This window comes from Mesoplodon densirostris, chromosome 8 (genome assembly GCF_025265405.1).
Source record: "Mesoplodon densirostris isolate mMesDen1 chromosome 8, mMesDen1 primary haplotype, whole genome shotgun sequence".
NCBI classification, from domain to species: domain Eukaryota; kingdom Metazoa; phylum Chordata; class Mammalia; order Artiodactyla; family Ziphiidae; genus Mesoplodon; species Mesoplodon densirostris.
This window is the reverse complement of record NC_082668.1, coordinates 85,034,214-85,178,392: the sequence shown is the minus strand read 5'-3', so window position 1 is coordinate 85,178,392 and position 144,179 is coordinate 85,034,214. Positions and strand designations below refer to the sequence as shown.

The following is a 144,179-nucleotide window of genomic DNA, read 5'->3' as shown; positions in this document are numbered from 1 at the left end:
GACTTATGTCCCAAGACCAACTCCTAAGATTCTGCTCAGCAGTTTTTAAAGGGAAAAAAGGGAGAAGAATCTCAGTGAATCATTAAATGGGCAAACAGGAAAAGGGCAAAAGAGCTGCCTTCACCTCCTTGCCTGTTAAGACCCAGAGGTGTCTGACTCCACTGCTGGTTCCTGCATGCTTCATCAACCATCTGAACCTACTTAGCATTTTTTCCATTAAATTTTATTCATTCAGCCCCTTTTGAGTGTAGACTCTATTTTCTGCCAAGATCCTGACTAAATCAAAGGTGCAATCTTAAAGCAATAGATGTTTCACGGAAGTGTAACTCTGTTGTGACACCCTGGAGAGGAGAATCTGGGCAGATGAAATTATGGATAAAGGTACTGCTGTCTTGTGGGGCAGCAACTACCTCGTGAAGTAGGGCAAATGGTTTTCTGAGTTTTATCATTGCTGAAGTCATGGAAAGATCCACATTCTGTATTTGCTTAGTTGCAGCAAAACTAAGGGGAGCAGAAATGTAAATGTAAATGGTCACATCCCATATATGTTAATTAAAAAGGTGCAGACCCAGAAGGAGCCCTTTCCTGCTTATTCAGCTTGTTCTTCCCTACAGAGAGGAGGAATCCAGGTTACTGTGAGGTAATGATAACCAGAATATAAGACTTTCAAAGAGACTGAATGGAACATGGAAACAAGTGTATCAGTCTTTGAGCTTCCTTATGTATCAAGTGCAATGGAAAACACTGAGACAAAGTGATTCTGTCATTTTAGCATCCCATAATGAGTAGATGAATCCGGTTGTCTTCAATCCAACTGTAGACAACCAGGTGTAGGAGTCTGCACATAGCCATGGGAATACAGCTCCCCAGCACCTCTCTCCCACACCTGAGACCCAAAGGATCCCAGGTGTCCAGTGCTGTGCTATCTGATATGAATAGGGACCATCCCAAGACCATCCCTCAGTTCATGAGCCACAAAATTTCTAGGCCTTCTAGGAGGACTAGGCTAAATGTAATTACCATCTGGCCTTTCATGTGCCTTCTCCCCCAGTCACTCGCCAATCTATTCTAAAGAGTGTGAAGCCCTGAAGTGGGCCCTGAAGAACCTCTGTCCATTATGTGGCCTAAGGTGGAATTCTTGGATTTCCCAAGGGAAGAGAGGAGGAGAGATGTAATTGTATGTGATTTGTGTGCATTTGTGAATGGATTTCTAAAGATCAGAACTGCTTAGGACTGTATGAAAGGTGTAAATTTCCCAGAGAAACAGGGCAGCACCTAATCCTAATGACATGCGTACATTATGAATAGCTTTGCTATGCTCTTTGGTAAAGTCAGTGGCTTTCTGCCTTTGAACATGAAAGGAAAAAGATGTTAGTAAGAATCCTTTAGGGGAACAGGAACTACATGTTTGCTTATGCTAAGTTATGGCAAAGTTCAGTTTTATTCTGTAAATAAAGAGTTGTCTTCATAAATATCAGCTATTTCCTTTAGTTTAAATAAAGTTTAAATAAATAAAGCACACTTCATCACATCCATCTGTCAAAACATGAGTGAAAATCAATTGTGGTGTATCTAGAAATACTCCACTCTTCATAAAAAAAATCTAATTAAACCTCTTCAATAAATAAAGTGATGTAGTTGATTTAAAGATATATTAAAATGGCAAACATGTTTTGGTTCCAATAAGTAATCAAGCATATTTTTCTTAACACTAGCTTTAACTGACTCACCTTTACAAAGGGGGAAATTGCTGCATGAAATAGATCAGGAGAAAACCAAACATAATGTTTAATTGACTTAAGAGGATGGGAAAGAGACAGAAGAGAACCCAGCACAGTAACTTAATTTTTTATAACTGTTCATGCATTTTCTTAATTTACACTGATATTTCTTTTCTCTCTTTAATCTCCTGTGGCAGTAGATCTGGACATAATGCTTTAAATATTGTGATCTTTGATCTTATTTTAAGAGCCAAAGCTTCATGAAGCCTTTATATATTTAGAGAAAGAGGCATAAAGCTTAGACATGTGAAACATTAAATTTTATTTTCATATATAAAAGATAACTGCCATATATATATGGTTTATCAGCCTAAAGAAACAGACAATATATTTTTAGATTACATTTTGGCTTTTCAAAGAAATTATACAGCTTCAAGACCATTTGCTTCCTGGATATTTCCTGGCACTCCTTTTGGGTCTGCATTTCTGAAAGCTGTCAGTGTTACACTCTGAGTACCTGATACTCACACCCTTGAACTTGAACATCTTGTGGTTAATATTTAAGATCAGTACGTGGAGCTAGACTGAAGGACGGTCACTTTCTTTATCCTTTGCTTAGGCCAAGGTTGGTTAGGCTGTCACCTTCTTAAACAGTAACTGCAATCATACACTTCATCACATCCATCTGTCAAAACATGAGTGAAAATCAATTGTGGTGTATCTAGAAATACTCCACTCACTTCCATTTTGCTTCTTATATGCTGATACACCTACTCAATTTTAATTTCCTTCATAGTTAGACTGTGGAAAACAACTGAATGGACTCTTGTGGGATAAAACTAGCTGGGTGACCTTGGTCAAGTCACATCACTTCTCTTGACATCATTCCTCATACCTAAAGTAAAATCCCTTGTCTGAGTAATCTCTAAGAACTTTCCAGCTCCACGCTTCTTCAAAAATTACCATCTCTGTAGAGAAGTGGTGAAGATAATATTTATGCCAGTTGACATTCTGTTTTATGAGGTTTGAAAACGTTATTTTCTCCTACCTGTAAATTGTAGTGGCGTTTCATTCTGGAATTTTGATTCATCGGTAGTCAGCAGATACCATCAGTTCATCTTCAGAAAATACCTTCGTTCAACCACAGTCACTGGGATATGTTTAGGAAATAAAATAATAAAACATAGCTCCTGCTCTCAAAGAGATTATGGGGTAGGGGCAGACAATGAGGACGTGCACAGATAAAAGACAGAGGGGTTTTGGGCAGAGAAGAGGAGGTCTCCAAGCAGAGGAAAGGAAGGAAGCAAGGTATTGAAGATATGATGGCTCCTGGCTTATTTAGGGAAAGGCAAAGAGTTTGTTGTTATGAAAAATGACATTGAGGTTGTCCTCTGTAAATACTGACAGCATACTCTTACACTTTAGCTGGAAAAAAAGACCCAAAATAAACCAGGCCCCCAAATAATAAAAGATTGTAAATTGACATTTACATGGAACACTAGAGTGCTTTTTTCCATTGGGATGTAACTGACATATAACATTGTATTAGTTTTAGGTATACAACAAAATGGTTTGATACATGTATATAATGTAAAATGATGGAGTTATTTTAAGAGTGTTGCTTGGATGGTTGTATAACAGAGGAAGAATAATATATATGAAATGATAAAAAGTAGTTTTGTAATTTAATACCCATCTTGAAACAATATCGCAATGCTGATCTCATCAGATGCTTTATATTTATATATTTGATTTCCCTTTGAGAAATCAGGTTTGTTCATTATTATGTCTTGTCCATAAAACCTGTTTATTTGGTGTGGGAGTACCATTATTTCCTTCTCCACCACCAATGGCTACCTATGTAACTGAAAGGAAATTGCAATGAATCTTCCAACAAGAAGTAACTGCCACCCTGGGAATAATCCTCTGTGGATTTATGATTACATTCTGGCTTTCATTGCTTTGGATGGAATAGCAGGGAAGGAGTGGAGAATCTGGTGGTCTGGGAGAATCTGATGATCTTCATCATGATCCCCTCCCTCTCTTTCTCACTTTAAAACACAGCATTGTGGTGAGGTAAGAAAAACCCTTACCATTCATTTTCCTCCACTACCAGAGGGAGAGTTGGGAGTAATTTTAACAATTTTTAGAAACTTTTAATAAAATTTCGTGTGCCCACAAACACATCGATTCTATAGACATTTGAGAAACATCTTAGAATAAAATTGGTAATAAAAACAATTCCAATTATATAAGGTCAATATATTATAGGTGATTTTAAAAAATGACAATCTATGAGTGGGAAATCACAAGCCCATACAGCTTTGATTCAGTAAATTCAAATGGGGGGCCCTCAAATATTTTGGTATCATGTTTGAAAAAATAGTTGATTTTCTTTCCTAGTGGGATGTATGGACTTTACTACAGTGTTAAATGTTTACCTTCTAGTACCTACAAAATATTCTGAAACCAAAGGCCAATTTTGTGTTGTTAAGAAATTATAACTTTAAACTTGCTGAAAAACTCATTGGCTCTAGTCCTCCTAAAAGAGTGTTCTTAATTGAAGTTTCTTTATTTATTTATCTAATAGTAAATTCCACATTTATTTCTGGCTCATTTTCAAAAGGATAAATTAACCTGAAAAGTTGGATAAGAGTTCATATTTTCTGCTAGGAAGTGATTTCTATTTCTAAAATAGTGGCTGCTAAAGGCATTGTGTTAGTGAATGCTTGGGAGAGAGCAAGGAATTGGTAGTAAATCTTTGCAGAAATGCCTCATGTTCAAAATAAGGACTGGGAAACTCATACCTATAAAAGCAAAGCCCTGGAATGGAAAATGGTGTTTACCATGGTATCACATTAGTACTGTGCTTTAGCTGAGTTCCATTTTTCAGTCACAGGGGGCAAAGCCAGGATTTGAAGCCAGGATTTGAAGCCAGGTAATAACACAGTGGTCCTGTGGATTTAGAATCATAAAGTCTGGGTTCATATTCTGACTCTGGTATTTTCTATCCATGTTGGAATTGTTAACTCACTCCATCAGAAGACCTGTCACCACCCACAGCCCATGTGGCAACATCACTATATCTAGGAGACACCATCCCAAGGTCAGACCACTGTCTAGGTTCAACTCCAGACACCAGCATCCTGATCCCTTTCCTTCAAGAAGGAAACCAGCTCAGTGAGCCTAGATTCCCAAACAAATTACAGGAGAATCTAGAAACACTTTCTGCCTTAAAACTCTAATGTCATTTATAACTCTGAACAAGGGAATCCAAAATTCAAAACATAATGATTTGACCATACCTTAGGGAAATTTTTGGCCAAAGATCAAGGATGATCCTCTTCTGCCCGCCAGGCCTCAAGTTAATTTAAGAGTTAATTAACTCTTTTTGTAAGGCAGCTAAGTAAAATGTTCAGAACTCCAAGAGCTGGACATCAGGCAGCATGTTTTAATAACAAATTCCCTTTATTTTCTACATAAGAAAATATTAAATAATATTCAATAAATAATATTTAATAAATATCAATAATAATTGCACTGATTCTTCAGCCTGCTGATGTTGAGCTCTCTCCTTGAACTCTTTCAGAGTTCTCACTGCAGCAGGAGATTCTCCAGGCTGTCTCAGTACTGACAGGCAAAAAGACAAGGCATGGCTTTTTCCACCTGAGTGACTTCTCTTCCTCTTTAACACCTAAGATTTATTGACAGTGATGATGTCCCATTACAGTATTCCTTTTCTGTATTGGGCACTGAGCAGTGAATTGCTACCCCCAGCCCTCATCAAAGCTGTGTCAAAGGAACAATCCAATCCTCATGGCAGAGAGAATGCTTCAAAAACTAAAGGGCATCTTATGCTTTCATTCTCTTTGCCTTGTTAGGAATTCTCTCATAGGAAAGACATAGCCCAAGCCTCTTAGCCAGTTTAGTAAGTCCATGTATTCACAGGTTTAAGAAGTATTGTCACATAGGAAATGGCCAGTACTTTCTTTCCACCTTCTAAGATGAAATTACAGAGGATCTCCTAGAACGGCTAACATTCAGTGTGGGAAGAAAAGGGAGGGAAATTACCTGTTCATTCTTTGAAACTGGAAATGTAATAGTGGGAAAGAGAAAATTATATCTCAGTAAATTAACTTCCACTCAAAGGTAAATAAAATACAGGACTGGTTCCACAGGGAGTTTAGAATCTGGGAGGCAAATATGTACATAAAACTCTCCCACGAAGCCAAAAGGGACAAGAGCAGTAGTGTTATAAGGGAACACAAATAAAGACTCATTTTAATTTATCTTTTGCCAACTTTTAGGAATATGTGAGTTTAAGTGTATACTACACTAATTTAATAAAAATCTCATACTTTGCCTTTATGCCAGGCTTAATATAAGGAAAATTTAAAGTTACCATTGTTGTTAAATTGGCTCAGCTCTGATGAATGAAATGTCTTGTGTACAGAATGACAGGCTACTCATTAAATATACTCATTGTACAATGGGTGTGATGCCAGCCTTTTTTTTCCCCAGTTTGTCAAAATAGGCATTTATTCTCTTACTCCCAATGCTTTCAACTTAACAGATAACCACATTCTGCAAAATAAAACACGAAGTTCTGTAATTAACAAAAGAAAAGAGATTCTGGGCTTCCCTGGTGGCGCAGTGGTTGAGAGTCCGCCTGCCGATGCAGGGGACACGGGTTCGTGCCCCGATCCCGGAAGATCCCACATGCCGCGGAGCGGCTGGGCCCGCGAGCCATGGCTGCGGAGCCTGTGTGTCCGGAGCCTGTGCTCCGCAACGGGAGAGGCCACAGCAGTGAGAGGCCCGCGTACAGCAAAAAACAAAAAAAAAAAAAAAAAAAAAAAAAAAAAAAAAAGAAAAGAGATTCTACCTACTGAGAAAACAAGAAAGACGTTAGAGAAAAAAGAATATGTGACCTAAAACATTGGTAGAATTTTCCATGAACAGATGGAAGGAAGCTCTGTCAAGTGAAGATTATGAACAAAGATACAGAGGTGGAAGGGTGATGTGTGCACTGAAAACAGCATGGCTTTCCATTTCTCTGATGTGTCAGAGTAAAGAAACTCAACTAGTAGAGGAATTTGATCTGGTTTGTTCACTGATGTAACTTCTGTATCTGGAAATGTGCCTGGCTTCTAGCCGGTGCTTGAAGAAGTGAATAGGTGAGGTGTTAGATGCCCAAACTATGAGCAGTATTTGAGAGCTCTCAAGGGCTAGGGCATTTGGATTCCTGCAGTCTGAGTGAACTGACTAGGATTCCGTAGAGGAACAGAAACCAAGCTCAACTAAGCAGCAATGGAGTTTATTTGTGACTACCATGAGACCCCAAATCAGGAAAGTATCTTGATTTGGGGAAAGACTAGAGCCAGAAACAGGAAGTCATCAGGAGTTTGCTGGCTCTTTTTAAAAAATCATTTATTTATTAAAAAAATTTTTTATACAATTTTTAAAGGTTACTTTCCATTTACAGTTATTACAAAATATTGGCTATATTCCCCATGTTGTACAGTAGTACATCCTTGAGTCTATCTTACAACCAACAGTTTGTACCTCCCACTCCCCCTCTCCCCACTGGTAGCCACTATTTTGTTTTCCATATCTGTGGGTCTGCTTCTTTTTTTTATGTTATATTCACTAGTTTGTTGTATTTTTTAGTTTCCACGTAGAAGCAATATCATACAGTATTTATCTTTCTCTGAGTTATTTCACTTAGCATAATGCCCTCCAAGTCCATCCATGTTGCTGAAAATTTCATTCTTTTTTATGGCCGAGTATACATATATCTCTCATCTTTATCCATCTGTTGATGGACACGTAGGTTGATTCCATGTCTTGGTGATCGTAAATAATGCTGCTATGAACATTGGTGGGCGTGTATCTTTTCAGATTAGTGTTTTTGTTTTTTTCGGATATGTACCCAGGAGTGGTATTGTTGGGTCATACGGTAGTTCTAGTTTTGCTTTTTTGAGAAACCTCCACACTGCTTTCCACAGTGCCTGCACCAATTTACATTCCCACCAACAGAGTACAAGGGTTCCCTTTTCTCCACATCCTCACCAACATTTGTTATTTGTAGACTTTTTGATGATTCTGGCTCTGTCTTTTGTCACTATTTCCTCTTCCACACCTGCATGATTCCCTTCTCTCAGCGCCCTGGTCCACTTGATCCTGAGTCTGCATTGGGAGGGCGAAGTGGCGCCCACAGCTGCCAGAATCACATGTTGCACCCTTCCCTGTCCTGGTCCTCTGTAGCCAGGAGCACAGGTTCACCTCTGGGGATCCGGTAGGGAGAGCTGTTGGGAGGAGGACTGTTATAAGCAGACACTCAAAAAATTGACCTCTGTAATAAGCAATTAGAAGGCATGAAAGCATGTGGTCAGGGGTGTTCTTATTTTCTCTAAACTATAAGGACCATTCATATGTAACATGTTAGTCTAAAATTTAAAAAAGTACTGACTGTTAGTTCACATATTTCCCACTTCCTCTTCATCTCTAACATCCTGGTAATTATTTACCAAACATTGGTCCATTGGTCACTGGTCTCTCCAGCTCCTTTCAACATTGCCCAGACTCTACCAGAGACTGAAGAACACTATTTACCTGCACCTCACGTCTTGCAGGATCTTAGATCCCCGACCAGGGATTGACCCCGGGCCCCAGCAGTGAAAGCACTGAGTCCTAACCACTGGACCACCAGAAAATTCCCTGAATAGCTTTAAGTGTTCATGCTACCTTGGCTAGCCTTTGTGGAAGTATAGGACTTTTGAGCTGGCACAGGAAATGATCTTACTTACTTTTTTTCTTTTATAGATAAGGAGATGGGCCCATGAGTAATTTATAAATAAGGGTTAGTAGATATTTTTCGAACAGAGACATGCAAATTACATTCCTGTGATTCTAGAACAGGGAAAGAAAGGAGGACTTTTGAGTATGTTGTAAAGAACAAATGGACCAAGAGCCTTAGTTTTATTGCTTTGCAAGCTAGGTGTGGCCTTGAATAAATCTCAATAACGCTCTGAAAACCCTCAGTATACCCAACTGTATAATGGGAATAATTATAATAATATTAATAATATCTATCACACTGTCCTATAGTAAAGAATAGAACAATTAAATATTGAAGGTGATGTCATTTAATAAATGGTAAAGCACAGGCAAGATAGTTATCAACAATAAGTGGGTTAGATGGAAGACAACCAGGATGATATATTTACTGCAAATTATACCACATGATTAATCTACACATAGTTAATTGTGAGCATATGCAGGACCAAATGCTAAAGACTGCTTCAGTTTTAAAGTACAGTTTGTAACACAGAAAGCTGCACTCTCATCTCCTGGAGTTATAAATAGTTTAGCATGAATTCTCCAGTGTTTTAGGAAAACCTGATACACATGGCTTTCATAATTCTATCAATAGGTAATACTTAATTTGAGTCAGAATATATATTTGCTTACTAAAACATGTTATTATAACTAAGCTGTAGGTTGTGTCCACAAAATGGGGAAATATATTGCAGTAAAAGATAACAGAACCATAGACAGAGTGGGAGTGTAATCTTGTTTAACCTCTAATCACAGATGAAGGTGGGGAAATGTAAGTTCTCACAGAAGAGTTCAGTGACTTGCTCAAAGGCACATGCTCATGAGTGCTGAAGTAAAACTCACATCTTCTCACTCTGGACTCTTCACTATAACAAACAACCTGCTATTAAAAAACAATATTAAAAATGAGAAAAATTTCAAGTAGATCCCCAATGGAAAGCCATTCATCTGTCATAAAGGGCCTCCCAATTTTCTTCTGGTGGAATAAAAAAGACAAAGTTTTATTCACAAGTTCTAAAATTTGTAAAGATAATAATGATTCATAGTAGGAATAAAGTAATACTTTTTAACAAAAATAAAATTCAAAAACAACACTAAAGTTATTTTCTATACTTGAAAATAGCTATATTTAGTTTTAAACGTTTTCATCTTTCTGTCATTAAGTATTTGATATGATAGAGCAGTTAGGAATGAAGGGGAAACAGAGGAAGCAATAGTGAGAGAGTCGAAATGATGAGGCTGAGAGAGAAAAGAGGTTGAGAAATAACACAGAAATCCGGCTGGTGAGCAAATATTTAACGTTTGGCCACTAGATGGCGATGTAATGTAAGGTGCTACCTCGACCTTTTTTTTTTTTTTTTTTTTTTTTTTTTAAAAAAAAAAACAAGCTATTTGCTGATTTGTATTAGGTACCACAGAGTGAGGCGAGGATGAAGCCGAGAGGATACTGCAGAGGTCTCTGGTGCATGTGTGTATGTGTGCGTGTGTGTGTTTGTGTATGTGTGTCCTGCCCCAGTGAGACTGCAGCCCTTGTAAATACTTGGTCACCTTTTGCAAGAAGGATCTGAATTGCAACTGAAGGCACGTTGTTATCATCTGGTCTTTGGGAGATGCTCTTCCTCATTGCAGATGGGTAATTTTCCTTTTTATCAGGTAAGCCGTCTGGTTGTTCCGTCGCGATCTTAGGCACGTTCGTTCCGGTTATTTTGGGGAAAAAAAAGAGCCCGTGGAGATACAGTTTGGGCAGAGCAGGAAGTCCATTTTTGCATGTGAATTCGGACCAACGGGTCCCCCTCCTCCCTCTCTTCTCCTCCCCTTCCCCTCCCCCCTCCTCTCTCCACCTTCCACGAACTGAAATCAGGTTTGTTTTGCAGTTCAGCATTTTGATACGAGATGGGATTCTTTGGCCTGAAATAGCTTGGCACCTGGCCAGTTCTTGCCATCCTATTCAAGGTCTCCTTTTGACGCCCCCTCCTCCTTCACTGGTGCTTTAGAACTGGACTAGCCGAGCTGTGAATAGAGGTCGTGGTATTCCTAAGGATGGAGCAAAAATTAGATCTCAGTGTTAACCCCACAGGAAGAAGGAAGGCAGCGGGACAGCTGCTGGGGTCGGAGCACTGCAGGGCTTTGAGGCTCCTACGGCAGAGGCTGGGCTTTTGAGAAGGAAAGCCTCATGCCTTGGGTCAGAAGGGGACAATGATTTAATCTCTGTAACTCCGATTGAGCAGGCTAACAAAGGAGCTGGAGGGTAGTGGGAAAGAATCCGTTGTTCCTGGAATGCCAAATGGGAAAGGTTGAGTTACTGTTAATTGCACAGAGGTCACTGTCCGCGGTGATGCTGCAGATGCTGTTCAGTTCCCAGTGTGAACCGTCTTGCTTTTCCAAACAGCACAAAAAAATGTCTCTGGGTGGACGTGAGGCTTTTTCAGAGGTCTTTGTTACCATGGATCCCCTCTCTCCTACCTGTTTGAGGTATTTGTTTAAAGGCACTCCCCCTTCCCCCGCCGCCTTTACTTCCCTCATTTCTTTTTGTTCCCTTCAGTGACTTCATGACAATTGTCACTCCTCTTTAGCAAATCAGTCCAAAAAGAGTGGTGGTAGGTGCGTTTTCACATGTCCCACGAAATGATTAAAGCCAAAGTAGGGTAATATTCTCTCCATATGTGCACGTGACTAAATATTTCTGAGGTGCAGTAGCAAACTTGTGAATGCTGTTGCGATCACACCTATAAAATGTGGCTCCTTTTATCTATGGATTTCCAGGTTCACGTGGTATTTCTGATGTGCTAGTGTAGTAACGGAACATATTTCTCCATTAAGCACTTTCAGTCATCCCAAGAGGCTGATGCCAAACAGAAATAGGAAAATTCCATGCTGAGGTTGGTGATCCCTGCTTTCGTTTCTCCAGTCCAGTTGGCAGGTCGCTTACCTTTCCTATTTGCTGCAATACCTGGCATGCCAGGGTGATGCAACTTGGAGCTCCTGCACGTTCACCAGTGTCTGACACTTTTCTTTCCCCTCATTTGTGCATTTGGGAAGCTGAACAACTCCAGTGAAAAACTTTTAAGCCTCTCCTTTGCGGCCGCTGCTTTTGTAATTGCTGTCAAGCCACCGCATCCCTCTTGAGCAGTGTTGTAATTTAGGCCTTCCTCCACAAAGCTCCTTGAAGAGATTTTTAGATGGTGTCTATTTTAGGAACATAATGTGTAGACAGGAATGGATGGCCACTGAGATTTACAGGAAAACAATTTCGTGGAGAGGGTGAGGTAACGTTATAAACCACCAGCACAGAGCACCAGTGGCTGGTTATATATCACATGAACTGAGCAAGGGAATTAGTTTCCAAGAAACTCACTGTAGCTCATTTGTATGGCTTTTTTTTCTTTCTTCCCTCTTCACATTGTTGGTCTGTTTTTTTCAAACATCTCTCTAGGCGGCCAGTATGTCCGTAACGCTCATACTGGTAAAAATAATATGTTGGATTTTGCTGCCAATACTAATAGTCTCCGTTTACGTGGCCCCCTTCTGCTGGGAAATTTGGTATCTGGAGACTTATTTATTAGGGCAGTTTCCCCTTAAGTCATGGTTGAGAGGTTTTCTCCATGTATGGGAGGGGAGGGGAAGGCACAATTGGAGGCCTAATTAATTATACAGTATCCAAGAAGGCACTGGGGATCTCAGCCAGGATTCGGCCTTACCAACCAGCGATACCAGGGGCAAAGGGACAGACCAGAGACCCAGAAGTAAACTATTGCCACCAACACAGGGAATGAAAACTCTGGAATCTCACAAGAGGAGTCCAGTAAGAAGCATTCTAGTTCCTTGTGTAGAGGGCACTGATTCAGAGAGGAAAAACGGAAGAGCATCTTCCCTGGGTGTTGCAGACAAGGAAGGGAAAAATTGGGGGTTCTTTTGGAGTTACCTCTAGGATGTTACAGACAAAGCACTCCTCACGGGTTTATATTTGTATGAGCTCACACAGGGACGCATCCCTGCAAATTTTAGCCTGGGGTCCCATACAAGGTATTCTTTTCCTCCTGGGTAGTTGGAGAGGCCTAACCCATCATTCCCTCCCTGTAAATACCAAGAGCATAGGCCAGATCTCCCAGCAACCTGTGAAGCGGAGGTCCGGGGGTGCAGGAAGAGATTATAGGGAGGGTGGAGACAGAGTGACAATCCCAGCTATGTGGGGCTGGGATCTGTGAAGTAATCACTTCTCTTTGAAATTCTGATTAGTCAATTAAGCATGTTTCACAGATCAATTTAGATGATACTGCTCTAGGGTAGGGGAGGGGAAGAGATTGATTCTCAGCAACTATGGTCAGAAAAAATAAATGAAGCCAAATTTTCCCAAACTGTCCCAAACTGTGCTTTTCCAAACTGTTCTTTTATCCAGGTTCCCATTTATTAATTATTTTATTTAACAAAGATATATAACATTTACTCTGTGCCAGCCACTATTCTAAGCAGCACCTTACAAATATTTTCTCATTTAATTCTGTGAGGTAGGTACTATTATTAGTCACACTTTATGGATGAGAACACCAAGGAAGCACAGCAAGGTTAACTTGCCCTTAGTTACAGTTTGTAGGTGGCAGAGCCCAAACTTGAACCCAGGCTGTCTGGCTGCAGAGTCTGTGCTCTTGGCTATTCTTTATCACCTGTGTGGTGGTAGAGCAATGGCTTAGCCTAGATAGTAAAGACTCAGATTGGTGCCATCTGTACATGGCAGCTATAATTCATCTGCTTCCTTACATGCCAAAATTTCAAAATACTTTGGTTTAGAATGATTCTCTATATCTGCTTGATTTATTCATTTTTTAAAAATGTGCCTTTCTATACTATTGGAGAGTCCCTATTCTAGGCGCCAGAATATGGTAAATTAAACAAAATTCCTGCCCACATGGTGCTTTCAGTCTAAAGATGGAGTTTGTAGACAAATCAATGTGTAATGAAACAATAGTGAATACATGTTTTTTGAAGAAAAATACGGCAACATAAGGCAATAGTGAGGATGAAAGGGGCCTGCAGAGAGAAAAAAACAGTGTTCAAGAGGTGGAGAAAGTAATTTTTATCTGAATGAGGTGAGAGAAGAGCATTCTGGGAAGAGGGAAGGGAGAAGACACAAGTCCCAAAGGGCACAGTGTCTGACAGGTATAAGGAATGGCACCTGCCTCATGAGTGATCACGAGAGCAGAAGAAATGGAAGGAAATGGGGCCAGATCTGTGGAGTCTCAGTGAGTGTGCTTAGGGCTCTAATTGTCCCTGGCGTTTATAAAAAACGTATCCAGGAGCAATGTCAAGTCAATTTAAGTCCCATATTTAATGATAAGTTACTAGGTTTAAAAAAAAAAAAACTAAGCCAAGTCATTTTCACACATACACAACGTTTTAACAATTTGTAAATTTCTGTGAAAAATGCTGTAGTTCCTGGTATGCAGTGAAAGTGGCTTAAAAGTAGTTAAAAGACACTCTTTGGTGGAAAAAATAAAAAAACCTGTTTGAATGAGATCATTGGTTAGATTGCTATAAACTATCAGTTAAAATAAAGAGCAGCCCCTGTCACCCAGTCAGTCTTGCTTGCACTTGAGGACTTTCCCCCTGAAATGACCAAACTGAGGAGGTGTGGGCTGGGAGTGGACATTAAGGATGGAAGCCTGTCTGTACCTCCCCTAGAGGGGTCACGACACAGTAGGTGTTGAGAGGGTTTGAACAAATCATTTTTTTGTAAATAAATTCATATTAATGGGATTTAAAAACAATATGGTAAAACACAAGCATCAGCTCTCGTGTTTATCTATATTAAACCTTTTGTTGTTATATTTCTGTTTCAAAACTCACATTCTAATGGTTTATCTTTTTATTGCCTGGCTATTTGCTCCCACTCTCTCAGTCACCTGCTAACACTGTACTCCTTTCTAGCAAATGTGAGTTTCTCTTCTAACTTAGAATAAACCTTGCTTCTTAGTTTATCCCAGTAAATGGTGAAAAGTCCTTGCCTCTCATATGGCCTCTTCCTCCTCTGATGCCCCACCTACCACCTCGGCTTTAATTTTGATGAAGTGTCTATAATCTTTGGCTTTAATTTTTTTCTTCTGTCACTTGTGTTTTTGATGTCATATATAAGAAACCATTGCCTAATCCAACGTCATGAAAATTTACTTCTCTTTCTTCTCTATGAGTTTTACAGTTTTATCTCTTACATTTAGGGCTGTGATCTATTTCAAGTCAGATTTCATATGTAATATGAGGTAGGGGTCCAACTTCATTCTTTTGCATGTTGACATCCAATTGTCCCAGCACCATTTGTTGAAAAGACTATTCTTCCCCCATTGAATTGTCTTGTTTATCTTGTTGGCCATGCCATATTTAAGTGCGTCTGTGTTTTTAGCATGTTACTATTAGCAATAATTTCATATGCTGGGTAGTAGGGGTGACTTTTTCTTTAAAAATGAGCAGTAAGATTCTCCCTTCTGGAGAATCCATATAACTTTAAAGTATGAAAAAATTGTCCCATATGCCTTTAACTGTTAAATGCCTTTTTGACCTAACTTCCTGTCAAAATTTTTTATTATAATTGAAAGCATACTCATTAATGACTCGACTGGAAATTTAAGGAGATGGTATAGAGCTCAGTAATGAGCTGACATTTTGGGAGAAAGATTACTTACTAATTATTTTTAAGAAAATCTCTACTGTATTGCACGTGCTCTCCCAAACTTATACAGACGTTATCTGTATAATATATGTTGCTAGTCTGCTCTTGCTTTCTAAGCACCGTTGAGGGGAAAATGTTGAACTTGAGGTGGTGTGCCTTTCAAATAGGGTTACTTGTATGAGTTTGTCAAGGCTTCCATAACGAAGTACCACAGACCTGATATCTTAAACAACAGAAATTTATTTCTCACAGTTCTGGAGGTTAGAAGTTCAAGATAAGGTGTCTGCAGGCTTTCTTTTTTTTTTTTTTCTGAAGTCTTTCTCCTTGACTTGTGAATGGCAGCCTTCTCGCTGGGTCCTCATATTGTTTCGTGTGTGTATGCACATGCGTGTGCGTGCATGTGCAGGCATTCCTAGTGTCTCATTTTGTGTCCAGATTTCTTCTTATCAGGGCACCAGTAAGATTGTAATAGAGGCCATCCTAATACATTTTAATTTAATCCCCTCTTTAAAGACCCTATCTCCCAGTACAGTCACATTCTGAGATTCTAGGGGTTAGGGCTTCAACACATGAATTTTGAAGGGGTCACAGTGCAGCCAATAGCAGTCGTCTTTGGCTATACTTATGACTGCTAAAATAATGAGCAAAGATGATTGAAACTGATAAGTCATTTTTTATTGTCAATGAAATTGTTGTTGTTGTTAATGGTAGTCTTTCATTATTCATGCCTTCTTCCCACTGGATAATATGGAGTTGTCTGTGTATTTGTTAATAGTCAAATAAAGGCAATTAATGAGGTTTGCATTTAACGAGACAAGATGAATAATAAAGTCCACAGAAGCAAAATGGCAGTGACATTGATTCCACTTGTATGCCTACAATGTCATGTTCATTTTCACAATCTATGATAAGTTTACTAAGCTAAGGCTCTTATTTGTTTCAATGAGAAAAGTGACAAAAAGTGATATAAAATATTAAGTATTCAGGAGAAACATAAATAAAATAATTAATTTCAAAATGTTTCAATTAACCTCAGTTTCATTTGGGACACACCTAAGACTCTGAGACTGAGGTTAATTTAAGTATATGAGTAACGTCTTGTAAAGTTACTACAGCTCACATACTTGAGGAATAGCTAAAATCTAGACACTGGAAATGACAGGAGTAAGGAAAACTATGACAGTCAGGTAGCCCAGATTTTGGACTTTTTGGTGGTTTCTGAAACAAGCTGTTATCTTCTGGAATGAATCAGTTCAACTGTTTTCAGGCTTCTTTTTTTTTTTTAAACATTCAGGTTTAAGATTAAAATTCCAGGAAGTGACCATCTGATTGGTCACGGTTAGTTGTGACTCTGTCCCTTTAGTTAAGGGTGAACTGGGTCCCTTGACTGACAGTCCCACCAAACTATTCCCCATTTGGAAAGAGTAATTCCACCAAACAAAACTGAGAACAATCTACATACACAATGTTAGAAGAAAGGTTAAATAAATCATCGTCCATGCAAATAATGAGATCTTATAGAGCTTCCATATTTCAAGGAGTATTTACTTCCATGCGAAATTATTCAGGATATAATGGTACATAAAAAAGTACCATAAAAGCATAGATATCTAGTATGATTTCAATGGAAAACAAAAAAAGGATATTTGCCTAGAAAAAAAAATACTGGAAATAATGTGATAGTTATCTCCAGTTTATGGGATTGCAATTTCAATTTTCTTTTTTAAAAATTTTATTTAAAAAAATATTTCATCTTATTTTTCTAATAAAAAAATTAATACATGCTAATTACATAAAGCAAAAAAGAAAGTATTAAAGAATAAATGATAAAATGACCCCTACAATGCAAAATTATCAGTGGTAATAATTTATTTTACATAACAAAGTATTTTTTGTACAAATTCTCTAAAATAAGCATGTATTGCTTTCAAAATCAGCATAAAAGTTAGCATACATTATTTTTCAAGTGGAAATGGGTTAGTCTATTTTGTACAAAGATGTTTATTGTATCTCTCATCAAAATAGTAAACTTAAAGTTATTTAGGGAACAGTTGAATATTTGAATATTTCATCAGCCCCAAACTCCTCTATATACTATATATAATATAGTATTTTTGAAAAATTTATAACAAATAGATTACCTTTGGGAAAGGATCTAACATAAAGTGAGTTTTGAAGTGTCAAAAGGGTGTTGTCCAGAATATTGTGTAATTTGGTAATATAACTTCTCCCTTTAGAATTCAGCAAAATTTGGGGAAAGTCATCTTATATTCTTGGAGCATGTATTATTTGCAATGGATTGTTTTAGTAAGAACTGACCTCAGATTGAGAACTAAGAACAAACAAACAAAAACCCCTGTAAATACTGACAAGTATGAACATAAATTTTTTACCTATTTTAGAATGAAACTTCTCAAACTGGGACAATCAAGTTATAAGGTTATCATCATTACCAAATAGAATGATGACAAGAGTAAATTAACAGTTTACACTATTGAGCCAGAGATGGTAGGATGCAGCAGTGAAGGTAATTAATAGTATTTGTTGCATTTGGAGATGTGAAGTTATTTGTGTTGAAGGTGTAGTGAGAGGGATCTGTGTGAAGAGGAAGAGATGGTTAATGACAAGCCTTAGGTGACAATATCAGATTATTTTTTTAACATCTTTATTGGAGGATAATTGCTTTACATTGTTGTGTTAGTTGCTGCTGTATAACAAAGTGAATCAGCTATACGTATACATATATCCCCATATCCCCTCCCTCTTGCATCTCCCTCCTACCCTATCCCACCCCTCTAGGTGGTCACAGAGCACTGAGCTAATCACCCAGTGCTATGCAGCTGCTTCCCACTAGCTATCTATTTTACATTTGGTAATGCATATATGTCAGTGCCACTCTCTCACTTCGTCCCAGTTTACCCTTCCCCCTCCCCATGTCCTTAAGTCCACTCTCTAGGTCTGCGTCTTTATTCCTGTCCTGCCCCTAGGTTCTTCAGAACCACTTTTTTTTTAAGGTTCCATATATATGTGTTAGCATATGGTATTAGTTTTTCTCTTTCTGACTTACTTCACTCTGTATGACAGATTCTAGGTCCATCCATCTCACGACAAACAACTCAGCTTCGTTTCTTTTTATAGCAGAGTAATATTCCATTGTATAAATGTGCCACATCTTCTTTATCCATCCATCTGTCGATGGACACTTAGGTTGCTTCTATGTCCTGGCTATTATAAATAGTGCTGCAATGAAAATTGTGACACATGACTCTTTTTGAGTTATGGTTTTCTCAGGGTATATGCCCAGTAGTGGGGTTGCTGAGTCATATGGTAGTTCTATTTTTAGTATTTTTCAGGAACCTCCATACTGTTCTCCATAGTGGCTGTATCAATTTACATTCCTACCAACAGTGTAGGGTTCCCTTTTCTCCACACCCTCTCCAGCATTTATTGTTTATAGATTTTTTGATGATGGCCATTCTGACTGCTGTGAAGTGATACCTCATTGTAGTTTTGATTTGCATTTCTCTAATGATTAGTGATGTTGAGCATCCTTTCATGTGTTTGTTGACAATCTGCATATCTTCTTTGGAGAAATGTCTATTTAGGTCTTCTGCCCATTTTTGGATTGGGTTGTTTGTTTTTTTGATATTAGGCTGCATGAACTGCTTGTATATTTTGGAGATAAATCCCTTGTCAGTTGCTTCATTTGCAAATATTTTCTCCCATTCTGAGGGCTGTATTTTCGTCTTATTTATGGTTTCCTTTGCTGTGCAAAAGCTTTTAAGTTTCATTAGGTCCCATTTGCTCATTTTTGTTTTTATTTCCATTTCTCTAGGAGGTGGGTCATAAAGGATCTTGCTGTGATTTATGTCATAGAGTGTTCTGCCTATGTTTTCCTCTAAGAGTTTGATAGTGTCTGGCCTTACATTTAGGTCTTTAATCCATTTTGAGCTTATTTTTGTGTATGGTGTTAGGAAGTGGAGTGTTCTAATTTCATTCTTTTACATGTCCCTGTCCAGTTTTCCCAGCACCACTTATTGAAGAGGCTGTCTTTTCTCCATTGTATATTCTTGCCTCCTTTATCAAAGACAAGGTGACCATATGTGCGTGAGTTTATCTCTGGGCTTTCTGGCCCATTCCATTGATCTATATTAGGTGTTAGCTCTTCTCTAAATGCTTGATAAAATTCACCTGTGAAGCCTTCTGTCCTGAGCTTTTGTTTGTTGGAAGATTTTTAATCACAGTTTTCAATTTCAGTGCTTGTGATTGGTCTGTTTATATTTTCTATTTTTTCCTGGTTCAGTCTCGGAAGGTTGTGCTTTTCTAAGAATTTGTCCATTTCTTCCAGGTTGTCCATTTTATTGGCATACAGTTGCTTGTAGTAATCTCTCATGATCCTTTGTGTTTCTGCAGTGTCAGTTGTTACTTCTCCTTCATTTCTAATTCTGGTGATTTGAGTCTTCATGCTTTTTTTCTTGATGAGTCTGGCTAATGGTTTATCAATTTTGTTTATCTTCTCAAAGAACCAGCTTTTAGTTTTATCATTTCCTTCATTCCTTTTTCATTTATTTCTGATCTGATCTTTTTGATTTCTTTCCTTCTGCTACCTTTGGGGTTTTATTGTTCTTCTTTCTCTAATTGCTTTAGGTGTAAGTTTAGGTTGTTCATTTGAGATTTTTCTTGTTTCTTGAGGTAGGATTGTACTGCTATAAACTTTCCTCTTAGAACGTCTTTTGCTGCATCCCGTAGGTTTTGGGTCATCGTGTTTTCATTGTCATCTGTTTCTAGGTATTTTTTGATTTCCTCTTTGAGTTCTTCAGTGATCTCTTGGTTATTTAGTAGCATATTGTTTAGCCTGTATGTGTTTGTGTTTTTTACAGTATTTTTTCCTGTAATGGATATCTAGCCTCATAGTGTTGTGGTTGGAAAGGATGCTTGATACGATTTTAATTTTCTTAAATTTACCTAGGTTTGATTTGTGACCCAAGATATGATCTATCCTGGAGAATGTTCCATGAGCACTTGAGAAGAAAGTGTATTCTGTTGTTTTTGGATGGAATGTCCTATAATATCAATTAAATCCATCTTGTTTAATGTCTCATTTAAAGCTTGTGTTTCCTTATTTATTTTCATTTTGATTGATCTGTCCATTGGTGAAAGTGGGGTGTTAAAATCCTCTACTATTATTGTGTTACTGTTGCTTTCCACTTTTATGGCTGTTAGCATTTTCCTAATGTAATGAGGTGCTCCTATGTTGGGTGCATAAATATTTACAATTGTTATATCTTCTTCTTGGAATGATCCCTTGATCATTATGTAGTGCCCTTCTTTGTCTCTTGTAATAGTCTTTATTTTAAAGTCTATTTTGTCTGATATGAGAATTGCTACTCCAGCTTTCTTTTTTTTTTTTTTTTTTTTTTTTTTCTTTCCAGCTTTCTTTTGATTTTCATTTTTATGGAATATCTTTTTCCATCCCCGGACTTTCAGTCTGTATGTGTCCCTAGGTCTGAAGTGGGTCTCCTGTAGACAGCATATATACAGGTCTTGTTTTTATATCCATTCAGCCAGTCTATGTCTTTTGGTTGGAGGATTTAATCCATTTATATTTAAGGTAATTATCGATATGTATGTTCCTATTACCATTTTCTTAATTGTTTTGGGTTTATTTCTGTGGGTCTTTTTCTTCTTTTGTGTTTCCTGCCTAGAGAAGTTCCTTTAGCATTTGTTGTAAAGCTGATTTGGTGGTGCTGAATTCTGTTAGCTTTTGCTTGTCTGTAAAGGTTTTAATTTCTCCATCGAATCTGAATGAGATCCTTGCTGGGTAGAGTAATCTTGGTTGTAGGTTTTTCCCTTTCATCACTTTAAATATGCCCTGCCACTCCATTCTGGCTTGCAGAGTTTCTGCTGAAAGGTCAGCTGTCAACCTTATGGAGATTCCATTGTATGTTATTTGTTGCTTTTCCCTTACTGCTTTCAATATTTTTTCTTTGTATTTAATTTTTGATAGTTTGATTAATATGTGTCTTGGTGTGTTTCTCCTTGGATTTATCCTGTATGGGACTCTCTGCACTTCCTGGACTTGATTGACTATTTCCTTTTCCATATTAGGGAAGTTTTCAACTATAATCTCTTCAAATATTTTCTCAGTCCCTTTCTTTTTTCTCTTCTTCTTCTGAGACCCCTATAATTCGAATGTTGGTGCATGTAATGTTGTTCCCGATGTCTGTGAGACTGTCCTCAATTCTTTTTATTCTTTTTTCTTTATTCTGCTCTGTGGTAGTTATTTCCACTATTTTATCTTCCAGGTCACTTATCCATTCTTCTGCCTCAGTTATTCTGCTATTGCTCCCTTCTAGAGAATTTTTAATTTCATCTATGATGTTGTTCATCATAGTTTGTTTGCTGTTTAGTTCTTCTAGGTCCTCATTAAACGTTTCTTGTATTTTCTCCATTCTATTTCTAAGATTTTGGATCATCTTTACTATTGTTACTCCGAATTCTTTTTCAGGTAGACTGACTATTTCCTCTTCATTTGTTTGGTCTGGTGGGTTTTTACCTTGCTTCTTCATCTGCTGCATATTTCTCTATCTTCTCATTTTGTGTAACTTACTGTGTTTGGGGTTTCCTTTTTACAGATTGCAGGTTCATAGTTCCCATTGTTTTTGATGTCCACCCCCAGTGGGTAAGGTTGGTTCAGTGGGTTGTGTAGGCTTCCTGGTGGAGGGGACTAGTGCCTGTGTTCTGGTGAATGAGGCTGGATCTTGTCTTTCTGGTGGGCAGGACTGCATCTGTTGGTGTGTTTTGGGGTGTCTATGAACTTATTATGATTTTAGGCAGCCTCTCTGCTAATGGGTGGGTTTGTGTTCCTGTCTTGCTAGTTGTTTGGCATGGGGTGTCCAGCACTGGAACTTGTTGGTCATTGAGTGGAGCTGGGTCTTAGCATTGAGACAGAGATCTCTGGGAGAGTTCTCGCTGATTGATATTTTGTGGGACTGGGAGGTCTCTGGTGGACCAATGTCCTGAACTTGGCTCTCCCACCTCAGAGGCCCAGGCCTGACAGCCAGCAGAATACAAAGCCCTGTCAGCCACACGGCTTTTGGGAAGTCTGAGGTCTTCTGCCAGAATTCAGTAGGTGTTCTGTAGGAGTTGTTCCACGTGTAGATGTATTTTTCATGTATTTGTGGGGAGGAGGGTGATCTCCACATCTTACTCCTCTGCCATCTTGAAGGTTCTCTCTCTTCACACCTCCTGTTGCTAGTGGATCCACATTTCATCTGGAAAGAACATAAATCTGGCAATCTCACTTCAGGCCTAGCCCATCCACCTTTTTTCCCTTTGTGCTTAGTCTGTTTCACTAGCTTATAGCTGGCCCCATGCAGAGGCCTTGCTATTGGCCCTTCAGACTAGAGTTCCTCATTAAATGGCAGAGCCAACACCTCAGCTCAGGACTATCTAGATTATTTTAAAGCACATATTAATAATTTAAAAATTAAAGACAAATATTGAATAAAAAGGAACTAGAGTTCAGTGTTTCTAAGTATATATTCAAAGAGGAGGGAAAACTAAGAGAATTCTGTCACATGAAATATTTCAATCTAAGAAATTCAGTGGATTTGAAAATCCTGGAAAGAGTTACTTTGAGACTTGACAGATGTTCCCAGGTAGCAGTTTTGGTATTACCCTGGAATGTGATATGCCATTTACAAAGGCCAGATATTTTGGGCTATGTATGTCAGTGTGTTGGTACAAAACCAAAGTGTCAACAGACTGGTTTCAGGTCTAGAATACCATAATTTCTGTACTGCCTGGCCCTTGGTGTTTCAGGTTTTGGGTGATTTGAGGAGTCTGGAAGATTGCACACCAATATTTAAGGCATTCAGAGGATTACAGATCAACCTCTATGAATGAAGACAAGAGTGTCCTTTGAAGAAATTCTGAAAAGGAAGTTTGGACATAATAAAAAAGTTAAATAGAAATCAGTAAGCAAAGAAAAGAAGAGGGTGATCTCCATAAAACCCTCTATAAGATGACAAAGAATGGAATCTCAGATTTCTCTTCTCTGGAGCCAAAATTTATCTTGCTCTCCCTTACTCTCATTTTTTCTCATTACTAGTCATTTTGTTTTATCCTCAGATTTTGCATTTCATTTCTAACCCTCCCTCCATTCAGTGGGTTATGTGAAAATATTTCCACAGTAGTGTTCTCAGTATGTTCAGAACCTTTGATGCATATAGAATGTAGTCCAAAAAATAGAAAAATTATTAACACAATTTCAGCAGTTATTTTCAAACTATGGTCCATAGATCTCCTTGAGTTCTCTTGAAACCTTTTAGGGTGTCCCTCAGGGCAAGAGTATTTTCATAAGAAAAAAACATTTTTTGCCTTTTTCACCATATTGATGTTTGCACTTAAGGTGCAAGAGCAATTAAAACTCTTAGCCTTAACACTTATCAAGACAGAGGCACCAAACTGTACTAGTAGTCGTTGTATTCTTCACTACCATTCACCCCCAGTAAAAATAAGTAAGTAAATATATAAGTAAAATTAAAAGCCAGTTTTACTAAACATGAAGCAGGAAAAAGTATTAATTCTCTTTCATCTAGACACATAAGTACACTTGTTTTAAATGTTCTGTGTGCTGAAATGGGAAGTGTGCATAAAAAATAGCTTCCACGGGCTTCCCTGGTGGTGCAGTCGTTGAGAGTCTGCCTGCTGATGCAGGGGACACGGGTTCATGCCCCGGTCTGGGAAGATCTCACATGCCGCGGAGCAGCTAGGCCCGTGAGCCATGGCCGCTGAGCCTGTGCGTCCGGAGCCTGTGCTCTGCAACGGGAGAGGCCACAACAGTGAGAGGCCCATGTACTGCAAAAAAAAAAAAAAAAAAAATAGCTTCCACAAACCAAGGTATGATGATGATTGACTCAAAAAAAAAAAAAAAAAGCACTTGTGCAATTATTTGAGTTGCAAGCTGAATTGGCCAGTTTTCTATGGAACACCATTTTTACTTGAAAAAATGACTGACAAATTGTGGTTATTTAGACTTGGATATCTGGCAGATGAATTTTTGAAATTGAGTGAAGTGAGCCTTTCATTTCAAGAAAAATAACTGAGGATATTTGTTACCAAGGACAACATTTGAACGTTCAAGAGAAAAATTAGAACTTTGGAAAACTTGTATCTGCCACCATAAGTTCAACAGCTTCTCAAAATTTAAAGGATATTCTGATGTGATGAGTGGTGATATTAACAAACATTTCAAAGATCTTCATAACTCAGTCAACCAATATTTTACAAATGAGCAGTGCATAATGATACAAAATCACACATGGGTAATAGAGCCATTCAAAGTGCAAGATAAAGCAACAGATTTTAATGTAGCAGAGTACAAGTTCATTGATATGGTTTTGGATTCCATTTGCCTAGTTTTGCTAGACTATCAAAGAAGACTATTCACAAGGCTATTATTGAATATGTATTGAAATATATATTGAGTATATTCAATATATTGAACATATATTGGAAAGGCTGTTAAAATTTTTCAACTACATATCCATGTGAGGCCAGATTTTCTTCATTCAAATGTAAATTATAACATTGAATTCAGAAGCAAATTTAAGAATCTAGACATTAAGCCAGATATTAAGAGATTTAAAAATTTATAAAATAAAGAATAGTAAAGTAATAAAAATAAAATAAATAAAAAATATTTTTTAAATCTCAGTGGATTTTTTCTTTTAGGGATATGATTATTTTCATCTAAAATATTATTTTAACATGCTATTGCTTTCTTATTGTTATTTATAAATTAATTAATAAATATTTTCATGATTTCTCTATTTTAATTTCTAATATAGTAAATGTTAATAAGCTTAACCCATATAAACAAAAGCTTTTGGGGGTCCTCAGTAATATTAACAATATAAAGAGGTCCTGAGACCAAAAATTTGTATGACAAGGACGAATTTGATAATTCATCTTATTCTATGGTACATTTATGTCTGTTACACTATGGACATGCCTTAGTTGAAATTATTATAATGCAGGTAACTGAGTCCCTTGAAGTTATGCTGAATAAGGAAAATATTTATCATATTATACCCGTGTTTTTTCCATTACTGTAATATGAGCTGCACATATCAGTTTAACTCAGTAAATTCTAGTAAAAGTAAGTAAAAAGTGTTGCAGAGCAAATCAGATATTATGAAAGATAAATGTTCCATTACTCTTGTTTGGATTTTCATTATCCCTCAACTAAAACAATGTAAAATTTTACTATTGGTCTTTTTCCAAGTACGCACCTTTCCTTCTTAGAATCTGCCCTCCACACAGTCACGAGTGACCTAACAGGCACATCAAACCTCCACTGTTTATAAGAGATGTCCAGGGGTAAAAGCCCAGTTTCTTCAGGATGGCTGGCTTCTGTGAGCTGTTGAGGTTTATGTCTTCCCCATGGTCTATCTACTCTACTATTAGTCCTGCAGAAATAACTGTGTTTCTGTGCGTATCTGAAGCTGCTTCTTTCTCCAAGCCTCTGCTACTGCTTCTTTCTCTGCCTGAAAAGCCACGATCTCTTCTTCCCTCAAGAATGATTCATTTCCTTTCTGTGCTATGGCTGTGCCCAGTACAGACTTCGATCATAACACCAACTGCACTTTACTGTGCTTATTTCTCAGCCTCCCTAAGCTGTACTGTACCTTCTCTGCAATACAGTGCCATTTATTTTCTGATGTGACTGAGGATCATCATCACTGCCTAGTTCAGTTTGGGAGGCACCTAAGTACTCAACAGATGTTTGCTAAATGAAAATGAAACAAAACAAAAACATTTCAGGGTAACCTTTAATATCTGACAATTCTATACTTTAAATGATGTTTTTGTAAATACAATTTTTGTAAAAATATGCTTAAGAAGCACATAATAATTTTAATATTTTTATACAAATTCCAAACTCCTATCACAGAGCCCATTTATGCTATGATTAAACACTCCTTTTCAGAGTAATTCTGAATATGGTTTTTTTTTCTTATTTTTAACTATAGATTTTATGATGATTCAATTCTGAGAAATTATATTACTTCTCTTTTAATCATTGGGAGTCATACTTTGGTTTTTGCTTGAGTCAAATTTTTAAAAAAATTATCCAAGTATTATCTTTTTATAGTTATAAAAATTAATAGTAGTTATTACAGAGAACTTAGAATATTTTAAAAGTATAAAGAAAATAATATTTGCAATCTTATAATCTTTTGTGTGATGTTTTACCCATAAGAATAATATGGTATTGCTTTTGATATTTAATATTTTCCTCTAAATAATTTTTATTTTTGTTGTTTTTTGGGATTTTGTTTTGTTGTTTCTTGGGCTTCCTATGGTGGTTTGCAATTTTTAACCTATCAGGTGTTATATCTTAAACATATTTTCATGCTGTCAGAAATAATTCAAAAAGATAATTTTAATGGCTGCATAATATTCCATCATAGCGTTTTACATTTGTTTCATTATTCCAACGGTCATAGAAATTTATTTTCTTTCTAATTGGATAATTACTTTTGAGGTAAACTTAAATAAAACATTAAAAATACCAAGCATTTTACATTTCTATTAATAGTCATTAGATTTTTTGTTGTATAAAACAGAGCCAAAAACGTATGCTTTTCTTGATTAGGAAACAGAACTCCCACAATGTCCACATGGTGCACACAAGAAGAAGGTACAGTCAACTAACACTTACATGTGGGACAAACAATTTCAGGTGCGTGGTTTTGTGCAGTGGGCTCCTTAGCTTTCACCTTTGGTTCTTCCTGGTCCCCACTGAGAGTAGAGGTTGAAAATAGGGCTTGGCTCACTACTTTTATTCACTCCTCCTCTCACTGTTTGTTCAAAATATGTCCTTTTGTGTTAGTTTATTAATTTTTCCAAACTTTTCCCTACTTTTAGAAATAGAGACAAAATAATTCAAATATTAACATTGAACAACTATACAAAAACCATTGCATTGTCTAACTGGTTTCCGATTTTTCTACCACTTTCCAGTAGCAAATAACACTCTTCTTAGACATCCAGATACAGTTTTAAAGAGATTTAAAATGTCCCTTAGGGCTTCCCTGGTGGCGCAGTGGTTGAGAGTCCGCCTGCCAATGCAGGGGACACGGGTTTGTGCCCCAGTCCGGGAAGATCCCACATGCTGCGGAGCAGCTGGGCCCGTGAGCCATGGACGCTGAGCCTGCGTGTCCGGAGCCCGTGCTCCGCAACAGGAGAGGCCACAACAGTGAGAGGCCCGCATACCGCAAAAATAAATAAATAAATAAATAAATAAAAATAAAATGTCCCTTAAAATATGTCTTTAACGAGCATATTGAATAATATGAGATTTAGAAGGGAGGTAAGGAAATGGTAATGGTTTTACAGTTCTCATTTTTTCTTCAAATGTATGTAGTTAGAGGTTTGATATTATCTAAGAAAGAATCATTAATATCTTCCATGATATGGAAGAATCACATTATATCCCCAAACCAGGGTAACATTACAGTGTTAAAAACAACTCATTTTGTCTTAAAAGTCTAGTAATTTATATCCTCTAGCAATAAACCTCAGTGTATGCATCTAGTTTTCAGAGTACAATCTACACATCAGAGATTTGAAAGTTGTTGTTATTTTCAAGGTCACTCAAAATGACCTGAGAAAAATTAATTTTTTCTCCTGAATTTGGTAGTGGTAATAGACACTTCTTTCTTCTTCGCACAACTCTAATTCTGTGCAGGTGCCGCTCTCCCCAGGACATTCAAGGGTCAGGGGAAACTGATCTCCCCCAATTCTTCACCCAATTCTAGGGGTGGGCTGATTGGCCTAAGGGTGATCCCATTGCCATTGCCAATGGTTGGTTTAGCAATGGGCTCATTATCTAATACTAATGAGACATAAGGGACATCCACCAATGGGCTTCTAAGAAAACTCACTTCTCACCTAAGAAAAAGCCCACAACAAAAGATGGTCTTTCTTCTTCCTCTGGGTGTTGCCTTTCTAGATGTGACACCCTTAGCTGCTGCAGACCTCCTTACTCAACCATTACTGAGGGTGGTGGAATAGAGGCTTGAACAGAGCTTGTGTCCTTGAATGAACAAACCCTGAAGCCTTCTCTTCCTATGGGCTTCCTTAGTTTAAGCCATCTTGAAGCCAAGAACTCCCTAACCAAAAAAACCCCCAAAAACCCCCACAAAACAGTGGACTGGTTGGCATATAAAATGCAATGTTTTATAGTACTGTCTGAAGTTATTTAAAATTATAGTAAATCAATTCCATATTATATTTATGATTAACATCTATACTGATTGCTCAATCTGATAGACCAATGAGGGCAACTGACCAATAACACTGTCTTAGCATTGTAAATGCTAAATGTTTTAGAATTCATAGTTATTGGGCCTTGGAGTAGAATAGTCAGGAATTTGGTCAGAGCAAGAAATAATTTTCTCAATCATTCATTCGCTCATTTATTATTCAGTCACTTAACAAATATGTGTTGAGGACCTACTATGTATAACCCTAGGTTTCAAGATACGGTCTTTTAAGTTTTTGGATTCTAAGTAAGAAATATAAACTGGGTATATAAAAATTATTTTAAAAACATAGAATTCATTGCTTCTTTGAGACTCTGAACATATTGCATACCATCTCTAAACCTCAATACTACTGATATTAAGAAAATCAATATTCTTATTTATAGGTATTACTCTTTTAATGCAAATTTAGTACCACCGTTTACTTTCTGTCTCGTACATTTGCCTTGATTGGTCATAATGGGATTCAAAATTTCAGCTTAAATTTTGAACAAAGATTTTTCTCTATTGTAATAGCAACATAATACCAAATAGACATTCTATGAGGAACAATCATTTTTGACTTTAGGCGAAAAGAAAATTATGTAAAGAAATATGTTTATCATTCAAATATTGTAGTTACTGTTTCTATAATATTCTTCTTGAACTCCTTTAAAGGAGTAAAAGATAAAGAAATGATCGAGGCCTTCTGATTCGTAAACAGAAAAGAAAGGGAATCAATAATTATCACTGCTTACATGATTATCAGTGTAGTATGAGCTTCTTTCATAATTCAGTGTTTTCAGTATATTTACTGAGTTGTGCAATCATTAGTACAACTTAATTTTATAACATTTCCATTGAGCTGAAAAGAAACCTAATGTCCATTTGTAGTCACTTCCCACTTCCATTCTCAATCCTAGGTAACCACCATTTACTTTCTGTCTTGGTACAATTGCCTTTTTTAGACATTTGATCTGAATGGAATAATGCAATCCATTATCTTTTTTGTCTTGCTTCTTTCACTTAACATGCTATCTTTGAGGTTCATCCATGTTGCAGCATGTATCAGTATCATCGTATGCATATACCATACTTTGTTTATTCATTCACCAGTTAATGGACATTTGGGAGGTTTATACTTTTTGGCTATTATGATAAAGCTGCTATGAATGATCCCATACAAGTTTTTGTGTGCATGTTTGTTTCCATTTCCCTTGCTTAGATACCTTGGGGTGAAATTACTGGGTTATATAATTTATCTATGTTTAGCATTGTGAGAAACTGCCAAAGTGTTTTCCAAAATGTACCATTTTACTTTCCCACCAGCAATATATGAGGATTCAGTTTTTCTACATCCTCAGAAACACTCGTTATTATCTGTCTTTTTGATTATACCTATCCTAGTGGGTGTGACATGGTATCTCACTGTGGTTTTGGTTTGCATTTCCCTAATGGCTAAGGATGCTGAACATCTTTTGATGTGCTTATTGGTTCATGTACCTTCTTTGAATAAACGTCTATCCAAATCCTCTGCTTATTTTTATATTGGGTTTTTTGTCTTTTTATTATTGACTTGTAGGAGGTTTTTAAAAATATATTCTGCATATAATTCCTTATTTGCTATATAATTTGTGAATGATTTCTCCCATTCTTTAGCTTATTTTTACTTTCTTGATGTTGTCTTTTGAACTACAAATAATTTTTTATGTAGTACAATTTATCAATTTTTTTCTTTGATCGCTTGTGCTTTTGGTGTTATATCTAAGAAATCATTACCTCCTCTAAGGTCATGAAGAATTACTCGTATTTCTCAAACGATTTTGCAGTTTTAGCTCTAACATTTATATCTATGATTCATTTTCAATTAATTTTTGTATGGTGCTATACATGGTTCCAAATTCTTCCTTTTGCACGTGGTTATCTAGTTTTTCCAGCACCAACTGTTGAAAAAATTATTCTTTTCCAATCAAATTGTCCTGGCGTCTTTTTCAAAAGTCAATTGGCCAATGTCCTATTAGTTGCTAATCAAAAGCTGAATTGATAACAATTTTTATTAAAGTTGTGTTCTCTTCTTATTTATTCAAGAGTGAATCAGAATAAAAACCATTGTTACTTACTTTATATATATATCAGTTGTCTATATATTAAGAAAACTATTTGGTCATTTTATGAGACCTTCCAATAAATCATAAATTTCACTGTAAAGTGTTCTTTACTATAAAATGTTCTGTATTTTAGGTTTTGATTTTTGTTATAGGTTTTGAATTTTTAACTATTGTGCTTGTACCTCTCACTCTTGGGAAATGGCATTATTATTCCAATTACTTTACTGATTAATTCAGAAACTATTTATTGTGTGCCTCTCACAAGTAAAGCACTTTGCATAGTATAGTGAAGAATGCAGAGATGGATGCTGTTCTCAAGATGTATATGAATTAAGACAGAAAATGAGACATTTGCAAGTAAATATAATAGGAAGTCGAAGTTGGCAAGTAATGTGAGAATTGCAGATAAATGTTTTTGGGAATTTAAAGATGACTTGCTATTTATTTTGGAGAAGTGCCGGTGTATAAAGGGATTAACAGTCTATGTGACAGCAAATTTGGCTCTACAGTGGCCTATAAAAATAGTTAAGGGGATCACAAAGAATAAGCAGTAAGTATCTGACTGATGAATATAAATGAAACATAGGTAGCTATTAAGAAATATGGCCTGTGATAAAAATAATTACAAATAATAATAATCATTGTACATGACATGCCAGTTACCTGTTTGTTGTCTCTCAGCTCCAAGTTCACCCTTTGGAACCTAGCCAGTGATTGTGCATTGGGCTCCTTAAGCATTTGTCCTGTACAGTGAGCATGATGCTCAGCTTTGTCAGTAGAGGGCACTAAAAGGAACGCTGCAGGAGGGAGGGGCTGTTCTCCCTGCTACATTTTGTTTTTACTTGCTCCTGGTGCATGACCTATTAGAGATGTGCATGTATGGTGACATGTAGTGATACTCTTCCCCAGCCACAGCCCAGCTGGGGCAGTCCATGATGACTTCAGAACCCATATGAGGGCTCAGTGACCACCTAGACCCCGCCCTCCCAACACAGAGGCCACTTGCTCCAGGACTCACGCTTACAGCTGTGAGGGCCCATCTACCAAACTTGGCTGAGCTCTGGAGCATTGTTCTTGCTTGCCTGACAACTATGGCCCAGCCCTGGCCTGAACAACTCAGCAAACTATGCTGCCGTACAGAAGACGGCTTCAGCTACCCCTTTTCCAGTGAGGTCTGAACCACAACCTTAAGAAGGGGAACGCTTCTCTGTTTATCTTCCTTTGAGTGCTCTCTCTCATCCCTAGAATATTCTTTAGACTTTTCTTACATCGTTATAGTTACTCTGCTATAATAACTTAATAATCCTTCATATGAAAGCTTTCCTGTTTAAATTTGTATGTGGTTTCTGTCCCTTGATTGGCTCCCCAACTGGTACCTATTGCTATAAGATCTTTTGCTCAGTTAATATTATTGATTTTACAGTTCCTCAGTTCCTTAGAAGTGATAAAAGCTTAATTTCACATTTCACACCACTATCCCTGAAAAAGAATTAGGTGTGACATATCACCTCACATGGCATCATGGAAGATGACTTTTTCACTAGTGAATATTGGATATGTTCTAGCGTCCCGTTCATAAATAAATACTAGGCATTCATTGACCAAATCAAGTGCTGTTGATCCTATTTCCAGTTCAAGTAAGTGCTTGGTTTCAAATTGAGTTATCCATATAACAGATTTTGTAGGGATTGATTGTTTTGACCAAAGTAAACAAAAAAAGATAGATTTGAACTATTTTCCTATGGTCATGTATGTGATGATTATTTTAATGTAAAGGCTTTCAATAATGTATAACTATGTATGTAGAAGTTTTAAAATACATGATATCTGTAGTTCACAAAATCATTTGTTAGTTGCCAGAGCCTTGATTTACATTCAGGCCTGGTGTTAGCCATGTTAATAACTAAATGGAGTCCCTCGTTCTTAACTTTATGATCCTTTGGCAAAAGGGGAAAACCCTGGATAAAGCAGTTTTTAAATTTTTATGATTGATTTCTTTTAATTCACAAATGGCCATACCTCAAAGATTTTAAAAACAACCAAAGGGCTTCCCTGGTGGCGCAGTGGTTGAGAGTCCACCTGCCGATGCAGGGGACACGGGTTCGTGCCCCGGTCCGGGAAGATCCCACATGCCGCGGAGCGGCTGGGCCCCTGAGCCATGGCCGCTGAGCCTGCGCGTCCGGAGCCTGTGCTCCGCAACGGGAGAGGCCACAGCAGTAAGAGGCCCGTGTACCGCAAGAAAAAAAAAAAAAACATCAAAAACAATAATAGCCAGACTACAATTTCATTAACTCTGGGATCTTTTAAAAGTGAAAATATTTACCATTTTCTAAAGAATGCCCACTATCTTAGGGGTGAGGTACACCAAGCAAACATGTACAAAACATTAAATTAAGAAAACTTCATATTCTTTCCTCTATAGCAAAACTCCTAAAAAATAAAATAGAAGATAAAAGATATTCTACTCAGGACTTAACTGAAGTTCTTTGAAACATGTCAGAAATAAACCAAGAAATCGTTTCATTTCCTTTTAGAAGTGTTCACCAAAGATAAAGTATTTTCTGTTATTTTTAATCCCAGAGGAATTACTTTCTCGGGACCATGATATTAATTGTTTCCTTACTCATAAGCAGCCCTGAGCTTTCTTATAAAGGGCAGGCTGGCAAGACAAAGTGACCAATTCACTTTAAAGATGAAGAAACTTTTCTGTTAAGGGCTGTTGACCAAGAAACATCAGTTAAAGATCCCAAACATAAAATGCACCTTAATTTACTTTTAAAAGGGATTATCCTAAGGGGGAGAAATATAAAATGTTAAAAGGACATGGGTGTTAAATGGAGTCTTAGAGATGATCTGATCCAACCCTTCATTTTATGAAACCCTCTTGTCCTATATATAGTCCAACCCCACATTTTATAGATGAAGAAGAAATTAGGAGAGGTGAAATGATGTATCTCTGCTCTCCAAAATAAAGATCTGAATTTTGAACCATCTCTTCTTCTTCTATATAAACCTCCCAATTCCCCTGTCTTCTCCACACCAATATTCTCAGAGGTCTTGATCCTCTACTTAGCTCTTTTTCTCCAGCATATAAGATGTATTTTCCTTCTTATCAAAATGCTCCTTCGCCCTCTTGCTATAGTAACATCTTGTCCTATTCATAGTTGAGCTTCTTTTTTTTTTTTTTTTTTTTTTTTTTTTTTTTGCGGTATGCGGGCCTCTCACTGTTGTGGCCTCTCCCGTTGCAGAGCACAGGCTCCTGCCCCGCAGGCTCAGCGGCCATGGCTCACGGGCCCAGCCGCTCTGCGGCATGTGGGATCTTCCCGGACTGGGGCACGAACCCGTGTCCCCTGCATCGGCAGGCGGACTCTCAACCCCTGTGCCACCAGGGAAGCCCTCAATCCTTTTTTTTTTAATGTCAAATTGATTTGTGCAAGATACAGGCTAAGTGAATAAAGATACCCTATTACTGAAACACTTGACCCAGTAATTTGTAAAGAAAATGTATGCAAAAGTCAGGAATCATTTTTATGCTATTCTTATTACTATTATTCCTTTAGAGTCTCTAAGCAGATCAGTGAAGTTGGGCAGAAATTGGAAAGGAGCAAGTGAACAATGCCAATGATTACATAGTATCCATGATAGGGGCTTAAAAGATTGAACATGTTTCAGTTTGGAAAAGAGAAAACTAAAGGGAGACATGATAACTCTCTTCAAATATATGTAGCTTTGTCACAAGGAGATGTGATTGGATTTTTTTATCTCTGTGGAAAGATAAATCACTGGAAATGGGCATAAACTGTAGCAAGGGAGAACTTCATTTGTTTATTTCTTTTCTACTTTCAAAAGTAATTTGATCTGACTTACAAAATCAAATACAATATAAATCAAAATAGTAAAGACCAAACAAGCTAAAAGGAGTGGTGAATTAGATGTTCCCAAGCCCTGAAGTGTTACAATGAGTTTTACTTGGTTGTCAACTTAGCTTTGTGCTTCTAATAGTTAAAGGGGAGGGGTGGAGGGTTAGAATGGGTTCATAGATAAACCCCCGTGTCTACACCGGAAAGTTAATAAAAGAGAGCCCACTGCAAATCTCTGCTAGCTGTACATTGTCTAGTATGTAACTGAGCATGGTTGTAGTTTAATAGTTTCTTTGATGTTTGATTAATTAGTCGATTGGTATTTAGTGATCTTTCTTGTTGTTGTTGAATTCCATTCTACTATATGCCTAGCAACTGTATGTCTATGCCAACTGAATAGAAATTTCTGGTATTTTTATCATCTCCAACTTATTTTCTGCATTTGGCCCTAGTCTGAAACATCTAAAACACTAGATATTTTTGTACTAGGATTCTTTGAATTTTGAAGTGCAACGTTCTGGATGTTGTTCCTTATTTCTGCCAAAAGATTATATAATAACATATAAAACTGTGACTTTATTTGGAAAATAAATTTGGCTCAATTTAATATGCTGGGCACAACTTAGTGTCACCTGCACTAAAACTTATTCTGAAAGATATTCATTCTACAAGGTCTAAATTGATCATTTAAAAGGACACTTTCAACCACTCAAGTTATTAAGTGACCCAGAGATGCCATTTTCAGGTAACCCCTTCTAACAGACCTATCAGGATACACGTCTCTTCAAAATCAGTCATTCTCTAAGTGGCATTCTTTTCTTTCTTTTATAATGTTTAAAGTATAGTAATAACGGCAGCCTTTTTTCTTCTGGTCAAGATTTTTATCCATTCTTTATAACATAGAGATCTGATATCCCAAATCGGCATTTGTCCAAGTGCTTGAAATTATGTTAGACCATGTTTTGAGGAAGATTTGGCCTGGAAGGATTCTTTTAGTCTACTTTTAAGAAAAGTTAGGATGGCTCAATTTCTCACTGAGAAAACATGTTGAGACAATAAATGTTTCTAACCAAATATCAACCCTGTTGCCTAAATTTCTGGTTTTATAACAAGAACATTGAACTATGAAACAGTAGACCCAGATTCCAATCTCAAATGTCCTACAAACTCTCTGACTGGGGCGAGTTACCCCATTATATGTGATACTTAACTTCATTGGGCCTTCATTTTCTCCTCTATAAGGCAGATAGTTAAAATGTTAAGAATCTGTTATGTGCAAAGCGTTTTTACATTTTTTCTTGGTTGGGGGGGGTGGGTCAGGGAACACTTGTTTTCAAGGAATAAAAACACATTCAAGGTAGTGTAAGTCAAATGGGTTATTTACTGAAAATCCCATAGACCAAAATATAGCCAAGCCATAAAGAGACTAACCTGAACTGAGAAGTCAGGAGCCAGATCACAACAGCTCCCTCTTTCTCAGTGTTTGCATGCTTACTTTTGTCTCTGCTTCTCTGTCTTTTGCTGCTTTGGCTGCTGTCCTCTGCTTGCTCGTGGCCAGATTGTACTTCCCAGACTCAACTCTGTATCACTCCGTTCAGGTTCCCATAATGTTCCGACTCACTCAGTCCACTCCAATCTAATCATTCTCCAGAAAGAGAATCCTATCTGCTCAGTTAAGCTTATGGATTGATCCTCCTGTGATCAGTGGGGGATCATTTCACCTACCAGGCTATGGCCATGGGGAAGGGATGGGAAAGTCAGGTGGTGCAAACATGTTCGTCTAGGTTCATCTTTCAGCCCAGGTTACACATGGGGCTGAGTAAGCACCCCAACTGTGTTATTATAAGAATTATTCACATTTTATAAGTGATGGGATTGAACTGAAGGAGGTCATGAAACTATTTTTAATGTCACAATTTTATTAAGGATTAGAACCAAAATTTTAACTGAGATATCCTCATTCTAGGTCGTGTGATCTCACCACAAAACTTTCATGGTTGACAAAATAAACCTCCAGGTTATAAATGACCCTTCCTCCATTTAAATTATTGAATCATGGATTCCTCTCTAATCAATAAACAGATACTCACATGAATTAACTTAATTCCTTAGGTTCCAAATGCTTGCTTTTGATATTTTTAATGTATGCCTGACCTAGTCCATTCATCCATACCAATGTTTCTCAACACTTGCCCATTGATTAAGTATAAGCCTTCCATCTTAATCACCTGGACGGGTGGTTTAAAAACAGATTCCAGGCCCAACTTCAGACCTCTGAAACAAAATCGTGGGGTGGGCCTTGGACTTGTGTTTTCAAGAAGCTTCCCTGGGTGATTTTTATGAATAAAATCATATATATCTTCAAGGTTCAGTGTCTATTTGATACATAAGCAATATGCCATATTATTTTAGGTCTCTGCAAATTAAAAAATCTTTACTTAATTAAACTTTAACGTTACATTCTTAAATTTTGTAGAAAGGAGAATGAATGAAGCTCTGAATGAAGCTCTGAAAATTTTTATTATCGCTCTATGTTTGAGTTCCCTTAGTTTGTTGATGACATATATGTTAGAATGAGATGTGGGAGAAGGACAGTAACGTTACCCTTCTAATGACCTATGACTGAGCAGGTGGCCTGAGGTCAGCCTCTGATTCTGAATTCATTCATTTATTCATTCATTCAAGAAAACATTTACTGAACACAGTAAATGGCACACATTTTGGTTCTCCCATAAATCAGATAGAATGATTTTGCTTATACCTCTAGGAGAGTTGGGAGAAAACATAGGATCCAAGAGATTTAGTTCTTATTGGATGTTTGAGCAATTTGCCTTTTTCCTTAATGCTGAAGTTGTCTTTTCTGCCTTTCTCTTTGGTAGAAAAAAGAAAAAACAACAATTGAGCAGTAGCAAAAAGTGTCTTGACTTATCTATGCAGCCAACAAGATTTGTCAGGTTATAAAGATGCCCAGAGTGCTGAGGAAAGCCTGCACTTGTATCAGACCTGTCAACTCCATCCCTACAGCTCAGTTAATGTCCTCTACCAGTGCTGTTGAATCCTTGATGTTTTTATAAACCTGTTTCTAGGCTAGAAATGAAGCTCAAACTAAATAAAGCATACAATAAATTTATCCATTTTTTCCTTTATTCAAATCAGTAGCATCTAAGTCCTTCTTGTAAGGACCCTCTGCTTTGGTTACCAGATAGATAAAAGTATTTAAAACTGCTGTGTCTCTAGTTTCTAAAAATTGTCAAACAATTTTCTTTCCTTGTAGCCAGTGTTTAAGGGAATTACTGTTAGATTATTTATGTGAATTCTAAAAAAGAAAGAAAGGAAAAGCAAATCTCTTTTTCATCTCAGCTGAGAGCCAGCAGTGCTGCTCCAGAAAGAAATGATTTTATTTCCAGCCTCTTTGCAGCATCTCTGTACTGCATTAGTGCAGTGTTGCAAAGCTGTGCATTTTATAACTTTCCCCATCAGCCAGACAGCTGGTTCACTGTGTTTCTCATAAAAGTCATTGTTCAAGAGGGGGCAAAAAACAAAAACCCCAATGCACGATAGACCATTATGTTCTGACATCTGTTTCATGCAGATTGTGGTACAATAACATGCTAGTAATTGAAATAGAATGTAATTGTAGTCTGAATTAGTTTGGGTAAATTGCATTCTTTTATTTATTTATTTATTTATTTATTTATTTATTTTATTTTTTTTTTTGTGGTACGCGGGCCTCTCACTGTTGTGGCCTCTCCCCGTTGCGGAGCACAGGCTCCAGACGCGCAGGCTCAGCGGCCATGGCTCACGGGCCCAGCCGCTCCGCGGCATGTGGGATCTTCCCGGACCGGGGCACGAACCCGTGTCCCCTGCATCGGCAGGCGGACTCTCAACCACTGCGCCACCAGGGAAGCCCTAAATTGCATTATTTTAAAACACAAATCTTAGGGAAATGAAAATTTAAACTTGGATTATTTCGTTACATGTAACAAATAGCAATATGAATAAACCAATAGATAATATAAAATATTAGATTTTGGAATTTAGAATATGGAGGATTTCACTTTAAAATATGAAATTTAATGAACAATTTTTCAATTAATCAAAAAACTTGGAAGGCTGTTAAGTACATATTACTCTTCTGGGTGTTATGGGAAGTGAAAGGGATTTGTAACAATTAAAAGTATAATATATTAGCTACATTTTATAAGAAAATATCTGTCTTGTGCCCAGTGAGTGGTAAAGACTCTACAGGCTGTGGACTCTGGTGACTGGGGAAGGCTTTATGGCCTAGACTCTTTTTAAGAAGAGCTAAATGTTGCCAAATTCATATTGTCCTTTGATTTTTGCTAGGAATGTTTTGTCCCACATCTAAGGTAGAAGGGAGTATATAATTGCTTTATCTCTCAAAAGTTTATGGGTTTATGCCTCACGCAAATGTGTAAGAGCATTTTTCTCCTTGTTATTATGGCTGTTCAGATTTATTGGTTTCATCCTTAGTGATCTGACTATACAGGATGTGAGGAAGCAGACATCATCCACACCGAAAGCTGGGTTTTCAGAACCTTCTATTTGAGAAGTCCACTTAAAATGGAAGCCAATGTTTTTAATATAACCATCATTATTTACACATATTGAAGCCACAATGAAATTAGTTAACTTGATCTGTCTTGCGATTTAATTTTTATTGCCATCTCTTCACCATTTGTGAAAATCTACTTGCCACTGGTTTTAACATTATTATTAATTAAATAACATTATTGTTAATCATTATCCACTTTTGAAAAATAAATCCCACTACTGATTCCTCTCAGGAGTTAAGCACTGTTTTCAGGAAAAATTCTAGAATAAGTGGGCTTTCTCTGGTACTACTACTTTATACTCTTAGCCCCATTTCATCCTTTTATATAGTCTCTCCCTGGCATTTGATAATTCCGTCAGAAAATCCCCAGTAAAATTGGTATCCATAAGTATCCATAAGTATACTCCCACTGAAAGTAACAGTATCTACCCAACCACACACTTGACCTCTTCCCACTAAAAAAAGAATTCCTGGCCCCTCAGTCTGACTGATTGACCCATTTTGATTCAGAGAAATGAGCTAGACATTGAGAAGTAAGCAGTCTCTTTAAATTAATCCACAGTGACATATGAATGACTCATATACTTCACAGAGATATTGGCCTTTTAAAAGAGAATGCTTGTTAACTGGCCCAAAAATTTTAATTAATTGAATGTTAGGCAATGTGAAAAGAAGTTTTAGCAGAGAAGACTTTCTTTGGATTTAGGGTTGCCAGATTTAACAAATAAAAATGTGGGATACCCAGTTACATTTGAATATCAGATAAGCAATGGATAATTTTTTAGTAGAAGTATGCCCCAAATATTGTATGGGGTATGCTTATACTAAAAAAGAGAATCTGTTGTTTATCTGAGGTTCAGATTTAACTGGGTGTCACATATTCTTTCTGTCAGCCCTATTCAGATTCCTTAAATCATCATGGTGGCTACTAGTATTCACCATGGCTTAAGCTGGCCCTGGCTCTCCCTACCCCAATCTGCCAGCCCAGCCCCAGTGATGAGTTGATCTTTGAACACCATTATGTTTCCTCCACCCAGCACTCTACCCAGAAAAGTGAGCAATTTCCTCAACAAGTCAAGCACTCATCTAGACCAACCCTATAACCTTTAAAAAACAATCATACCCTGCCTAGCCCAGGGGCTTTGGGACTTTACTGGGGCTGGGGGTGAAGTAGCAGGTGAAAAGTATTTGGGAATTGAAGCAGAAAGAAAAATAATTTGAGTGTAAGCTTTAGTTGAATATAATAATAATCTTTACATTATTTATAAGGTTTTATTTAACAAAGCATATAATTGAACAACTTCAGCTGCCACCTGCTATGGAGGATAACAAAAAGGGAAATTTTTCTCAGCACTTAAATGTTAAAAAATTTATTGAGACGCAAGAACAGAAATGGATCCAAAAAGCATGCTTTTTTCTTTTCTTTAGGAATTTTTGTTTTAACTATCTCTTCACTGACACCTGGATAAAAGGCATTGGCACCACGAAAATGGTTAGGTAGAAAGAATGCAGGACATGCATTGAACTTTGTTTTCTTGTCTCACAGGTTTATTAACATTCAGTTTGATGTACCAAAAATATCTTTAAATGAAATGAGTGTTAAAATGGACATCTAGATTAGAGAAAAATCACTCTGGCCTGATAATTTTGTGTGAGACTGTGAATACAGATGGCACAATGGTTGTTCAATTATTAAAACATAGTTTATCGGTAATAATTCAGAACAGCTTTGCAGCTCACTGCCCACACACACACACATACACACACACACACACACACACACACACACACACACAGAGTCTCTTGACTTGTGGGGTTGGGAGAGACGTCCAGTTTTTAGTGCTTCAATGTTCAACATCTGTTTCCCTCCACTCTGGGACTAAAAAAGTGAATTCATTAAGGTCCAAAAATGATTAATTCTCAAGTCAAGGGCCAAGTGGCCTAAAGTCTATTTAATAAAGTAGCTTATAAAGGGAATTTACTACCTTCCAGTATTCCCAATATTGTTCTTTTCCACTTGCGAACTTATATGCTTCACAGCCCTGCTCAGTGACTTGTACCTGGTATACATTCAATAAACATTTGAAGAATGAACAAAATTCATCACACATATCATGTGTTTCACAGAGAGACAGGAATAGTCCCGGCTAAGGCTCTGCTGTGACAGGTGTTCTGGACATCTGGTCATATCCACTCTATACAAATCTGTGCTAATCATCAGCTGGTGGGCACTCAATCTAGATAAAACTATAGCAATAGCTAGAGGGTCACTTTAACCCAGACCAGTACACTACGGAAGGAATTGTAGTGAGAATGACTGAACTCACACCACAGACTGAAAGGTAAAGCAGCTAACATAAGTATAATTGTATATAAAATAGGTGAATCATAATTGTATGTCACATATGAGAAATAACATATAAAGAAAATTTAATATAGTGAACCCTTGAATCAGGAAATCATCCCCATCTTTCATCTTTCAAGATCTATTTTCTGTAAGTTCTTTCAGCTTACCCTATACTGGTAGGGTTTTTCTTCAAACAAAGAGTCCATAGTAATAACTGCACATAATGTTATTACTTTGTCTATAAGTGTTCAATGTTCAGATTTTATATGTACAGAATCTCTTTCAACTGAATTTCGGCAACTCTGATACTCCTGGTCTCAGTTCCTCAAAACACAGGGAGGTTCCCTTTGTCTTCAAGCCGTTTGGAGAAGTGAAAATGTCCATTAGCAGATCCTCCTCCCCCAGGGCCATTCATTTGTGTGCAACACTCTTCTCTCCCTCCTCCACCATCTTTTTCTCTTTTTCTCCCCCCTGTAGTTCCATCCCGCCTCTACCCAGCTGCCCCTCAGTTCTGTGTTATATTTCTCAATATATCTACTCTGCCCTTGGCAGTTTTGCTTTCTGAAGAGATGGTGCCATACAAATTCTCTGAGCAGGAAGAGTAACTTCAAATTGAGTTCATGCTAAAGAGGAGCCCCCTGGGCAGAATTCCACCCTCCAGGCTACTTCCTGTGTGACACCATTTCCACACCCTTCTGGCTGCAGCAGCTCTGGGACTTCTCTTGAACTATTTCATACCCTGAGCTGTCAGGCAACACTCCTAAGAGTAAAGGGTGGAAGTCCTCCCAAAATAAAAATAAACATAACTATGAATTCTTAAGAACACGTAGACATTCAGTAAAGATGCGACCGAAGAGGTGGACTCTACTTCTCTGAGGAACAGAGTCTAATCATGTGTGCTATGAGTCTTGAAAGTGTTTACATACTGATTGAAAACATTGCATTCTTTCACTGAAATGATGATCAAGGTAGATATTTGCAAAGAGGGAATGTAACCATTCCCCCACCCTCCCCGCCATCTTGTGTTAAAATCCTAGAGCCAACTTCTACTTTCCTTCAAAAGGAATCATACCAAGTAAGCCTGATGTTTTTTTCCTCCCATTATGGTCCCATAGCCATAAAAGGACAAATGTCGACTCTAGCACCATGTCCCCTGGCTGCTACTTACAGCTACAGAACTCCCACTTTGATGAGGGCTGTCAGCACAAATGGCTTGCATTGCCTGAGAGAGAGCAACAAGAATAATGACATCCATTCTGTCTGTATCTTTGTGGGGTTTATATTAAATTACTTTTTGATGGTGGTTTTCCAAAAAAAATTGAGTGGACTCCTGACATTTCTGCAAAGGAGGGGGAGGGTGGGGAAGATGAGCAACAGAAGTGAGATGGGGGCTGAGGAAAAGGAAGGGGGTGGGGAATCAAGGAGAGTTGGAACAGAAAAATGAGCAACGAGAACGGGAAGAGTGAACAGAGGAACGGGACTGGCGTCTGCACTTCTGTGCTCCAACGAACCCCCTGTGTTCAAAACCTGCTGTGTGTAGCCTGGATTGAGGTGTGCCTCCGCCATTCCCAGTTAAGCGGGGCTGGGAGGCCCACATTAGGCTCTTAGGGCCCTTCACCTCCCAGTCTGTCCAAATCTGTAACCACAGACACAGCTGTGAGCTATGAGTCTTCTACTCTGTATCCGCCCAAATCTCTGTGACCAGATCACTCACCCACCAACATAAGATTACTGCTAACATGGAAGACACGGAAATTTTAACTTAAATAATTTGTTCATAATTAGGGCTGTTACTGTATTCTTAATACAAATGAATCAAAGCTGTGCCAAAGAATTCCCTTCAGTTATTCTGAGTAGGATTATCAAAAAGAGAACCTGAATTTCACAAGGTTTGTAATCTGCGCTATCTGCCATCTGACTTTTTATAACTGGCATCTCTCAGAGGAAGGAAAAAGGAAAAAGCATCCTAATGATACTTATGTTCTTCATGACAGAACTACAGGTAGAGCCTGATAGGCTGAATCTCAGTCAAAAGTTGTTTAAGAGATACCATGTTTCTTTATTATTTATTTAATCAGTTTAGCAATCTGGTCATTGATTAGCGGCTTTCACAGACAGGTTAGTTAACTTTGCTGTGTTAAACAACCCCGAAGTCTCAGTGATTTACAAACTTGTTAGTGGCTGCAGGTTGGCTCTGGCGGTTCTGGGATGTGTCCTCCAATCCTAGGACCCAGGCTGAAGGGGCAGCCCCTGTTTGAGACATGTCAGTCTCAGGGTAGAGGGAAAAGAATAAGAATCTGGGTTGACCACAACATTGCCGTGAAAACTTCTGTTTGATTGAAGGCTGTGTTTTTGTCTCACATTCCTTTGGCCAAAGCAAGTCACATGATCAAATGGACAATGGGGCAAAGAAGTACATTCCAGGAGCCCCACCTACTGGAAGGGCCTGCAGGCAACATGGCAGCTGGTGGAGATGTATAATCCCCTTACCATAATTAAATACCATTGTGGTGCCCAAATCACCCCTTCAAGTTCATAAAATCTGCTACTCTGTGCCATGCTTAGTACAGGAGTTTTTCTAAGACTAAGAGCCTCCCTGCCAAGGATCTAGCCTCCCAGCTGTCCCCTCTGAGATTGTATCACCTGCCTGGGGCACTGCCATCCCCTTCCCTGTCTAGAGACTCTCACAACTCACCTGTACAACTCTCTCCCCTGTCTCCTCTGCTCTGGAACTTCTAACCTCTTGTCTACAAGGCATTTAAGATTTTACCACGAGACTTTAAGATTTTACCAAGGGCATGGACTTTAAGCAACTCCTAGTTACTGCTCTACTAAAATTCCTGAGGTAATAAAGACCTCACAGTTCAATTTGCTTGAAATGATAGAGAAATAAAAATGTATAAACAGAACACACAAACTTATATTTCACTAAACTATGCCATCACATAATGAGTTTTCTAATGGCTAAGGCTCTCAGCCCAAGTCTAGGACACATACATTTCAGCACTTCATACTGTTAAAGCATCCTGTTACTCAGGAATCCACTAAGTGCAAGATATGTCTTATACTAGATAGTGGTTTCTGGAGTTAGGAAACAAATTAATGGTATAAAGGCACAGTCCAGAAATAGCAATTGCTTATAAGACTAGACTCAATTAATTATTTTGCCAAATAAAATTTTCCACTGGGCAAAGAAAGATAGGATTAAAGACAGGATGGTGTCTATTAGAGCTAAATTTGAGTAGGTGAGTTCTCTGTGGGGCAAGAGTATAAGCCTGTGGGCTACAGGAGTATATGCATGGTCAAGCACATTATGGGAACTGACACGAATGAGTCTATGTATTTTTTTAAATTTATCAAATACTGCTTCAAACATATTGCCAAACTGGTATTACATTCAAAGTTAACTCCAACTGATGTGATATGAGGTCTCGTTTTTTGTTTTTCTAAACATTTAATTAAATGTTTAGAATTAAACATTAATTAATTAAACAATGTTTAATTCAATGTTAATTCAAGGCAAAAGATGCCCAATAATTGCACAATTTTATTAATAAAAAGTGATGGTTATATATTTCTTGATTCCAAACATGCCTAGAATGCAGTGTTTTATTTTAGTTCAACATACAGCACGTGTTAATTGCGCTCTTTATGTTAACTTTGCATGAGCATCTGAAGTAAATATAGAAATATAGAAAATATTCAACACAACAAGAAATGATGTTGTCAGTTTGAACAAAGTAGTTTATTGATATTGGATCAACAAAGGCACTAGGGAATTTACTGAATTTTGTAGCTTGTAGTTCATTATTAGGATGCTCTGAAAAATACTCTTGAAATGAATGAATGTACATGTAGACGTATGTTAGGTATGTGACCTTGTTTTAAATGTAATCTGCACATAGCATGAAAATTTAGGGGTGGTTAATAAAGTTTTGAAAGAATGTAAATGTTCTAAGCACATAGATGAAATATGTTGTGTAGTTAATCCCAGTTGTAATACTAAAAATGGGTCTTATTAAAAACCACATGAAATAAAGACTTTAATTATAAACATATCAAGCCCAATTATTTCTAGAAAATAAATTCATAAAACAACATTTCCTAGGCTTGTGAAATTCTATGTAAAAGCAGTTTCTTTCCTGGGTGTTAAGAAATAATGATGTGAGATCACAGCCATAAGAATAACATTTCGCCTAGTTATTTTTATCATTATTGGCAGTAACATTCTCTTGTAAAGTGAGTGGCAGAAACACCACAAAATCAACTGAAACACTTCCTCATGAACTGCCACGCCCAGATGGATTATGTCCCCAGAATAGTAATGGGACACTGTATGGAGCTGGCAGTCATTTTGACAAGCGTCTGTTTGGTTTCTCCTCAGTTTGAGAATCAAACCATTTAAAGACAGAATTGCAAACATATGAATTTTCCCCACTTCATATTATATAGTATAAGGTGGTCAAGACACATCAACTATCCACATAATGTTGGATAGTTATGTTATATTTTGGTTAGAAAACCTTTGATTGGGGCTGATGAATTATACAAAGTGATCTGCTCAGTGGTGAATAGAAATAGGTTTAGCAAAACATAAAAAAGTTACAGAAGTAAAATATAAATTGACTGTGGAAAGATAAGTCATCAGGTTTCAAACCTGCATAATACAATTTCTAAATTTAAATATTATGATCGCCTTTTTTTGGTGTCTCGTGTTTTTCAGATTTTTACAGACAGTTTCCATTTCTGCCAAAATACTTCATTTACTAGATTTGTTTTGGGTTTTTCCAAGAAATGTAATTCATTGAATGAATACTAATTTAACATGGCTACTTGTATTATATTTGCATACATTTTACTTAAGTTTAAAATCATGTATATACTTGAAAATTATCTCATAACTATTAGAAATGGGCAGGCACTGGTTTGGGAATCAGGAAATAAACTTCTGAATCCAGTTCATTAATAACCTTGTGACCTGGACAAATCATAAATTTATTTTGGAAGTAAGAAGCTCGCAAAATCTAAACAAAGAAATGTCAATTTTGCTTTGATGCAGTTTGTTTTCTATTAAATGAGAGGGATAGATTAGATGATTTCTAACTTTCAACGTTTGCTATTTCTTGATTTTATGATTTACTTATCTTTGATTGTCTTAAAGTACCTTACTTAACCTTTCAGAAGTTCAGGGGTTGAGGCAAACTAATTCTCCTCTGCCTGAAAACCTGTCCTGTAAACTCTAAGGACCTCTTCCACATCAACATTAAAATATGATTATATGAAGGATTTCATATAGTATGTACACTTGTCTGTCAGGAAAAACTTAAAAGCAACAACCTGAGAAAACATCAGACTGTATGTTTAGTTTACTCATCAATTAGTCAATTGATTTTTTTCCCCTGTAAATCTCTTCCATGGTCAGATAAGGCATAAAATAATAGTAATTATTCTAATCGATCATAATGGCAGCAGTAGAAATTTGGAGGGAAAGGTGAGAAAATTGTCTTACCACGTTAGGGCGAGGGGGCACAGCGAGTGGAGAGACGAATTATTTTTAGTCTTTAAAAACAACATGGAATTTAAGGCTGTTGTTGAACCAAAAAATTCCATGAGAAGTTACCTCATTTATATTATTCCTCACCTAAATCCACAATAGCATCAGAATGAAAAGTTGTGGAAGTTGGGAATCTTTTAAGGGCAACATTAAGTAACATCTCTTTTTCTCACCCAGATTCTGAACCAAAGAGAAAAATTAGCAGATGACTAAGAAAGATAAGTAATAAAGTATCACCTATAGCTTCATAGAAGTTTGTTTGGAGGGCATAGCTGTGTAGTCACAGACAGAGGTGCTCCCCAAAAGAAGTTGCATAGTAATTAACTTATAAAAGGCCAAATTTCCTCAAGTACAAAACATTGATAAAATTGCCTTCATGTTTAAGACTTTTATGTGAAATGCCACACTGAAAATGAAATGCTTGATTTGAGTTATTGTAGATATCTCTCTTTGGGTAGAAAAATTCAGATGCCCAAAGATGTCTGAACTGTGAGATGTCATGAGTTAAGTTTATTTGAATTGAAGCTCCTCTATCTGTACTATGCAGCTAACCAAAACCATATTGGTCACCAGTCCAAGCTACCTCAGGAAAATATGTTGGCTGTGATAAATGCTTACTCAAGTCCAATATGCAATGCATGTGTAATATTCTAAGGGGAAGAGAGATATGAAGCATCAAGAAGCAAAACTTTATCTGGTAATAAAACTTATTATAATAATATATGTAATGAATTAGGAAAATCTTAGAAACAGTACAGAATATTATCATCATTAACCCTCTAATCTTACAAAGGCCTACAAGAATGTGTAATATTTCACTAAAATGTCATTCTAATGCTTTTGATTTAGCTCCCCCTTTTTATATCAGTTTGGAGTCATCAGGATGTGTCATTTCTTTTATTTATACTTGTACATTCTAATAACACTTCCCCTTATTCTTCTTTCACCCACATTAGTTAATATCATTTATGCTATTGCGATTACTTGACTATTTCTTTACACTCACAAATTCTACTTTGCTTTTTTACAGCCTTTTTTGTTTCCCAGCCTCTGGCTTCCATTTATTTTCTTTTGGATTTTTTTTTTCTTATCTTCTTTAGGATTTCTTATCTAATTGGCTTCTACTTTTCTTTTGCTTGTCTTCCTAAAGAATTCTTCTTCCATTTTTCTATTGCCCACTACACTACTTATTCCCAACTTTTTAAAAAATTCTTTCATGGGGCTTCCCTGGTGGCGCAGTGGTTGAGAGTCCGCCTGCCGATGCAGGGGACACGGGTTCGTGCCCCTATCCCGGAAGATCCCACATGCCGCGGAGCGGCTGGGCCCGCGAGCCATGGCCGCGGAGCCTGTGTGTCCGGAGCCTGTGCTCCGCAACGGGAGAGGCCACAGCAGTGAGAGGCCCGCGTACAGCAAAAAAAAAAAAAAAAAAAAAAAAAAAAAAAATTCTTTCAGATTTGCTATCTGTTATAATACACTTCCTGTTTTTTTTTGTTCCCAGCTGTGTTTACTTAGTTATTTCTCTCTCTCTCTCTTTTAGTTCTCTTTTTCATTTTGTCTAAATGCATATTCATATTCATTTTGAAAATATTTATGTCTCTTCAAAGTCTTTTCTCACCAAGAAAGTTATATTGTTTTGTCTCTTTTGAAAGGAGAAAGGGCTCCTCTGTCAACCCAAAGATGTATTTGAATGCTGGTTCTCATGTAAAGAGAAAGGTGTAAGCTAAAACTACAACCACAGATTTTGTGAGTTCCCACCCCCATATCTCATGAGGTATAATTTCATAAATTAGGGCCATTTGAAGTATTCAGTTATAAATGTTTACACTGAAGAATGAAGTTCCCTTTCAAGGGTAAATGAAAAACTTATGATTTATTTCTCTGTTTTTTAGTAAAGTATGTACAGATTCCAAATATGACTTAGAACTTTTTCTATAATGTTACTGCTAAAATATTAATATTTAATTATATTTGGCAGTTTTTAGATATTCCACAAGTAAACTTATGGGATAGATTATAATTTTTTAAATGTCTTTTATTCTTGTAATTAATGTAATATAAAATTTTTTAAGATAATATTTGAATATAAGGTCTACTTAGAGTTGAAGAAACAATTTCATTAACCTCAGCATGATGTCATTATAATATGGGTTAAATTGCTCATATATACATGTAATTCCAGTGTCTAAACTAATTTGTAATTTTATGTAATGCATTTGAAGTGATCATATTTGTCAGTGTAAAATGCTTTTCTTCTATCTTCCTGGTTGTTTACTTCTCCAGTTAGCACTAACAGCCAGTAATCAGGGAGATTTTCCTGGAGGGCTTTTCTCAAATGCGCTATTTCTAGAAAAGAGGAAGGCTTTTAGTCACTGTTTTGTTCTATCCACACACTTCATGGACAATGATCTCTAATGTGGCATTCCCTCTGAAAGGCAGTGGTTGTCCAAAATAGTCATATATATTTAAAATACATCTATAGACAAAACCTAAACATATACACATTAAGGAAAGTGTTAAAGCAGTGAAATGGATGAAACCAAATGTATGGGCAAAGACATACCACATGATATCAGACAAAGATGTCTTCAGAGGGAAAGAAATTAAAGTGAGATGAGGACTATTTAAGGTAATAAAGGCTTCAACCCACTGCAAAGATTGGATTATAAGCAATGTCTACACATCAAATAATATAGCATTAAAATTCATAGAACAAAAATTACAGGAACTACAAGCAGAATAGAAATACATTAAAAATAGACTTTAATTCACCTTTCACAATTCATAATAGATGAACTAGAGCAAAAACATGTGCGTATAGAAAGTCTAAATAAGTAAGAATAAAGGTAAACTTAACTGAGATATGTTGAACTCTATAGCTTTAAAACAAAGAATAAGCTTGCTTTCTGTGTTCTTGGTGAAGTCACTTAAAAAATAACCTTTATTACAACAAAAAGGAAATCTCATATATTCCAACAGACAGAAATGATACAGGCTACATTATTGGATTATAATGCAATTAAACTAAACACAAATAAACAAATTACTGAAAAAAATCTATCATTTGGAAATTTTAAGCACCTTTATCTTACACAGCTCTCACAGTAAAGAGGAATTTGAAACTGAAGTTCATTTTAAGAATTTTCTGGTTATTTTTGTGTGTTTATTTTTCCATATAAATTTTCAAAGAAATTTGTATAATTCTAAAATTTTCTTGTTATTTTGTGGGGGTTGAATTTACCTTACTAATTTAGGGAATTTTTGTATCTTTATTATATAGTATTCCTATCCAAGAATATGATATGCTTTCCTATCCATTTATATTTCTTTCTAGGTTTATTCAAAGTTTTTAAGAAATTCTTACACCATACTTAGGAAATTTTCATCTATTGTATTTTCCTCCTTTTAAATAGACCATTTTTTAGGTCCACAGCAAAACTGAGCAGGAAGTAGAGTTCCTATATATGCCCAGCACCCACACAAGCACTGTTCACTAGCAACATCCCACACCAGAGTGGTACATTTGTTACAATTAATGAGCCTACATTGACACATCATTATCTCCCAAAGTCTAGTTTACATTAGGCTTCACTCTTGGTGTTGAAAATTCTATGAGTTTGGACAAATGTATAATGACATTTACCTATCATTATAATATCATACTGAACAGTTTCACTACCCTAAAAATCCTCTGCACTTTACCTAGTCAACTTTCCTTTCCCTCTAACCTCTGGCAACCACTGAGCTTTTTACTGTCTTCATAGTTTTGCCTTTTCCAAATTGCTATATAGTTGGAATCATACGGTATGTAACCTTTTCAGACTGGCTTCTTCCACTTAGTAATATATGCATTTAAGTTTCTTCCATGTTATTTCATGGCTTGATGCTCATTTCTTTTCAGTGCTAAAGATATTCCATTGTCTAGATGTACCACAGTTTATTTATTCATTCACCTACTGGTTGTGGACATCTTGGTGTGTCCACATTTTGGCAATTATAAATAGAGCTGCTATAAGCAGCCATGTGTAGGCATTTGTATGGACATAAGATTTCAGCTCATTTGGGTAAACACAAAGGAAGACAAGTGCTGGATCATATGCAAAGAGTAAGTTTTGTTTTGTAATAAATTGACAAAATTTCTTCCAAACTGTACAGTTTGGCATTCCAAATAGCAATGACTGAGAGTTCCTGTTGTTCCACATCCTTGCCAGCATTTTGTGTTGTCAGTGTTCCGGATTTTGGCCATTCTAATAGGTAGGTAGTTGTATCTCATCATTGTTTTAATTTGCACTTCCCTGATGATACATAATATGGAGCATCTTTTCTTATGCTTATTTGCCATCCGTATTTCTTCTTTGGTGAGGTGTTAGTTAAGGTCTTTGACCTATTTTTTAATTAAGTTGCTTGTTTTCTTATTGTTGAGTTTTAAGAGTTCTTTGTATATTGTGGATAACAGTTCTTTATCAGCTTTTGTCTTTTGCATATATTTTCCCCCACTCTGTGACTTGTCTTCTCATTTTCTTGATATTGTCTTTCATAGGGAAGAAGTTTTTAATTCTAATGAAGTGCAGCTTATCAATTATTTCTTTCATAGATCATGCTTTTTGTGTTTATTTAAAAAGTCATTACCTTGCTCAAGATTATCTACTTTTTCTTCTATGTTATCTTCTAGGCATTGTATAGTTTTGCATTTTACATTTAGGTCTGTGATCCATTTTAGGCTAATTTTTGTGAAAGATATATGGTCTGTGTCTAGATTAATTTTTTTTTTTGCATGTGGATGTCCAGTTGTTCCAGCACCATTTGTTGGAAATAATTATCGTTGCTCCATTGTATTGCCTTTCCTCCTTTATCAAAGATCAGTTGACTGTATTCATGTTGGTCTATTTCTGGGCTTTCTGTTCTGTTCTGTTGATCTATTTGTCTATCCTTTAACCAATACCACACTTTCTTGATTGCTGTATCTTCTTGAAGTCAGATACTGTCAATTATCCAACATTTTTGTTCTCCTTCACTATTTTATTGTCTATTTTGGGTCTTTTGCTTCTCCATATAAATTTGCGAAACAATTTGTCAGTATCCACAAAATAATTTGATGGAGATTTCATTGATCAGTAGATCAATGGACAAATAGAGATCAATTTGGGAAGAATTGACATCTTTATAATATTGAATCTTTCTACTTATGAACAGGAATATCTCCTAGTTAGTACTTTGATTTCTTTGACCAGTTTTATAATTTTCCTCACCTAGACCTTGAACGTAATCTGTTAAATTTATACCTAAGTATTTCTTTGAAGGGAGTGCTAATCTGAATGGTTTTGTGTTTTTAATTTCTAATTCCACTTGTTCATTGCTGGTATATAGGAAAGCGATTTACTTTTGTATATTAACCTTCTATCCTGCAACCTTGCTATAATTGCTTATTAGTTCTAGGAGTTCTTTTGTTAATTCTTTTGGATTTTTCTATATAGACAATTGTGTGATCAGCAAACAAAGACATTTTTATTTCTCTCTTCTCAATCTGTATACCTTTTACTTCCTTTTCTTGGCTTATTGCATTAACTAGGACTTCCAGTATGATGTTGAAAAGTGGTGAGAGGGGACATCCTTGCCTTGTTTCTAATCTGAGTGGGAAAGCTTCTAGTTTCTTCCATTGTATTTTTAAACTTGTGTTTTTCCTATAAAGAAAATCTATTGAGTTTTTTATGTTACCTTTGAACTCAGACACCTCAATTCTTTCACCACTTTTAGGAATTTTTCATATGTTTCTATTGAGTTTTCTAGGCATACAATCATATAATATGCGAATAACTGTATTTTACTTCCTTCATCCTTATTAAATAGTATAATTGTTTCTCACATCTAATTGGATTGGTTTATAGAGTGTTGATTTTTTTCTTAACTTTAATGAAAATATACCTAGGGTTTGTAAAGTTTGTCGTTGACTTTGGGGGTTTTATATATATATATATATATATATATATATATATAGTGCATTAGTGGAGAAGTTAGCTTATTCAGTAATTAATGTTGGGACAACTAGAAAAAATGGATCTCTACCTCACTCCAGATAGAAAACAAATTCCAAATAGATCAAAGATTTAAATTTATAAAACTAAGCCATAAAAATGAAAAAATTTCAAGAAGAAAACATGATATATGATATGTCCTTCCACACTTCCAGAGGGATGTGGATGCTTTCCTGAGCATGACACAAAATCTAGAAACCAAAGAAGAATTAGAGTTTGAACATCACATAACATTAAACATTTTTAAATTAAAATGTTTTTAATCTGTAGCATAAAACACCATAAAGTCAAAACACATACACTGTATGTTTTTTAGAGCCCCCATATCCTGAAATTAAATGGTTCATGTTGTACTTAAAAAGTGCTATAGATTAAAAAGGAAAAGAAAATGAAAATGAAAACATGGACCGTTATTTAACTAGGCAGTCACAGAAAAGAAAATATAGCTCTTAAACATATGCTCATATAAGTTCATATAAGTTCAATTTTTCTCATTTTAAGACAAATGCAAGTTAAAACAATTATATGACCCCATTTTTGCCTCAGTCAGGTTGAACGTATTGAAAGTATGATAACACATTATGTGGTGAGGATGGAGATGAGCAGGCACCATGTTACATTGTTGTCAGGAGAATCAATTGGTTCAACCTTCAGAGAGAGTTATTTTGTGATAATATCAAAATTAAAGATTCACTTTTTGCACAAATTCCAACTTTAGAAATTGATACCATAAATATATTCACATATATGTAAAAGTATGTGTTTAAAATATATTAATTGCAGCTTTATTTATAATAACAAAAGACTGAAAACAACCTGAATACCCATAACTAGGTAATTGATTCAATAAATTATAGTATGTACAAAAAATGGAAAACCATGCAGCTGATAAAAAGAGTTGAATCTATAAAAACTGATAAGGAATGAATGCTAATATATATTTTAAGTGAAAAATGCAGGGTGCAGAAAAGTTTGTATAGCAAAATATTCCATGTATGTGTTTTTAAGCAGAAAATGTGTGAGTATACATACACCCATGTGATTGGTGCATACCTATCACATATCTGGAAAAATATATGTAGACAGATAACAGTGGTTACTGCTGGGACCAGGAATTGATTGTTGGAGAACAACATGGAAGGGAAAATTTACACTGTTTCTTTTTTAATATTTTGAATTTATATCATTTACACATGTTTTTAATCAAAAAACTAATTAGTTAAAAATAAAACCATACATACATTGATGTTATAAAACTTCCCTTAGAAAATGCACCATGCTTGTTATCCCTAAACTTTTACTTCCAAATAAATAAATGCCAGTATTTTTCTGATGCCTTATGGGAGCAGTAAAATTTTAAGGCAAAATATTCTTTTTCCATTGATTTAAATTTACTGATTTAATTTTTCTATTCTTCCAGGCCCTAAGCTGAATTGCAGGTAGATTGTAATAACCTCTGAAAGTTTCGTTAGTTCACTTAATGGATGGAGAGTACAAATTTAGACTTCCATCCCTCCTTGTTTCTGGTCACCCCCTAAAAAACATGGTTATAAACCTCACAGCAGCGGGAATCTCCTTCAGTGAAATTTGAGATCCCTGTAAGACCTCTCAAAAGATAGTTACGGCAGCAATTTTATTATTGCAGTTCATATACACCAAAGCTGCGATTAACTGTATCATAGCTTGCTGACTTTATTATTATTATTATTATTATTATTTTGCTGCTTTGGGTCTTCTTTGCTACGCAGCTTTCTCTAGTTGTGAGTGGGGACTACTCTTTTTTAAAAAATTGTTTATTTATTTTTGGCTGTGTTGGGTCTTCGTCTCTGTGCGAGGGCTTTCTCCAGTTGCAGCGAGCGGGGGCCACTCTTCATCGCGGTGCGCGGGCCTCTCATTGTCGCGGCCTCTCTTGTTGCGGAGCACAGGCTCCAGATGTGCAGGCTCAGTAGTTGTGGCTCACGGGCTTAGTTGCTCCGCAGCATGTGGGATCTTCCCAGACCAGGGCTCAAACCCGTGTCCCCTGCATTGGCAGGCAGATTCCCAACCACTGCGCCACCAGGGAAGCCCCGGGACTACTCTTTATTGTGGTGCACGGGCTTCTCATTGCAGTGGCTTCTCTTGTTGCAGAGCATGGCCTCTAGGTGCACAGGCTCAGTAATTGTGGCATGCAGGCTTAGTTGCTCCACAGCACGTGGGATCTTCCCAGACCTGGCATCGAACCCATGTCCCCTGCATTGGCAGGCGGGTTCTTAACCACTGTGCCACCAGGGAAGTCCCAGCTTGCTGACTTTAATGAGTTAATGCAGTGTCCAAATAAAAACGTGTGGCCAAATGATAGCTTAGGTTTTGAGAAGTTTTGGCTCAGTAATATCTGTGAAATTTGAGCTGATATTAAATATGCCTTAAAACAATACATTTGGGATTTGGCCTCGGGCATCAGATCAAGTCTGACTGCTACACAGAGTCGAGTTTTTTGCCTCGGGTCCTCATATGTTTCTCACTATAGGACTATAGAATCAGCAAGAATATCATTATTGCTTTAGTGAAGGAAAACACCTCAGTTCCTATTTAACTTACGGAACTGTCTTCTTTCTGATTATTTTATTTTCCCGAAATTAGAGAATACTGCTATCTCCTGCACATACAGCTATCTTCTCCCACCTGCAGCCCAATCTAGTAATTTCTTCCCAGCCTCACCTTTCTCTCATTCTTAGTCATCTAAATGGCATCTGTCTAACCTTGGACCGGCTCTTTCTGTACGTGTTTAAGTAAGCCAACCCTAGCATGGCTGATGATGTGACAGGTCACAGTTCCAGTTGTCTGTATTTCAGAATAGATGAAGGCTCAATCAGGACAGCAGTGGCTATTTGACTGGTCGTTAAGTCTGGCTGCAGCAAACTGTTCTGACTGGCTTGGCCAGGAGCCATTTGTGCAGATTAGAGGGTTGGATTTTATATCCTCTCAGAGACAACTCCCTTTCCACTTCAGTCTGTTGATGAGCTAACCATGGTCTCTATGGGGCTACATCCTCATCTTCTGGGTGGCTCACAGAGTGAACAGCCCATTTGGGACGGGGTGGTATTTAGCTAATGTACTTTAATTAAGGCTATACTTGAACTACTTTCTTAAGTTATGGCACAGTTCCTGTCTCGGCAAAGCATAAGAATTAATAAACATGGGACATTTAACAAACCCGAGATAGAAAACATGTTTGTTAAGCCAAACTCATAGAGGCAGAAAGTAGAATGGTGTTTGCCAGAAGTTGGGGAAGGGGGAAATGGAGAGTTGCTATTTACTGGGCATAAAGTTTCAGTTATGTAAGATGAATAAATTCTAGAGAGCTGCTGTACGACTTCGTGACTATAGTTGACAATACTGTCTTGCATACTTAAAAATTTGTTAAAAGGGTAATGTTAAAGATCTCAAGTTAAATGTTCTTACTACAGAAAAAGAATTTATATTTAGTAATTCCATTTGGATTTAATTGGAAACGAACATTTCAATCCTCTAGCTCTTATTTCATGACAGGAGTTTGTAGATATTAAGATCTCCTAATCTCCTTAAAATATCTGTACTCTTTTTTTTTTAGGACTTTCATATGCAGAGTAAATGGTGATTAAAATGTGCAGGATGACAAGATGGAGCAAACAGTGCTTGTACCACCAGGACCTGACAGCTTCAGCTTCTTCACCAGAGAATCTCTTGCAGCTATTGAAAGACGCATTGCAGAAGAAAAGGCTAAGAATCCCAAACCAGACAAGAAAGATGATGACGAACATGGCCCAAAGCCAAATAGTGACTTGGAAGCTGGAAAGAACCTTCCTTTTATTTATGGAGACATCCCTCCAGGGATGGTGTCAGAGCCGCTGGAGGACCTGGACCCGTACTATATCAATAAAAAAGTGAGTGTGTTTTATCAGGCATATTTTGCTGCTAATTGCCTTACAGTATACCTTGGACTGTTATAGCACCAACACAAGCTAAGTTAGCACAAAGTCTAAGTATCCTTCTGTTTAGGAAATAAAACACATTTGCATATGTTTTATGCATATACATTACGAATAAATTGATTATATCATAACAGATGGAGCTGTCCCAAATGCACCACGATAGATACCTAAAAATAAATGTAAGTTGTAGGCAGCTAATTTAACAAATTAAAAACATCTCCCCAGAGATTGTATTTACTATTTATGAGTTTTCTGTACTTGAAAATCTTGAAATTATCACAAATTATAAAGACCTCAAAAATATTGGTATTCATTTCTCATGGAACAAAATTTGATGCCACAAGGGTTTTCAGTTTCTATATTATATATAAATATTATGTTATATGTAATATATCAGTTAACTTCCTGAATACACTTTTTTTAATTGGGAAAAAACATTCCCATACAAACTATAGTTTAAAAAATTATTTAATCTTTTGGTGGAAATATATTGATATTGGTAAGGATGACCAAAAATATAGTATTCTGAAGAACATATAAATGATATTTGAATATCTATGCTTGAAATGAAAATAGTAAGCACCCAGACTTTCATTATGACCATCATTTCACCAAACCAAGAAGAAAAGTATAGAAAAAGATAAAATCAAAAAAGATTATTGTATTGATTTTAGATTAAATTTATGACTAGTTAATTTGCAATATTTTATTATCCTTTTCACCTAGAATAATATATTTGTGAACTCTTGGTGGAAAGGTACAGCACAAAGATTGTAATTAAGCAAATGAGATCTTTTAGTTAAACATGGGCCTTAAAAACACCCCCAATGGGGCTTCCCTGGTGGCGCAGTGGTTGAGAGTCCGCCTGCCGATGCAGGGGACACGGATTCACGCCCTGGTCCAGGAAGATCCCACATGCCATGGAGCGGCTGGGCCCGTGAGCCATGGCCGCTGAGCCTGCGCGTCCGGAGCCTGTGCTCCGCAGTGGGAGAGGCCACAGCAGTGAGAGGCCCGCGTACCGCAAAAAAAAAAAAAAAAAAAAAAATACCCCCAAAACATTTAGGGATGCTTTTGGTTGCTGGCACAGTTATCGTGTTAGGGTTTTTTTTTTTTTTTTTTTTTTTAGTTTCTGCTTTGTGTTAGTTTTTATCAAGTGCATAAGTTTGGAATTTTAGTATTTGGATTCGAGACAGTTTTGTAAATACATTCTCATTGACTACTACAACTTTCAGAGGTAAAAACCTCATTATGTTCAGATTTTTAAAAAAACTTTTCAGGATATAGCCAGCTTAAGTGTAACACACTTTTCCTTTTTAAAAACTGATTTGACCATTTTACTGTGAAGGAAGAGATTAATAATTTTCCATAGATTCATTATCTTTTATTTAACTTTGCTTTTTAGCATTGTATTATTAAATCTTAGTAGGTAAGCCATGATCTGTTTCATAACTTCCATTTAAATTGTGAGAAAAATTGAATTTTATCATTAAATCACTCCTTTGGAGATTAATTTAATATGATATCTGAAAAGCTAAAACCCAAATTAAGCAGACTACAAGGGGTTTATTTGTATAAAAAAAGTAAAAATGTGGATAATCCAACTATTCATACATTTTAACTTATTTAAAATTACTCTATTATTGAAATAATGACTCTGATGTGTTCTAGCCAGAAATTCATTAACACTAAAGTATGTTACTTTATTTATAGCCATTGGACATAGCCAATCTATTTAGAGCTGCTATTACAGTGGGTTAGAGGGCTCCAAGCTCAGCAGGCATTTTGCTACCCCCAGACATCCAGCCCCCACCTCTCCAGTAGTAATCACCATCTAAAAATTATTAAAGCCACCCAGAGTCTACCACTTCATCAAACAGGGCTGAAATCTAGCATCCCATCTCCTGTGCTGTGTCCTTATCTATAAAACAATAAATGCATACATTGAGAAAGACCAAACTAATGCGTGTTGACAAGGGCAGCTACTCTTCAAGTAGAAACGAGATCATCCAATTAATCTTTTCCTTTAAATTAAAGAGATTTTAGACTGATAAAAGTTGTCCTCTTGAGGGAATGTCCCCAAACAAAGCCGTCCACAATTGGTTTCTAATGAATGAGATATAACAAAGGATATAAAGGCAGATGGAAAGCAAAATGATGCAGACCCATCCAAATAGTTAAAAGAAAGTTCTTAAAACTGAGGGTAAAAGACCAATCCTGAAGGAATGACTATTCAGGCAGATTCTTTTGGTGAAGTAACCCTTATAAACTTTGTTAGGTTCACATTCAAACTTGCCTTTAATATCTTCTGTCCTTATCTTCAAATGCACATTGTGTGAGGAAGGAAAAATCTTTTGGTATTTTGGAACAAATCACAGAGTGCAAGTAGCACAATATGATAAGAGAAATATTGTTATCAAGAAGGAGGTTTCCCCAAGGTGAGGCACATCCATTGCTTTCACATTGAGCTGCCATCCAGCAAGTCTCCAAATGTAAGTCATTCAACAGAAATACAAGTGAAACTTTTTGCAATACTGAAATCCTTAAAAACTAACATGGCATGCTTAGGACATGATTGAGCAATGTGTTGGAAATTTCCTTCTTTTGCATTTTCATGTTTTATAACTTTCTATGGTTGTGTGTACACTCTTTCCAGTCTTAAATTTTTGTTCATAATTGGATTATTTCAGTATGGAGGAATAGTCTTAAATTCTGAATTAGCTTCCTCTGATTGAAGCTGGAATCCTTAGAAAAATAATAACATTTAAAAAATGATGAATATTTCTTTTGCTACTTGATGACTAATTTCACTTCAGTGACTTGAGTATCTGAGGATGGCAGGGTGATCTTCTTTAAACAATGCAGTACACATGCACAGTACTCCCAGCATAGATAAAGGAAATGATGGAAATGTCACTGGGGAAAATGCTTCTTAGGATGAAATTTCCCACCATCACTGATATTGGGGATGTGCATTTTATTGCCTGAGTGGGTTGTAATATGCAAATATTAATCAGGCTAGTGACTCCCCTAAGGTTTAACTCAAGTACAATACTTGTATCCTTTGTGTGTATATCCCAAGTCTCTGGATTCTTTCTTAAAAATATATAGAATAAACAATGCAAGCCTATTACAAAAAATGGTTGCAGAATCTATGTTAAGTTTTAGGTTAAAGTACAGTGGTGTGTATATATAAGGAATCTACGTGTAAGGAATAGAAAGGACACAAACCCCAGTGAAGCTCACTGTGATCTTCTACAGTGTCAGTGAGCTTATGAAAATGTCACTGCTGATGGTGTATTTTCAGATGGCATATGCCCACATATTTTTATCTTCTTTGCCCTAGCTTAAAATGTACAAATTATATAATGTTCAAATTTTCTGTTGAAATTGTTAAAATAATTTAATCCATGGTCAGTGATATTGTGGTAGTAACTCGAGAAATAGTAGCAACTGTCTCATGAACACTCATGGTGCATGGAAGCACTTCCAGACCCTCAGATGTTTTAAGCCTTCAGAAGTCTGAGGTAAGAACTAAGGAATAAAATAACAGTGCTATCAGAGGAGAGTCACAGAATTTTCCATACCATGTTAGCTCTGGTCTCGTGGTCTTCAGAACATGATTCCAGGTTGGGTTCCTTTTGTTTGTTTATTTACTTTAGCAGTGTGACAAGGCACATTTTAGCTTGTGAACACACCTTTATTTCCTCATGGGATTTTTTTTTTCACAGTTTCCTTTCATAGCTTCGGCTGATTTTGCACCATTTGGCTATACATTCAAATTCTTCACCCACTCTTTATTACAGAAAACTTCTTCCTTCTCATGTTCTCTTAAAATTACAGATGACTCATTAGTACCATGGAAGAAAATATCCTTTTGACAGTGTGACAGGGTACTGGAAATAGAATGAGGTATGTTAGATCTGTAGTGAAAATGCGTGTTTGTTAATTATGGAATGTAGAAATGTATCCATTTAAAAATGTGCTCTTTCCTTGATTGTCTCTTCGATGTTTAAAGACAATTTATTCTCCCTTTTTATCAGCTCCTCTAAAGAGATGCATGCTTCCTCTTTACTGGGGCTGCACGAAGAATCATACAGGAACTTGTGATTTTAAATTCATGCCTGGTTTGTCATTCCACAGGAGTTTTTAATTGTTACATGGGGTAGGGAGAGTTGTTTGTTTTGTTTTTAATTGGGATTAGGGAGTTATTCTTGCAAAAAGAGTTTAAAAGAAAATCAGAAAAGTAGATGGTAAAAGCTCAGGATTCCATGAATTGTCATATTTATGATTTTTCTTTGTATATCATTAGCTTTCCTAGAATTACCAGTCACCCAGGCTCTCCCTTACTTGCAAGGCACTACAGTTCACTTACAAATCTTTCTCTTACCCATTGATTATTTCTTCCTTATGTCCCTTTCTTCTTTGTCACCTCCCTGTCTCTGCCTCAGAAACAATCCCAAAATGATGAGGATGGTAGTAAAATAATGATTGCGTTTATTAAGTACCTGCCATATTAATAAGTTTCCCTTCAAGTGAAAGTGACCAAAAACCAACAGAAACTAGTTTTTGAAAACAAACTAAGCAACAAACAAGTAAATGTATGTATGAGGTAAATCTGGTCTTAATATCAAAGGATCCAGTACCTAAAACAACATCATCAGGACACAGTCCTTTTCCATTTTTGGTTCTACTTTCACCTATGCTGGCTGCATTCAGAGGCTGGCTCTTCCCAAAAGATGATAGAAATAGCCACCAGTAGTATGTAACTAACATCCTACAGCCTAGTAACCCCAAGAAAAAGAGCTCTCTTTTTCTTCAAAATTTCTTGCGAAAGTCCTGAAATTCAGTCTAATTAGGTCACATGGCCTCTTCTGAACCAATCACTGTAACCAAGGGTTTGTGATGCTCTCATTGGCCAGATCAGCATCACATGTTGACCAGTGTTGCCAAGGGGTGGGTCGGCTCCATCCAAGCCACATGGCCAGACAATGAGGCAGAGGTTTTCTCTAAAAGGAAGAGATGGAGACTTTGAAGAAGGTCTGCTAGGCAAGCAAAAACAGTAGCTCTGCCCTATACACTGTGCATTAGGAAATTTACAGTTCTTATTTAACCGACATGTCCTTCCAAGATAATTCTTATCTTTGTTTTAAAATGATGAAAGAAGATGTGGTACATATATACAATGGAATATTACTCAGCCATAAAAAGAAACGAAATTGGGTCATTTGTTGAGATGTGGATGGATCTAGAGACTGTCATACAGAGTGAAGTAAGTCAGAAGGAGAAAAACAAATATCGTATATTAATGCATATATGTGGAACCTAGAAAATGGTACAGATGAACTGGTTTGCAGGGCAGAAATTAAGACACAGATATAGAGAACAAACATATGGATGCCAAGGGGGGAAAGCCGCAGGGGGGTGGGGATGGTGGTGTGATGAATTGGGCGATTGGGATTGACATGTATACACTGATGTGTATAAAATTGATGACTAAAAAAATAAAATAAAATAAAATGATGAAACTGAGATAAAATTAATTTTCCTAAGATTATAAAGCTATTAAGTAACAGAGACTAGATTTAAAACCAGATCCGGGCCTCCCTGGTGGCGCAAGTGGTTGAGGGTCCGCCTGCCGATGCAGGGGATACGGGTTCGTGCCCCGGTCTGGGAGGATCCCATATGCCGCGGAGCGGCTTGGCCCGTGGGCCATGGCCGCTGGGCCTGCGCGTCCGGAGCCTGCGCGTCCGGAGCCTGTGCTCCGCAGCGGGGGAGGCCACAGCAGTGAGAGGCCCGCATACCGAAAAAAAAAAAAAAAAAAAACCAGATCCGTCAGCTTCCATGGCTCATCACCATGCTACTCTGGGTTTGCAGTTGTCACACTAATGGTACCAGTGGAGAAGAGAAGTCAGTGATAGACTCTAAATAAGCCTGTCACTGCTTTTCCTGCCCCTCCACTCATGCCACTTTGCCAGCTATACTCCTCATCTCTTAGGCTGACAGTATTTCCCAAACCTGACTTGTTGCTTTACTACTTCTGCTTAATCGGGGGCATCCCCTGCCTTTATAAAAACTGAAATCTTTGAGACTCAGGGGGTCTGGATCAGTTTCTAAAATAATTAGAGAATTTTATTTCCCACCAGATTCTAATAGGGTGATAAGCACCTTTTTTTTTTTCAAAGAGGACAGATTTAGGAAACTTAGATTGTATGCCTCTGTAAAGAAATGGCATTTATATTGGGATCTCAAGGGTAGAAAGAAGAAGGGAGAGAAGGCTTCCAGGGAAAGGGAATAGCCCATAAGAAGACATGTAATATAGCAGGACTGTAGTAAGTAAAAGGCGAGTAAGATGTGACTGGGGAGATGGGCCTGGGGCTAGATCAAGGCTCCTTTTAGGACATCTTAAGGAGTTCGAAGTTTAAGGGCAAAATGAATTCCCTGAAGACTTTGGGTAGAGAAGTGACAATGTCCATTTCACTTTTTTTTCAATGAATTTATTTATTTATTTATTTATTTTTGGCTGTGTTGGACATTCGTTGCTGCACCCGGGCTTTCTCTAGTTGCAGCAAGCGGGGCCTACTCTTCATCGCGGTGCGTGGACTTCTCATTGTGGTGGCTTCTCTTGTTGCGGAGCACGGGCTCTAGGTGCGTGGGCTTCAGTAGTTGTGGCACACGGGCTCAGTAGTTGTGGCACACAGGCTTAGCTGCTCCGCGGCATGTGGGATATTCCCGAGCCAGGGCTCGAAGCTGTGTCCCCTGTGTTGGCAGGCAGATTCTTAACCACTGCACCACCAGGGAAGTCCCCACTTCACATTTCTAAAGATCAAATTGGGAGTCTTTATGGAGGCTTGGTCTAGATTTTTGACAATGAAGACAATAATGGATGGGATCAGAATCTATTTTGGAGGTGTAATGCTTATCAGATGGGAACAAATGGATGGCATTGTTTTCTGAATATGAAATTTGAGAGGAAGGAAACTGAACGGCAAAGTTCCAATGTGAGAATTGGCATTGCTTTCAAGTACACAAGTGTTTGTATGTGTGTATATTTGAGAACCAGAGAGACACACATTTTTAATCCTTTAATCCTTGAGTGTATATGACACTTTGGATTAATTAAGGGGATTCACATGTTTTATTTCATTTTGTTTCATTTCATCCTTTAAACAACCCTGAGGTTAGTATTGTTATAATCTTCATTCAGATGTAGAAATTGACATGGAAGAGTTTGCCCAAAGTTCTCACACAGAAAAGTCTGCAATAAAACTGGACGAATTAGTCCTTTTCTGTCAATGAAAAATTAGCTGAGCATATAATAGTGTACCACATCCATGCTATGGGCTGAAGATAACAGGGATGAGAAATATTAGACCCCCAGATTTTATCATTTCACCCTCTGGCTATAATTTTTTCTCTCTGAGATAGAGGCAGAAGCATCTGTAACCCTGGCTGATAGGAGCCCATCTGGGGAACTCTCCAACACTGGCCCCACTGCAACTGTTCTACCCAGCTAAAGCCTAGGGACCAGCAATTTTACAGACTCTTTTCTGGGTACAACTTTTTCTCTTTTGCATGAACTTAAAGCAAAGATAAAAAAAACTCTAGGGCTTCCCTGGTGGCGCAGTGGTTGAGAATCTGCCTGCTAATGCAGGGGACACAGGTTCGAGCCCTGGTCTGGGAGGATCCCACATGCCGCGGAGCAATTAGGCCCGTGAGCCACAGCTACTGAGCCTGCGCATCTGGAGCCTGTGCTCCGCAACAAGAGAGGCCATGATAGTGAGAGGCCTGTGCACCGCGATGAAGAGTGGCCCCCGCTTGCCACAACTAGAGAAAGCCCTCGCACAGAAATGAAGACCCAACACAGCAAAAATACATAAATTGATTAATAAACTCCTACCCCCAACATCTTCTTTAAAAAAAAAACAAAAAAAAAAGCTCTAAGGCCTTGAGCCCCCAGACGCATTTTTGTTTGCCTCATGCAATATTGTTTACAATTTTGAATTAGTGTCTGAGATTTATAAATCAGAAGATTGTACACACACATGTATAATCGTGCATATTTAGGATTTCTCATACTATAGCAGATCTGGCATCACTGATTTGCATGCCCAAAATTGGCAGGTCTCTCACACTGCCTAGCCTCTGTGGGGCGTTTTGGTTTGTGATCCCTGGCTACAAGACCCCTGTGCAATTAGATGAGGGCTGGATATTAACGCTTGGTGGGCCACAGGAGGCACAAGTCCACAAGTTGTTCTTTAGACTGATTATCCCGCATCTAAGGGTTAAGATAGAATGAGATTGGGAGAGAAAACATTTTTTAAAATATTGCACATTAACTTCAGAGTCAGGTAGAGAACCTGTGAGAAAGCTTTCCATCCCTCAGTGAGCCAGAAAAGGAGGAAAATCTTGGCCTGAATCCACAGGTTATTAAAAAAAAAGATAGGCAAGGAAGTAGGTGAAACCATTTAGAGAGCTCACAGGAAAAAATAAAAAAGAATTAGATGCCTTGGAATTGGCCCAGAACAAGAGATGTCCCCAGAGATGTGTACTAATCGGAATCTCTTGACTGTCTATGCAATTCTTTACACCCAAAGCTCTGCAGCATCCCTCCTCCTGCCATGTGGTCTCATTCTGCCTTTTCCCGATGGAACCTCTTCTCAAGCCAGCAGCTTAGAGCTAGAAAAAGTTGACCCCACTTCTGGCAGAAGATAGAGCCAGGGAATTTCCCTAGTTTGAATGCCAGGGCAACATCAAGGAGAGAGAGGTATACCTTGCAACCCAGCTTAGAAGTCTGTTACCATTTTCAGAGTCACACTTGCTTATACACAGGGATAAAGTTTCACATTGTCATTATACAGAATTCTATTTAATTAGGAATTACATAGGTTTTTGAATCTATGTGTAAAAATATATATACATATATATATATATGTATCTCCTTTCTTTGGGAAAATATGTTCGAAGTTCCAAACAATTGACCTCCAAACACATTTTTGGATCACAGTGTAAGTACAAGTTGAAAACTGCCTCTTTAAATTTTGAGGCTAAGGCATAAGTGGAATCAACCAATAGTATATTCTGCATTTTTCTATTGTTCATGATCATTGCTCACCTTCCTCTGTTATTTCTTGCTTTTGCCAGTACATTTACTTTTAGAGCAGTAAAATTGCAGTAAATTTGGAGTCAATCCTGTGATTTGGCAATTTTTCAATAACATTTAGATAAACACAAAGCTGAGCATTAGGTTTAAACTATTTAAGGAACAAGACCCCTAGAGTGAAAGAAAAGTTAAGATAATAGACATATTTTTAAAAGGGAACTGGAAAACTATGGCTTGTTAAATTCAGTGTCCATCCTGAGTAAAAAAATAAGCAAACACTTTCTAAAAACCCAGAGACAAAAAAAGACTACTAAATAGAAATGGGTACAGATTCATAAATAGCAATCCTACCAAACTATTATAACCTAAGTGTTTCCTTATTGACTATGCAGTTAGATAAAGGGGAAGGATTTTACTCCAGGTACACAAAATGAGAACTTAATAAAAACATATTTACAGCTCTCCTATTGCAGACTCACCTGAGTTATTTATTAAAAGTACAGAATATTAGTCATCAGAATCTGACCTACTGAATTGGAATCACAACACCTCTGTTAACATAGTGTACTTATTCCCATTTTTCAAAAGAGGCAAATGAGTCACAGAAAAGTTAGTAACTTGTCCGGGATCTCAGTGCTGGAAGGCAGCACAGCCAGATTTTGAGCAAGGCATCCAACTCCAGAGTCTGCACTCAATAAATATGTAAGTTAAAACAAATCCTACTTATGTTTTTCTAATTTGCTTTCCAGACTATTAAGCTTTGATTATCAGGGGTATTTACCTGTTTGGGCTTTCATTGTTGTTGTTTTCTTTAAAGCTAGAATTGACTTTTACCTGGCAAGTCTTGCTGAAGAGAGTATGAACTGGCAGTACAATGAATGGTTTACACCTAGGTCTGCGCTGCCCAATTCAGTGGACATTAGTCATGTATGGCTATTGTACTTGAAATGTACTTGAAATGTGGTGAGTTCAGTCTCTGAAGATGTACAGTTGATATGACAAGAGGATGTAAACTATCTCAATAATTTTTAATACTGACTTCATCCCCAAATGATAATTTATTGGATATATTGGGTTAAAGAAAACATTATTCAAATTAATTTCATCTGCTTCTTTTTCTTTTTCTAAACATGGCTACTAGAATATTTAAAATCACATATGTGGCTTAGATTTGTAGTTCATGTAATATTTCTATTGGGCAGCTCCGGTCTAAGTAAATCTTCACTTACCTTTCTAGATTTTCTTCCATTAGTATAGATAGTTGAACATTTACTAGTTTTCAAGCTTCTTGGGGTCATAACTTACTATCTACCCCAAACTACTTGGGGTCTTTGTTTTCCCTATAAACTTTAGCACAGAGATTTGCAAATATTGTGCTAAACAATTAACACAAATCTTCTGCATTGAAGTCAATTGAATTAACGACTGAGCTGAGAATTAGATCCAGGCTGCTTTCCAGGTGTCCACCACGCTCATACATATTAACAGCTTATCATATAGGGACTTCATAAATGCTACTTGAGTTTGGTAGCTATACATGAAGAGATAAGTGACAAGCCTGATCAACATCTAGTATGTGAAGAGAGTTACATTCCTACAAATGTGTCTTTAAAGTGATATTTTTATATATAGAATCTCATCTCTAATTCAGTCAAAATGCTGTTTAGAAATTGGTTCTGAGGCACAGTGTTATTCTCAGGTTAAAATGATTTCATGAGTTTCCTACAGCCTTGGGCTGTAAAAAAAAAAAAAAAAAAAAAAGCCTGTTTCAAGCTGGATACTACTATATCAGCCGTTTCTCCTCCACCATCAATTTTGAAGTTTTTCTTTTCTATTGACGTGACTTAATGCAATAAAAATTGTCCTGAGTAGTTACCTTAATGAAATTTGTATTAAACTAATTAGACTTAAAGGATGCTAAAATACTTTCCTCTAATAAGCCATTCAGTACATTCTTTGAAAAATCAACAATGAACTTGTACACTTAGAATGGACAAGATGGTAAATTTTATGTTATGTGTATTCTACCACAATAAAAATAATGGGGCAGGGGTAATAGTAACATCTTGGCTAGTCTTTTAATTCTTTCCTTTTTGATCCCTTTCTTATCTGTGAAATGAGGAAGGCAAATATCTGTATGTTTGAAAATTCTAGAGTTACTTGACCACTTGTAAGTAAACAGTGTTCCCTACTGACTCTCTTCTCCCTTCAATACTATCAAAACCATTATTTGGAGAAACATATATTTGAGAGTCTTTAGGGGCAAGTATCTTTTCATTAATCCTCAACACTTAGAAACTAAATGTTTGGCTTCTTCTCTGTGCAAGTAAATATAAGGAGGATGGATACAGACAGATGAGGAAATAGATACAAGATCTATACAAGATCTGTACAAGATACAAGATACAAATAGCAAATTTGAAGTTCTAAATGGAATTTACTGACATAAAAATGGTAACAGAGTCAAGATTCTAATATTGAACTGCTCTATAATTCAGCTGTTTAAAATGAATCCATAAACACTTTAAAGCAACATTTGTGTAGTTTGTATGTAAATATATGTTTCAACCTGGGAATAGCAAAGTCCTCACAGAAGAAACCCTCTGAAATAGTCCCTTAGTGCTGGTGTTATCATCAGCTTCCCAGGAACTCTATCAAGGATGTCTCATCTATCTATACGGCTTGTGAAAAATTAAAGGAGAACAAATATTGCTGTACAGGAAAACCTCATTAATTCCATTATACGTTCTAATTGTAAGCACTTACACACTGTACACATACTTCTTATAAATACGAAGTTAAAATACATTCTTTGAATTTTTTAAATAAATAAAGAAAATATACCCTAAAATCAGTAAAAGTTTCCATCTAAGACTTGAACAACTGGGAATTTTGTCCTTTTGCCTTTCACTTTTGTGTCAAAATATTAATTCCTCTATGTGACAGGACTTTTAGACTGAGAATTATTTATCAGCATCAGGGTGCCATGGCTTTCGTTAGCTTTTCCCTGCTGAGTTCTGGCCCTTTGCCCTGCCTTTTTGGGTTCCTCTTGGTTCAGCTTCTGAGTCTTGCTTCTTTTTCTTCTTGGTCCTTAGGGCAGAATTTCTTTCTCTCTCCAACCCTTTCTTTTGGCCTCTGCAGCTTTGCCTTTGGTTTCATCACCCTCTTCCTCCATCTCTTCTACTTCTTTTTTTTGTTAGATCTGCTCATGGTTTGGACTGGAGGGTGGCCACAGAGCCAAAGACACAGGTGATCTCTTCTGCACGTGGTCTCATCTCCTCAGGATGAGCTGGATTATTATTCTTATCCACTGAGCGACAGTCAGTACCATCTTCATCCCCCTCTTCCTCCAGCCCATGATTTAGGCCCCGGATGGACTGTAACTTCTTTTCCAAAATTAGGCTTGTAATATTATTTGAAATGAGGGAATTCTTATTTTAAAAAGATATATTCTACATTATGTTTCTACTGGCTCTCCCACTCCCAGATCACAATATTTCCATCAGGTTTTACTCAGCATAATTTTGGGGAAAGGAAGTGTAGGCAGTTGGTTTGCAAGGTGGACCATATTCGGTCCTGATTTAGCTCACTCAGAGCCTTTCTGTGTCCTTGCATGGGTGTACTCCCTAGGGTAAAGGCATTTGCATTGGAGAAGTCTGTGCACATTTTATGATGATCTCACAATGCCATTTAGGGACAGGGGCACTGAATGAATCAGAGAAAAAGAGCACTAAGTCTTGTAGACATGGGTGATTGCTCCTCCAATAAGCACAGGTGAAACTTTCCCCTCCTATAAATGGACATTGTGACACAGTTTTCTTTGTACTCTGGACCCACAGTCCATCAAAGATGAAAGTGGAAATATGGAGTCAAAGTTAGACGTAGAGCAATGCATCTCAAACTCTCTGTTGTGAAGGTGTGATTGCTATTCTATAAAATACAATAAAATTAATTTCCAGAAAGTTGAAATAAAAAACAGACCTGCAAAATACACCTTGTCTTTTTATTATTACATTCAACAGATGTAAAATTAGTCTGTCAAATTGTCTTACAAGTTTCTAAATACTTACTCTCAAATCTTATCACAGATCAGGAACAACCTGGAAACCAGCACTGGTTGGGGGACCATTTTCACAACCCTGATTTAGGGCACTCTTACATATACCAGCCAGGAAGTGCTATTTTCAAACAGCAACTCAGTAAATGTTTTGGAGTAATTACTCTATTTCAATTTAGAAAACCCTGAAGGTAGAGGAGAAAAGAAATGAGAAATCTATAAATGACCTGAAGACTAAATGTAGAGAATAAACCCTTGTCAAAGATTTTTAGTAGAAAGTAAATATAAGGTTAATGCTTGCTATGTCATAATGTGATCTACACAGATATGTGTCCTCAGTCAGAAAAACAGTATTTTTGAAGAATGGGGTTTAAATTTAGAAGATTTGGAGTTCCCTTCTCAAGATATGTTCTTCATAGAGAAATGGGTTCCACTCCCCCCAATCTGAATGTACATAAAGGTCTTAGGAAACACTGAGTCAGAATCCTTGATACACGATTGTATGTGTATCACACTGCTAATTGTGCTCAAATATGTCTAATTTTTAGAATGCCAGTTTTTTTCACCTCCATGGATCCTAGATTCTGCAGGAGCTTTGAGCTTTTCCTCTAAGAAAACACTACATGAAATAGGCAGCCAGTTGGGACTAGAATTCAGTGTGTCAGCTAACTCAGAAATCCCAATACAGAGTTTAGCACTCCTGGTCAACAGATACTCTCCAGGGAGCTTGGCCTCCAGAAATCAATTATTGGATTACATCCATCTAACCCAAGACTGGGTTTGATGGTGGCTGTTTTTATTTCCTATTATAAATAGAGTGATAATGTTTATTTTATAAGCAGAAATGGTAAAAGAATATTGATTTCAAAAATATTATTTATTTTACTGAATGATTTTGCATTCCAGAGCATTAATTTTCAAGATATTTAAAGTGGAAAAGCTGAAATCGCTGTAAAAGGAATGTAGTGTCCTAAGATCTGTAGAATGAAATGATACGTGCACCCATTTGAGACTTTTTCCTTTAACTCATATATTTAAAATATTAAGAAAATAAATAACTTATCTTGGCTAACTGTCTTATATACAATAAAATTGCAGGTAAGTATCAAGTCAAATGTGAGTTATACCATTGGATGTTGTCTCTAGTTAAGAAGAGATCCAGTAACAGTTTGTCTTCATGGTGCACATCGAGTTGCAACATTGGAATAATTCATTTTGACAAATGATAGAAGGTGGGTAATAGAGTTTAAATGGTTTATACTTTTATACTTCTATGTGTTCCTATCTTACAGACTTTTATAGTATTGAATAAAGGGAAGGCCATCTTCCGGTTCAGTGCCACCTCTGCCCTGTACATTTTAACTCCCTTCAATCCTCTTAGGAAAATAGCTATTAAGATTTTGGTACATTCATATCCTTTTCATGCGATCAGTATTAGCTATTAGTACATAATCTATAAATGCTTTGTAGCTAAATATAAAATTAACTTGGGAAATGTCCATATTCTGTGGTTTTATCACTCTCATTTTGTATTTTCTTTGGTCATATAAGCCTTATTCTTAAAATTTATTACATAGATGTCACTGAAACTTACATAGTCTTTAATATTATATATATACTATATATATATATATCTTTCAAGTATATATTATACATCAAAGTCTTTAACATTATATATATCTTTTTAAAAACACTTATATGTATCAAGTCCTACAAATCTAGTGTAAAATAGCCATATTTATTTTTAAGATATGGTACAAAGTTTCTGATTTTCTAGAATTTGCAGTGAATAATGATATAATAGCAAAAAATTTACATCCAGAGCCAATACAGAGCTATCTATAATACAAAGCATTTTAGTGTACCTTAGAATTAACCTTTAAGCATATTTTCCATGGGAGAAGATCAGGGGGCTTTGGCCAATATTTAGCTAGTTTTTGAACTTTCCTAATGAAATCTGTGCGGAAGTACTGAAATATTGGCTTAATTTCAAATTTAAGTCATTGAATTATGACTCTGCCGAGAAAAACTGATTGCTTAATAAAGGCTTTGGAAGTTAATGAAAGACGCTAAGATTGTATTTCCAAGTGGTCTTTAGGGATTTGGCTTTAAGATTCTCATTGGTGTTAAAAAAGGCTTCTGCAACTAAATTCATCTGTTCATATTCATTGGCAAAAACCTTCGCTTCTGATTATGTCTCATTTGATGACTTTGGCAATAATAAATATAGAAATACTGTTATAATTATCATAAACTTACACTACCTGATTTTTTGAAAAAAGATTTTAAAACCTAAAAATCCGTTCTATTTCTAAACTGATAGCAAGAGATTCCTTATGGTATAAATATGGTATTATTAAAAATCAAAGATTTGAAACACAAAATTTATATGTTCGGGGTTTTTACATTTATGGAGGTTTCCTCATCCTAGTTTGTGTTCCTAGTGCCATCATGTGGTCATTTGATGAAAACTTTCTTTTTCATATACGGAAAATTTTTGCTTTGGCAGTAAACTGTAGTGGAAAGAATACTGGATGTGAAAGTAAGAAACCTGTGTTTTAGTCTGTGGCCAAGTTATCTAATTTCTTTAGAGCTTACGCATTATTTCTCTGATTTCTAAATTATAGGGATTAAACAGTTGTTTCCTAAGGTCCCTTTCAGCTCCATAATTCTGTTATGTCATAGTTAGTCGTTGGTTTTAGCTAACGCTTAGATCATGTCTACTAATATACAGACCTGTTCCAAGTACTTCACACATATTAACCCATTTAATCTGTACCTCAAACTATGAGTTCCATACCTGATTAGCTCCACTGCATAAAATTCAGTAGAGATACAAGAAGCTTCCATGGCACAGAGAGGCTGAGTGACTTGTCCAAGTCACTTTTATATTGCTAAGATCACCTTTATGTTGAATTTTAATTACATTCACATCATGTTAAGTCATGGCCTTGAGGAATATTCACTTTCAGTCTTATCCAGTGCTGCTACACGTTTACAAACTCAGCTGAAATAAGCAACCCAACCCTTAACACCATGCTGTACTTTAACTATATAAATTTTAATGTATTCAACTATATTGTATCACATGTATTTAAGAAATTACAATTCTGCAAGGATGTGCCTTCCTCAACAATTTACTATTTTAATCAATTAAATTAGTTCAAGTCAGTGCTCTCTGCTCAAAAACTGTACCACTCCAAAGTGCCCACAGTTTTCCCCCTAAAGTCTTCTGGGAGGTAAATAGATTGATTTAATAATAGTAGCAAAAGCCACACTTTATACTTTTATAAAGCTTTCTCATACATTATCTCACTTAATCTATACAACCACTCTGTGAGGGTGATATTATTATCCAAATTTTATGGATGACAAAAATGAAATTTAAAGAGATTAGATGACTTGCCCATAGGGTATTTGTCCCTGAGTCCTGGCCAAACTGCAGGTTGAGCTTTTCAATGTTAGTTTTATGTAATATGATACATGGATTTGGGTTTTCTTTTGTGTGTTCCTTAACAATGACCTACATTATTCAGCATGCTAATTATGTGCACTATTTTGACGAACTGTGTGTTTATGACAATGAGTAACCCTCCTGACTGGACAAAGAATGTAGAGTAAGTTCAGCTTAAGTTTTAAGCGACCTACATGAGTATGTATATGTGTGTGTGTATAGATGAATAGACATACAGACATATAGACATATCTCTATATCTATATATATGTATTTAGTATTTAATCTCTCTCCTTCACGTGTACTTGGTGGTTACCAGAAGCCCATCATTCCTGGACACTCGCCACTTTTCCTGTAGGATCTACAGTGACCAAAGCAAATGTGATGAAAGTACTCACAGAAAGGAACCAGTATAGTAGACCTTGGTTCCAGTTCATTTCCAGATGAATTCAGTGAGTCTTACACTTGCCCTAAAAGGATAATATTGAGCCTCACAAAGTTTTCACTTCCATCAGAAACATCCACTCCATGCCAGGCCTATATCAGTTTCAAATGTGGTCACCAAAATATTTGCTGAAAAAAAAAAGCCCACAAAATTTGGGATTTTCAAACTTGAAAATTTAATTGACTGAGGGCTAAGCTAACCAAAGTGAAAGTTAGGGTAGGATTTTCAGAAACCAGATGCATTGCTAACTGTATTGATGGGCTCTGTTCTGGGATACTTTAGAGGACAGAGTGGCCAGATGTGTGATAAGTGCCGCTGAGTCTGCTTGCGTGGCCAACGTGGTAGCCAGTATTGCTCTGTGCCTGCTGACCCTTAAAACAACCACCACGGGGGTGTTTCCAAGGGCTTTTTCCCTTCCTGGAAACTTCCAGGTTGGACCCAATCAAAAAAGGGATAAAAATTCTGAAGAAAATTAAAAATTTATATACAAAGGATTTCTAAAGTATTAAAGCTACCATGTGAGGCCCACAGGTCTCAAGTTGCCCTAGTTGCCGTGATTTCATTCTCCAACTTCTGAGTCGAAGATTAAAACTTTGGAAACATCTAAGTTTCTACTCGGAAGTATCTAAATTTCTGCTCATTTAAACTGAGTAGAAGATTTAAATTTTGGAAACATCTACGTTTCCAGTCTAAGACTCAGTATTTTATTCTAAACTAAATTTTCACCTCTTATGACCTTAATTAAACTTACCCACTTTTGATGTTAACAAAATTCTTGTTTCCAAGTAAGTTAACCGAGCTTATCTTAAAGAAAGAGAAAAACTTGAAACTAATTTGTCAATGTTCCCTCATTCATAAAACATGTCTGAAATTGAGTTTGTTTAATTTTTTAAAGGAAATCATTTTATGCTTCTGCAGTATTGTTGATCAGCTACTCCATCATGTGAATGTACTGGGTAATTCTCAGAGGCTCTCTTCATGTATGTCAATACTAAGACATTTCAGATACACTTTATACAGTGTGTGGTTCTCACCCTAATCTTAGGACAATATAAAGCCAACTCTTCATGTGTTAGGGAGTTGAATTTAAATTTACGGCTATGTTTTATTTCCTTGAAAATAATAGTAACTTGCTTAGATTCGTTTTATAATATTCATCTATTCCCCTAATGGAGTGACAAGTAATTGAAATTGCTGTGAAAGAAAATGATTAGTTTATCCATTCTTTTTGGATACTTGTCTCCAGGTACACTTTTACAGGAATATATACTTTTGAATCACTTATAAAAATTATTGCAAGGGGCTTCTGTTTAGAAGATTTTACCTTCCTTCGGGACCCATGGAACTGGCTTGACTTCACTGTCATTACATTTGCGTAAGTGCCTTTCTTGGAAGCTTCAAAAGAGACTATATTTTGGCTTCTATAAGTGCTCATGCTTTTAAAGAATAAGCTTGCTTTAACTGTAGAATATTTCAGTGTGATTTATATATTTAAGCTCTGGATTTTAATTTAGCACAACAGAGGTCAAAGTGGCATTTCACTTTGGCATAAAGGCTTTGCAGTAATTGAAATTACAATTTTCACATGTAACAAACATCTGTCAGCAAATTTCATACGTGCTGCTTTTTCAGCAGGTGCACACACACACACACACACACACACACCCTAATATGAAAGCATAAGTGTATTCATAATACATCTGTGAAAACGACTTTTTAAAATTACAGCCAAAAACAATTCTGCTGACCCTACAGATTTCCATTGACCTTACCCACATCACACACTCTCCCCAGCTTCTTTGGTAGAATAATAGAAAATAAACATCAAAATATTCTTACAAATCAAACTAATAGAAAAAATAAGGTAGTTAATATATTATGTATTTAATATTAAATTATTTCATCAGTCAATTGATAATTAAGACATATAAACAAACACGCTCTCTCTGCCTCTTCCTATATCTTACCTGATCCCTTTCCTTTCTTCCCTCTTCTTTCCCTTTATAATTTTCTTCACCTTTTTCTTTATATTAACCTTCTTATCCTTATTTCCCATCCAGATACACTCAGTATTATGCACAATTTTTGCAGTCCTGCTTATCTTTTTTCTTTGTCTAGTAATATTCTTCCCCGAGGAAGAAGACACTCAGAAAAGTAACAGAAAGCCACTCAGCAGTAGGTAAAATTAGAGTGTGGAGGAAGGTGGACCAATACAGTTCACTCTCATCCTTCAGGAGCTGACATTCTTGGCCTCTTACAGGTGTAAGGAGGTGGATGGTTGGGCAGAGGAGAAATGGTGCTGATATTCTCAGGGCTACGGATGCTGCCTATCTCATCTTAATTCCATATCTAGTCAGGATGATTCCTCACCATTCTCTCTGGCCACAGCTCAGAAGAAGGCATACTGGGGCTACTGTTTCTTGAGAATAAAATAGCAGTAATGGCAGGAGTAACCATTGGGCCCCCATAAAATATTGTTCTTAATTTGCCTAGCTTTCACTTAAGAGTTACACTAGGAAATCCTGATCACATACAGATAGGCAATAAGTCAATCTGTCTAAATTTCTCTTGGATGATTTCATGAGTTTCATGTATTTTTTAAAAAACTAATTCCATGAAACTATAGCCAAGAATTATTTTCTTTTTACTTAATTCTCCTAAATTATACATGATATCGATTTTATTGCTTTTTGAAATGGCAACAGGACTGTGTACATTATGAAGTTTACATCTAGTTAACAGCCTTAAATTATCTGAGTAAAGAAAACCATAGTGATAAACCCTAATTTCTAAATTGTTACTTACAATATTATCATTCGAAATCACCAAGAAGGTCTTTATAAAAGACACAAGCAAATAATATAAATCCTGCTTAAATCTTGAATACTCTGATTTAATTCTACAGGTATGTAACAGAATTTGTAAGCCTAGGCAATTTTTCAGCTCTTTGGACTTTCAGAGTCTTGAGAGCTTTGAAAACTATATCTGTAATTCCAGGTAAGAACTGATCAGTGTAAAGCATAAGGATCCTTGCACCTACAGCTCTTTCTTTGTATTCTGTTATTGTGTTTGTGTGTGAACTCCCTATTACAGATATGTGACAGAGTTTGTGGACCTGGGCAATGTCTCCGCATTGAGAACATTCAGAGTTCTCCGAGCACTGAAAACAATTTCAGTCATTCCAGGTGAGGGTTAAACACTGAGGCTCACTGGTCATGTTTTTTTCAGCAGCCATCTCTTTTCTTGACATTCAGCATTACAGAAAATCGGGTCATAATCATTAAAATCCTCAAAATCATAATTATCAAAATTGGATGTTACTCAGAAAATGACTCATTATTTGAACATAAAATTTTATATTTTCACATTTTTCATCAGCCATGGAGCTTAACAATTTCTTGCATGAGACACTGTAATATACAGTCTATGTGATTTGCATTTAGAGATGTCCTCGGTTTTTTTCTCCACATCAGTCATAACAAGGATTTGTTCCATATCAAATGTACCAGTCTGTAATTTCTTGTTCATTTTAGGCATTGATGACAATGTATATACAATGTAAATCTTAATATTGCTTAAAAAGAGAAGGGAATAAGATAATAAAGAGTAGCATGGGTCTGCATGGAGGATTATTATTATTATTTGGCCATGCCATGCAGCTTGCGGGATCTTAGTTCTCCAACCAAGGATTGAACTCAGGCCACAACAGTGAAAGCGCCAAGTCCTAACCACTGGACAGCCAGGGAACTCCCCAAGGAGTTATTATCCTAAAGTGCAATTATACTCCAAACCACTTCCAGTTTTATAGCAAAACCTTTCCTACTTATGAATAGGAATTTTAAAATATCTTTATTCACGTAATTTGTTATAGAACTGACAGCTGGCCCCAATGAAAGGAAGTATAGGGCAAGTTTCATCAGCAAAATGGAGAAATACAAGACCTTAATAGAGGCTTTGTGAAGACCATGAACTTCCAGCTATTTTCTCCCAACCTAATGGGATATGGATCTTCATTTCATGGTTTAGATTTTTTTACATTTCCAGAGTTTATTTCCATAAGCACTTCAGCCTTCCATGAAATGTTGCTCTCCCACTAGCATTGCAATCAATTTCGCACTTATTCATGGAGTGTATGTTTTCAAGAAAATTTTGTGAAGCTTTTGGTATTTCAGACATTCTAAGTCTTCATAGTAATAACCTTCTTTCTTTCAGGCCTGAAGACCATCGTAGGGGCCCTGATCCAGTCTGTGAAAAAGCTCTCAGATGTCATGATCCTGACTGTGTTCTGTCTGAGCGTGTTTGCACTGATTGGGCTGCAGCTCTTTATGGGCAACCTGCGGAACAAATGTGTACAATGGCCTCCCACCAATGCTTCCCTGGAGGAACATAGTGTAGAGAAGAATATAACTGTGAATTACAATGGCACACTTGTAAACGAAACTCTCATTGAGTTTGACTGGAAATCATATATTCAAGATTCAAGTAAGAATTACTGTTATGTAGGTTTATTTTTTCATTGTTGATCATCTTTCCATCTAGGCATGGAAAAATTTTTAAATGATTTCATAACAGGTTGTGATCTCTTAATCACCTTCCAATGGTTTGCACATACATTTAATTATTTTACTGATAACTATGATAACTATTTTATTGATAACCCTACGGGAGGCTGAAAAATTCAGCTTGAAAGAAATTTTCTTAGGATATTGGGTTGCTGTACATTCTTCTCATCGCAGTGTACAATGCTGTATATTGTCTCATTTGAGACAGTCAAATGACATAAAGTATTTGAAAACCCTTGTAAACTCCAAAGTATTATGCAAATGCAACCCATTAAACACTAATTGCAGAATGTGTTTTATGTACCAGAAAGTGCACAGGATGCTGGGAAAATAATGGTGATGGCACATGATTCCAGGGTGCTTATAGTTTACCAGGTTATTTTTATTGTTGTGTTATGGAAAGCAAGTGAGACCTAAAGGTTAACATTATTCTTACATTTGTAGAATAAGAATTAAAAGTAGTATTACATCAAAGAGAAGGAAATGAGAATCAACGTTTAGGAGAGAGAAATTTAAAATGTCATAAAACTGTGAAGTTATGAGAATCAGTTTATCTTTATTTCAAGAGTTTAGACAAAATACTCAAATGCTTAAATAGTCTACTCTGGAAGGATGAAAAAATAATTGGCCTGATATCCTCTTTTAAAAGTGACAATAAAATTAACCATTTCTTTTTCTATCATATAATTTTAGCATCTGCCAGTAGCAATATTTCAAAAGCAGAGAGAAAGAACATGACTCATGAAAGGGAATGTCCTTTTAAAGGAAAATATTAAATATATAAGACTTAGACTCTAGATGTGCTTAAATATAGCTGTATCTATTATTTTAAGGTGATGAGTAATTCTTAGGGAAAAAATCAAAGAAGAAAGAAAGTCTTAGTGACTGGTTATGTGGAAGAAGTAGGATTAGTCATAAAGTTTACTTACTGGTGGTTTGATAATTCTTAAAGTAATGATAGCATAATAAAAAAACTAATCAGTGTCTTTTTATAGTTATAGATCTGGAAAATACCTTGGTTGATACAGATGAACACTTCCATGATGTTAGTGACATGCCAACAAATAATTTGCAAATAATTGTAAATCGCTGGATTAAGAAAAATGCCTTAAGAAAAATACACGTCAGAGGAATACATGAAATGTCCCTTATTCACCTCACATGATCCTTATAAGCCCACTGCTGTCACCAACTCCCTGAAATCTGTTTTTTTTTGTTGTTGTTGTTTTAGTCTAAGATCAAGGAACTGATTATGAGGATGTCACTTAGGATTTATTCACTCTAGGGAAAATTTATTGGACTCCATTTTTGTTACATTCAAAATAAAAGAAGTCAAGAATATCTGAGGCTATTTTCAGCCCTAAAAATCTGTTTCTTATCATTTTCTCTAATAATATTCCATTTGTTGAACAAAGATTATTTTAAACTAAATGCAAATATAAATAAAATGGTTTATTTTTGAAAGTAATAGAAAATTAAATTTATTAAAATTAAAGATAAACATTATGACTGAAAGTTATATTTTCTTCAGATTAAACTTCTAGATCAGTGAGTTTAATGGACAAAACTTCACTTATAAATATCTGGTATCAAAACTTTGTCCAAGGCTTCCCTGGTGGCGCAGTGGTTAATAATCCACCTGCCAATGCAGGGGACACAGGTTCAAACCCTGGTCCGGGAAGATCCCACGTGCGGAGCAACTAAGCCCGTGCGCCACAACTACTGAGCCTGCACTCTAGAGCCCCCGAGCCACAACTGCTGAAGCCAGCGAGCCACAACTACTGAAGCCCACACACCTAGAGCCCGTGCTCCGCAACAAGAGAAGCCACCGCAATGAGAAGCCTGCGCACCTCAACAAAGTGTAGCCCCCACTAGCCGCAACTAGAGAAAGCCTGCGCACAGCAACGAAGACCCAGCACAGCCCAAAATAAATAAGTTAAAAGAAAATTTATCTAGAAACTGTCATATTCCTTTCACATTGTTTAATTTCATTTAAAAGTTAAGAAATTGTATCTTAATTTTCTTATGTTCAGAGAAGTAAAGACATTGAAGATTAAAATAGTTCCATTATGTATTTTTGTATCTCTTACAGAACTATACATAGAGTAAATTTCTCAGAAAATTTAGCATCTAGAAAATATTTTTCCTACAAAATCCAAAATTGTCCTTTTTGCAAAATGACTCTTTAATTTCATGTGTTTCTCTTTTTGTCATCACTTTACTTATTAATTCAATAAACTTTATTGAAAGGCTACTAGGTCCCAAACACTAGTAATATGGAAATAATTAATGATTAGACATTTTTTTCAAGGAGGAACAGTATTTGTAAGCAAATAATCACAATATAAGACCGTGAATGTAATAATAATGGCTATACATGTTACTGGTAGCACAGTAAGAGGATTTCTTAATTTTGCCAATCTTTAAGTGGGAAGAAAGTAGAAGCTATCAAGGAACAATTCACAGAGGAAGTGACACTTCAACAGGATGTTGAAAGAATCTAATGAATTTGCCAGAGACAGAAAACTTTGAGATAATGAAATATTCACCTATAATAATTATTTTAGCTTTAGTACAATATTTAAAATTATTTTTTATTTCACTTGTTTTAGCAGTTGACATGATTTATGCATCTTTTACTATAAGCTGCCTATGATATATTCTATAAGTTGGTAGAATGTAAATTATAATTAATTATTAGTCATTTATAAAGTGTTAAAAAATACAGAAGACCGTTCAGAAAAGTTAAAATCCCTTTATTTTGAAATATGTAGCTGTTTTGAGAAAGCAAAGAAATCCCTGTCATTCTTACCTACTTTTACAGAATGAAATTTTTATTTTTCATGAGGAGGGTAAAAAAAACACTGATACCTGGCTTCCCTGGTGGCGCAGTGGTTGAGAGTCCGCCTGCCGATGCAGGGGACACGGGTTCGTGCCCCGGTCCGGGAAGATCCCACATGCCGTGGAGTGGCTGGGCCCGTGAGCCGTGGCCGCTGAGCCTGCGCGTCCGGAGCCTGTGCTCCGCATATGGGAGAGGCCCACGTACCGTAAAAAAAAACAAAAAACACTGATACCTTTTAAAATACTATGTTAGTACCTGTGATTATCACTAATTTTACATTCATAAAGAACAAATGCTTTGTACTATTAGCTAAGTATCCAATCTCCTTAATATAATATCTAATATTTAGAGGGAATAATATTATGCCTTTGAATAAATTATATAATGTATTTAAAGCTATAATAATGTATTTAAAATTATAATAATGTACTTAAAATTATGAACTTTAAAAGAGCGGCCTGATCTTATTCTCATTTTGCAATGTCATGCAAATATTCATCATGTGACTTTTTTTCCTAAACAGGATATCATTATTTTCTGGAGGGTTTTTCAGATGCACTACTGTGTGGAAATAGCTCAGATGCTGGGTGAGACAATCATTTGTGTGTGTGTGTGTGTGTGTGTGTATTTTCTCTTATTTTGTACAAACTGACGGATAACAGCCAAGTAACTTTATTCATACTAATTTACTATAATTAAGGTTATTTATAAGGTGAGGGATTATTTAAATATTAGACAAGCTTTCATGCTTCATAAAACAAGAAGTTATACTTTAGCTCTAATGCTGTTTCCCTTAGATGAGTATATGTGAGCTATGAGACGACTCTGGATTATCCATGGTAGGAAAATGAACTAGACATATGTTAACACACTAATTACCAAAAGAAAATAGTTTTGTAAAATATTACTAGAAATGCTATGCAATATTTTAATGATGATGTCAAGTGGATAGTAAAATTATGTTAAGTCAAAAGTTGGGAAATGTATTAATTGCTTATTTATCATACTTTTATCCCTTGAAATAGCAAATCTTCCTGGCTAGACAATATCATAAGTATAGCACTCTACCAGAATAAAAAGACAGCAGAATTTCTTATAATACTTTCTTTTGCCACGTTTACAGCCAATGTCCAGAAGGATACATGTGTGTGAAAGCTGGTAGAAATCCCAATTATGGCTACACAAGCTTCGATACCTTCAGTTGGGCTTTTTTGTCCCTGTTCCGACTGATGACTCAGGACTTCTGGGAAAATCTTTACCAACTGGTGAGACCTGAAGAGACACATATTGTGTTTAATTGGAAGTATATAAGAAAACCAGCTTAGTTATGAAATCCAAACTACACCATAATATGGTGGAAAGAGCAGAGCTTAAAATCAGATTTGACTTTCTTTACCCTATTGATTATAACACATATTAAGCATAGCAATGCCAGGAGCAGCAATTCTCTCTCATTTCCCCTTGGCTCAAATCCTATTTCCCACCCTTCCCAGACACAGATCCTCCTAAACAGAAGGCATATATTCCCCTCAACTCTGTTTACCCGCTCAAGTATCATCCTTCAGGTGGCAGGTGATGAAAATGAACAAGCAGATGTAGAAGGATAACTTTGGTCTCTTCCTTAACTTTATTCAAAGCCTCAGCTCTTTGATGGAGATCTCCATGGTACTTTATTTGACTCTGCTTTATTCCTGATAAATCCAAGAATTCCCTCCTACACATCAGAATGTTGAATGCATGAGTTAGGGGAGAAGGAAGAGGATGATGTTAAAGAAACAGACAGTCAATGAGGTAGGAGGGGCTGTGAACATCATAATTATTATTTATATCAGAGTCCTATAAGACACACAGTAAGTTGGAGACAGGTAAAGCCACCCGTTAGTGAAATAATATTGAAAAAAATAATTCTGGTGTTCTTATTTTCAGACATTACGTGCTGCTGGAAAAACATACATGATATTTTTTGTGCTGGTCATTTTCTTGGGCTCATTCTATCTAATAAATTTGATCCTGGCTGTGGTGGCCATGGCCTATGAGGAACAGAATCAGGCCACCTTAGAAGAGGCAGAACAGAAAGAGGCTGAATTTCAGCAGATGCTTGAACAGCTTAAAAAGCAACAGGAAGCAGCTCAGGTAAATTCACCAAATCAACTCAGGTAAATTCACCAAATCAAATATGTCCTGTCTCATGGTACAAACCTTCTTTATTGTTTTGGTTGTCACAAAAATACTGGAGAGAAAGTGAGAGATAGATAATTGTTTGTACTTAAGAGAAGCTGGTAGTATAGGGGATTAGTAAGGATTTCTACACTGTTTTGATCATCTATAAGTCATTTAGTTTAATTATTCTAAGATGTTTACAATATGGACCACAATAGAACTCTCTCATGCTATTTTAATCATCTTAAAATTTTTAGAATACAAGGGAAAATGTGATTTTGGGGTCTTCTCAGGTGAGAAACTTACTGAATGAATATACTGGCATTAGAAGAAAATCCTAAGAAATCATCTTTTCTTAGAAAAAAGTTTATTGGTTATTATATAAAAAGATGTTCATGTGCTTCTTAGAAGATTGTCTATTACTTTCTTTAACCAAAACTATGTTGTCTTTTAATGTGGTTGCTTAATTGCCTTTCTTACATAAATAAGAAAGTGATCAAATAATGTAATGTTATCTGATACAGCAGTATCCAATAAGCATATGAAAGTCACCAGTTTTTATGGAGATCAGGGAACCTAAGAATTACTTGTTCTTGTAGTGAGATGTCAGTACTCACAGTACAATCAAATGCCCTTCTTATCACTTCCATCTTTCCTTACTCTTTCCGTTCAGCATCGAAACTCACTGTCTTTACTAAAGAAGAAAGTTGTTTGGGGAGTATTAATTTATTTGCAAGAGTCCTTGTATTGAAAGTACTCTTGGAACAATGATAAGAATCAAAGAGTGCCAACCTAGAGCTAGTACAAGTTGTGATCAAAAAGCATTGTTTTCATCCCATGACCATGTGGCCAGCAAGAACCAGTGCCGACTTAAAGAAGCCGGGGATGGTCTTTGGAGAACGAACATCTTGTCTTGCTTAGGCGAAACTTCTGACCCTCCCTTCTCCAGTCTTCTGAATAGAGTATTGTGGAGGGGTAAGGAAGGGATTTTATCACCTTCCATAAATTTGATTGATAATATTGTGAGAGTATTGGACAACCCTGTTTCAGTAACTGGAAAGAGGATCTCAGTTCTTTATCTCATTCCTCCTATCTTTGGATTAGACCCCAAGTTACTGATCAGCTTTTCTTCCATGCTCCAGTTTTTTTTCAGTGAGAAAAAAAAAAAAGACAGTGCTAATTAGATACCAATTTTTAGAGTAAAGCAAATCCCAAAAGTAATATGAATTTATGTTCTTGTTATTGTCTGATTGATCCTTTTGAATATGCAGTCTGTAAAACATCATACAAATGTAATCAATGTTATCACAAAGAAAACCAAATTAACTCTAAAATCCTTTATTAGACGGAAAGAAAAAATTTTTTCTTTTATACTTGCAGAGTTTCTTCGATGTAAGATTAGCTGGAGTCAGCTAAATTCTTTTTAAAATGCTTTGCAAATACTTTAGCTATTTTTTTAAAGGTAAAGTCTTCTCTAGTTTCATGCTAAGACCATTTCTCCTCAATGTAGCAGGCAGCGGCTGTAACTGCCTCAGTGCATTCCAGAGAACCTAGTGCAGCAGGCGGGCTCTCAGACAGCTCATCTGAAGCCTCCAAGTTGAGTTCCAAGAGTGCAAAGGAAAGAAGAAATCGGAGAAAGAAAAGAAAACAGAAAGAGCAGTCTGGTGGAGAAGAGAAAGATGACGATGAATTCCATAAATCTGAATCTGAAGACAGCATCAGGAGGAAAGGGTTTCGCTTCTCCATAGAAGGGAATCGGTTGACATATGAAAAGAGGTACTCCTCCCCACACCAGGTATGGCACTGCTGAGTTAAATGATGCATGGATGGAAATTAGAACACTGAAGAGAGGGGGAGGAATTAAATACAACTTATGAATTTTTATCAGCTGAATTGACTGCTGTGTTTATTATATTTAAGCCTATCCTTTCTGTACATAGTTATGAGAAAATCTTAGTTTGCACAGATAAATCTACAGTGGGGTGTAGTTGAGATAACACTGCATTGAAAGTCGGGAGACCCAGATTCTCAGCTGAACCTGTCTGCTGGTACTTGTTGTAACTAATGACATTTCATCTTTCTGGTCTGCAGCCTTTTTAATGAGAAAAACAATTGTAGATAACTGATCAGTAATGTCTTTTTGGTTATTTTATATTGCTTTTTTACCCCTGACTACTTTATAAACTATCATGCATGCTTCTGAAAATATTAGTCATGGTATACTTTATCAAAAAGCACATCACTCTGAATTTCAGAAGTCTTCAAGTTCCAACAACACTGTGCCTTTTAGCTGCAACAAGAACAATAATTAATTTAAAGTGATTTTAGAAAGACAGACTAAAACAATTTGTGAAAAGTGTTAGATTTCTTGAAGAGAAAGAGCAGCGGAAACAAACGTGCCCCTGTCAAGGTCATGCTACTGATATTTATTGTTTACAATGTCCATAGTAAGGTACTAAAGATGCTTGCTTTTGAATATGAAATATGGTGGTTCAGGGTTTTGTTTTTCAATATCTTTAACTTGCGATCTATCTCCCCAGTCATTAATCTCAAGGGCTAGAAACCGTCTCTTAGAAAAGTAATTTAATTTAATCTAAATGCACATAAAACGAGAATGTTAATCAAAAAAGAATGAATCACATTCTGTTTTGAATGCTGAAGTCCCCTTTAACTTAATCTTGCAAAATAAAAGCACATTCCAAATGGCCATATTAATATGATTTTATTATTATTTTTTTTTTGGTTTCAAACTTTTAGTCTTTGTTGAGCATCCGTGGCTCCTTATTTTCTCCAAGGCGAAATAGCAGAACAAGCCTTTTCAGCTTCAGAGGGCGAGCAAAGGATGTGGGATCAGAGAATGACTTTGCTGATGATGAACACAGCACCTTCGAGGATAATGAAAGCCGCAGAGACTCCTTATTTGTGCCCCAACGACATGGAGAGCGACGCAACAGTAACCTGAGTCAGACCAGTAGGTCGTCCCGGATGCTGGCCGTGTTTCCAGCCAATGGGAAGATGCACAGCACTGTGGATTGCAATGGTGTGGTTTCCTTGGTTGGTGGACCTTCAGTTCCTACATCGCCTGTTGGACAGCTTCTACCAGAGGTGATAATAGATAAGCCAGCTACTGATGACAATGTAAGGAAGTTTTAAATAGTTCAGGCATGGCTGGCCCATTATTGCTGCACCAGCCAGTGTTTCTACAGAATGGAACCCCTTGAGAATGATTCCTGGTTGGTCAAGCTGTGAATGCACCTGCATCTTTTAATATCTTTAAGAGAGTATCCAACTAAAACTTAAGGCCTCAGCACCTTCTTGCATAACACCTGAATGCATTTACTTATTAAACTTGCTAAGGATAAATTAAACACAATAGTAAATGACTGCTTCCAGTTGGAGGATTTGCTATATACCCATGCTGAACTTAGACAGCAGGACATCCTCTAAAGCTCTGGTGTAAGAGTAAATGAACGATTCTTATGTTTAACTGTAAAGGGTGTATAATAAATCTTTCCAACGGCTTCTTCATTATAGCTCTGCTTTAGTTTAGAAGATTTTCAAGAACACTGTGCCTAAATAGATAGCTTCAATATTATCTTAAAATTTCTAGTACTCATATTTGTCTTACTAAAAAAAAATGCTGATATAGGTCTTCTCAAAACTAATCTAAATGAAGAGACAAAAAAATATTAATACAGGCAGGTAAAAGAATTGTCTGTGTACAAAGGTATGTTATGTGTTTGTGAATGTGTACCCAGATGAGGAATTTCTAAACACATGCTGCCTCTTATTAGACTTGGAAATATATCAGCATGGTGAGGCATGACTAAGTCAGAATTAGATGACTTATTGCTTTGGTACCCTGGATGAAACTGTTGTCCATGCAGCATTTGTTGTTATTTTTTTAACATACAGTTTGTGTTGTCAATGATCATCTGTGTCTTGTGTCCAGAAAATGAGATGGCAGCTACGAGTGTTGTAATTATTTTTATTTCTTTAAAAATAAAGGGCTACCTTCTCAACGTAAAATGCCTTGATCATTTAGATGTCGTTTCAAGTTACTACTTTTTACTATTAGTTCAGAAAAAAGGAAATTGTTAAATATGTCTCTCACAAATTTATCAATCATATCCAAATTACATTATGTCTCATAAAATTATGAAATCAGAGGGTAAGGAAAAAAACCCTCAGTTTTTGCTATATGAGTAAATGGTTAACAGTTTGGATGTTCCAGGCTAATGATACAATAAGTCAGCAATATCTGCCATCACCAATTAAATATGAATGTGCATGTCGCATGTGTTTCATGAATTTCACAGTGTCACATTGGTTATTCACTTATCATATTGCTCAAGTTAATCATTTAATACATTAGTGTTTTCTTTACAGGGAACAACCACTGAAACTGAAATGAGAAAGAGAAGGTCAAGTTCTTTTCATGTTTCCATGGACTTTCTAGAAGATCCTTCTCAAAGGCAAAGAGCAATGAGCATAGCCAGCATTTTAACAAATACGGTAGAAGGTTTGTAACAAATTCCATCTCTGTTTCAGTTGTTTTCACTGAGCTTATATTGTCTCATTCGAAATGAATGTCTCTGTGAGTTGGAAGCAGTGTATTCTAAAGAGAACATAATAGGTCTTATTTAAGAGTTATTTGTTATACTTACTCCTGTATTCTAGAAGCTTTAAAAAAAGTTACTTAAATTCCATGATATTGAAACTAAAAAATGTATCCTGTGTGTGGCAACTCCTGGAAAATGCAGAATAAAGCATTTCTGTTAGGGGTTTCTAATCCCATTAGTCATGGTGTTCCTCTCTTCTGTTCCACTTAGCATAGGACTTCCTAAATACTCTCAAGATTGGAGGGGAGGAGTGGGTCATTCTCACAAAATAAAAACAAATTAAAAAGATTTTTCTTGGCTCTACCCTATCTCTCTGTCCTATCTCTTATAGCCTGAGGATGACACCATAGCTAGATATTAACATAGGATTACACACAGTCTGCACTACTCCAACCCATATTCCTATTGAGACTTCATTTAAAAGACCATTCACTTAACTTAAGGCAAAGTATGGAACCACAGTATCAATGCATAAGAGAAGAAAACCATTCTTTGCTACCTCTGTTCTATGTTTATGTGTGAAGAAATATTTTGAGCCGTCTAAAGATTAAATTATATAGTTTTTTTAAATCAAATATAAAAGAGGTTGACTGTTGCAAATGGAAATGTGTTGGTTACTAAAAAGAAGTCTAGTCGATTTGAAAGGAATATATGTGTGTAAAAATATCTTTTGGTGGTTGTTTTTATCTATTTTTTTTTAATCTAGAACTTGAAGAATCCAGGCAGAAATGCCCACCCTGTTGGTATAAATTTTCCAACATGTTCTTAATCTGGGACTGTTCACCATATTGGTTAAAAGTGAAACATATTGTCAACCTGGTTGTGATGGACCCATTTGTTGACCTGGCCATCACCATCTGTATTGTCTTAAATACTCTGTTCATGGCCATGGAGCACTATCCCATGACGGACCATTTCAATAATGTGCTTACAGTAGGAAACTTGGTAAGCATATTGGAAGGTAAATGTGTTCAGTCTTCAAACTTTCTGTTTGAGAAACTCTACATTTAATAACTTATAGCAGTCTTTCCACCACCCTTTCTACCTCCTGGCTCCCAAAAGATGGGAATTATATCTAGCTGGATATATCCTACTTTTGCCAAAAATAACAGCCCTTAAGATCAAAGCAGAAACTGACAAAGTGAGCAATAGGCACAGGCCTACAGTACTACTTGAAAAGTCAATATTGATATTTATAACTATTTCAAGACACAGAAGCAGTCCATAGTTTAAGGATACACTTTTTGAAATGATGTTATCACAGTTTCCCTACCTGTAGAAGGCTAAAATAAAATTGCAGATCTTTTTATCTTGCTTAGTCATCATCATTATAAGCAATAGTTTGACAATTCAAAAATGTCTCCAACTTTTCCACTTCCAGGATCTGGGTAGACCATGTATTGTTTAATCCATCTATTTTAGATCAAATCCATAAAATATTGAAAACGTCCAGTACATTTTGTGTATTATATGATTAACAGCGCCACTTTTGGTGAAGGTTGCCACTAAATTCTTTCTCTTCTGTGCTTAAAAAACATAAATTATTAAAGTGTTTGTCTGTTGACTCAACATAGGAATATTAGCTTTTATTTGCTGAAAGAATGGTCTCTAAAATAATGTATGCATTTCCATAATATTTGTTTTAGGGTTTAAAGTTTTTGATGGTGGAAAGCAAAACATGTAAAGCATCCTGAATTATAGTATTTCTATTTTTAAAGCTCTAGTATTTATATAAGTTTAACCAAAAAGTTTGTTCGGATTTTTCTGTAAGATGTTACATAAGCGGGTTGACCAACCCAATACTATGGAAGTAAATTAAATTTTTTCATGTGCATAACAAATACTGATAATAGTAATGCACATATTATAATATAGATACATATGTATAATGACAACTATCTGATTAGAGGGAAATGTGAATAAGCTTATAGATACATAAAACTGTTTATGGGAAAATCTTGTTAGTAGCTGTGCTGTATGAAGTCTGAAGGAAAATGCAGTTTGATGTGATGGAAAGAACACTGGTGAAAAAAGATTTGCTCTCAATCCTAGTTTTGCTGTTTTCTAGTTGATATTCAGCAAATCATTGCACCCATCTGAAGACCTGTTTCCTCATCTGTAAAGTCATGGTTATAATACCTGAATTATGTGTTTAATAGCGTTTCTGTTGAGGATAAAATGAAAAACTTATATGAGAGCTTTTCATCAACTATAAATTACTATGCAAATGTAAGCTAGTAATATAATCATTACTAGTATAAACATTTTGTTCTAAGAGCAAATATTATGTCATTCTACTTTATCATTATCTGATGGAATTAGAGTAACTTTGTTTTGATCTTAGGTTTTCACTGGGATCTTTACAGCAGAAATGTTTCTGAAAATTATTGCCATGGATCCTTACTATTATTTTCAAGAAGGCTGGAATATCTTTGATGGTTTTATTGTAACGCTTAGCCTGGTAGAACTTGGCCTGGCCAACGTGGAAGGATTATCAGTTCTCCGTTCATTCCGATTGGTAAAAGAAAACAAAACAAAACAGCACAAAGACAAAAACCTTTCCAACAAGCATCATAGGTTTTACATCATAGGTTTTACCACACACCATTAACATTTTAAGTTTTTGTGTAACATTTACATTGTCAAAACAATCCCTAAATGGAAAAAAAAAAATTGTTCCCACTTATTTAGAAAAAACTTTATTGCAAATATCCTAGTCACATAAAGTTTCATATATTGCTCAGTTACCATTCTGACTAATTATTGTTTCTAGATATGACTATAGTTAATATTTCTGGATCTAAGAAAATATTTTAATGAAAATGCATCACATTTTAATAGTGCTTTGAAAATATAAACACCCTTTTATAGTGGTGGATGACAATCAGATATAAGATGTGCATGTAGAAACTCTTCCTAATTCTACCTCTGGAAAATATGCTCCTTCCCAAAATCAGACAAGAGAAATCTGTAGGATTTCTTGCTGTGTCCACTGATTCACATATATGTCCTTGCAAATCAGAGAAAGAATTATAAAGTCATGGGAAGTGTTGCAGGTTTTTAAATGCAGGTGCATCTAGCTATGTCAGTGCTCCAAAGGAGCATTATGAATAATGAACACTTTTCTCTACTTATAGCAGGGCTCAATGTGATGGTACTTTGAATGCTATTGACAAATGAGTATCTTTGAGCAGAGATCATTGAGATCAGATGTTAATATTAGGGGTGGTCCAAAAATTAGCCATGCACCTGAAAGTGATCAAGGGCAGGGCAGATGTAAGAGAGTCTTTTTGTTTTGGTTTTTTTGTTTGTTTTGTTTTGTTTTTAGATAAGAAGCTCCCTATGGGAAGACCTTTACTTCTTATTTGGTAAAGTGCAACGTTTGCTCACAGCTCTCTGTTCTTGATAGATTAGGAAATGTGCCTTGGAGTAAAGACAAGCACTGACACAAAGACATCCAGCCTGCTCTCCATGCCTTTTGCTTAGGAGAGTGGTGCTATGACAGTGCAGTGACCCCAGGTCATTTCTAATTGGTTAAGGTCCAGAGGTGGACGGATTTAAAAGTTTGGAAAGCAAAGTGCAAGAATGCAAGGTGGCTCTTGCATATTTCCCCAGTGAAGATTGGTAAATTGTAAGTTCTGCAATCAGTAGTGGGTAGATTGTAAGTTCTGCAATCTGTAGTGGTCCAGGATATCCACTAGCTTTTTTTTTTTAATGTCTTTTGTTATAGATATATCTTTCTTATTGAGGTATAATTGATATAACATTATATTAGTTTCAGGTATACAACATATTATCTAATATTTGTATATATTGCAAAATGATCACTACAGTAAGTCCAGTTAACATCCTTCACCATGCTTAGTTATAACATCTGTATAGCAGATGTTGTAAGAAATTCAATTTTAATCACTTCTTGGTAAACCTCAATATATGTAATGCTTTTAAAGATTGATCATAATAATATACATTATTTTTTTAATTTTCCAGCTCCGAGTTTTCAAGTTGGCAAAGTCTTGGCCAACATTAAATATGCTAATAAAGATCATCGGCAATTCCGTGGGGGCTCTGGGAAATCTAACCTTGGTGTTGGCCATCATCGTCTTCATTTTTGCTGTGGTCGGCATGCAACTCTTCGGTAAAAGCTACAAAGATTGTGTCTGTAAGATCAACAGTGAGTGTAAGCTCCCTCGTTGGCACATGAATGACTTCTTCCACTCCTTCCTGATTGTGTTCCGAGTGCTGTGTGGAGAGTGGATAGAGACCATGTGGGACTGCATGGAGGTCGCTGGTCAAGCCATGTGCCTTACTGTCTTCATGATGGTCATGGTCATTGGAAACCTGGTGGTATGTACCCATTTAAGAAATGTGTTTCAGAAATACATTAAGAGCATAATGAAATGATGACCATTTTGTCCAAAACAAAGACTATGATTATTAATTTTAAAAGTCTATTACCTTTGATACACTTACAGTCTCACTTTGACAACACAACCATATAGCAGTGACCATACAATATTTATACTCAACTCCATTTTGTCAATCATTTCATCACATTTATTATGTGAATTCTAATAGAGTATCATATTGAAGACAGGTCTAGTAGGAAATGTTGGGAACATTTCATAAATTCAGATCCAAGGAAGGGAGAAGTCTGAATAATAAACTTAGAGAAAACCCAATCTTACTTGCCAGTATAGGACTAAAAAGTGGTGCCTTTAAATGTTCCTATTTATTTCACCTTTTCCTTGCCCATTCATGGTAGTTAGCATTCAGTCACTCTTATGTCATATGGCAGTTGCATGAACCAACCTGGATTAACCAATCCTTTAGTGGCTCTATTAATGAAACAAAGGTTGGCTAATGATGCCTGAGATTACCCAAATGAAGTAACTGATCAACCCTTTCTCTTAAATTTGGAACATTACGGTTATAGTATAGAAATATACAATATACTCCAAAGGATATGTATATTAATATTACAGTCTCATGGAAATATTAGCGACTGATTATGAACAGTTGCCTAATTAGTGAACAGTGGGGTATGAGAAATGCAGTAGATCAAGAAAACATGTGTCGATGCCTATGTTAAGCTCATAATTCTCATTCTGGGTGATAATGGTTATTTTTCAATTAATATCCAATTTAATATCTCTCTTCATCAAAAAAGAAACTAAAATACATTTAAGTGCATAATTTTAAACACTAATGAATTTTAAGTTTAGAACTCTTATATAGAACATGTATTAATCTTGTTTCTTATAATCATACATTTTTAAATTTAGTAAAACCATAGGTCAGCTCATTTAGCATCTTCATTTTATAAGTAGGGGAACTTGAGACCAACAGAAATCATGTCCTTGCCCATGGATGAATAGTGAAGTAGCTATCAAACCAGACCACAAATTCAGATCACCCAATTTCTTTTTTTAAAAAATTAATTAATTTATTTATTTTAGCTGTGTTGGGTCTTCGTTTCTGTGTGCGGGCTTTCTGTAGTTGCAGCTAGCGGGGGCTACTCTTTGTTGCAGTGCGTGAGCTTCTCCTTGCAGTGGCTTCTCTTGCTGTGGAGCATGGGCTCTAGGCGCACAGGCTTCAGTAGTTGTGGTGCACGGGCTTAGTTGCTCCACGGCATGTGGGATCTTCCCGGACCAGGGATCGAACCCATGTCCCCTGCATTGGCAGGTGGATTCTTAGCCACTGTGCCACCAGGGAAGTCCCTAGATCACCCAACTTCTGATCACTATGCTGTGGTGTTTCTTCCTTGTCTAGTTGTTAGAACTTATAGTTCCTCCACACTTCGAGAAATAAGTGATCTCAATCTGCTCTTCTTCACATTGGGGTGAGATTATAATGATGTTTGTATTATTTTTAAGGTCCTGAACCTCTTTTTGGCCTTGCTCCTGAGCTCATTTAGTGCAGACAACCTTGCAGCCACTGATGATGATAATGAAATGAACAATCTCCAAATTGCTGTGGATAGGATGCACAAGGGAATAGCTTATGTGAAGAGAAAAATATATGAATTTATTCAACAGTCCTTCATTAGAAAACAAAAGATTTTAGATGAAATTAAACCACTTGATGATCTAAACAACAAGAAAGACAGTTGTATGTCCAATCATACAACAGAAATTGGGAAAGATCTTGACTATCTTAAAGATGTAAATGGAACCACAAGTGGAATAGGAACTGGCAGCAGTGTTGAAAAATACATTATCGATGAAAGTGATTACATGTCGTTCATAAACAATCCCAGTCTTACTGTGACTGTACCGATTGCTGTAGGAGAGTCTGACTTTGAAAATTTAAACACAGAGGACTTCAGTAGTGAATCAGATCTGGAAGAAAGCAAAGAGGTAAGATTTTATAGATGTGGGTGGGTATAAATGTATATGTGTATACTTGTATTATATTGCCTGTATTTATGATTGTATATTCTCCATGTAGAATATTTTTGCCATCATATAAAATATTTTTTCATTGAAGAACCAAAGATTTAAGTTCAGTGAGGTGATTAATAAATTGAAGAATAATATAGTATATGTGTAAGTTTTCTCATCCTAAGTAATGGATATTTGTTAGATGATGAATGAATGAATGATCCAAGAAATGAACAAGCATCATCAGATTTAATCCTTGTAATAACCTCAGAAGGATGTGTTATTTTTCTAACTTTTCAGATAAGAAAACTAGCTTAGGAAGTTTAAGATCATGTAGCTAATGAGGGGGTATAGCTGAGAATTGAATTCATAATCTTTGTTTATGCATTTTGTATATCTGACACCATACTCATTAGCTCACTTCCATGGAAGAGAACTGAGCAACAAGAAATAGTCTATGTCATTCCTCCGATTAAAATTACATTGATCTGCCTATTAATCTTCCAGGCTGCCATAACAGTGTACCACACACTGGGTGGCTGAAACAATCAAAATGTATTTTCTCACATTTCTGGAGACTGGAAAGTCCATGGTCAAGTGTCTGGGGAGAGCTCTCACCTTGGGGTGTGGATAGCTGCCTTCTGTGTCCTCATTTGGCTGCTCCTCAATGCATGGGCATGGATAAATAGCTCTGGTCTCTCTTCTTCTTATAAGAGCACCAGCCCTGCTGGATTAGGATTGCACCCTTATGACCTCACTTAACCTTTATCACTACTTCACAGGACATATCTCCAAATAGAGTCACAGTGGGAGTTAGGGCTTCAAAATATTAATTTTGAGGGAACACAATTCAGTCCATAGTAACTGACTTAGAAATATTAAACTAAAACTCTAATGGATATAAAAGATAATTCCGAAGAAGTCTAGAACAAACCACCTTCATTTTCCACTTATTGTGTGGAAGTCCCCAAAATGGTAAGGTGCCTTAGGTTACACAGTCCAAATTTTAAATATTTATTTAAAGACTATTTTTTAGAACAGTTTTAGGTTTACATAAAAATTGAAAGGAAGGCAGAAAAATTTCCACATACTCCCTGCCCCCCACACATATATAACCTCCCCCATTATCACCATCCCCTACCAGAGTGGTATATTTGTTACAGTTGCAGAATCTACATTGGTGTGTCATTATCACCCAAAGTCCATAGTTTACATTTGGGTTCACTCTTAGTATTGTCCATTTTATGAGTCTGGACAAACGTATAAAGACATTTATCCACCCTTATAGTATCACACAGAGCAGTTTCATGGGCCTAAAAATACTCTGTACTATGCCTATTCATCCTTCCCTCTATGCTAACCCCTGGCAGTCACTGATCTGTAACTGTTTTTGCCTTTTCCAGAGTGTTATATAGTTGGAGTCGTATAATATGTAGCCTTTTCACACTGGCTTCCTTTATTTAGTAATACACATTTAAGTTTCTTCTGTGTCTTTTTATGGCTTGATAGTTCATTTCTTTCAGTGCTAAGTAATAATTTGTCGTCTGGATGTTTAGTTATCCATTCACCCACTAAAGGACATCTTGGTTACTTCCAAGTTTTGGCAAATGTGAATAAAGCTGCTCTAAACATCCATGTGCAGGTTTCTGTGTGGATATAAGTTTTCAGCTCATTTGGTTAAGTACCAGGGATGGCAATTTCTGGATGGTATGCTAAGTGTTTTGTTTTGTAAGAAATTGCCAAACTGTGTTCCAAAGTGGCTGTATAGTTTTGCACAGCCACTAGCAATGAATGAGAGCTCCTGTTGCCTCACAGCATTTGTTGTTGTCAGTGTTCTGGATTTTGGCCATTCTAATAGATGTGTAGTGTTACCCCATTGTTTTTTAATTTACATTTTATGATGACATATGATGTGGAGCATCTTTTTATATGCATCTTTGTCATCTGTATGTCTTCTTTGATGAGGTATCTTTTAAGAGCTTTGACCTGTTTTTTGATCAAGTCGTTTGTTTTCTTATTGTTAAGTTTTGAGAATTCTTTGTACATTTTGAATAACAGTCCTTTATCAGCTTTGTTTTTGCAAATATTTTCTCGTAATGTGGCTTGTCTCTTACTCTCTTGACAATGTCTTTCACAGAGCAGATATTTTTAATTTTAATTAAATCCAGTTTATTAACTCTCTCTGTCATGTATTGTGCTTTTGGTATCGTATCTAAAAAGTCATCACCTTGTCCAAGATCATTATATTTTCTCCTGTTATCTTCTAGGAGATTTATAGCTTTGCATGTTTACATTTAGGTCTGTGATCCATTTTGAGTTAATTTCTGTGAAGGGTATAAGGTCTGTGTCTAGATTCATTTTTTGCCTGTAGATGTCCAGTAGTTCCAGTACCATTTGTTGGAAAAGACTATCTTTGCTCCATAATATTGCCTTTGCTCCTTTACCAAAGATCTGTTGACTATATTCATGTGGGTATATCTCTGGGGTTTCTATTCTATTCTGTTGATCTGTTTGTCTATTCTTTCACCTGTACCACACTGTCTTGATTACTATAGCTTTATAGTATGTCTTGAAATCAGGTAGTGGCAATCCTGACTTTGTCCTTTTCCTTTGGTATTGTGTTAGCTATTCTAGGTCTTTTCCCTCTTCATATACACTTTAGAATCAGTTTGTAGATATTGACACAATAACTTGTTGGGAGTTTGATTGAGATTGCATTGATCAATAGATCAATATAGACCAAGTTGGGAAAAACTGACATCCTGACAGTATTGAGTCTTCCTATTCATGAACATAGAATATCTCCCACTTTATTTAGTTCTTTGTTTCTTTCATTAGAGTCTTATAGTTTTCCTCATATAGATCTTATACACATTAGATTTATACCTAAGTATTTTATTTATGCAGTGCTAACATAATGGCATTTTAAAATTTCAAACCCCACTTGTTAAATGTTAGTCCATAGGAAAGTGATGAACTTTTGTGTATTAACTTTGTAATCTGCAACCTTGTTGTAATCACTTATTAGTTCCAGGAGGTTTTTGTTTTTTTTATGTTTTGTAGATTCTTTGGATTTTTTACATAAACAATAATGTCATCTGCCAACAAAGACAGTTTTACTTCTTGCTTCCTAATCAGTATACTTTTTGTTTCCTTTTCTTGTCTAATTGCATTAGTTATGACTTCCAGTACAGTGTTGAAAAGGAGTGGTGAGAAGGGATATACTTGTCTTGTTCCTGATCTTAGTAGGAAAGCTTTTAGTTTCTCATTATTAAGTACAATGTTAGCTATAGGTTTTTTGTAGATGGTCTTTATCAAGTTAAGAAAGTTTCTCTCTATTCCTAGTTTACTGAGAGATTTTTATCATGAATGGGTGCTATTTGTTGTCAAATGTTTCCTCTGCATCCACTGATATCATCGTGTGATGTTTCTTCTTTAGATTATTGATGTGATGGATTACATTAATTCATATAGTCTAAATATTTTTAAATACTTTAAATACTAAATATTTAAAATATTCAGAGGATCAAATGCTATCAACGATATTTTATTAGGGATAAAGTTCTACTAGAATATTACCATGTCCAAGGTAATGCATTTTGACAGTTGATCAAGTAAGATATCATAAGCGTGTGAATTATTGCTTATGTCCCTTTAAAGATGTTTCGAGCTTTTATAAGTCTCTGAATAGGCTAAGTCATCCACTACTCTTCAGAGTGGAGCTAATATCAGAGCTGGAAGTTGCTGCCTTGACCCCAGCCTGTGGGCTTCCTTAGGTAAATCAGATTTGTGTAATGATAGGGGGGAGAGAAAGCATGTAGAGATGTAATTGTGGGTAGATCCTCATTACATTTCACATGTCTATGGAAATGGATTTGGGAGATAAAAATTACAGATCATTTTTGCAAAGCATTGTGAAATTTTTTCAGGATTTTTAATTTGAATATTATTTCAGTTCAGACTTTGTTCATTAAAAACTTGAGTTTTGCTAAAGAATCTGATGGAGGCTGATTTTTTTAGTTGTTATCTTTATATTTACAAAATTGATTCTGAAGTTCTGTTAAACTTGGCAGTATTCTTCCTAGTCTGATTTTCTTTGTCTTGAATCTTCATACCTTTATTTAATATTTGATGAAGACTAATAACTACTACATGCTATCTGTTGCATTAAAACATGTTTTTCTTTTTCTACTGAAGTATAGTTGATGGACAATATTATATAAGTTACAGGTATACAATATAATAGTGATTCACAATTGTTAATGGTTATACTACATTTATAGTTATAAAATATTGGCTGTATTTCCTGTGTTGTCCAATATTTCCTTATAGCTTATTTTTGGACTAATAGTTTGTACTTCTTACTCCCTTACCCCTATATTGCCCCTCCCCTCTTCCCTCTCCTCGCTGGTAACCACTAGTTTGTTCTTTATATCTGTGAGTCTGCTTCTTTTTCATTTATTCACTAGGTTTTTTGCATTTTTTAGATACCACATATAAGTGATATAACACAGTATTTGTCTTTCTCTCTCTGACTTATTTCACTTAGCATAATGCCCTCCAAGTCCATCCATGTTGCTGCAAATGGCAAAATTTCATTCTTTTTTATGACTGAGTAGTACTCCATTGTATGTATATGCCACATCTTCTTTATCCATTCATCTGTTGACAGACACTTAGGTTGCTTCCATATCTTGGCAATTGTAAATAATGCTGCTATGAACATTGGGGTGCATGTATCTTTTCAAATTAGTTTTTTGTTGTTGTTGTTGTTTTCAGATATATTCCTGGGAATGGAATTGCTGGGTCATGTGGTAGTTCTAATGTTAGTTTTTTGAGGAACCTCCATACCTCCATACCACATGGCTGCACCAATTTATATACCCACCAACAGTGTACAAGGGTTCCCTTTTCTCCACATCCTCACCAACATTTGTTATGTGTATTCTTTTTGATGATAGCCATTCTGACATATGTGAGGTGATATCCCATTGTGGTTTTGATTTGCATTTCGCTGATGATTTAGTGATGTTGAGCATCTTTTCATGTTCCTATTGGCCATTTGCATTTCCTCTGTGGAAAAATGTCTACTCAGCTCTTCTGCCCATTTTTTAATCTGGTTGGTTTTTTGTTTTTGTATTTTTTGATGTTGAGTTACATGACCTGTTTATATATGTTAGATAGTAACCCCTTATTGGTCATATCATTTGCAAATATTTTCTCCCATTCAGTAGGTTGTCTTTTTATTTTGTCGATGATCTCCTTTGCTGTGCAAAAGCTTTTAAGTTTAATTAGGTCCCATTTGTTCACTTTTGCTTTTATTTCCTTTGCTTTAGGAGACAGATCCAAAAAAATATTGCTATAATTTATGTCAAAGAGTGTTCTGCCTATGCTTTCCACTAGGAGTTTTATAGTATCCGGTCTTACATTCAGCTCTTTAATCCATTTTGAGTTTGTTTTTGTATATGGTGTTAGAGAATCTTCTAATTTCATTCTTTACATGTAGCTGTCCAGTTTTCACAGCATCACTTATTGAAGAGACTGTCTTTTCCCCATTATATATTCTTGCCTCCTTTGTCATAGATTAATTGACCATAAGTGTGTGGGTTTATATCTGGGCTCTCTATCCATTGATCTATGTGTCTGTTTTTGTGCCAGTACCACACTTTTTGATTACTGTAGCTTTGTAGCATAATCTGAAGTCAGGGAGCATGATTCCTCCAGCTCCATTTTTCTTTCTCAAGATTGTTTTGTCTATTTGGGATCTTTTGGGTTTCCATACAAATTTTAAAATTATTTGTTCTAGTTCTGCGGAAAATGCCATCGATATTTTGATAGGGATTGCATTGAATCTATAGGTTGCCTTGTGTAAGATGATCATTTTAATAATATCGATTCTTCCAATCCAAGAACATGGTATATATTTCCATCTGTTTGTGTTATCTTCAATTTCTTCAATTTCTTTTTCCAAGTACAGTTCTTTTGCCTCCTTAGGTAGATTTATTCCTAAGTATTTTATACTTTTTGATGCAATGGTAAATGGGATTGTTTTCTTAATTTCTCTTCCTGGTAGTTTGTTGTTAGTGTATAGGAATGCAACAGATTTCTGTATATTAATTTTGTATCCTGCAACTGTACCAAATTCATTGATGAGCTCTAGTAGTTTTCTGGTGGTGTCTTTAGGATTTTCTATGTATTGTATCATGTCATCTGCAAACAGTGACAGTTTCACTTCTTTCCAATTTGGGTTCTTTTTATTTCTTTTTCTTCTTTGATTGCCATGGTTAGGACTTCCAAAGCTGTGTTAAATAAAAGTGGCAAGAGTGGACATCGTTGTCTTCTTCCTGACCTTAAAGGAAATGCTTTCAGCTTTTCACCATTAAGTATGATGTTAGCGGTGGGTTTGTCATATATGGCCTTTATTATGTTGAGATGTGTTAACTCTCTACAAAGTGGGTTTATCATAAATAGATGTTGAATTTTATCAAAAGCTTTTTCTGCATCTACTGAGATGATCATATGTTTTTTACTCTTCAATTTGTTAATGTACTGTATCACATTGATTGATTTGCAGATATTGAAAAATCCTTGCATCCCTGGGATAAATCTCACTTGATCATGGTGTGTGATCCTTTTAATGTATTGTTAGATTTGGTTTGCTGATATTTTGTTGAGGATTTTTATATCTATGTTCATCAGTGACATCTTTGTCTGGTTTTGGTAGCAGGGTGATGCTGGCCTCATAGAACGAGTTTGGAAGTGTTCCTTCTTCTGCAATATTTTGGAATAGTTTGAGAAAGATAGATGTAAACTCTCCTCTAAATGTTTGGTAGAATTCACCTGTGAAGTCATCTGGTCCTGGACTTTTGTTTGTTGCGAGATTTTCATTACTCAAAACTATTTTATTACAAAAACCATCCATAATGAATACTTTTCTGCAAAAATTTGACGTAATTTATACTCATACATTTTTATTCGTATTGATCAGGGCTAACAGGAACACTGATCTCTTTATTAAAAGCAGTGATCATCCACTGAACCACTGGAGAAAGTTCTATTTCTTCATACTCTGTCATTTTATATCTTCAAACACTGCATTAATTGAAAATTTAAATGTTCAGTAGAAACTTTAGAGATAATTTAATGCACTGTTCCTCAGATTATGAGTCATAACCCAGTAAGAGTTGATAAACCAATTTATTGTACCATTAATTAAAAATTTTTTAATTTAATAAAATAATGATATCAGAGCACATTGCACATTTAGGAAGAACTAGCAAGTGAAGCTTTTGTTGCCTGTGCTGAACTATAATGCACTGCTTTTCTAATAGAGTACAACCACTAAGTCCATGGGTGTCGGGCCTGAAGTTAAGGAGTTCTTAAGTGTAAGAAATGCTGTTTCAGCTCTTTAAAGGTAGTGATCATGGAGTCTTCCTGACCCTAGGCAGAATGTGTGGCTTCTTTTTTGGTTCCCAGAGATATAAGGCACAAAGTGTGGGTAATAAACAACTCATGCCGTAGGCTCATGCATCTTACAAAGTATCATATTATTTTATTATAACCACTGATATGCATGTATGTCTCTTCTTCTATGTTGCAATGTATATACTTGTACATTTTTGGTAAAAAGTAGGCACTCAAATCAAACTTTTCCAGCTCATTTAACTCTTTTTAATAGAAGAAGTTTGAAGGTATTCATCACAGTTACTCTGATGAGAGCATTCTTGAAAATATAGTTTTATTTCCCATCATCCAGACTCCATTTTTCTCTCGATTCAATCTAATATTGAACTTTGTTGTTTTTATCTTCATTAAACATTTCACCTTGTCAATTTATATTGGGCTTCAAGGAAAGTAATAATCCCTTATTTTTTTCCCATGAATTGCTGTTGAAATACAGTTGTTTCTCATCCAGTTGATATTTTTATATTAAATACTGAAACTTCTATTCATCCGCATTACATTTCAATTTCTTTCATTCATTTTTGAATCTGGCTTTCTATAAATATTCTTTTATAGATTACTATATTGTCCCAATTTTCCTTTACCATGTCTTCCTTTTTGGTTAGAAATAAACCCATACAAAATTGTTTCTCTTCATTGCTCCCCTAGTCTTACATAGTACTCGCTTCATCAAAGCAAGGTACAAATCATGAGATGCTCTGCTTTTAGTGGAATTAAACTAAAAATAAATACCCCAAAAGATGAAGATTCTTTATTCTACATTATGAATGCAGACTGTAATATGTTAAAGTAGCTTTGCCATTTTGATTTTTCTGTTTTGTCCTTTATTCTTTTGCCTACCTTAATTTATTCAACAGTTACCATGTGCTAAGGAATGTATTAGATAATGAAGGATACAAATGAGCCATGATTCTGCTTATATATATACATATGTGCATTTAGAAAGATGACTCTCTTCATAAATATATATGTATACAAACACACATATACATGTATCCACACACATACATATATTTGCATTTTAGAAAGATAACTTTCAACCTTATGCATTTCCATACTGGGACATACCTTATTGACTAAAAATATTACCTGTCATGACCTCTGTTTGACCTATTCCATTTTAATATATTAATGTTTCCATTCCTGAATTTCAATAATGAGTCTTATCTACAATGGGCATTATTGAAATTATATTAGTGCCTTGGGTTAAAATTACCAGTGCTCATAGTTTATTATCCATTTTTGAAGCATTTGTTTTTAGACATGTGAGCCTATAATTATAAAGTTGTTGGTAATGGAGTATTCTCTGAAGCCAAATACTGGGTTATATAATTCTATTTCAGCCACATACTGTGTGACCTTACTTGACTATCCAATCCTCAATTTCCTCATCTCAAAAATGGGGATAAAATCACCTACTTTGGGGGGAATATTATTAAATGAGATAGTAAATGTAAAGAACTTAGCACAGTGTCTAGCAAATTGTAAGTATTCAATAAATTGTTATTATTACTAGTAGCATTCCCAACACTCTGTTCTTGGTAAGTTTTCTATTAAGAATTACTAGTAACATATTCTACTATTTGTCCTTTTTTGCTGTTTGCCTTCTGCCCTCGGTCATAAACTGTTTTACATGTTTATCTGGAGAGAGTGATAAATTTTGTACTTTCTGTCTAATTTTTAAACTGTTTTCATTAAATTCTTGATAATGGTTAACTCATTTAAAATATTAAAAAAAACTATTTTTCTGAAGGGCATTCCAGTGAGAAGGAATAAATGAGCAAAACCTAGAGCTATGAAGCATAGAGTGTGTTTAGAAATAATTAGCAGTTTGCTGTTGCTGGGACATAAAATCTAATTGAAAGTAGAGGCATAAGCAAGGAGCGGATAGTCTGTTTCCAGGAAACCAAGAATAGACTGATATGAAGAAACACTGTAAAATGGAGGCTGGTACTTGTTTTACCTCCTCCATAAGGTACATACTCATGCATCACTGTCCCCCATTCCAGGACAAATTTGAGAGCTATCTTTTCTATACTTTCCCCCTTTTGGTCCCCAAAAACAGAAAAGGCATAGCATGGGTCACATTTCCTCACCTTTTTAAGTCCCAATGGACCTCAACCTTCAAATAATTTAAAGTATTGTTTTTAAAACCTCAGAAAGTTTCTTGACTCATGGAAATAAATAGCTAGAAATATGGGTTTCTACTGAAAAATAATAGTAAAGAATGGAGGCTTGGACAGATTTTGAGGAGTTTTGAAAGCTGGGAAAAATTGCTGAGACTATGCAAAAGACAAAGTCGTATCTCCCCAATTAGAAAGTAAGTTGTTTTGGCAATGAATTGTGTTTTATATAATTTTAATCCTCTGAAGCACCTACTGTAATGTTGGATGCATAATAAGAACTCAATATCTTTTTGAGTTTGGGCTGATTTTTATGAATACTAGACTAAGAGTCTGGTGGTCTTAACTCTATTATGGGCAATCACTAACTCTATATTATCCAGTTTCCTAATTTATAATAGGAGTACATCTGTTCTGTGGTGCTTATAGGAATGTTATGAGGATATAAAAGCTGTTTAGAAGTTAAAAGGACTCAAAAAACATAAGGTAGTGATAGCTACTGATAGCGAAATTACTACTCTAATCTGTTTAAATAAATACCTTTAAAATGAATTATTAATCTTAGGCCTCTTTGGAATAAAAACAACATATTATTAAAGTAGTTAGGAAAAAATACACTTGTTTTTGCAATGAGTGAACTCCAGAGTGAGTAAAAATGTCATTCGAGTCTTTGTATACAGTTCATGTTAGTAACAGGTATCATTTGTTGGATGCTCAGCATGGGCAAAGCACTGTTTATAGGGCTTTACATGTAGTGTTATGTCACTCAGTCTTCACACCATGAGACAGATACTATTATTCCAAACTTACAGATAAGGAAATTGAACTCAAAGAGTTTAAGTAGCTTGCCAAAGTCACACAAATAGTAAGGATTGATCCTGACCTAGAATCCAGGCTGTCAGTTACAGTGTATGTTCTGAACCGTTACATTAAATTTCCTTAACAATGTCTAAAAGGGTACTATCTCTGACCTCTATTTGAAATGAATGACACTGTTTATTGAAGACCTAAGAATAGGTATCCACTGTAGAGTTGGTGTTGACTACCAAGCCCTCATCACTGGGCACAGGTTAATGGTATAGCCAGGAGAATCTCAGTCTCCCTCAGTCCTAGAGGGACCTTTCCCTCCTCTGCTGGCCTGTAATTTAGACTGATCTGCTTCTGACCTGTGGAGTTCTCCTAATTACAGAGTGCTTATTCTTAGAAACTATGGCTACTCAAAGTTGTGCTTTAGGAAGATAACCTTCTGAGTTTAATTCTACCTATAAGAATCTTCCAAATAATTAGGAAGCACTTCTATGGTTACATCATTAGCTTATGAAGTCTTTGAGAACAGGGAAAACACCAACCATGTCTTACTCACCTTAAGTCCGCAGCACATAAAAAATGTTTATTAAATGAATGAATAAATGTGTAATGAATAGTTAATTCTAGATCCCATTTGTCCTCCCAATGATATTACCTGTGTTAAAATAATATTTACTTACTGCTTTGCCGATATTTTCTCATTTAATACTTTTATCTTTACTGTACATGATATAGATTGAAGAACACATGATAATTTTCAACCTGTTGTACATTGCTGAATATCAGCAAATTAAATTTGTGCTACCACATAAAGGTCTACAGTGAATGCCTTATGTAAACAATAGTCAGTTTTAAAATGTGCATAAGAACAGGAATTAAGCTTATTTCATATAACACAGTATGGCCCACATCCATCACAGTGCCTAGCATATAGTAAGTAAATGTGTGTTAAATAAAGAAATAAGAATAGGAAGTCATTGATTAATCTTGAATCAAATGGATATATAACAAGACTTTTGCAAATATCCAAGTTTACAAACATCATGATAACAATTTTCCCTGTAGAAAAATGTCAGACAACATATCTGGGGATATTAAGAATCTACTGGGACCAGGAGGGTGACGCACCTCAACTCCATGGGGATGGAAGCTCCTATGCTCAGGACCCTCCCAGACCCTGCCCTATGTATTTCTTTATCTGGTTTTTCATCTGTATCCTTTATCATATCTTTTAATAAACTGGTAGACATAAAAAAAAAGAATCTACTGGGAGATAGGTATATATGCCTCCACACTTTTTTATCTATACTGTCTCTTTACCTCATGGTCTCTGATACGGCAGGTTTTGCCTCCATCTTGTATTACAGTTTCTTCTTCTCTCTAAGCCCTTACCACAAGCTTGTTTAAATGGTCAAGACTCTCTCATTCTAAAATAAAATAAAATCATGTAAATTTTAAAAGTTATTCCTTTGATTTTATCTCTTTCTTAAGTTTCTTTTGTAATTTCTTCCTTGAATTCATTGCTGATCTTCTTTCAAAGATAACGTGCTTGCTGTCTCCCATTTCCACTGCTCAGTCATCTTAAAGCATCATCTCTGGTTTCCACCTTTACTTTTCTCTCTCAAAAATCACCAGTGTTCTCTTAATTGCCAAGTTCAGTGGCCCTATTTTACTTGATATCTGCATCATTTCCTAATTCTTTAAGAGTCGTCATTCCCTGGCTTACAAAAGTCCAAGCTACTTTCCTCCCAACCATATGGTCTCCTTCTCAAATAGCTTACAAGAAGCCTGAAGTCCTTCTCAACTTCTCTAACTGGAAGCCCCTCATCAAATTTACTGCCAAATCCTGTAGATTTTATCTCCTAAATCTGTTTCCAATCTTGACCATCCCCCCCACTCCTCATCCTATTATTTCACCAATATCAATAGAAGTACCATCTGAAACACATTTCCATGGCGGGGAGAAGGGCAGTCTTTATCATGAGCAACTTGATGGTCTTGAGAAAATCTATTTCACCTATTTCAGTCTAATATCTCTTGACTTATTTCGGTTCTAATCACATAGTTCCATGAAGTTTATACCTTTTGACTCCATAATTTCTTATTAGAAATTCTCTTCTTATCCCTGTCATTCTCTGCAAAATCTAGCAAAACAAAAAAAGGAACTTTGAGTTGTCTTTCAAGACACTGTCAGTTTATTCACTCAAACATATTGTTGTTTGTTGCTCATGATACCTAGCAATTCTTATTCTGGGCAAGGCTCTGAGATTCCCCTAAGTGGAATTACTACCTGCATAACATGAAATGTCTATATTGCACTCTATTTCTCTGTTGTGTATCTCTGTCTATCCTACTTACTAATCTTGTGAGCAACTTGAGAACAAGAACTGTGGTCATATATACCTTTGTACTTCTAGTAACTAGCACTGTACCTGGCACAAATGAGGTGCTTGATCAATGTTAATTGGCATCATGTAAGTTAATCTTACTTTTCCCGAATACATTTTTATCAGTTATATTTTTTGAAAGTGTACAGATAGAATAAGCTAAGCAAGCCTATTCCTAAGTCAAATTAAGTTAGCAGCTTAATCTTTAATAAAGCTTCTCCTCCCTGGGGAGAGGGCAGGGAGGAAGGAAGATGGAGGAGAAAAGAAAACAGTCAGAATTTTCGTATCATTGCCTGACAGATGCTCAGGGAACACTTTGTAGAGTCCCATCCGGGTATTGACTAGGAGTGTCCCTTTAGCCCTTGCCTATTTCCTTGTTTTGAGCTGTATAGATCCTCAGGACCATGATCCCTGTGAGATGGCAACTACTCTCCATGAAGAGTACTACCATCTAGCCAACGGATACCCAAACTCCCTCTCCCTTATTACACCTAATTGATCACCAGGTACAACCAATGTTACCTTGTCTTTATCTACTCTGCATCCCCACCACCTCCACCCGATGTCAGACCTCCATCATCTCTCAGTTTTACTGCTACAGCCTCCAAAAAGGGCCCCCACATTCATATTCTCCTCACTAGTCCAGTTCCCACATAATGATAAGTGGTCTTTCTAAAAGGTAAATCTGGCCATAGCTCTCTAGGCTTTCTAACCTTTCAGGAGCTGCCCATTGCTCCCAATCTATACTTCTTAACATGGCCTACAAGTCCATGCAAAAGTGACCATTACTGACCTTTCCAGCCTCATGTAATAGTACTTCCCACCCCTCCCCAGCCAACTACACTGATCTTTTGTTTCCTAAAACTCCTCATGCTTTATCAGGTTCTGATCTTCATTCCTGTTCCCTCTATCTGGGATATTCTCTTACCCCATATTTCTTCACCTGACTCACTCCCACCCCAACTCATCCTTCTGGCCCCAAATGTCACTTTTTTCTACCCTGTTCTTCTTAGACTGAGTTAGGTGGTGCTCTCAAAATACCCTATACCTACCCTATCATAGTGTGTAGCAGTTGTTGCTTGTCTTGTCTTATTTTGAGCCCATTAGGTACTGGGCCTATTATATTCACTATTTTATTTTTTCAGGTCCTAATTTTGATGTTTAGCATATCCTAATATTTTTTAGCTGAAAAGATCAAATATCAGCAATTACACATATTACAAACTATAACTGTTACGGAAATTGTTGCCATGTATCCAGTAAGCAAATGACATATTCCACGTGTTATCTTGTTCAATCCTTATGACAACCATGTAAAGTAGGGATCATTCTACAAATTAGAAACTTCAGCTTATGGAGGTCAAGATAATTGCCTAAAGTCCATAAAACCAGTCGTTGTGATTCAAACCCAAGCTTGTCTGACTCAAAAGAGAACTCTGCACCCTTTCACTGTAGTTATACAGTTCCCCTATCCAGTAGACACTTTAAAAATATTTGTTAAATATGTTATCATTTAACATTAAAAATTAATGTCAAAAGAATATTAGAGATTCTGCACTCATTCAGCAAAATAAATTTAACAATGGAAATTATTTGGTTTACAATTTTGCTTTCTAGCTTGGGAATTATAAATGCAATTTTGCAATTTTTTGCTTCTAATTCATTTGCAATTGCAATAATTTTCTCTTGGCCCATTATGTGATGAGAGGTTATACCTCCTTTGTTCCTTTATAGCTAATCATCTATATAAAAATTCACTTTTGACATACTTTAAAGCAGAATTCAGAGTATATCAGAGCTGTATTTCTTCACCTTTACCCCTACCTTAGGCAAGTGTTTGAATAACAGTAGATTTCACAACTAATAAGAAAATTTTATATTTATTAAATATGAATAATCCACCAAAGATTGTCATTCCAATGTAAAGCTCGATGAAGAAATCATCTGAGTTGTAGGGATGATATGGGAATTAATGAGTTAATATTTGACTTTTCTAAGTGCTCTGTGGAAATGCTAAATCTCAGTACAGAGTCTGTTCCTTTGATATTATATTTTTGCCTTGCTGAGAGTTTTTAATAGAAGTCATTTTAATTTTTAATATGCTTAGTGTACACTAGAAATATTTACTAATGCACAGTGTATACAATGAAATATTAATACTAATATTTTTAAGGTCGTTGGCATCTCAACTATGTATGATTTAAGATATATATATCTTAAATATATATGTTAATATGTATATATATATATATATATATAACAGTAAAATTTCCACCTTTAAAATAGTATATGCGTAGCTTTTAAAATATGTATTTTTTCAGAAATAAAAAATGTATATGTGTATACACATATATACACACATATTCTGTATCCTTTTAACCCTTAAATTCCAGATTTATTTTTAAATATTTTTATCACATTATAAATTGAACTTCTAGTAAACTCTATAAATAAGCTTCCTGTAACAAACCAAGTCTGAAATAAAAGTATAAACATCCTAAGATCAAGTCGAGAACAACAACAAAAAAAACCATTTAATCACTTACTCAAAGAAATATTGTGGAGTGTAGTATTTGCTTTCCTTTGTTTTGCTTCACCCTCAAGGTCAAAATCATTTACTATAGTACAGAACATTTTTAAAAAGCATGAAATGTTGCATAAATCCATTGAGGAGGAAAAATGCTCTTCCCATCAGGGTTGTAGTTATTAAGTGGTTATTGAATGCCCTGATGTACAAGGCAAAGTGGATGCTTCAGATACACTGTGGTTCCTGCATTCTCTCTGCTCACTTATTGTCAGCCTGCCAAAAATACATGGACAATATAAGTCCTTACAGAAATTGAGCTATTGAGAGTTACATGTGAAAATATACATATTTTTAAATGAACTAGCTCATTTGGAAATTAGTAAATTAAAGGTTGATTAATGACTTAATAGACATTAAAATGGATATTTAAATAGTCTATTAATCTCAAAGACCATGAGAACCAATTGCTTTATTATGTGAATGGTGAATTTCAAAATAAAATTATATTTCAATGTAAGAACAAAAAAAGGAAAAATTAACTGTCCTTATTGGTTTTTAAATCAATACATGTACTTATTTGAGAATGTTTTAGTTTTGCTGTTATCCAATTTATTTAGTATTTTATCTGAATTCATATCTCATGTGCTAATATAGAGATGGACTCTTTCCATACATCTAAAAATTCTTCCCTTTTTGAGTAATAGTGTTATTACTCCAACCAAATAAAGAACTCAGAACCGCATCATCTTTGATTTCAACAATGAGAAATATAAGAATATATTGATAAAAGTATATTGGTTGTGAGAGTTTTAATACCATTCTTTTAGTCTGTGATGAATCAAAGAAAAATTAAATAAGGACACTGATAATTTGAGTAATATAAATAGCAAAAATGTTATAAATGTATGTTATCTCAAAAATTATATGTACAGAGAATTCTTATTTTCAGTGGCCCATGGTATTGATATATTTTATACAAATTTCAAAGTAAGTCTCAATAAATTCAAACAAGCAGACATTGTAGGGCTATTATACCAATAAATTCAAGATAGAAGATATCATATAGGGTTATTAGCTAATCACAATGCAGTCAAATGAGAAATTAATAATAAAATGATAGAAAAAATATAACCACTTGAAAAATTAAAAATGTCCTCCCAAACAGTAAGAACTTTTTCTTCCAAAATCTATGAAATTGGACCAAGCAGTCATTGAATGTCTTACTATTAACAAGGATGATCAAGAAAGGATGAAAGAACATGACACAGAACTTAGTTTGAGAAATTAGAAAAAGAACAACAAAACAAAGGGAACATAAATAAAGAGAAATTAATGAATTATCAATGTAGCAGATGATATTAGTATAGCACATGGTTCTTAGGGGAAAAAAATCAATAAAACACACAAACTTTAGTGTTGTCAGCAGAATCCTAAGATGATGCCAATGACTCAATAAGCTAGAGTTCAATTTATTAATTTTTTATGTATTTTAATCTATTTTATTTAATACATTAATTATTCAATTTTAAATTTACTTATTAATGTTCTTTATTTAGCTCATCAGTCAAAATGCTTGTTGCCTCCCGTGCATTGCCTAGGCACATTTCAGCTCAGTCACTTCTGTATCTATTTCATTTTGTGTGTTTTTTTTTTCTTTTTCATACTAATGCTATTTGTTTACATTATGTATGGACTTATAGAAAAAACAGTAACTTTTTTCTCTGGTTAGCATAATTTATCTAGAGTATTTTAACTGGCCTGAGCCTACTTGCCTGTGGTTTGGTCTTTCTAACATTCACTTGTCATTTTATCTGATGTCAGTATGACAAAGGTGGGGCAGGTTTCCCTCACTAGTGTGAGAATCAGGGTCTATCAAGAGGGTCAGCAAGGATGTGGTTTACCAGGCTTCTTTTGCAAAATGTTGCTTTAGGGAGTTATTTAAACCAGATAGGAATACTAAATTTAAAACTCGAACCTGTAATCATGTCCCATTCCTGAAATGTATACAAACTCCTTCCAATCCCAAACATTAAACTGCTTCATTTTGAAAATTGATACATACTTACATTAAAATGTGCCTTTGGGCTTCTTGTTCCAGTCTGGGTTCATTGTTTGCAGTTCTGCATCATCACTTTAGCATGAGCCACACCTGTAATTCATCATCTATGAGTCCAGTTTAGGTTTTTCAAAGAGGACAAAGATTTTAAAGAACCTTATAAGGCAACCTGAATTTAGCATCCTTCCAGAAATTTATATCCCAGATACATCCCCCCCCCCATTTTTTGGCCACGCCCATGGCATGCGGGATCTTAGCTCCACAACCAGGGATTGAACCTGTGCCCCCCACTAGACCACCAGGGAAGTCCCTAGATACCCCTTTTTAAAAATAATTATTCACGCCTAATTTTACAATGTTTTTTAATGTGTTTGTATATGTATGAGAGATTTGTCTTTATTAAGTTTATGCAATGATTTCAACTTAGTTTTTATGAATACAATAACTAACTTTGTTTTCAAACTCATTTTATCAAATGCAAGAGTAAATTCTGTAGTTACATTAATTTACAATAGTACAGGTTGATTTGAACACAAACAAAACTTATTTTTGATAAGTACACAACTCACCAGGTGGAAGAAGAGATGCACAGGTGTACTAGAGTGTAGCCCACCTCCTGAGAAAATATCAGCACACCACCGGCATCAGTCATTGTGTTCTACAGAGAAAATGCCAAGCATCGTTAGCTTGGTAAGTCAGTTAGTATGGAGGTGGGCTAAATAAAAAGAAGTATGTGCCAAAAGAATTGTGCCGATAAAGTGGTGAAGATGAGAGAGTATTCTTCTTCCACAATGATGGGCAAAAGCCACTATAAGCAAAAGCCAGAGAACATTAAGAAGTTCACCTTGACTAAAGGACAGCTTCTGTGAAAGATATATTTGGGAAATTTGGTTAGAAAGCTAAGTTGGAGACAGAAATTTCATTTGGTAGTAATATCTGAAACAGAGGTATTCATTCATTTACCAAATATTTATTGGGCATGTAGGATAAGTCAGGCTTTGTGTTCCACAAAGGTCTAGAATTAGGTGAGGCGAGAATAAGGATGAACTTATTATTTATAGCTGCCAAAAAAATGTGACAGTAGTCAACAGAGAGTTCATAAGAATTTGGAAGATGAAACTGAGAGAAGAGTTATTTCAAAGGTAGAATTAAATGACTTTACTGTCAATATTTGAAATGAATAAGACAAGGAGATTTGAGTCTAGGTGCTGAAAGAATGATATTGCAAAGAATCGGAATCAGGAACTTGGTTTAAAAAGTAGGTTTAGGATAGGAAAAAAAAAAAAAAGACGTCTTTAATTAACAGCATGCTGAGTTTAAGTGACACTAGGCACACTTCTACTTTCCTGCCATAGTCCAGGCAGATCATGGAATATACTTACATTGCTTAAGATGTGTTTGGAAATTAATTTGTAAACATCTAGAGGATCACTTGTCTATACCTGGGAACTTTCCAGGAGCACATCTTCCAACTGAGTACTAATAATGGGCATTTAATCATCTTTTATATCCTTTTAAAATTTCAAAAATGTAGATTGATTCCCAACTGTATGCATTAAAGGGAAAATATGCTTAGAAGTAGAGTAACTGGTAACATATTACAAAGTTGGGTTATAAGACAAGAATAGATAATTTTAAAGAATATTCTTAAGAATAAAGTTGGTTATATTGGCAACAGCTCTCATCTGGAGAAAGTCTGACCCAGTAAGACCTGGAGTAACTATACATTAAAAAAGGTATCAATTTATTTTATCATCATCTAGGCAAGCCACATCAGGGGAGGATATTTAGGGAGGCAATAAGTAGACATAAACAAATTAATTTTATATTATTTTAGGTTCACATCAGTACTCACAGTTGCTAATTGGAAAACTGAAATCTGGGTTACCAGTAATGATATTTAGTAATGGATACAAAGTTTGATATGGAGCCTGATATTTAGCACTATGTGTGAAGAACTGTGATAAGCAAAAGCTGGATTTGTCCAGAAATGTTAAAGACTTTTCAAACAGTATTTTTTAAAAATTTCTCTGTGAGTTAAAGTAATATTATACCAAAATGTTTTATTATTGCTTGTGCTTAAGTTACTATTATGACATTTGCTTTATAACAAGTATATAATTCATTTGGCATAATTACTGTAAACAAAGATTAAATAGAACTCATGTCTACACATACCCAAAAGTTAGTTTTTTGCATCTGATGAAATAATTTTCATGAAGACACTGAATATATGTATTATGTAAAATTCCATTATTGGTTTATGTTATAAACAAGGTGCCTTTGTTTTTGTTTTTGTGTTTCACTTCAAGATTGAATGGTAGATTCTCTTCATCTGTTAGACTCATCTTGATAGTTTTTCTATGGATTATTTCCACTTTTAAATTGTTGGAAGAATTATAAGCATGTGAATACACTGTTTCTTTTATTTCAGAAACAGTGTGGTTACACAGAAATCAGAGCATGGGCTTTGGGCTCAGGAATAATTCTATCAAATCTTGGCTTTCTCACTTGTTGGTTATATGACATTAGGCAAGTTACTTAACCTGTCTAAACCTTAATTTTATCACTTGTAAAGTGATAATGATTATCACTAACTTCCCCTCTCCCACCCCTCCCTCTGGGGCTTCTCTAATTCATAGGACAGTGGTTTGCTTAGTAAATGTTTCTGATGGCCGTTTGTAACTTCATAACATAGCAGTCTGACTTCATACATTGCAAATTATGGTAAAGGAGTTACCATAGATGATTTCCTTATTTCCCCTTCTTATTCAATCATTTTTTTGCTCTAATCTTAAAATCTCTTCATTTCAAGGAGAATCCAGAATCAGTTCATTGTACTAATCCTTTCTTGCTAGGCTATTTCTTAGGTACCATAATTAAAGTGATTTACTTTTTATGTCCATCTCATGCTCAGAAACTTAATGAAAGCAGTAGCTCATCCGAAGGCAGCACTGTAGACATTGGAGCACCTGCCGAGGAACAGCCTGTAGTGGAACCTGAGGAAACCCTTGAACCTGAAGCCTGTTTCACTGAAGGTAAAGAACATGATCTTCATGTTAATCTTCCCTTTATAGAGTGCAGTTTTTTTTAGCTGTTCATCACCCAAAATGGACCACTCAGAATAGAACTTTGTAGTCCATTTATTTCACTTACCTCTTATATGCCAACAGATTTAAAATCTCACGTTATGTTTTGGTTATATCTGCCTATTATGTGTAAGGGACCATGAACATGGAGGAAAAATATTTTAATGTAATCAAAACTAATGACTAATTTATAATATTTCAAATAAAATGGTGATTTCACAATAAGTTGGCATCTTAAACACTAGTCAAAATTCTCATACACAAAATTTACTTTAGAAATAATTTTTTAGCCATTAAAGTCAAATGAGTTGCAAATGCTCAAATGTATTTTTTTAACAAAATCATTATTTTCCAGTGCTTGCTGGGTGAAACAGGAAATAAGCACTGCCCAATACCTGATTCCTGCACAGTATCTAGTTTAGCCTGGCACAATATGGACAATAAGTCTAAGAGCTTTGTTTTCTCCATGATTAGTATTTCCCATGGTCTGAGTTTCTTGGGAATTTGAGTTTTGAAGATATGAATATATTTGCATATTCTCTATTTTGTGATTTTTTTTCCTCATAGGCCTGATATATATCTTCTCCATCTTTTCCTGTATAAATTATACACATCACTCAAAGTCCTCAGAACTACCTTCATCCAACCATGGTGGAAAAAACTTCTTATTCCTCTGAACAGCTATAAATAAAGATACACTTTAATTCACCTGATAACTAATCATGTATTATCTTATGAGGGTTCTTCTCTTTCTCTTTTGAACTGTTATATGTATCTTTACTGGCTTTCTTCCTTCCTTCCCTTCTTTCCCTTCCCCTCCTTTCTCCCTTTTCTTCAAGCATACCTGATTTTTTTTTGACTTGAGGCAGGGTTCTTTTGTTTATATCTGTTCTTAAAAAACCAGATTGTAGGTTTTCTGGGGGCAAGTCCATGTTCTGTACCTTTTTACATTTTTTCTCTTTTCTTTTTTTTTTTTTAAATATCCTCTATGGTGATTACAAAGGTGCTCACAAATTTCTCTTGATTTAATTATTTTTTTAATTTTATTTTTTTATTGGAGTATAGTTGATTTACAATGTTGTATTAATTTCTGCTGTACAACAAAGTGATTCAGCTTTATATATATACATTCTTTTTTATATTCTTTTCCATTATGGTTCCTATTGATTTAATTCTTGTTAGAGTGAGTGAAAGCAGTATAGGGAAGGCAACACCAAATCAAAGCAGGACTATGCAAATCACATTTTAGTGGACTAAATTCATCTTGAAAATTATATAAACTCTTCTAGGAGCACCATAAGAGAACCTAAACAGTGATAAACAGCATTGTTGGGTGAGAACAATATTATTACTCTGCATCCTCTTTAAAAGGGACATTTTCTGCTTATTATTAATTTCACTTTGAAGTCCTTTCCTAGAGTGACTTCAACGAAGTGCAATAGGATGATATAGTACAAGGCAAAGCTTAACATGTACTTGTACTTTACAACGTTCTTTCTTGGATAATAGCAGTTGGGTCAGAAAAAACAGGTATTATCCAGGGAACCGTTTAAAGAGGCTGAATAATTTTCACAACTTCACTCTGCTAATAGATGTGCTCTTATACTCCAGGCTTAGAGAGTTATCCTAGCAAGATAGAGATGGCAGTAGCAATGAGAAGGTGAATCCGGGACATCATTGAAGCAGCAGAAGTTATTTACCTACTCCTGTTTGAACATTATACTTGCAGGCTGTGTACAAAGATTCAAATGTTGTCAAATTAGTGTGGAGGAAGGGAGAGGAAAACAATGGTGGAACCTGAGAAGAACGTGTTTCCGAATAGTTGAACATAACTGGTTTGAGACCTTCATTGTTTTCATGATTCTCCTTAGTAGTGGTGCTCTGGTGAGTGAATATTAAGCAAAGGTGCTATAATGCCAAGTCTTAGAATCACCTAATACTGATGACTTATTAATCCTTTCTGTAGCATTGTTTTATTATCCAATGCATTATTTTTCCTGAACCCTCATTCTACATCCATTTCCGTGGAATCAGCCATCACCTCTGTTTGATAACCCCCAAACTGTTATCTCCATTTATGTCTTCTTCCTTAAACATACATGCATCGCTATATCCATCCATCCATACACCCATCCATCCATACACCCATCCACCCATATACCCACCCACCCACCCTTCTACCCATCTCCAGTGCATCTTTAATTACCCCACTTCATTCTTACAGACTATATACAATGTATAACTATGCAGTTCTGGATTTACTTTTATTAGGTATACATATACTTCTAACAAGCTATTTATTAATTTTTGCTTATTATTAAGTACCCCCCCAAATTTGTCCCTCTAGTTTATTCATTATAACCAAAGAACATGAGTATTTAATTACTCATATTTTAACAAGAAAGTAAGCATGGCAACTACAGTAAAGTCCTGTGATTGGGTATATATAACTTCTAAGTTCTGATGAATTTTGTTTATGAATGATATTATTATCTCTTTATGGACAGTCAGAAAGTCCTTAGGAACCACTTCTCTGTCCATTTTGAATTGGGTCCACTGTTCTTATGCTACTCAGAGAACAATGGATATTGGTAACAATAAATATTGGGCAGCGTGCCTAAGGGATTATTTAAGGACTGGTTTCTCTCTATATAAAAGTGTTCATCAGAATCAATTTCTATTTATATGAAAATCATTTACAAAAGTATAAAGTATAGCATATAGATAGCATTTTAGGAAAATGCTGACACAAATAGCCTACTTAAGCCATAAGATAGATGTAGATAGATAGATAGACAGATAGATAGATAGTAGACAGATAGATAGTTAAAGGATGGAAAGATGATAAAACTTGCCTGATTGAAACACAATTACTTAGTTTTCTTTAACTTAAAAGTGTATAATTCTAACACAGGCCTATATTTTTCTGCATATTTCTCTGATGAAATAAATTTTATCTACATGCCACTTTAGACAAGAAATAGTTTTTCACCATTTAAATGAACATATACTTAGATATAAAATATCAAGTGAGGTTCATATTAGAAGAAGAATACATATTAGAGTCTAAATGAGAAGTAGTTTCATCTTACCATCCTTGTCACACCATATCTTTGCTGAGAAATATAAATTATCAACAAAATGAAGGGGACAAAGGGAACAAATGATCTCAACTGTATAGTAAAAGTAGGCAATGTGATGATCAATTACAATTTCTGCTTTATGAAAAATATAAGCCTTCACTTTTTATTTCTTCAACCTCCTTTCTATGGCAAAAAATTAAAATTAAAAAAGCCAACAGGAGGAAGCAAAAGATATGAAACAAAAGGAATAAATAACTTCAAGTTAGGGTAGCAGCATCAAGATGTGACATCAAGAACTATTTCCTGAACAAGTCAAATTAATTCATTAGAGTTATGCTTTTACTTCTTCCTTCCAGTTATATCAATAGAGAGCATAACTTTTCTCCTGATTCATTAAAAGATCTTTGAGATAAAGAAAAGACAGCGATAGCTACTCTTCCTCTACCCTCCTATTCCAATGAAGTGTCATATATATAAAATCAGGAAAAGATATTTATATGTGGTCAGAAAAAATAGCTTATAATAGTTGTAATAGCATAATAGTTTCAGAAAGCTAAAATGCATAACTTTTCTTTATAGGCATTTGAGGATATATATATTGATCAGCGAAAGACGATCAAGACAATGTTGGAATATGCTGATAAGGTTTTCACTTACATTTTCATTCTGGAAATGCTTCTAAAATGGGTGGCATATGGCTATCAGACATATTTCACCAATGCCTGGTGTTGGCTAGACTTCTTAATTGTTGATGTAAGTATCCTCCTCTTTATCTTCCATTCAAGGTAATTTGTTTTATCTGTAAACTAATTCTAAAATAGTGAATCTTTGATCACTCTGTTGTACTGACAGGATATGCTACTTAGTAGACGCTAAACTAATTCACTGAATAATAGTGTAGTTTTTGTAAGAAATAAGCTAATTTAATACTGATTTAGCACGGGGGGATGGGATTTGTGGTGGTTATCTAGAAGAAAAAGCTGGGAAAAAACGTATCGGAACTTTGTAGGGAGAGTGGTGAAATAGGGTATGTTTAAATTATTTACGTTGTGAATCAGACAGAGTCGAGCTTGAATCCCAGCCCCACCACTGATGGGTTGTGTGCCACTGAGTAACTTACTTGGCTTTTGACTCTGTAAAATGATGATATTAGTGCATACAGAGTTAAAAACATTCAATAAACAGTGATGATGGTGGAAGCTAATGTCAATTTTCAAAAATTCTTTTTGATCTTCTCAAAGTTTTTAAAGGATATTTTTAAAGAGTAGATTATATAGATTATAACTCCATTATAGGAAGTAAGATGTACGGGGTGTAGTGAAAAACTCTACTTCATCCTGTGATGGGGAGTTTCCCCAGTGTAACTATAGATTTGCAGCAAGCCTGTAATGTACCAACAGCCCTTCACAGAGTTTGTAAACCTAATGATTAATATTTCATCTACCCAAAACAAGTGGCTGCCTTTGAGATTTGTTAAAGATAAACATCATGTTATATGTTATAAGTTTGGCATAATTTCAGTTTTAGAAAAGTGTGTTCAAAATATTACAAACTTCATAGGCAACAGTTTTATTACCCAAAGATGATAATTCAGCAGAACTATGCAGATTTCTTATAGAAAATATTTCTAGAACTAAGGGTCATGCATATATATTATATCTCTTTAATTCTGAAAAAAGGCAAACCCAGAGCTATTTGAAAAGCTTAACAGTGTTACTATGAAATGAGTGAATTGAAAAAAGCCTCAAAAGGGTGATAAGGGGTTCATATCCAACATATACAAACAGCTCATACAACTCAGCATCAAACAAACAAGCAGCTAAATTAAAAATGGGCAGAACTGAATAGAATTTTTTCCAAGGAGAAAATGCAGATGGCCAATAGGCACATGAAAAGATGCTCAACATTGCTAATCATCAGGGAAATGCAAATTAAAACCACAATGAGGTATCACCTCACACCTTTCAGAATGTCTATCTTCAAAAAGACCACAAATAAATATTGGCGAGGATGTAGAGAAAAGGGAACCCTTGTACACTGTTGGTGGGAATATAAATTGGTGCAGCCACTATGGAAAACAGTATGGAGGTTTCTAAAAAAGCTAAAAATAGAACTATCATACGATCCAGAAATTCCGCTCCTGGGTATATATCCGGAGAAAATGAAAACACTAATTTGAAAAGGTACATGCACCCCAATGTTCACAGCAGTATTATTTATAATAATATAAAGACATGGAAGCAACCTAAGTGTCCATCAACAGATGAATGGGGTCTTCCCTGGTGGCGCAGTGGTTGAGAATCTGCCTGTTAATGCAGGGGACACGGGTTTGAGCCCTGGTCTGGGAGGATCCCACATGCCGCGGAGCAACTAGGCCCGTGAGCCACAACTACTGAGCCTGCACGTCTGGAGCTTGTGCTCCGCAACAAGAGAGGCCGCGATACTGAGAGGCCCGCGCACGGCGATGAAGAGTGGCCCCTGCTTGCCACAACTAGAGAAAGCCCTCGCACAGAAACGAAGATGCAACACAGCAAAAAAAAAAAATTAATTAATTAACTCCTACCCAATATTCTGTAAAAAAACAAACAAACAGATGAATGGGTAAAGAAGATATGATATATATGTGTGTGTGTGTATATATATATATATATATATATATATATATATATATTCATATATACACAATAGAATGCTACTCAGCCATAGAAAAGAATGAAATTTTCCCATATGCAACAACACAGATGGACCTGAAATAAGTCAGACAGGAAAAGACAAATACTGTATGTTATCACTTATATGTGGAATCTAAGAGTAAAGCAAACTAATCAATATAACAGAACAGAAACAGACTCACAGATATAGAGAACAAACTAGTGGTTATCAGTGGGGAGAGGGAATGGGGGAGGGGCACAATAGGGGTAGGGGATTAAAAGGTACAAACTACTATGTATGAAATAAATAAGCTACAGGGATGTATTATACAGCACAGGGAATATAGCCAATATTTATAATAACTTTAAATGGAGTATAATCTATAAAAATTTTGAACTACTATGTTGTACAACTAAAACTAATATAATATTGTAAATCAAATATACCTCAATAAAAAAAGGAAAGAAACCTCAAAAGAATAATTGCTTCAGCATGTCACAAAGAGAAAAAGTTTCTAATATTTGAGATTTCAAGCATTAGAAGTTATATCATATTTCAACTGCTCATAATTTTTCACACTATGCTTTAAATCTAAATATAATTTAATCCTTTTGAAAATTCCTGAGCTTTGCTTTTCTCTATTATGCTTATTCCATGTCTGAATTTTTTAGTGGAAGAATGATGATTTTATTTATTATTACGAGTTGGTTTTTAATAGCCATTTCCAAAATATTTTAAGAAAATAATTCTGAAGGGAATTTTATAGTTTTGTAATAATAATACTTCTATTTTTCACAGTTCTATTTTAATTATTTCATAAGGGTCAGCGTATCACTCTAAAAAAAGACAAAAGGAATTATAGCACATCTCAAGTAAACTAAAAAGCATATTAAACATAAGCCAACTTAATACACTTAAACATAGAAAATTTTGCAAAAATAGTATCCAGTGTATTTGGAACTATCCAATATCAGCTATTCTCAAACCAAAGAAATTCTAACTCTGGATGCAGAGTTTTGGTCTTTATTTAGAGAATTGCACATCTAAAATTTTTATTTCTTAGTTTTAGTTGCATATTTCATGCAAATGAAGTTAGTTTATTTATTTCTTTATTTGGTAAACATTTATTGACTGGCGATTTTGGACCAAGTACCATGGCAGAAGCTCTAGATTAGTATAAAAATTTTGAGTAAGTTTCATGATGGAATTAGTTTTAAGTTACATTATTTACATAGAAATAAACTTTAGATAAGTGAAAACAAAGTATTAGCAAGACAACAAAAATTCATCTTCAAATAATCAACCTCAAAATTAATATGACAGGGCATTAATTTCTGTGGGTATCAGTTATAATTAGTTGAAAATACCAACACAGGATAGATATTTCTTGCTTTTTCTGGTACAATAACAGTTTTTATATTTTATTACTAACCATTGGCAAAGCCCTAAATTCAGCAGCAACTTAATAAAATAAAGGAAGAATAATCAATGACATTTTCCTATACCTGGACTTCTTCCTTTCTAAAATCAATTTTTACTTAGGTTTTCTAACTAACTGAGTAGTTAATAAAGTAGTTAATAAATCACATGGCATTTAATTTGTTTATTCAACTAGTTTTTAATTAACATCATGAAAGCTACTTTCTTTGCATGCAACTAAAAATTTTTCCTTAAAATTTTAAAAGGTTTACTGAAAATATGTAGCCATTCATCTTCTGAGTAATTATAAACAAAAATTGTAATTACCACAATGTTGTAAGTAACTATACTTCAATAAAATAAATTTTTTTAAATTGTAATTATTGTATTACATAGTAACTACAAATTGAATGACAATGATTCTATTTATTTACTTTTGTGTGTGTGCAGGTTTCATTGGTCAGTTTAACAGCAAATGCCTTGGGTTACTCAGAACTTGGCGCCATCAAATCTCTCAGGACACTAAGAGCTCTGAGACCTCTAAGAGCCTTATCACGTTTTGAAGGGATGAGGGTAAGGAAAATGAAAGAATCTGAAGTATTGTATAGAGCCAAAATTATTAAAGTAAATTTTGAAAAAGGAAAACTCATGCATGCAAAAGGAATGGCAAATCCTTGCAAATTGCTACTTTTTCCTTTTATCTGTTGCATATTTACTTCTAGGTGATATGCAAGAGAACTTAGGCCTCCTTTGAAATGATATAATATCATTTATCTGCCTTGCTCATTAAAATGACTTTATTTCCTAATCCATTTTGGGAGTTTCCTTACAAACCTGTACACAAAAAAACAGATGCACTATTAAAGTACTATGTGTAATGATGATGATAATAATCAACTAAAGTGAATTCTACATCATGTGCTTCTCATTTGTGGTGGTCTAAACTGTACTTAATGAGTTGTATTGAAAACAATATGAATCATACATGTGCCTAAATATAAGAGTAAAGGAAAAAAATTTTTAATTGTCAAAATTTTGTCTGTACAATGCCAAAGTTTGCGTTATTTGAATGTATTCAAGGGTAGATATTAAATATTAACTGAATTAAAAAAATTTTTTAAGTTATGTTAATATAACTTCAATTTATAACTGCATTAATATTCTTAATTTATATAAATGGCAATATCAACTTAAAGATTATATATAAATCTGCACAATTTTTCATGAAAATGAATTTAAACTTTTATAACATAATGAATAGAAAATATAATTTTGACTCATTACCATAGATGATTCATAAATTAACCATAACTTAAATATCATTTATATGAGTCACAGAAAATTTTATATTACTCCTTTTAAGGAAATATTATGGCATTCCCTAGGATTCATAACAGGTTAAAAAATTTGCCATTATTGACTTGTTATTTTCCATGCCTTTTTAAAAATATGAAGCATTAATCTATAAGATGTATAACATAAAAATTTAGTTTCTTTGTTTTAATCAAATTTCCTTTTACTAAACCAAAGCTGCTGAACTAAGTGTGATTCCAACAGAAAAAACATTGCTCTTTTGCTGCCTAAGATTTCGTTATGTTTATAGAAACCAAGCTATATTGTAGACTTACATTTGCATTTTCTAGTTTGTTGATAGCCTTATGCGTTCTTCTAAAATAAAATTTATTATAAATGTCACCTTTTAAGAACATAAGACTATCTTATGCAATCTTCAATTGAAGACTTCTGCAATTTCCCTAACATCTATAAAAAAATGTTTCCTCACTAGAAACAATTTAACACAATATAATACGGTCTTATTTTATTTCTCACAGAGATCCTCAAAGTTTACTAAAATGTTATTGGAAATTCTCTTCAGGATATGTGAAAATTAAGTTTATTTTCCAATTAAAATGTCACTTTTGTTTTAGACTGGTAGTTTCAGTTCTGGAGAAAAATATAATTTTTATACATTCTACTTAAACATTTTTTGATTTTTTTGGAAAACATTTGATTGATTCTGCTAAATCAAAGCAATGCATTCGAAAAGTTTCCTGAAATCTGAACAATGCTAAACATTTGGAGCTGTTGTAATTATTTCAAATTTGACCTTTTGGAAGTTTATTAAATCCATGAGTCAAATGGCCAGATATTTTCATATTTAACACCTTATTTCCATAACAATATTGACCCTGTGGGCCTTTAATTTTTACAGAAATAACCTTATCTATAATTTTGATCAATAATGCTTTTTATATTATAAGGAGAGGCTAATTTTTGAAACTTGGAGTTTTAAAAACAAAATCCTTATAGATGCTGATAGAAGATGAATTAATCGTTTAAATTGTCAGATTTATGAATATGGTCCTTGCCTCTTAATGACAGCATATATACAACCCTAAAATGGCTGATGATTTCAACATGTATTTGGCATTGTAGAGACAAAATAACCTGATTATTTATTCTATTTTTGTTTCTTTGTTTCTGGTATTTGCAATTTTTGACTTTGTAAACAATATAATCATGGATGATGGTGAGGATGGAAATAATAATGATGATTATAATTGGGAAGTTAGCTTTGAATATATTCAGAAACTCTCATTTTATTCTTTTCCCTAGCAGCATAAAATCACAATAGCTATGTCAAAGCGTAAATCAGGCTCATTTTATTTTTGTTTTGTCACTTCTTCAAAGCATGTGCTTTAGTGCAACATTACCAAATAAAGCATGTGCTTGATAAGAAGTTAGAAATTAAGAAATAAATTATCATCACTCTGCCCTTTATGTTTTGCATGTTCTATGCACATTTCTGGCTGACAGCTTTGAAACATTTATTGTATTTCAAATTTCCAGTCCAAATTTTCAACTTGTAAAATTGAACTGAGTGAATTGATGTCATGGATAACTTAAGTAAAATAAATTTTGTATTTTTAATTTCCTTGTCTAGGAAATCTTAAATACCTTCTTTTTCAAAAGAACTCAAGACATGATTGATAGGTAAACAGACAGAGAGCATTATATACAAAAAGTAACACCAAATGTTCTGTCATATCAGATTTCTAACTAATAACAAACTATATATTTCTATTTTATATAGGATAATCTTGCTCCAACTTGGATGGGGTGGAGCGCTGGTTCCGCCCCTCAGCCCTTTATTATGGGTACTGTATTACCCCTTTTGCTTCCTTTCATCCTTTCACTGTGACTTTGTGTTAGTGGGATGAGGGAGGGCTTGGGAAGGGTACTATCACACCACAGTAAGGAAAATACAGTATTTACATTCTAATCCCCTATTTTCAATTGTCTTAAATTTTCTTTTGAGAAAAATACCTTTTGTGAATTTACCCTCTGTGGATTTGAACCTCAACTGCTGATATCTTTTAAGTTTCACTCAATATAATTTAGATGTGTGTATACTGAGTTATCCATTTATGGGGAGATTATCTGATTGCTGAGGGTTGGGGACCCTGGTTTAGAATGATTGCGTGAAGTTTTAAACTTATCAAGATGATGATGCTGTTTGAGGCATTTAAAATAACACTTGTTATTTTCTACTTTGGTCCGGGGCCTGAAAATTGACATCAAGATACCGGCAGTGGCTTCCTTGCCTTGTTGACATGTGTGAGCAGATGCTAGGGGGCAGAATTCCAAGTTTCATAAAACTGGTATTGATTGTGTGATCATTCTCATACTTTATTAAGTGTAAGTTTATAGGGGTTATTTTTCAAATATAACAAAGCAAAAATATATTAGGAAAGAGTTGAGTAAGCACATGTGATTTGTGTTTTAAATAAAGAAAAGTAAATATGAAAGGACCCACTTATTTGAATTATACAGACTAGAACACCCACCTAGAAATAAAACATCTTATTATGTGTATTAAGATAGAATTTAATGCATAAACTTACTTCGTAGACTACATCACTCCCAACTAACCTTTTAGTATCTTAGAAAATATCATAGTGAAAACATAAATAAAAATAAATCTACAGTTTGTTTATTCTTAAAGTTTGGTAATAATGTGCAATGAGGACAGTTTTTATTTTTGAGGGAGAGAAAAAGTTGGAATTTTTGTTTGGATAATTAATGTATCATATCTTTCAAAAATAATTACCGTAATTAAATCCCACAACACAAATGCAGACATTAGATTTAAAAAAGACTCTATTACTCTTCTTCATACTTTAAAATGTGTGATTTCTACTTTGCCTACTTTTGGTTTTTATTCACATAGTTTTTCAGTATTTTGATTAAAGAAACATTGCAATCCATGAGTAGTATTGATTTGAAGTTCAAAGACAATTCATTCAGACAAGAGGACATTTCTACATGTATCAAAATTCCCAACATTAATTTGCATATTTAATTATCAATCCCTCATTTCATGTTGATTTATTTAAAAAGCAGATAATGAACCAGAGACAGAAAGAGTTTCTGTAAGAGTGAGTTGTGTGCTAGAATACAGAAATTCTATTTTGATGACGTTTTACAAAACATTTGTGAGAAGCAACCTCTAGTATTAATTCATTAAGATAGTTCCTTTCTTAGAACCTCCTTTTATGCAGCCTGAAACCTCAATTTGTTCTTTCCAACTTGTTTAGTCCAGTTCTGTCTAGTGCCTTCACCACCTGGGAACCAATTACTGCAGTTCCCTAGAGCCAGAAAGGAGTTAATACCCTTCCCTCTGTGCTGAACCAAGGAAGGGCTTGGGGCTCCTGGGAAAAGACAATCCTTTCTCTCATCCTTCATTGCCTAATTTAATGAGATTTTAAGTATGAATGGACCTTTGTATAGTAAATCCTTTTATCTTCATAAAAATAAACGTCTTCTCTGGGCCAAATGTATGCCAACGTTGTAAATGTATCTTGAAAGGCACTGCTGCTTATATCATGAATTGCATAGAGTTAATTTTAGTGCAAATCCAATCCCCGGTTTCAAAAGAAACCCCTCAGACTTATTAGCTAACCCCAAATTATTTTGTGTTCAGCTCTTTATTCTCATCCCATATCCAGAAATAGCATTTAAAAATGATGTTTTGATCAATAAATGCTAAGCTAACCTTTACTTCATTCATTCATTCAATCACCATTTTTGTAGTCCTGTATTCAAAGCACCTGCTATATTCCTGTATTCAAGGCACTCAAAGGCTTGTAGAGTTCACAAATATATTTTTTGTCTTAAATTAAAAAAAAAAAGCCTACTATCTGTCAAGATTATGGGAATGCCATTCATTAACTCTAACACAGAGCAATCTGGGTACCGGATAAGTACGAGTGACTCTAAGGAAAATTAGTGAGGTCGAGTAGAAGAAGCACTAGATGCCATTTCTAGTCTACATTCTGGACTTAACCTAGCTTAGCTCATTTTTCTCATTTGCCAAATGAGAATGCAGTAGTAAAGTATCTCTATAGTCCTGTCCAGTGCAGGAATTCTGATTTTTGAATTCAAAAGAGGAAACACTCATCTCTCTTTTGGAGGCTAAACTGAGAGGTGAAATGAGGCTCCATGACAGAAGTGCTGCTTAAACTACAGCTTGTGAGAAGAGAGAGTGTTTCAGAAGGGGAGGTATTGGACAAGGAATTTCAAAGGAAAGGGCATCTCAATTCTCTGGTAATGTTATTAGCACATGGTAATTACATTAGTTGGATTGGCATGAAGGCTAAGTGGCTAGGGAAGTTAAAACTAGAAATGTAGATTGAGGAGTGATTTGAACATCAAGGTAAGGAAAATGTTTGATAATCAGTGGGAAGCCATTAAATAATTTTAAATGAGAGTTGGAAATTAATTCATCTTATATGAATTAAAGGAAAGAGGAAATTGGAAGACTCTGAAAATGGTACAAGTAGGTACTAACAGATGTCAGAACTAGGGTGGCGATCATGAAAATGGAGAAGTGATAGAGGTGAGAAAAGTTTGGAAGAAAAAAGTGTGAGACTTACAGATTGATGTGAAAAGAATTCAAGAAATAGGTGTAGATAGCCAGTGTTCTGCTCATGGGCTAAATTGGATGTTGTAGGTAAAAAACAAACAAAAAAACCCCAAAAAACCCTGCATTTTAACATGTGCTTTGTGTGTGCACAGTAGAAAAAGCTTTTTAATCTGGATGGTAGGCAAAATGTTTGGAAAAGGAGGGAAATAAATAATAACTTGATTTCAGCTTTCATATCTTGAATCCAAAGAAATCTAAGTGTATCCAAACATTTAAAGTGAAGTATAAAATAAAGACTTATTCATGCAGTTGTATTAATGCAGACGGCCACATGAGATAAAGGTGAGGTGCCATGTGTCAGCTTGGTAGGCTGCATAGCTCACATCATCTGGATCTGCCTAGATAATTCAACTGACTTCATTTTTTCATTCTCATTCCCCTCTTCGTCATTAATGGTTTTATTATTTCCTTTGGCCCACTTTCAGATTGACAAGAATCCTAGAGGTACACAGGTAGAATTCAACTTAGCTATGAATGTTCAAGTCTGAGGCATCATCTGCCACTTAGGAGCATTTTAGGGCCTGTCTTTATCTCTCAGCTACTCATGTGCATCTCCAATGGGAACTGTAGAGAAGGAAGCAAGGACAGTCCTCCCTACAGTGTTGCTAAATATAAAAACTCAGAGTTTTAATTTGTGGTCCAGGAATAAAGATAAGAGGGGCAAAAATGCTTCCATTAAAAAAAAAGTAGCTAATTATTTAATACAGAACTTGATATAATCACATCAGATTTAGGAGCTATCATCCCAAAAATGGCATCCCTCCTTTTCTTATTTTCCTAAGAAACTGATTTCTACTATGTTTCATTTAAAATAAGTTTATCAAATTAAACTCGGTAAATGAAACAACTGATATGACTGGAGCTTGAAATAAACGATGTGATGATCTAATGAAATACATAATGCTAAATTGTCTTGCTTCTTATGCAAAAATTATTAGTCATAGCAATGCATGAATAATTAAGGACAAAATTATATTAGGTATTTAATAATTTTTGTATTTATACATCTGAATTTTTAGTTCAGTAAAATATATCAGTCAAATCAACTCTTGTCCCAACATTTTAGTTTCATTCTTTAATATACTGCCTTTTTTCTCTGTTAGGAATTCTTACTTTTTCTAATAAAAAATTTTCTGACTTCACCTGACAGCAAATTCCTCTGATTTTGTTTTCCCTTTAACCTTTCAGTACTTTCTCCTGTCTTTTTAAAAACCTTTTTATCTTTGATATATTATCTAAATTCATTTCCCTAAATGTATTGCTTATGAAAGAATGTATTTCATTTTAAGACATTTTTACTTTGCTTTTAAATATCTTAGAATAATCTTGATAGTAAAAAAAAAAACCAAGAATGACTAAAGATTACTAGGGGAATGTCTTTTCTTTTAACCAACAAGAATTCTGACTTTTCTTTTTTTCCATTTGTGTATTAGGTGGTTGTGAATGCCCTTTTAGGAGCAATTCCATCCATCATGAATGTGCTTCTGGTTTGTCTTATATTCTGGCTAATTTTCAGCATCATGGGCGTAAATTTGTTTGCTGGCAAATTCTACCACTGTGTTAACACCACAACTGGTGACATGTTTGACATCAGCGAAGTGAATAATCATTCTGATTGCCTAATACTAATAGAAAGAAATGAGACTGCCCGATGGAAAAATGTGAAAGTAAACTTTGATAATGTAGGATTTGGGTATCTCTCTTTGCTTCAAGTTGTAAGTGAACACTCTTTTCTCTGAAATGTGTTTATTGTTTGGAATAATAACAAAGTAATGACATACAGCTATTATTTAGTTACTAAGAAGAAAGTTGATAACATATTTCCTTTTTTCTAATTTTGATTTATTAGTACAAGTTCATGAACCCAGATGGGTGGAAATGTCAGTATATTTAAACAGTGCAGACATAGTTGATAGTGGCCAGGTGTTTTAGTTCTTTCCAAAGGTCTTTTTTTCTTCTCATATTACTCTCTCTTCCCATGTGAACAAGTTGATTAATAAATCAATAAATTTGCTATTATTTTTCCTATTGCAATTGGAAAGCTTGTTTCACTGATGGATCACCCCCTTCCCCCAAACATACACCCTTAACACACCTGATTGGATTGTAACAAATTGGTGGGAATTAAATTAACTGCTACTGAGTTGTATCATTTGGATTGAAGACTGGGGAATGATATTTAGGTTTTAGGTTTAGATCCTCATACCAGGTAACACTCAGACACAGAAATCAAACACAAGCAGCTGTTGTCTCACCCCGAATGGCCTTCAGTACAATTACTTAAGTCTTTTTTTTTTTTTTCTCTAAATATTGATGTTTTCACTACTGGGTCTTTAAGACAGAAAAATAGTTCACAATTTATAAAAATGTAAAAGATGGTAGCCTCTTAAACATTTTCATTTGATGCTGCTTCTGACTGCAGCTGCATCACAAGAGAGCAGTGGGTAAAAACAGAGTCTAGGTCATTTGAAAAACATTGTAAAAATACTGTTCTATTTTGGCCACTGAAAACTCATCTTTAAAAAAAAGAAAAAAACTGCATAAGTTCTTTCCTGTGGTTCTGCAGAGTCTTTAGGGAAGAAATCTATTTTGTTTCACCAGGTTGTGTTTTTAATTGTTCAGCCAGGAGATTAAGCAAGCAAACAAACCTGGACTGGTCAAAATCCTCCTGCATCTCTTTCAGAGGTGTCAGTACTGTGATTCTTTTACAAGTTCTTTCCACCTTCTTGTTAGAAATTCTTATTTCTCTTGTAGATGTTTCTGACTTACTCTGAATGCTTATGCAATTAAAATAGAGATTTTTATAATATAGCAAGTATGATTTCTTTAAATATTAGCGTAGACACATGATGATATTTCCTTGGGCCCTTATCCTAACACTTAACTAATAACCACACTTGTAAATATCACTGATTTATATCACTTCCTCCATAAAATTGAGAAAGAAAAATTGAAAATTTCAAGCAGTCCCTTAAAATGCTAAACAAGGGGTAAAGATCCTGTATGAAGCCATTAAATAAATTCTGCTACTGAAGTACTGATTTATACTTGGCTTTATACAGAATCATCTCTCTGTTGATTGGCAATTCATTGAAATGGTTCCTTGAATCACTTTTTTCTGTTCCTGTACCTAGTGTGTGATGAACTTGTTCCATCATTGACCTCAGCCATTGACACATTCAACATTTCCCTCTTTGATAGACAAATAAGTTCTATTTTCTAGCTAAGAAACTTTACTTTCTCTTCACTGCCATCACAAGCACCCTTACTTGGCTTTCTTCCCATGACATCTACCACTTCACAAGTGTTAGCGTTATAAAAACAAAGATGTGTTGAGATATAGATGCTGAAAGCTTTTTGCTAGACTTGCTCACTAAGGAATAATCCTCTCAGGCCCGTAGGGCTCAAAATTCATGTCCTAGGGCAAGTAACAAATTACTGTAAGTTATTACACTTGGAATACCAAGTGTACTATTTTTCACTTTTCTTACCCAAATTAACTCACTCTCATCAAAAATTACAAAGAAGAGGGACTCCCTGACAGTCCAGTGGTTAAGACTCCGTGCTTCCAACGCAGGTGGCGAAAGTTCAATCCCTGGTTGGGGAACTAATATCCCACATGCCATGTGGCATGGCCAAAAAAAAAACACCCAATAAACAAAACAAAACAAACAGAAAAAAAAAACAAGGAGTATTATTTTTAAAAATTACAGAGAAGAAAGTGGAATATAGGATTATTTCTAGATGTTATGCTTTAAAATTCTTAAAATGTTAGTTGCAACTGACTTTTTGTATACCTGTATGATCCTTAGAGTGTTACAATCAAGAGAAATCATAAACTTTCAGTCGCTTTGATCAACTTGTAGATAGATTTTAGTGGATGATCGTCAGGTCTAAGTTGTAGTTGTTTTGATACTACAAACATTGCCAAATGTGTTGGCATTTGTAAAGCTTTCTAAAAGTATTCCACCAAATCTTGATAGCACTTTATATTGCATGATTGGGAGGGAGGGAGACGCAAGAGGGAAGAGATATGGGAACATATGTATATGTATAACTGATTCACTTTGTTATAAAGCAGAAACTAACACATCATTGTAAAGCAATTATACTCCAATAAAGATGTTAAAAAAAAAGAACTGAAAAGTATTTGTGAGTTGGTTCTCAAGCAGGAAGATATATCAAATGACCATTCTGTTTATTATATGGTCTAGAAATGAAGAGACTTACTGAGATGTTGTCCAAAATCCATGTAAAATTTGTTTTGAGATGTCTTTTAAAAATGTTCCTTTTAAAGAAATATATCAGGAAGAATATTTATTAAACATCAGGTCTGAATTATTTTTACTCCCAAGTAAAACATGCATGTCCTTTTTAATAGGCCACATTTAAGGGATGGATGGATATAATGTATGCAGCAGTTGATTCCAGAAATGTAAGTATTCTTTACATCCTAAGTCTTTTCACAATATTGATTAGGCACTAAAATTAACAGAGCATAGCAGCTAAATGGAATGATTCTACAATGAATTTTTAAAAAGGGAAAAGTATGACTCAAGTTAATACTCAAGTATAGTAGTATTTATCAGAAAGACCTTAGTAAGATATATCAAAATGGAAGTCAAACTAATGTAACACATGAGTATATTTAATAACTAACAAATATCTGTCTATTAACTATTTTTCTATTTTGTTTCCTTTTTATCCACCAATTATATAATCAATAATAATATTGGCATGCTGGAGCAAATGTGAAGAAATACATGGTTACCATCAGTAGTTTACCCTCCATATTAGACAAGTTAGGGATGTTGTCTAGGCAGCCTTAGCTTTCTGTAATAGTCACCTTAAAATCAATTCTTTTATATGATTATAGCATCCATAAATTTACTGGAACCTTTACAGAGACTGTTATCATTTCTGTGATCAACAGTTTCCTTTAAGTTTCTATCACCTAAGACCTACTTTTTTGATTTCTCCTACAATAGTCTTTTTCAGGCTTCAAGAAGAGAATTGAAATCCATGCTCATTCCAACTCTGCTCTTCAAAATTTGTAAAATTTAGTATTTTCTCTTTATCTTTCCATTCTGAAGTCCCATCTTCTATAATCATGAAGAATGAACTTTACCCCTGGAATCTTTGAACTGATCTGATAAGCACATTTTTATCTTTCTTGATGTGCATTTCCCATAAGTGGCTTCAGTTTTATGTTGAGTACTTTCCTGATATCCTCCAGAGATGAGTTATTTCACTTTGTTACTTTTTATTTTTGTTTTGTGTGTTTGGTTGGTTTTTAACTCTGTTATCTTTAGGAGGACATGAATCTATTAGGGCACTATCTATAGTGACTCCTTTACCTCTTTACTAAGTGCTAAGTAAAAGCTCAAATGCTTATTTATTATGAGTACAATCTAGAGATTAAATTATCAGTTGAGGATTTAGAAGATGGCATGTCCAGTTATGTCTACTCAATCCGAAAAATTCAATGAATGTTATAATGTTACAGGCAGGATGCCAAACATCGAAATAAGTAACTCAATTCTTGTTTGCTAAATAAATTCATGCATCAGGAATGATTATTTCTAAACATAGTCTATGCATATTTACTGATGTAAAATTTTTTTCACTATTAATTTTAAAATTATTAAAATGCAATACCTTAAAAAATCCCCAAATTTAGTACACAACTGTCCAAATGGCAAGATATTAGTTGTATTTATAGTTAGAAAAAAATACATTTCAAAACCATCATATTGTATTTTTCACATGAGAACACTCTGTTTTTCACATAAAAAATTATCCTAAAGGCCAATTTCAGAGATTTTTTTTTTAGAGGTAGCTGATTTAGAGGAAATAAAGAAAAGTACTGCTTAAGTGTTACTAGAAATTTTCTTTTCTATTCTCATGAAAAACACCAGTGACTACCAGCATCAAATGTACTGTCATATCTTACAAAATATTCTCCTTTTGTAGGTGGAACTCCAGCCTAAGTATGAGGAAAGTCTATACATGTATCTTTACTTTGTTATTTTCATCATCTTTGGGTCCTTCTTCACCTTGAACCTGTTTATTGGTGTCATCATAGATAATTTCAACCAGCAAAAGAAGAAGATAAGTATTTCTAATATTTTCTCTCCCACTGAGATAATAAATTATTTGAAGGGTTTTCAACACCAAATGAGTACTTTAACTCAGAAACCAAATGGGATTATATATTAAAATCTATTTTTGCATCCTCCCCCTCTGCCATTCACTGCCCATGTCTTTCATGGTATAAAAAGCCAAGAATGGCTGTATTCCATTCTCCTGTGCATAAGTTCACAAAATCTCTCTCCCCTTTAAAGAAAAAATACTCAGGTACCACATTTTCTCTTTTGAAAAAGAATAATTAAAAAAAAAACTAGAAGAGAACCCAGGCATATACCTGTTTCCCAGAGTCAACCTGTTGTTTTATGTTTACAACTTCCCTCCTTGAAATATATTTTCCAGCAAAAACGTTTAAAATCTTTGCAGTAAATTAGGCATGAGAGGTAAGCTTCTTCTAGTGTTTCTTTTCACATTTTTTAATTCTTTCTTGGCTCATTTTATGTATTCCCACTTCGTTCTCCCTGATGTTAATTACAAGCTATCAGTTCCAGCCTTGAATTGAACAGTTCTTTATTAATTATTATCACTTATGAAGCCCATTTTATCATCCCAGTTGTATATGCATATTATCAAAAACACAGAAAGTGAAGAAATATCATTACTCAGGAGTAACTATTCACATTTTATGTTTTTCTGTTCAAACTTTTTCTACACATATCCTTGTTATTGAAATTATTTGGTCTATAATTATAAATTTTTTTGACTTAACAGAAGTATTTTCCCATTTTGTTAAGTATTCATATATATATTATCATAATTTTCTTAACCATTTTCCAATAGATTGATGAGTTAGGTTGTTTCTAATCTTTAATAATTTAAATAGTGCCTGGTCAAAAGTCTTTGTGCCAAAAAAATTTGAGCCTGTAATGATTTCTTTAAGATAAATTCCAAGAGTAAAGTGTTTTGCTTTCCCCAGGTAACATGCCCACTCATACTCCCAATAAGTGGTGCTGGGAAAACTGGACAGGTACATGTAAAAGTATGAAATTAGAACACTCCCTAACACCATACACAAAAATAAACTCAAAATGGATTAAAGACCTAAATGTAAGGCCAGACACTATCAAACTCTTAGAGGAAAACATAGGCAGAACACTCTATGACATACATCACAGCAAGATCCTTTTTGACCCTCCTCCTAGAGAAATGGAAATAAAAACAAAAATAAACAAATGGAACCTAATGAAACTTAAAAGCTTTTGCACAGCAAAGGAAACCATAAACAGGACCAAAAGACAACCCTCAGAGTGGGAGAAAATATTTGCAAATGAAGCAACTGACAAAGGATTAATCTCCAAAATTTACAAGCAGCTCATGCAGCTCAATATCAAAAAAACAAACAACCCAATCCAAAAATAAGCAGAAGACCTAAACAGACATTTCTCCAAATAAGATATACAGATTGCCAACAAACACATGAAAGAATGCTCAACATCATTAATCATTAGAGAAATGCAAATCAAAACTACAATGAGATATCTCACACCGGTCAGAATGGCCATCATCAAAAAATCTAGAAACAATAAATGCTGGAGAGGGTATGGAGAAAAGGGAACCCTCTTGCACTGTTGGTGGGAATGTAAATTGATACAGCCACTATGGAGAACAGTATGGAGGTTCCTTAAAAAACTAAAAATAGAGCTACTATACGACCCAGCAATCCCACTACTGGGCATATACCCTGAGAAAACCATAATTCAAAAAGAGTCATGTACCAAAATGTTCATTGCAGCCCTATTTACAATAGCCAGGACATGGAAGCAACCTAGGTGTCCATCATTGGATGAATGGATAAAGAAGATGTGGCACATATATACAACGGAATATTAGCCATAAAAAGAAACAAAATTGAGTTATTTGTAGTGAGGTGGATGGACCTAGTCTGTCATACAGAGTGAAGTAAGTCAGAAAGAGAAAAACAAATACAGTATGCTAACACATATATATGGAATCAAGGAAAAAAAAAGAGTCATGAAGAACCTAGGAGTAAGACGGGAATAAAGACACAGACCTACTAGAGAATGGACTTGAGGATATGGGAAGGGGGAAGGGTAAGCTGGGACAAAGTGAGAGAGTGGCATGGACATATATACACTACCAAACGTAAAATAGATAGCTAGTGGGAAGCAGCCGCGTAGCATAGGGAGATCAGCTCAGTGCTTTGTGACCACGTAGAAGGGTGGGATAGGGTGGGAGGGAGGGAGACGCAAGAGGGAAGAGATATGGGAACATATGTATATGTATAACTGATTCACTTTGTTATAAAGCAGAAACTAACACACCATTGTAAAGCTATTATACTCCAATATAGATGTTAAAAAAAAAAAAGCGTATAGATGTGCTCAGGTCACTGCTGTTTCACTGGCATCAAACATTCTCTCTGTTTTTTGGTACTTGATATTTGAAAAATGAAAATTGTATTAATTTTCATGTCTTTTATTACTAGTAGGTTTGAATATGTTTTCGAGGCCTTTTTTTTGCCATTTATTTTTCTTCCTTTGAGTACTGATCCTTCATTTCACTTGCTCAGTCTGTTTTCTTATTATATGAGTGCTTTCATTGGATGAGACTCTTTCACTTATGGAACATTTCTGTCCCTTAGCCCCCTTTATTATTACTGATATTACTCCGTTGTCATTATCAAGCTATTTCGTTTCACTTATTAGCCTGAATTCTAATCCTCTGTACCTACTGGCCTATCATATCACATACCTGCCATACGTATGACCTCTGACTTTTCCCCTAAGTCATCTACCAACTTGGCCAGTTTCCTTTCCATCCTTTTGCTCCAATTCTTGGCAGAGTGAAAGTGGCTTTTTATGAGTAAATGTAAACCATCATGCAATATACCTACTCTAAATCTTTGCTACATATGAATAAGAAAATCATTGTCTTTAACTTCTGAAAGGCAGTGTGTGTAGTGAAAGGAACCACGTATTTAGTGTCTCAGTGAATCAAATTGTACTACTTCCTGAGTTTACGGTCTTGGGTAAAATACTTAACCTCTCAGATTCTGGGAAGTTTTCCTCCATAAAATAATAGTGAAAATAATAAAGTCAATTTTGGATGATTGTGAGAAATAAATAAGATTATAGTATCTAAAAACTAGTTTTAATTTTTCAAATTTAAAATCCCAGGCATAATTATGCTAATTGGTTGAATTTTGCATTTCCTTTTTTAATTGTCCCTTTCCTATTTTAAGTTTAATATTAAAAAACTATGTACAAAGGGATACAGTTTTAACCAGTTTTGATTTTTCTTTTCTATACTTTGGAGGACAAGACATCTTTATGACAGAAGAACAGAAGAAATACTATAATGCAATGAAAAAATTAGGATCAAAAAAGCCTCAAAAGCCTATACCTCGACCAGGGGTAAGAAATACCAAATGACATGGGGGAAAAAAATACAAAAACAAAACTTTCATGGGTTTTCTCACAGAAGAGATAGCAGCTGACATTTCCAGCAGCAAAGATTTCTCCCACTTTTAGAGCATCATTAATTCATACCTTTTATGATAATGGTAAAAATTATTTTTTAAAAGGAGAGACCAAAAGGAAAAAGAAGAAGCAGAAAATGCACCCTTATCTTCAAGGCATTTAGAATTACACAACTAGAATCCAAACAAAATGGCAAGGGCACATAGGCAGTGTGATATGCACAAGGAATTTGATCACATAACGCAGAATAATTGCCAAGTAATGTTAGACAGAAGAGTAATCTTGGATGGGGTTAAAAAACATGCAGTTTTCTGATAGATTAACAAGTTGATGAATTGTTTTGTGAAATAACACCTTACTTCCATTTTATTTTTCATTAGAGGTACCAGTTGTTTTGGAGAAGGAAAGACTTCTAGTATCTAATATTCATATATAAGGCTATAAAGTTAGAAATTACTAATGTCTACAGAAGTCAGAGTCAATAAGTACAATTCATGATGATAAATAACCAAATGTCATGTTTCCATGATGAACCAATGAGATAACTGCCGTGAAATGGAGGAGCCTTATCCCACATTGTACTGATTTTTATGATGATGACCTGTGAGGTTAAAACAGCTCCTGGGGTGCTTTAGGGAATAAAATGCTAGTGAACATTCATATTCATATTGTGCTAGCCAACACTTGCCTTCTTGAGAATGATGAAAAACATATACTGTCCTCTGTTAAGCCTTAACACTGGAAGTAAAAATGAGTCAACTATATGTAGGAAAAATGTAAGATAGACGATGTCCTCAAAGTTCCTCAGTGGCCTAGGGAAATGGGCCAGACAATGGCCTGTAGTGAATGACAGTGGCAGAACCAGGGAGCAGAACCATAGATCATTGACAAGGGACATGAATTTGTGACATCAAAGCTAAGGAATCTCATTCTGGCCTGATTATCCCTGTATAGACTCAGCATTCTGTGTGTGACAATGTCAGCAAAGACTGGTTGGTGGAAGAGCATCAGTATTGCCACACATGGACTTGAAATGCATAATGTTATTGGTGTGTCATGAAAATGACAAGTTCCCTCTAACAATTCTTTGAGAATAAGGCAAGTGGAATGTTATTAGATACTATATTTTGAAACTGCTTCATGGTCCAACTGATCATGGGAAATTCTGGTATAACAAAATTAAGCAGGTTTCTTAACTTCTCATAATTTTAATACATCAATATTCATTTTGTGCCTCTCAGAGAAGTGTATGGTATGCAGTGTTTCTTATCAGAAATCCCCTTTTGACAAGGGATTGTTATTCTGTGGAATACATTTTGGTAAATAGCAATTTAGGTAACTAAATTAAAAAACAATGTGCTATAAACCATCTTCTACAAAATTCAGGGCCAGTGGTTCCTAGGTATAATACTAGACAGTCAGTTAGTGCAGAAAATACTTATGTAGAAGCTAATGTGTACAGGAAAACACCTCTGTTGCTAAAAGCATTTCTGATTTTCTACAGAACAAATTTCAAGGAATGGTCTTTGACTTCGTAACCAGACAAGTTTTTGACATAAGCATCATGATTCTCATCTGTCTCAACATGGTCACAATGATGGTGGAAACTGATGATCAGAGTGAATATGTGACTAACATTTTGTCACGTATCAACCTGGTGTTCATTGTGCTGTTCACTGGAGAATGTGTGCTGAAGCTCATCTCCCTCCGCCATTATTATTTTACCATAGGCTGGAATATTTTTGATTTTGTGGTTGTCATTCTCTCCATTGTAGGTAAGAATTATTTCAGGTCTCTTAAGTTCAGCTAAATAAAAGTAAAAGTTAGACTAATCAAGTTTAAATTAGAGGTTATCTGACCACTCAGAGAAAACCACTGTGAAAATTTTAATGTATTCCATACTGGTGTGGTTCTCTTTCTTACAAAATGAGGCTCCTGCTATGCATAGAGTATTGTATCCTATTCTGTGTATTTTAGACTAGGTATATTATTTGTCAGTATACCAAAGTCTCATTCATTTGAACTAGAAATGTGCTGTTAACTAAGATTGAGATATTTTTGACTTGTTGACATTGAATAGTCTATACAATATCTAAATAGCTCTGTTGAAGAGAGGACTAGAAATTTAGTCTGGTACTCAGGAGAGACAGTGCATCAGAGACTTAGACACAGAGTCATTAGCATATATACAGGAGTGGAAGCTGGTGGCAAGTAAGGAAGAGCATAGAGTGAAAAGAGAGTAAAGCTAACAGCAAAATGTCAGCAATTGCAGATGGTAAGTTCTTTAATGCAGGGTATGGGATATTTTGTAGATTACCTTGAAATTTATAGTAATGATGCACAAAAGAAGTGATGTGGCATGGAACATCATTTCATCAGTCATACACTTCAAAGCCTGGAATGTTAAACAGGTCACACGACCAATAGCTCATCTCATTCAAGATACAACTCTAGCTCCAGTGAAGTGAAGAAGTCTGCCTGTGGGCCTGAAGTATTCATTTTTTCCTAAACCAGATAATAATATGATTGGGTCAATATTTTATGATCCAATAGGGGGCACCTCCATTGGGCAGATTTTTATGCCATTCCCCCCTCTGAAGAAGTTGATTTTCTATCCAACTCATATGTTGTATGTAGCCTTTGATTCCCACAGTAATCTGTGGTGTAATTAGTTGTGGATAGGGTACTTAGTTTTATTCACCTCTCTTTCTCTCTCTCTTTCCCTCTCTCTCGCTCATACACACACACACACACACACACACACACACACACACACACATACTTACTCTTTACAGAATGAAGTAGTGTAACTCAAAGGTACTTAATTTCTTGAGCTCCTCTTCAGCTCAATCACTATTTCATTATTTTAAAGGCAGATGGAGAAAGAAGCTTTAAGGAAGAGAGCTGAGAGACCAGTGTCAGACACAGGAAACCAGAAAGAGCATCAGCTTAAACCCTTTAAGAAATGCGCCAGACCATATATATACATATATATATGTATTTTATATATATATATATATATATATATATATATATATATGAATATTATAGTAGAAGCTTACAGAAGCATCAAGTTCATGGAGAGATGAAAACAGCATTAAAAACTGCAGATACTTTTAGATGGGGAAGGACTGAATAGAGGGTATATATGATTTGGCATTTTCAGAAAAAAATCATTGAATTCTTATAAATGTGTACGTATACTGTTGGCTACTGCTCTTAAGATGGACTTGAAAATTTTTAATATGTTTTTTTAGATTCAGTCTTGGGACTTTGTATAAGCTAAAACTAGTCTATAGATATCCCTCAAAGACAAAAGGTACTATAAAATCCTTATTGAATTGAATATTGTCATAGTCACCTTGGACTGCCATAATAATTACCAGAGACTCGGTGGCTTAAACAAGAGAAACTTATTTTCTCAGAGTTCTGGAGACCAGAAGTCCAAGTCAAGGTGCCAACATGATGGGTTTCTAGTGAGAGCTCTCTTCCAGGTTGGTAGATGGCTGTCTTCTCACTGTGTCCTCAGGTGGCAGGGAGAAAGAGAGAGCAAGCTCTCTATTGTCTTTTCTCCTAAGGGCACTAATCCTATCATGAGGGCTCCAACCTCATGACCTCATCTAAATTTAATTATCTCCCAAAGGCCCTATCTCCAAATACCACCACCTTGGGGGGTTAGTGCTGTAATGTATGAATTTGGTGGTAGGGTGGGGGTGGGTGGACAGAATTTAGTCCACAGCAAATACTGAGTTGAATTTAATGCTGAATGCCGAAATTAAGGTTTATCTATAATATATATATGTATTGTCTGTATGTAACATTAAAGATTAAGTAACTGAATTTCAGTACTCTGAACTTTACCTGGGAGCCTTAACAGAAATTTAAGTATTATTTTAATGGATAACTTCTTCACTGGTTGATACTCTGATCTTTTATCCATAGGTATGTTTCTGGCTGAGCTGATAGAGAAATATTTTGTGTCCCCTACCCTGTTCCGAGTGATCCGTCTTGCCAGGATTGGCCGAATCCTGCGTCTGATCAAAGGGGCCAAGGGGATCCGCACGCTGCTCTTTGCTTTGATGATGTCCCTGCCTGCATTGTTTAACATCGGCCTCCTGCTCTTCCTGGTCATGTTCATCTATGCCATCTTTGGGATGTCCAACTTCGCCTATGTTAAGAGGGAGGTTGGAATTGATGACATGTTCAACTTCGAGACCTTTGGCAACAGCATGATCTGCCTGTTCCAGATTACCACCTCTGCTGGCTGGGATGGATTGCTAGCACCTATTCTTAATAGTGGACCTCCAGACTGTGACCCTAATAAAGTTAACCCTGGCAGCTCAGTTAAGGGAGATTGTGGGAACCCATCTGTGGGGATTTTCTTTTTTGTCAGTTATATCATCATATCATTTCTGGTCGTGGTGAACATGTACATCGCTGTCATCCTGGAGAACTTCAGTGTTGCTACTGAAGAAAGTGCAGAGCCCCTGAGCGAGGATGACTTTGAGATGTTCTATGAGGTTTGGGAGAAGTTTGATCCCAATGCCACCCAGTTCATGGAATTTGAAAAACTCTCTCAGTTTGCAGCTGCTCTTGAACCTCCCCTCAATTTGCCACAACCGAACAAACTCCAGCTCATTGCCATGGATCTGCCCATGGTCAGTGGGGACAGGATCCACTGTCTTGACATCTTATTTGCTTTTACAAAGCGGGTTCTGGGGGAGAGTGGAGAGATGGATGCTCTCCGAATACAGATGGAAGAGCGATTCATGGCTTCCAACCCATCAAAGGTCTCCTATCAGCCAATAACTACGACTTTAAAACGAAAACAAGAGGAGGTGTCTGCTGTTATTATTCAGCGTGCGTACAGGCGCCACCTTTTAAAACGAACTGTAAAGCAAGCTTCATTTACATATAACAAAAATAAAATCAAAGGTGGGGCTAATCTTCTTATAAAAGAAGATATAGTAATTGACAGAATAAATGAAAACTCAATTACAGAGAAGACTGATCTGACCATGTCCACAGCAGCTTGTCCACCCTCCTACGATCGGGTAACAAAGCCAATCGTGGAAAAACACGAGCAAGAAGGCAAAGATGAGAAAGCCAAAGGGAAATAAAAAAAATAAAATCACTGGGTGACAAATTGTTTACAGCCTGTGAAGGTGATGTATTCTGGTCAACAGGACTCCTTTAGGAGGTCAATGCCAAACTGACTGTTTTTACACAAATCTACTTAAGGTCAGTGCCTACAATCAGACAGTGACCCCTTGTCGGAAAACTGTGACTCTGAAAAGGGAAGATGACCTCGACAGGAGGTTACTGTTCTCACTACCAGCTGACACTGCTGAAGACGAGACAAAATGGCTACTCAGACTGTAGGGACCAGTTCAAAGGGGTGCAAACCTATAATTCGGGGGTTGTTTAACATGAAACACTTTAGTGTAGTAATTGTATCCACTCTTTGCATTTCGACTGCCACATTTGTCACATTTTTACAAGATCTGTTAGTGGATTCATCTTTTTTTTAGTCCATATGTTGTTTATTATATGTGACTATTTTTGTAAACGGGGTTTCTGTTGGGAAATAGACTAAAGGACCTCTCTAACAGGTATGCCACCAGGGGTTATGGTAATTGCATGGCCTCCCATCTGCACAGAGATGTGGTTTGCATGAGGGCATGCTACCCTCAGAGATCATGCATGAAAAAAGTCACGAGGAAAACAATGAGTTCTTAAATTCCATCCATGTTTCTGGGAGCAGTAATTAGGTGAAAATTGGAGGTGCTTTGCTGACCTTGTCAAATCCAGCCCCTAGACCAACTATATCATTTTGGGGGGATAGCCCATGAAATCTTAGCAGGTGAAAACTTCACTCAAATGTCTGGAGTCATAAGTGTTATGTTTTTGTTTCTTGTATTTAAAAACCTGAATAAGTATTGCTTCCCCCCTAAAGATGGAATTGACAAAAAGAATGCTTTATAAATTTCTGCTTAATCCTGCACTTTGTTTAGCCATCTTCAGCTCAGCAAGGTTGACAATGTATATGTTAATGAAATGCTATTTATTATGTAAATAGTCATTTTACCCGGTGGTGCACGTTTGAGCAAACAAATAATGACCTAAGCACAGTATTTATTGCATCAAATATGTACCACAAGAAATGTAGAGTGCAAGCTTTACACAGGTAACATAATGTATTCTGTACCATTATAGATAGTTTGGATGCTATGAATGCATGTTTCTAATTACCATGCTGCTGTATCTGGTTTCTCGCACTGCTCAGAATCTCATTTATGAGAAACCATATGTCACTGGTAAAGTCAAAGAAATTGCTCAACAGATCTCATTTCTTTAAGTCATTAAGCAATAGTTTGCAGCACTTTAACAGCTTTTTGGTTATTTTTAAATTTTAAGT

General features: G+C 35.6%; 1 protein-coding gene across 6 annotated transcripts; it reads left to right on the top strand.

Moving 5' to 3' along the window:
• The first annotated feature begins 56,644 nt into the window (after nucleotides 1-56,644).
• On the top strand, nucleotides 56,645-142,881 carry LOC132495113 (sodium channel protein type 1 subunit alpha). 6 transcript variants are annotated; one of them, XM_060106739.1, is made up of 26 exons: nucleotides 56,645-56,908; nucleotides 71,406-71,524; nucleotides 73,641-73,730; nucleotides 75,259-75,387; nucleotides 77,106-77,197; nucleotides 78,225-78,494; nucleotides 81,940-82,003; nucleotides 82,540-82,681; nucleotides 83,343-83,549; nucleotides 85,090-85,371; nucleotides 86,334-86,538; nucleotides 87,952-88,098; nucleotides 88,905-89,143; nucleotides 90,543-90,716; nucleotides 92,189-92,545; nucleotides 94,075-94,557; nucleotides 114,863-114,983; nucleotides 116,764-116,918; nucleotides 118,697-118,870; nucleotides 122,639-122,761; nucleotides 129,608-129,889; nucleotides 132,556-132,609; nucleotides 134,148-134,285; nucleotides 137,591-137,695; nucleotides 139,266-139,536; nucleotides 141,704-142,881. In XM_060106739.1, exons 1-26 carry the CDS (start codon nucleotides 56,645-56,647, stop codon nucleotides 142,879-142,881), a joined length of 5,865 nt encoding a protein of 1,954 aa, XP_059962722.1. The 6 variants fall into 6 exon arrangements, with proteins under 6 accessions (XP_059962722.1, XP_059962720.1, XP_059962718.1 ...); XM_060106737.1 differs by having other exon boundaries at nucleotides 86,334-86,630; nucleotides 87,966-88,098; XM_060106735.1 differs by having other exon boundaries at nucleotides 86,334-86,681; nucleotides 87,966-88,098.
• Nucleotides 142,882-144,179: the final 1,298 nt, after the last annotated feature.

Bases quoted from the DNA above. Each gene is read 5' to 3' on its own strand.
- LOC132495113 (XM_060106733.1), top strand. From the start codon at position 56,645: ATGGAGCAAACAGTGCTTGTACCACCAGGACCTGACAGCTTCAGCTTC. The intron at 129,890-132,555 runs GTAAGTGAACAC...CCTTTTTAATAG, and splicing joins ATCTCTCTTTGCTTCAAGTT to GCCACATTTAAGGGATGGAT. The intron at 132,610-134,147 runs GTAAGTATTCTT...CTCCTTTTGTAG, and splicing joins CAGCAGTTGATTCCAGAAAT to GTGGAACTCCAGCCTAAGTA.